The sequence below is a fragment of the Crinia signifera genome, chromosome 4 (assembly GCF_055691185.1).
Source record: "Crinia signifera chromosome 4, ASM5569118v1, whole genome shotgun sequence".
In the NCBI taxonomy this organism is placed as follows: Eukaryota; Metazoa; Chordata; class Amphibia; order Anura; family Myobatrachidae; genus Crinia; species Crinia signifera.
In genome coordinates, this window is record NC_139220.1 from 142,095,987 (window position 1) to 142,240,165 (window position 144,179).

The 144,179-nt window shown below is 42.5% G+C and overlaps 4 protein-coding genes across 5 annotated transcripts; 1 reads left to right on the forward strand and 3 right to left on the reverse strand.

Annotated features, from left to right (window-relative positions):
* Positions 1–9,447: 9,447 nt before the first annotated feature.
* On the reverse strand, positions 9,448–19,265 carry LOC146074493 (mitochondrial inner membrane protease ATP23 homolog). 2 transcript variants are annotated; one of them, XM_083182637.1, is made up of 6 exons: positions 18,818–19,265; positions 17,799–17,844; positions 16,612–16,693; positions 13,105–13,242; positions 11,348–11,431; positions 9,448–9,788 (listed from the first exon to the last, which is right to left on the reverse strand). In XM_083182637.1, exons 1-6 carry the CDS (start codon positions 18,978–18,980, stop codon positions 9,585–9,587), a joined length of 717 nt encoding a protein of 238 aa, XP_083038763.1. In that variant the 5' UTR covers positions 18,981–19,265; the 3' UTR covers positions 9,448–9,584. The 2 variants fall into 2 exon arrangements, with proteins under 2 accessions (XP_083038763.1, XP_083038764.1); XM_083182638.1 differs by having other exon boundaries at positions 16,612–16,688; positions 18,818–18,895.
* Positions 19,266–40,101: 20,836 nt separating this feature from the next.
* Positions 40,102–58,562, reverse strand: LOC146074495 (mitochondrial inner membrane protease ATP23 homolog). Its single transcript, XM_083182640.1, has 6 exons — positions 58,112–58,562; positions 57,873–57,918; positions 53,998–54,079; positions 51,475–51,612; positions 42,723–42,806; positions 40,102–40,575 (listed from the first exon to the last, which is right to left on the reverse strand). Exons 1-6 carry the CDS (start codon positions 58,242–58,244, stop codon positions 40,372–40,374), a joined length of 687 nt encoding a protein of 228 aa, XP_083038766.1. The 5' UTR covers positions 58,245–58,562; the 3' UTR covers positions 40,102–40,371.
* RPAP3 (RNA polymerase II associated protein 3) lies at positions 58,550–114,595 on the forward strand. Its single transcript, XM_083182639.1, has 17 exons — positions 58,550–58,678; positions 66,729–66,913; positions 67,773–67,916; positions 68,914–69,039; positions 71,374–71,501; positions 71,601–71,722; positions 73,257–73,327; positions 75,356–75,487; positions 76,149–76,276; positions 77,990–78,111; positions 79,309–79,379; positions 80,754–80,870; positions 89,654–89,868; positions 96,402–96,582; positions 98,712–98,809; positions 111,042–111,142; positions 114,187–114,595. The coding sequence occupies exons 2-17, from the start codon at positions 66,761–66,763 to the stop codon at positions 114,270–114,272; spliced, it is 1,995 nt and encodes a 664-aa protein (XP_083038765.1). The 5' UTR covers positions 58,550–58,678; positions 66,729–66,760; the 3' UTR covers positions 114,273–114,595.
* Positions 114,596–120,119: 5,524 nt separating this feature from the next.
* LOC146074496 (G-protein coupled receptor 61-like) lies at positions 120,120–123,119 on the reverse strand. The gene has a single exon (XM_083182641.1). It carries the CDS (start codon positions 122,898–122,900, stop codon positions 121,461–121,463), a length of 1,440 nt encoding a protein of 479 aa, XP_083038767.1. The 5' UTR covers positions 122,901–123,119; the 3' UTR covers positions 120,120–121,460.
* Positions 123,120–144,179: the final 21,060 nt, after the last annotated feature.

Genomic DNA, 144,179 nt, shown 5'->3' on the forward strand with positions numbered 1-144,179 from the left:
TGAGGGGCATTACCCTTTGAGGCGAGGCCACACACCTTTTTATATAATGTGTGCATTTTTTATTTTTCAAATATCTATTGGAGGGGCACATTTATACTGTTCCCACTAATGATGGTCACAAACGGTGTGCACTAGAAGAGACCTGAGTTAGGGGGGGCCCATTATAAATTTTGCTATGGGGCCCACAAAGTTCTATTTACGCCCCTGTCCAGATGTTATTAAAAATTATGTATAATACTTCCAGCCACACTTATGGACCTTATTGAGATCCATTCGGTCCTCCGTGCGTTCACACAGTGGGCCGATGTTGAGCGTCTGCACATGCGCAGGCGCGTTTCTGCGCGTGTGCAGACGCAGGGTGCATGCACCCTATACAGCAGGCGGGGGGAGGAGAAGGATGGGGGGAGGGGCGGGGGAGGGCACTGTCCTCCTTCGCCCTAGCTGAGAACGCCCAGCTAATGAGGCCATGACTGACATGCGGCCTTCGAATGGATGATTATGTAAATCATCCATCCGCAGCCGTGCGGGAAGTCTTGCGTGCGAGGGGGGCGGGGGACGGCACTGCGGGCGGCGCAATATGGACTCGCAAGGCTGCACAATTCGCAGCCTTGCGAGTCAATCAGAATAAGGTCCAATGTATTAAAATCACTGTGTGTTAAAATTCACGTGTCACAGTGCCCACCACACTGTTAATGTAACTAATGTTTTTGTTTCTGTGCTCCCTGACCTAGACTCAGACCCAGTGGGTTGTGATGTAACTAATAGAAAAAAATATACATTTACCAAAATAAACACATGAAAATGTAATGTTGTATTAATAGTAATTAACAGTAATATTTGTTTTATCATCATTTAACTGCTTTATCAAAAATATTAATTTGTTAACTTCGTCATTCAAGCACTAGATAAAACACAATGAATCTGCAATGTATTGCCTTCATGCTTTCAATTTGATTGGTATTTGTTTTGGATTCTTTGTGTAAAATCTAAGCATACTTATCGTTTGTTCAAGGGCACAGGGTAATAATTACTGTGTGCACAAGTACAGTGGATAATGAAATTGTACATATTTAATCTATTTGTGTGTGATTATTATTTCAAAGCTACTACCAACTCAATCCTTTGAAGTGTTGTATTAATTAATTTCACCTAGAATTATTTTTGGTCCTGTGGCTCCCTCTGCAGGTGTACTCTGTAAATTCTAACTTTAACAGCAAACCAAAAATAGTCACATAAGCACAAAAATACAATTACATACTATTCCAAAATGATGGTAACTTATATCAGACCAGTTGTTTACATTGTACCATACCTTCTAACTGTACTGATTAGAGTGGGACAGTAGCGCTAATTGCAGACTGATCGTCCGGATACGCACAGCATCTCTACATTGCAGGGAGGGAGGTGGAGGCTGATTAGCACCTTCAGGAGTGCTGAGCATGTCCCCAAATTGCTGAAAATGGGGATCTTGGCGCTGGGCCATGCCCCTATAATATTATAATAGAGGTCATGCCCACCTGATTGGACACCCATCTCCTTTTTTGGATTGGCTGTGGTTGGTCCCTATTCAGAAATAAAGCTGGGAGGTATGAGTATATTAGTTACCAGCCCATCAAAATAACGGAACTACATAACAGTAATGACAGTGGCTGTGCGCAGGGCCGGTGCTAGGCACCGGAGCGCCCCAGGCAGGGAGGGGGGGGGGGCGCCCCGGTGCTCAATCACTTACCCGTGCGATGCTGGCCGCCGCCGCGACACTCCCCAGCGAGGGGGGCTTGCCGGGTCCAGCGATGGCGTTCCAGCGTGACGTTCCGGGGGGGCGCTTGCCGTGCAATGCGGTGCTAGCCGCCGCAACGCTCCCCAGGGAGGGGAGGGGGGCTTGCTGGGTCCGGTCCGGTGCCGTGACTTTCCAGGGGTTGGAGCTTGCCGGATGATGCAGGTCGCCACGATGCTCCCTGGGGATGGGACTGCTTGCTGGGTGATGGGGGGGACAAGCTCCAAACTGCCGCCCTCCAGCGGCCGGCGCCCTAGGCAAATGCCTAAGGCTGCCTAGTGGTGGCGTCGGCCCTGGCTGTGCGCACTAGAATGGAGCAACAATTAAATTGCTCCAATGGCACTATCTAGCGGCTGCTACTTGAATTCCCCCAAGAGAGGTGAGAAGAAGCATTAGCCATTTATTATATAGCATAACATGGTACTCAAGTCTAAGCCATTATTAGTTTTAATTCTATGACAAAGGAAGAGTACAAACAATATACGTACGTAAAAGTGAACATTGGCATATTCATATTTCATTATAAAAAAATGTTGATGATTTTGTTACTAGTAATATGGACTAGAAGCATCAGAATGTTTTTGGTCAGGGGGGAGGGCAAAATATTATCTAATTTTGGCTTTGCTAAACAATTCAGGGTAACTTCCCCACCGATCGGCACCATCTTCACTCCAGCGCAGAAGAGGGTGCCGGTCAGACCATGGTCTGTCTCTAGATGGTGACATTGGGCGGTATTCAATGAGGCTGATCGCCAGGTTTTTATGGCGATTTTGTGCTGTAAGGCGAATTTCTGACTAAAACGATGAATCACCCTATTCAATGACCAGATGGCGAATACATTTCAAGGTTTTTTTCGCCATGATTCACCGAGTAGCAATCGCTATCTTTTTATGGTGAAGTGTAAGGTGAACTTTTAAAATAAAGTGTTTTGTTTTTTACAATTGGTATCAAAAAATCTGGAATTTTATTCTGAGGGGCATGCTATTTTTATTCATGTGCTGTAAGCACATGAATATATATTTAATTTAAAAAAAATATATATATATTTCTTTTTTACACAGACCAGCCAGCAGGGGGCCGGAGCCGAGCCGCTCATTACATATTCATATATTCACTTCACCCGATCAATACATATGCATGATCGGGTGTAGTGAATATACCCGGTCCCCTGCTGGCACCCCCGGGGGGCAGCCTGTGCTGCCTGGCTCCCGGGGAGCCCACCTCCCCCTCACAAATGTTCTGGGGCAGGCAGGTAGACTTCCATCTCCCTGCCTGCCGCCGTCCTCAGGCTCCCTGCGGCGTCCGCCGCAGGAGCTCAAATTCGCCAGTCAGGGGCAGCGAGCCCCTGACTCGTTGAATACCGGAGCCGGCGAGGCTCCGGAACGCAGCGAGCAGTGGCGAATGTGCAGCGAATCCTAAACAGGATTCGCTGCACGTCGCCAGTATTCACATTGAATACCGCCCATTGTGTAAATCTGCTGTCTTACTCCAGGGTGCCTTGTCTGCTCTGCTCTATCAGTCCAGGGGTGCTACAATGTGTGGCCATATATAAGTCCAGTAGTGCTACCCTGTGCTGCTGTATATCAGTCTAGTAGCGCAGCACTGTGTGTTCATACATATGTCCAGTATCGCTGCCCTGTGCGGCCATATATAAGTCCAGTGGTGCTGTATATAAGGCCAGTAGTGCTGTCTTGTGCAGCCATACATATGTCCAGTAGTGCTGTCCTGTGCTGCCGTATATAAGTCCAGTAGTCCTGTCTTGTGCAGCCATATATATGTCCAGTAGTGCTGTCCTGTGCTGCTATATATTATATTCACTAATTTTCATATGTGTGCTGCCCTGGAGTACTCAGCCTGTGCCAGCATGTTGGGTGCCCACACCCCAGACCCATACCTAGTATTAGGGACCCCTAGTGACACAGAGACGCCTTGAAGTACCGCCTGGGGGCTTAGCCCTATATCTGCAGATATATGCAACCAAGATCTCTGTATTATCTGATTATTATGTAAATAATTCTCACTCAGTGTACAATTGGGATACAAAATGTTTTTTTCCTAGCCAGAATTACCCCTCCCTTTTGGCACCTGAGTGACATCACCTCTGATTGAGCAGCTTACCAACAAATGTGTTGTATAGTTGAGAGAGGCATAGATGGGTCAGCATTAGGAGGGATTGCTGACTCCAGAGTGCCATTGGAGAAGCCAGGGGTATCTCCAGGTAAGCTGGCTCTCAGATGTTGTAAGCCACAGGTGTCAAACACAAGGCCCGCGGGCCAAATCCGGCCCGAAAGACCTCGTCATGTGGCCCGCGCAGCCGCTGCCAGCCTTCACCTTTTATTCTCTTTTTTTAGATCTTTTTTGAGAGGTTTTTTTTGCACTGCCGGCGGCCATGTTCCTGTGGTCTTTTAAGATGTCTGCGGCCACAGGAACATGGCCGCCGGCCTCCACGGCTACGTGGAGGAGGGCCCGGCAGCCTGTTCCCTCTTATCGAGGCAGTGGCAGACGCTGGGTGGGGACGTCATGACGATGACGCCTCCCACCCACGCGTCTGCAGAGAGGAAGGAAGGCAGGCCGAGTCGGGGGGCCGCAGCTGGACAGGCCACGGCGCAGAGAGTGGAATTGAAATTACTGGAGCCGCATGAGCAGCAGCAGTAAAGGAGCCTGAGGGATAAAATACAGTAAGTTACATAAAAAAACAATATATCTGGTGGTGGTGTCATGGCATTACTTTTATATTATACAGGGGGAGCAGCCTGTGGTGTCATTATTATTGTACAGGGGAAGCAGCCTGTGGTATCAAGGCATTATGCCATGAAACAACAGGCTGCTCCCCCTGTATAATAATAATGCCATGACACCACAGGCTGCTCCCCCTGTATAATATAAAAGTAATGCCATGACACCACAGGCTGCTCCCTCTGTATAATAATAATAATAATGCAATGACACCACAGGCTGCTCCCCCTGTATAATAATTTGTGTCATGGCATTACTATTGTTATATTATACAGCGGGAGCAGCCTGTGCTGTCATTGCATTATTATTATACAGCGGGAGCAGCCTGTGGTGTCATTGCATTATTATTATACAGCGGGAGCAGCCTGTGGTGTCATTGCATTATTATTATACAGCAGCCCTTTGAGGGTGACCAAACTGCTGATGCGGCCCCCGATGAATTTGAGTTTGACACCCCTGTTGTAAGCCATTGTCATGTGGCCTTACACTGGGCTATTAGACCCAGACATATATGTTATTGTTTATGGGATGGGTTTGGGAGTGTGGTGCCCCCTGTGTTGGTAGGGCTGGTCTGCTCCAGGTTTGCACACCCAAACACTTTATTAACATTTATGTTTTCCCTATCACATTGTATTTATTTTAATCACACCTTCACTTCCTTACATAGCACTTATATGCTTCTTATTAACCCCTACTAATTTTCATTTGTGTGCTGCCCTGGAGTACTCAGCCTGTGTCGGCATGTTGGGGGCCCACACCCCAGACCCATACCTAGTATTAGGGACCCCTAGTGACACAGAGACGCCTTGATGTACCGCCTGGGGGCTTAGCCCTATATCTGCAGATATACGCAACCAAGATCTCTGTATTATCTGATTATTATGTAGATAATTCTCAGTGTGCAATTGGGATACAAAATTTATTTTTCCTGCTATATATTAGTCCAGTAATGCTGTCCTGTGCTGCAGTATATAAGTCTAGTAGCACTGTCCTGCGCGGCCATATATAAGTGTAGTAGTGCTGTCCTATGCTGCCATATATTAAGCCCAGTGGTGCTGTCCTGCGCAGCCATATATATGTCCAGTAGTGCTGCCCTGTGCTGCTGTATACACATCCAGTAGTGCTGTCCTGTGCTGCTATATATTAGTCCAGTAGTGCTGCTGTATATAAGGCCAATGGTGGTGCGTATTGATAGAGAAATGGAGGACACACAATTTCAGGTAACCCTACTACTAGCTCTGAAGCTGCTGCTACCAGTCACTATGATGCAAGTTCATCAAAGTTGTCTGCTAAGGCCAATGCCCAATGTCATAGAGGGCATGTAAGATTAAAAAGGCCACATTTTTGTAAAATAAACAAACAAAAATTAATCGTCTGTGGAGAAATGTAAAATTGGCAAAATGCCATTCACGACACAAGGTGGCAAGGAAAGGCTAAGGCCCTGGCCTATGTTCATGACTGGTAATTCAGCTTCACTTGAAGATGAAAGCCTTCCTCCCTCTAGAACAGTGGTTTTCAACCTCGGTCCTCAGGTCCCCACACAGTGCAAGTTTTCCATGTTTCCACACAGAATCACAAGTGAAATAATTAGCTCCACATGTGGATCTTTTAAAATGTGTCAGTGAGTAATGATTGCACCTGTGCACATGCTGGGTGACCTAGAAACATGAACTGTATGGGGGTCTTGAGGATTGAGGTCCAGAACCACTGCTCTAGAAAAAATACAGCTAGTTAAAGCACAGGAGACAACTGTGCGTTCTGAGATTTTCCAAAGGAGAGTCCAAGTGTGTCTACGGTTGCCATGACCAGGCCTCACCATTTCAACACTGTATAGGAACATTTGCACACTGTTGTAAGTGCTGGGAGGAGCACCACCAGCCCAGTCACTGATATTGAGGATGTCACCAGGATGAGGAGGATATTGGTGCAACTAGCACTGAAGAGGAAGTTGAGACATTCTGATGGTGATGTGGTTGGTTTGAATAAGGCACTGGTGGAGACACTTGTTGGCTGTGGGATGTATAAGCCCATTGTCATGGAAGGGGGGATGTCCATCTCTTCAGTGTGGAATTATCTAAATTCGGACAACAGCAGTCTCGCCACATGCAGTCTTAAAACCTGATAAGTGGAGGTAAGGATGCTAACCACCTAAGAACATCCTCCCTTATACATGTCACCTGCAGTGCATTCATCATAAGTCAGTGTCAAGTTCAGAAACTTTAGTTTAGTGTGCTGTTTAGTGTGCTGGATACAAGTACTGTATATGACATTGGTAGGATGGCATACCTCCCAACTTTGACGGACAATGTTGATGCACGCCGCAAGCGCGTCAAAATTTTTGGGGGCGTGGACTTATTTCAGGGGCGTGGCCTATACTCGCAGCTCTTCCGCCCCATTTTGGCGCTATGGGGACATGACCCAGAGGCTCTGTGAGCCTCTAGCCATGCCCACAGCCCCCTGGCTGCGGGAATAGACGCTGTACGCATGCGCACAGCGTTTATTCCCCGCTGCTTAGCAGTCGACAGGGGAGACTCCCAACAGCCCCCCTCACCGCGGGACACTGCCGGCCGCGGGTGGGACAGCGGGACAGGCCCTGATAATCGGGACTGTTGGGAGGTATGGGATGGGTGAGTGGTGCTAGGATAAGTGTAGTAGGTGCAGTGTAGTACAGGCAATAATTCCATCTGCAAAGTCCACATTTCTGTTTTCTGCTCTTTCTTCCTTTTAAAGTAAAGACATCCTGGACATACAAAACTATACATTAAATTCAGATACTGCGGTCTTGTTCTAACAGCCTAAAAATGTGTTATGTTCTTACTGCACAAACATTTCATGCTTAATAAATGATGTATTCAAGCAGGGCATGTGAGCCTTAAACTTTGTGACATATGCACGCCCTCTAAATGTACAGTTTGTTATGGCCGGGTGCAGCATCCAGATTTCTATAGCAGTGCTGCAGGACTCCCGCAGTATTGCTCAGTGACAGGCACATTTCTCCATCCTTCTGTGGCTCTCTGCAGTTAGCAGTAATCTGTCAGGACTGGTTACCCCCAGGAACAGCTTTAAACATTTGCCACTGGTGAACTGACCCCCCCCCCCCCACCCTCTTAACCAAGGCCACGTCCCCTTACCGCATCTGAACCGTTTTTTCACTGAAACATGTTGAAAGGTATGCGTATGTCAGTTTAAAAAATGCATCTGGAAGGTTACGTGATACTTTAGGCTGAGTAAGGCTTGGACCACACTTTGTCAGGTTCCCAGGGCTGGCTATGCTGGGGAAGGGGACCACAGGACATTTATAGTTTTAATTCTTTACCTTTCCTGACAGAAGCATGTATGGATCTCACTGCACCTTGTAACGAAACTTGTATTACAAGGTGCTATTGAACTAGCAAAAAAAAAAAGAAGAATTGCCTTACATCACAGTGTAGTAGCCTAGAGCTAACAAACTTGCAATTTATTAAATGTTTTGTTTTTAATGTGCATGTTTTTAAAGTGCGATTTGATGTGAATTAAATAGCACACCAATAATCGCATCCTATTACATCTTGCCCCAAATGTTGGGTGTACTAGGACCACAAAGTAACGATTAAAACTTTTTTTTAAATAATTAAATTTGCACATATACTTAAAATCAGCTACATAAAGACAGATGATAGTACAAATAAGAAAACAAGTTGTGCCCTGTTTTCAGGGCTGTTTCTAGACAGCTGTATCATGACTGAATTCAACATAGGTCATGTGATACTACTACTCACACTAAATTAAAGTTATTATTTGCATAATTATATAACCTTAAGAGGGAATATCCCTAATAAAGCTCATATTAGTATCATTACTGAAAAATGACTAATCACAAAGGATTGGTTACCTGTAATATAATACAATATGAAAAATGGTCTACATAAACATTCTTATTTAAAAAGGTATAAACACAGTAAACACATGGATACTATAGAAACAATTACGTGAACATTTTATGGATACAGTCTCTTTAAATATTAACCAAACTGCAAGGTGTTGCCTGTAAAAATAGAGTTAATATTGGTTAGAAAAGTATCTGGTTGATAAATGCAGTAACCATAGGTCGAAATGCAAAAGGTTGACAGGGTCAAAAGGTCGACACGTCAATGGTCAAGTTTAAATCCACGTGGACTACAATTGGGAATAGTAACCTGTAGCAGAGCAGTGATCATTGACCAAAGCATGACGAGTGTTTAGCATTTCCACTAATTTGGCTAAGAAATGGTCAAATATACAAAATGACACTAAACAAAACCCTTTTGTCAACCAGTTTCAGGTCATCCTTTTGCCCCTGTCGACATTATGAACATGTCAATCATTTGGGGTCAACTATTTACTGTCTTTTAACTGTAGCTCGGTTATACAACAACTGGTTAGAAAGTGCACAACACTCTGCAGTAGATTTGCTATTTGGCTCCTCTATTACAGAACATGCAGAGACTTATTTTGGAACTATGAATTAGCCGTTTCTCCTTGAGTGGCCATCTTATTCATTTACTTATAGATTTTTTAAGCAGTTATATAATTATGGAGCTGTTAATAACCAAAACGTTGACATGAGTTTTTCATGTTATTTGGGGTCTATGTGGGCATAGACACCGTATAAGTGTCCCGCATGTGCTAGCCATACTTTGCTGCACTCGCTACACTATTATATTCTCCCTCTATGCCAACCGGGATGGTAAAGTTTGAAGAAGTCGGCTTGAAAAAAAAAAAATCATGCTGACCTTTTGACTGTCAACTAATAGTAGTCAACCTAATGACCGCATACCCGCTGAAACTGAATTGCTCAGGCACTGCAACAACCCTGATATAAGCCCTGGGGCTAATTAAATTTGCTGCATGCTCCTTCTAGGAACCTCACAAACAATCCTATTCATAGAAAAGATATTGTTTTTCGTAGTAGCTACAAATAAACAAAAAACACATTTTATTATATTTGAAACAGATTGTAATAAATATACATTGTTGATTTATAATATCAAACTTAAAATAAAAAAATTACACTGTTTTGCAATAGTTACATAAAAGTAGAATACTTTATTTTTATTCAAATATTTGCATAATAACGTGCTCGATTATTAAATTCTCTGTATGCCATATTTGCCTCCGCTTTATTATAAGGAATTCGTCCGAATGGTTCTCGATCACTAAAACATGAATCAAACACATCATCCACAGCCTTTTCCGCTGTCTCCTGACTGAATTTTCTTGCAGCTACGATAGATCGCACAGCTCGGTCCCGTACACAAGTCTATTAAATAAAATACGGCAAGGGTTGAAAGTCACAGACCTATGCACACTATTTTAACTGCATTGACTGTTAAAATAAGGAAAAGAAAAGAACAAAACTTTGCTACATTTCTCAATATATGCACAGGCAAAGTGCCATTAACTCAAATACAAGAACCAAAGCAAAAACAACAAAGTTGACTCTGCCATGGCCACCTTTCCAACAAAGGGTACTGGCACCCGAAAGGGACAGGCAGTAATAATTACTACAGATATAGAAAAGGCAATTATGTATTTATGTAAGAAATATCAAGAGTGACATTGGCACTCTATGCTATACTACAGAAATGGAAGCCTTTAATGACATCGCCAGGATATGTTCACATCTGTGAGTGACGCAGTTAGGTATAATGTAATTTCCATGCAAGAAAACCTGCCCTGAACAATTATTTAATGGTAAAAGATGCATCTTTTAGCCAATAATAAAACAGATCTCATCTGTCTAGTGCATCAGACAATGGAGCAGATGTATTAAGCATGGATAAGAGATAAACTGGAGATAAAGAACCAGCCAATCACCTCCCAACTGTCATTTTCAAACACATTTTATTGGCTGTGCTTTATCTCCAGTTTCTCTCTTCTCCAGGCTTAAAACATCTGCCCCAGTAAAAGTAAACATCCAAGTGGTTGCTATGTTTCAGTCCAAATTGTCCAATGAAATGATATATTTGAATGATGTATTTTTATTAACGCAAATAGTGAAAGTTATTTGTCTCCAAATGAATAATGTAGTATAGTCAAATATTCCACTGTTTGATTTTTGTTCAGATTCCACTGAGAGCAAACATGGAAAAGAGGAACGTACAGAATTGAAAGATAAAAGAGCCTCGTTCTCAGTCATACTCCAAGGGGCCCACAAGTGCAGACAGCTGCAGCAACCAGATTTACTACCACATGCTAATACTTCCATCCAAATGCCATAGTCGCAGTGTTTTTTGTCATCATTACTACATTTACACCAACACATGCTGGCTACAAAGTATCTATCAGAAACAGGCGTCTCTGTCATATGCATGACACTTATGGTAGCAGGGAAGTCTGCCTACAATCCCATGCCTCATACCTTAGCGATGCCACTAGTACTTACTGTGGTAGAATGTTTTGTATATACACTTTATGTTGATGGCAGCCACACTTGAAGCTTTGCTTTAATACTCTGCAGCCATGATACTTTGTGTGCTACAGATATGTCCACAGGGCCAGAGTGCAGGGGAGACTACAGCTCCAGGCCTCCATATAAAAATATTCCCAACATCATTATAGCATTACAGTCATAACTCTAGAATTTAAATATATTTTCTATTTTCCTCCCCAAATTATTCAAATTGATCTACTCTAATTTCTTAGGGAAGTAATAGCGTAGGGGTGGACATGCCCACATTACACTGGCCACACCCACACAGCAGGAGTTGGCATTCTGGTGTCACCTACCAAGGTGCGGCCCGCACCCCCCACTGAATGAAATGAACAAGCAATGTATTCAAAAGACTCAGGATTACCTACTTATCTGGTCTTACATACCTGATGATGCTGCTTAACACCAAATTTCAATCTCCACATCTCATTGGTAAGGGAGCAATCTCCACTAAGACTAGCAGCTCTAATCTATATTAAAATTCAAAAACATCATAGTAAAATTACAACTTTTAATTTGAAGTTCAAACAAAACATAAAAAGGCACTTATGTAGTATCTGGGCGTCCGATTTAGAAATCGGATCGGATCGCATCGCATGCGACCACATCGTATGCGATGCGATGGTCAAGATTTTTCCATAGGATTCAATGTTAAAATGGTCTGAGTCCATTTTAACATAGAATTCAATGGGAAAAAGGGGTCCTTTTCCTTTCCCCACTATCCAAGTGGGCATGGAGTTGGATATAAACCTGTGGCGAGCGTAGCGAGCCACCGAGCCCGAAGCGTGGCGAGCCCCGCGAGGGGACACAGAATACTTTTTAAGAAATATGCGTTCGCTCGCCACGCTTCGGGCTCGGTGGCTCGCTGCGCTCGCCACACTATATAAAATCAACTCTATGCCCACTTGGATAGTGGGGAAATGAACAGGACCTTCTTAACATTGAATCCTATGCAAAATCGCATCGCATCTGATTGTACACTATGCCTTAAGGTAAGGCATACAATCACAAAATCGGCAGCCCAGATACTACATAAGTACCCATAAAAATATTTAATCTACATAGTCTAGCAAAATTGCCGTATGAGATAAAACATAAAAAATTATACTAGTAGTATCACATTAGTAGAAGCTATGGGTGGATTCCCGTTAGCCTTGAAAATGTAACATGTGCAAATCATGGGGGTAGACAAGAGCTTTTTAGCTTTGGATTATTTAAGTACAGAACATTTATGCCTCCGTAAAATTTTCTATTTTTTGTTAACACACAGAATCCATGATACGTTCTTATGTGTCCTATGTGTTGCTGGATATACGAAAACAGGGATTATTTTTGGTTTAAAGTCCCAGAAATAACTACAGGTAAGAGCTGCCAGGAGTCTGCATTTGGGGCTAATTGGATAGCCCTGGGTGATCAATTATCCCATTGTAAAATTGACGTGGTTAATTGGTTTCCCCCTTAAATGTTGCTTATTTTCTTTAAATAAAGCAATATAGATGTGCTTAATGCAGATAAACAGTTTAGTTTTAAAGATAGACAGGTTAGTCTTTAGTACTACTACCTTAAACCACAGGCCACTTATTGTACCATTAACCACACAGCAAATGGGACCACTTTAAACATAGTAAATATAAAAAAAAAAGACTAAAGTGAAGGTCAGCAGACTTTATCTCTAGACAGTGTACAGTCCATGGGTCTTCAACCTATGGCCCTCCAAATGTTATGAAACTACATGTCCCAGCATGCATTGCCACATTTTTTCCTATAAGAGCAGGCCAAAAAACATCAGGGCATGCTGGGACATGTAGTTCCACAACATCTGGAGGGCCACAGGTTGAAGACCTGTGGTGTACACACTGCAGCGATATGGGCTGATATCACTGGCGACCATATTGCCAGTGATGGGAGTGTGCCCTGGAGATAAATCCCTGGGTGCGCACTTCCGTTTTCAGCCCCATTATAATTGCTTGCTCCTGCGACCAGCTGATTACCTCTGAGGCTCCCCCCGGCAGAGGTTTCTTTTCATCAACGACCATCTCTGGTCACTGATGAAAAGGAGAGCCTGAGCAATATATATCCCCCATGTGTACACAGCTTAAAACATATTATTGTCAAATAATTTTGCATTGAAAAAAATACATACCTCAGAGCAGGCTAAATGGTGAACATTGTTTAAGAAATCAACATGTGCACGGCAGTGATCAAAAGCATGAATAAGCTCATGTGTAACCACCCGGTTCATATGTTGTTGATCATTAATATTATTCTGACATAATACAATCTGTAATAAAAACACAAACATACACAATTTGTGGCTAGAAAGAAGTATTAATAGGCTGCAATACTTTTTATAAAAGTGGAGGACTTCAATGTAGAAATGTAATAGTGTCCAAGGTCCTGGATGCCAGCCAGCCTCAGATTTTTTTTTTTTAAAGCACCAATTATTCAAAAGGCATGGTTGTGCCTTGTAAATGATTGCCGCTTTAAAAAAAAAAAAGTCAGAGAGTGGCTGGCATCCCAGACCTCCAGTAAACTCATACCATATGTAATAATATGTAGTCAAGAATGAGGGCTATTTGCATAATCACTTTTGATAGGCTGGTTCAAACTTTAGTGAAATTAACAAGTTGAAAATAAAAGGCATTTAGGAGTTAAATTATTTTTGAACATAATGGGGCAGATTCAATTAGCAACACCACCTTTTAATGTGAGGAAATCCTGTTCTACAATTTCTTGCTATTCAATAAATAAATATAAAAGTAATTTTTCTTTACATTTTCTCTAAAAAAACAACAGGAAAATAGGTTTGATTATGAGGAGGTATTGAATCTGTGAAATAGGGTTTGGGGAGTTAATAGTGTTTTTTACAATATTGTACTTATCTTGTATAGAAATTCTTACAATGATGATAGAGGTAATTTGAATATACTCCAAAAACTGTTAAATACAACTGCTGCCTACTTTTTAGAAGTTGCAAGAATTAACAATATGACACTAACACCCCTACTTTTTTTTACAACTAACAACCTCCTCCTCACTCCTGCTATCTTGTAACTTTTTGGTGTTCAGGAGGATTTCCACACTCTTTGTTGCATTCTCATAGTAGCACATTGTAGTATGACATTTCGCACTTAAATGTGTAAGCTGTTCCAATATTTCCAGGAAACTTAAGATGGCCATACATCTACAGATCGATAGTCAGATTGGGCTAGTTTGAACAAAAACCTGGTAATGGATGAGAGTAAATGACAGTTGACCATTTGCTCTGAAATGCTGAAAAACTGCCAAAAACTGTCACTCATCCATTACCAGGTTTTTGATCCAACCAGACAGATCTGACAATCGATCTGTAGATGTATGGCCACCTTTACCATTTGATATGCTCTTAAACTTAATGTAAAACTTCACAGTACAGCCATGGCCAAAAGTGGAGAATGGCACAAGTATTGGTTTTCACAAAGTTTCCTGCTGCAGTGTTTTAAGACATTTTTGTCAGATGCTACTATGGCATATTAAAGTAAAATTACAAGCATTTCATTAGTGTCAAAAGCTTTTATCGATAATTACATTAAGTGTATGCAATAAGTCAATATTTGCAGTGTTGACCACTCTTTTTCAGACCTCTGCAATTCCCCTGACATGCTGTCAAGGTGCCCATACACATTACAATTATTGTATACAATATCGCATCTCAACACATCTCGGTTTTGCGATGAGATGAGATCTAGCACAAAAAGTGCAGCACATAATTTTTGTACTAGATCTCATCACAAAACCGAGACACGATGAGATGCGATATTGTATACAATAATTGTACTGTGTATGGGCACCTTCAGTTAACTTCTTGGCCACGTACTGACTGATAGCCACCCATTGTTGCCTAACCAATGTTTGGAGTTTGTCAGAATTTGTGGGTTTTTGTTTGACCACCCGCCACTTGAGAAATGACCACAAGTTTACTGTGATTTGTTTTTTTGTTCCCCGAGCCACTTAGTTATCACTTTTGCCTTATGGCAAGGTGCTCCGTCATGCTGAAAAGGCATTGTTCCTCACCAAACTGTTCTAGGATGGTTGGGAGAAGTTGCTCTTGTAGAAAGTTTTGGTACCATTATTTATTCATGGTAGTGTATTCCCGCTGTCATTATTCATGGCGGTGCACTCCCTTGGTTTAGAAGCAACTCCACTCATGAATGGTCTCAGGATGCTTTACTGTTGGCATGAAAAAGGACTCATGGTAGCGCACTGGTGGTGTCCTGATCCCGCAGCTGAATCAAGTTTAGGAGATGGTCCTAGTGCAGGAGTGGCCAAACCGGTCCTTTGAGATCTACCAACAGTCCACATTTTCCAAATCACCTAGCTTGTGCACAGCGGTAGTCATTACTAACTGTCACATTTTCAAACATGCTGCATTCATTCCTACTATAGATCTAAAGGTTGCATGAAAAACATGAACTGTTGGTAGATCTTGAGGACAGGTTTTGCCACCCCAGTCCTAGTGCTTGCAGGATGTTCTTGGATGCCCTGAAACCTTTTCTTAACAACTATGTCTCCTTAAAGTGATGATTAGATAAATGGTTGATTGGGGTGCAATCTTACTAGCAGCAATATCCTTGCCTGTGAAGCCCTTTTTGTGCAGAGCAACGATGACTGCACGTGATTCCTTGCAGGTAACCATGCTAAGCAGAGGAAGAACAATGATTTCAAGCACCACCCTCCTTTTTAAAGCTTCCAATCTGTTATTCTAAAGGTGCCCATACACGTTACAATTATTGTATACAATCTCGCAAAACTGAGATGCGATGAGAAGAGATGAGATCTAGTACAAAAAGTGGTACTTATGTAATATCTGGACTCCCGTTTTTTTTATGTGACCGTGTCCCCTCGCGGGGCTCGCTGCGCTCGCCACGCTTCAGGCACGGTGGCTCGCTGCGCTCGCCACACTATATAAAATCAACTCGATGTGTAGTTGGATAGTAGGGGTATGAAAAAATGGGGTGCATTTAACATGGGAGCCCAGATAATACATAAGTACCCAAAAAGTATGTGCTGCACATAATTTGTGTACTAGATCTCATCTCATCGCAAAACCGAGATGCGATGAGATGCAATATTTTATACAATAATTGTAACGTGTATGGGCACCTTAACTCAATTAGCATGACAGTGTGATCTCCAACCTTGTCTGCATCAACACTCTCACCTGCACTAACAAGAGAATCACTGACACAATGTCAGCTGGTCCTTTGTGGCAGAGCTGAAATGCATTAAGTTAATTTTCATGGCAAATTATCGGTCTTCAGGACATTCTCATGACAGCTCTCATAAATAAAGAGGTAATTTATTGACTTTAGTATAAAGGATTATAAAAGCACTATACAAGGTGAAAATATCAGCAATGACTAGTGTCTTCATCGTGTAACAATGCAATGGTTACAGTAAGATTAGGTATAAACATGCTAAGCTGTGTCTTTGTGAATAAATTTAGCAAACAAAAGGTTTTGTGTTGTGAATATTGAACAGTCCCATAGAGAGTAAATTGTAGGTGTATTTACTCTCTTTAGAACTAGTTTTTGAGCAGTGATTATAATAAAAGTTATTTGAATGTATGAAATATGTCATTGGTCAATCTAATATTCACAGTTTCATTTACCTCAGAGGTAGCTGAATCAAATCCTCCGCCCACTGATCCATCACACTCTTCACAAGAAAAGTGTCTATCCTTAAAAGCTGCACTGAAAAAACCCAATTCATTTACATGTTAACCTCTTTTAAAACAGTAACATACATCAAAACAGTAATATACGTTCCATCACATCCTATAAGTCATGAAGCATTAATACTGAGCAACATTTTTAACAAGTCTCTTAGGGCTAGATGTATTAAGCTTGAAAAGTGATAAAATGGAGAGTGATAAACCACCAGTCAATCAGCTCATACCTGCCATGTCACAGACTGTTTAAAAAAATGACAGGTAGGAGTTGATTGGCTGGTGGTTTATCACTCTCCATTTTATCACTTTTCAAGGCTAGGGGGGTATTCAATGTAGGGTCACTACTGTCGGGCTGGCCCGACAGCCATGACCCTGTCTCGTTCACTCCGTGTGTACACCCTATAGTGATGGCGATATGCGGTCCCTATCGCCAGCTCAGATATTGTGTGCATGTAGTCAAAATCTAGTTAGATTGCTTAGCAAGTGCATTCAAATCCCTACGCATGTACAGAAACAGCTATAGCAATCAACTATTTAAAATAACTTTTTTGCATATCACACATCGCTTAGATCACATGGCTATGTGTGTTTGGGTGATCTAGACACCAGGAAGTTCAAGGGAAATGGTCTACCCTAAATCACTTTCTTACAAAAGCTTAGCACAAACCTCAACGTGTGTATGCCCCTTTAGTCTATTTCTGATAATTAAAAAGATGAACACTAAAGGCCCCCATACATCGAGGTGATTTGGTCCGATTTCGACCAATTGGCCCGTTAAATTGGACCAAATCGCCTCTCCCTGACATGCAGTCGGGTCCGATGCACGGTCCTGTGCGCATCGGACCAGACTAGGTGGTCGGACCGGCTGGCCGTCCGACCAACCGTTCTGGGGCGGGCGGGAAGCAGCGATGTATGTGATCCATCACAACGGATCACATGTGTCCCTGCCACCGGGAAGGCTGCTGCGAGACGTCGCAGGCAGTGTATGGGCACCTTTATGTTCTAATAAATGTATGTATAGAAAATATTCTAATCAGAAATTTCAAAATGTCATTGAAATAACATTGACAACATTATAAAAATATAATCATGACAGTAGGTTTAGAATTATTGGAACAGTTACTTACCAACCAGACAGTCTCATGGCATCTAAAAGTAACTTGATTTGTGGATCTAATAAATAACAAAAATAACAGCATCAAGGATAATGTACAGCTTTATACAATATATAATCAAAAGAAGCCAACAAAATGTAAAATTAGAAATGGAAACAAAAATGAACATTTAAAAATGGTCCAGGCTTCCTGCCATACTGTGCTTCTATTGTGCTGCCATACTCCATCCAGTTCTCAGCAATCTTCCCCAGTGATGTATGTTGAGGCACTGGTTTTACTTGGAAATAAAAAGGAGAGGTTATGGATCCAACCAAGCCTGGCACTAATGTCTACTGCGTGTAATGGACGTCACTACATAAACATAGTTATTAATTAGTCAGAAAAAATATTACCGTATATGGTATAAAAAAATGGGGGAAACATATTCATTTTATTTAAAAAGGGAGCAACATATTCTATTACATATTAAAGGAAAACAGTATTATTAAAAGTATTAAACGGAAACAAAACATACGTATTTATTATGTGGACCATATTTATTTTATTCCTACCCATGTGCACACCTAGCAAGAGCTACTTAACATGGGTGTGGTATATTTCTCCGACAGTGGGGATTCCAACAGTCATTACTCAGATGTCGGAATCCCACTGTGTGGGGAGCGCAATGAAGCCCCTTGCGGGCTCGCTGCGCTTGCCACCTATTTTATTCTCCCTCTATGAGGGTCGTGGACCCCCACGAGGGAGCAGTCTGAAAATTGAAGAAGCTCATTGGAAGGAGCACCATTTATCATTCGTAAGGAGGGGTATGGGTGAAAACCGGACCAATAACAAAAAGCACCTGTTATGTCGGTATGCCAATCGCTGGCATGCTGAACGCATACCGTTAAATCTGCTCCATAGTCTAGCTATCATTCATCTAGTATTCTATACTTTCTATACTAGAAAGAGATTAGTTTCTATTGGAAACGAATCCACCTGCTCTATTAAAAAGGTTTTAGAAGTCTCCTGGTTTACATGCTCCTAACACCTACTTGTGTCCATAGCAATCCCCAGCTTCGCCTTGCACCTGTACTTTAAGCCGTAGAGTTTGGAGGAGAGAGACTCCGGCTTGGACTGACCGGGGTCCCGCTGCGGGAAGAGATGGTAGCCATACTTCTCGTCTGACTTCTTATCAGACCTCTTATCCTCCCCCATGTATCCTCTTGTCACAGTGACAGTCCGTATAGCTGCAGCAAGTAACCTTGTACAGACGTCACTGAACCCTGGCGCTGATATATGACGTCACGGTCAGCTGCAGCCATTGTGGGTTTGGGCATATAGCGCTTTAAACTTAAGTGCATAGACAATGCACCCTCGTAATTTCTGTCCTTGGTCGGGCTAACTGCTGATACGTACGTAACCAAACGGGCCACAGTACAGTAGTCACAAGCCCCTGACTAGTAAACACATCTGCATTGGGGTAGTTGTGGTGATAAGTGATGACAGTGCTGGCTGGCGGCCAACGTCTGTCTGTCCCTATCATTTAAGTTGGCCAGGGCTAAAGTTGCCCTCCTTTACATAGTAAGTGGCCACAGCTGTTCCGTCCCAGGCAGCTTGTTACATTCCCATGGTACTTAACCCATTCTTTTATTTATTTATTTTTAGTGAGCGTTATATTGTTTCTTTTTTTCCCCTGATCAAAATAGGTTTTTGTCTACACAGCAACCATATAATATGTAAAAAAAAAAAATTCTGCAAGTGTATGCCCCCAAATTATAGCTATACTTTAAAGAAATAGGGGACCATGTATATATATTTTCAGCTAATTCCCAGTTAGCTACCAATATTAAGTATCTTCTGAATGTATCATGGAGGGACCACAGCAGGAATCTCCAATCCCTGCTGCAATCCCTCCTTCTCTACTGGCAGCCACATCCCTTATACGTTTCTATTGGGTATGCAATGCTGCCCGATGTATCAATATCGGGCAGCATCGGGGCTACTGCCATTTTAAGATGGTGGCAGCTTATTATAGCTTATAGGCTACAGACTGCAGTGCCCCACCGGTCAGTGCAAACCACACATGCACAGACCCCTGCACCCAGCGAAGCTCCTTCCAGAGCCCCTGTCCCTGCATTTGCAGGGACATACATTCGTCTAAAAGGATCACATATTGCAATGTAATACTGGGTGGTAGATCCCAACCAAATTGCATTGCATATGATAAATGGACTGGATGGTGGGGCTATTGCTGTGTGGCACCCGCAGCCACTTTCACTACTGCAGCGCTGGCTGGTGTGCCATTCCATTGGACATTCCAGCCATGCCACTACTACAGCCGCATAGGGCATCCTAAGGTCAGGGACAGACTTATGATGGTATGCGCTCAGGGTAATGGGAGGTGGCTGTACAGGGCGGGCCGGCACCCAGATGCATTGCTGCTATTTATCATTAAATATTTGTGGCATATTCCACAAGTAAACACCCTTTCTCAGTGAATAACTGCACATGTTTAGAATACCAACATATGCAGGAGGGATTTCGGCAGATATGTTTGATATCTGCTGCAGTCTCTCCAATTCCATCAGCAGCTGTCGACAATCACAAAGTCAACACAGTTAAAATGATGATATAATACATGTCGAGATTTCTAGGACACTTAATGTGCCCATACAATAGGTGATTCATATGCGATTGCGGTGATCAGTCGCATAAAAAGCGCCCAAATCACGTTATTGACATCAGGCCCAATGACATGCACAATCCCGTGGATATAACACAACAGCCTGCGAGTGGCACCAACTGCAGAAGTGATCTGTAGGATCGCATCCGAGCTGGCCAGGCTTGGCTGGGATCTCATGAGATATATCATATGCGAAAGGATTGCATACAATATTGTATGCAATCCTGTGCGGGGGGATTGTGAGCGACATCTGGCTTGAGACAAATTTGTCAAAGCACGTGTGTGAGCTTATTACACTAATACAGCAATTCAATGGGAACCTATTCAAGCAGTCTGTATATGACAAAAAGTAAAGATAAGGTGCATCTGTCAACTGTATTTATGGACATGCTGAAAATAATAGCACCAATTTAAAACAGATTTTTTTTTTATGGACTACATTAACCTTAATGGGGCATCTGGTGCTTTAAGGAGAATGTTCAGTGTTGCTGAGAATAGTTAGCTTAATGCAGGTTCTCACAAGAAGAGATGTAGGAAGCCTAAGGCTGGTTTCACACACTCCGGCTCCTGCCGGACGGTGAAATCCCGCACGGCCAGGGAGCCGTGCCGCACACACTAGTTTATCATGGAAGGGATGGCCACAGCCCGGCAGCCGTCCCTTCCAGTGGTGGGATCCGGCTGCAGTCGTGCGGCCGGGCCGTGGCCGTCCCGTGTGAATGGACACAATAGTGTCCATTCACAACTAATGTGTGCGGCACGGCTCCCTGGCCGTGCGGGATTTCACCGTCCGGCAGCAGCCGGAGTGTGTGAAACCAGCCTTAGAGAAATAGAGTGGAGAAGTTGTACAAAGCAACCAGATACAACAGAGGACGAGTACAATTGCGCTGTCTAAATATAATCTACTGAATTATAGGTAGATTTCCACCTGATGGAATAATCAGAATGTCTGGGCGAAGGGTCAGAGAGATATTAATAATGGGGGTGACCCTTCGCCCAGACCTTCTGATTATTCCATCAGGTGGAAATCTACCTATAATTCAGTAGATTATATTTAGACAGCGCAATTGTACTCGTCCTCTGTTGTATCTGTATTGTGAATCTTGGGATTGGTAATCCCTGGCGTGTATAGTGCTGCAGTCTATGAGCGCAGACCGTCCTATACCTTTTTGTTTTGTACAAAGCAACCAGTCAGCACCTAAATGTCATTTATCTAGCACATTCTTTGAAATTAGACTGATTAATTGCTTTGGGCAACTGCTGCACTCTTGGGGGATATCCAATTAGCCATGGTAAATAACCACTGTTAATGGATCCCCTGGTGGCTATCCAATTAGCCCCGATAGCTTGCACCCAACGGTGATTATGGCATGCAAAGCCCCCATACACTATGTGATTTGGGCCAGATTTCACCAGATTCCGGGGATCATGCCAAGAAATCCGGTGAAATCAGCCCAAACTGCAAGTGTATGACATAAGATCCGATGCGTGGTCGTGTGTGCATCGGGTCCGATTCAGAGGTCGGACCTGCAGAATATAAGACAAATCAGAATCGGACCCATCAGCGGCATGGCACAGGTGCGTTTTAGCACCCGCGATGTATCACATCCGATTCCGTTTGTAGGTTTTTATGAATTCTCCTGTTAAGTTAAAGCTGGATGATCAGCTGATAGCTTTCCTTTTATAAAAAAAAAAATAACTGCATAATTAAACAATACATAAATAAATACACAAACTGTTAAAATACAAATGTTTAGCTACAAAAAAAATGACATAAACAACTATTAGAGGAGGAATCAACCTACCCAATATTGAACAATATAAATTAGCCTGCCTCCTACGTTTCGCCATGGACTGGATCAGGACATCTGGTATATATACAGATGTAACATTAGAGTCTCAACTTTGTACCCCTCTCTCCCTCACTTACCTTTTACATGCTAAACCCTTTACCTTACATTCCTTGACACGAGATAGAGGACAAAATATATTGGAAAAAAAATACAAATGTTTTAATTTAATATAAAACAAAAATTTAATATAAAACTACTATTTACTGTAAGGGGGGTATTCAATTAAGTAGGTTTTTTTTTCGTCTCGCCAAAATTATATGGATTTTAGTATTCAATCGGTGAAAAATGACTAAAAACTTGAAAAATCAGCACTTTTATTGAATAGGTTGAATCTAAATTCAACCTAAAAACTGCAAAAAAGGGTCAGTTTTTTTTGACTAGTTGAAAAAAAAAAACAGAACTTAATTGAATACCCCCCAGTCAGAATAAGATTAAATGCAAGAATAACAGATATCACCTCATACATTAACTTTGTGTCCTCTTATGATCATGGAAATTCTCAGTGACTCCTGCTCGTGCAGGTTTGACAGTAAATAAGTGCAGTGTAGGTGCTGGCATATTAGCACACTGCATGGTCTCTGGATATTAAATTAATGGTTACCATATCATGTTTCTTGAAAAAAATAAATAAATAATCATCCGCTTCTTTACAGAAATTCTAAATTAAATATTAACTTGCTAAATATACTTTTGCTTTGCCTCTCTCTACTCCAGAATAGATTTGTTAATGCATCAATGGCTCATAACAGTTTTGTATATCTCCTGCTCTGGCCTCTGGGTGCCTGTGAGCAGAAACCCAAACTCACACACTGATTGTTACTCTTCAGGGTCTGGAAATCACAGCTTTTGTAACCCTCTGCTGCTTCCATACCAGCAGCTTAAGAATAAAATATATTATGAATGCTGACCTTTATTTAAAAAGAATGATCATTTATATATATGTCTAGTGTCCGTGAGTCTAGGAAACACTGCCATCTGTTGGCAGTGAGTGAAACTACATATCTTTCTCTCACACATGCACAAACACAAAGGTAAGTGTTTGTGCATGTTTGTACAAGGTAACAGAATAGCTTTTGAAGCATTAGCTCTGAGCAGGCTTGCTAGACTGTAATAATAAGTATTAAGCTCACAGGGTGAAAAAGCTTATTACTGCTTTTTCAGCTTATGAAGCTCATTACTGTGAAAAAGTGGTAATTGTTATTTAGGGCAAAGATATGAGAACAGCTTTATTTGAAACGAGTTGATAAAAATAAAACTATGAATAGCACTATACCTGGGGTAGCCAACCCTAGTCCTTGAGAGCTACCAACAGTGCATGTTTTGCAGGTCTCCTCACAGAATCACAAGTGAGCTAATTAGCTCCATATGTGTATCTTTTAGAATGTGTCAGTGATTAATGAGTGCAGCTGTGCAGCAGCTAGGTTGTCTGGAAAATGTGAACTGTTGGTAGCTCTCGAGGGCTAGGGTTGGCTACCACTGCACTATACGATCCACTCCACTGCGGCCATGCCCCCGGGGCAAATGATATCAGCCATACAAACTGAATGGTATAATTATTGATATCGTTTAGTGATGTTACCCATACCCCTGCTGAGCGTACAGTCAAATCTGCCTACATTTTCAGACAACAGGGGGGTCATTACCATCCCACAGTTGCTTGCAGCCCCACTTCACTGGTCTCAATCTCTCCTCCTATTACATTTTCACCGGGGTGTGGTATAACTGACCAGTGGCCAGGTCAGTATAACAACATTGGAATCCTGGCTGCCTGTACTCTGTCGGGGGGGAGGGGGGGGGAATGCAAAAAAGCCCATTGCGAGTTCGCTATGCTCGCCATAGGTTCTATTCTCCCTCTGTGGGGATCATGAACCTCCACGAGGGGAACAGCCCCTGTCGGTCAGGATCCCGACTGTTGGCCAGTCATCCGGCATCCATCCATATGCTCACCTCTCATGCCATCGGTCATCCTCTCCTATTCCTTTGATTGTAAGTCTTCTCCCTCCTGTTTTACAGCCCTCTTCTCTAGCACTTCAATTAGTGGCACATTTAGCCTGCACTTCTTCTTGTCCACAGCCATCTGTCTCTTCTAGTGACTGGACTCCTGCTATTTGCCCTGTCACCATTAGAGACAGGTTCCACCCTTCACGGATTACTCACTCATTCACCTTGTTTCCCAACGGTATTGTGCACTAAGCATTGTGGCGAGAATTGTTACCTGTGCTTTTTATGTCTGTTACTTTATGGTTGTGTGTACTCTGTACTGTCCTACTGTTGCCATATGTGAAGCACTGCAGGCCATTTGTAGCCGCTTATAAATGAAATGTCATCTTATAATTTTTGTTTTTTCCACGTGGACCACGGTATTGAAGTCTTATATAGTGAATCCAGTCTTGATCCAAGCAGTGGGACAGTGGTTACAGTAAAGAAGATTGGTGATGTGTACATTGGTGATGAGAATGACTTGGTTGATCACTAACCCCTTCCCGACAATTGACGTACATTTACGTCATGGTCGGGAAGTACTTCCCGACACATGGCGTAAATGTACGTCATGGCATTTAACTGTCACCGCGTCTATAGACGCGGTGACAGTTTCAACATGTCTGCTGTCCCTGACAGCAGACATGTCCGTGCATGCCCCGGGGGGGCTGCGATGCCGCCCCCCCCGTCGGCGATCGCTGTGATTGGCTGTTCAGTGTGAACAGCCAATTACAGCGTTTTCTGTGTCACCGGCGAATAACGTTCGCCGGTGACACACGATCGGAGGTGATTGGTGCTGTAAAGTACAGCACCAATCACCGCGGGGTGTAAGGGTGACACTGGTGTCACCCCACCTCACCCCGCCCGCCCCCAAAGGCCGTGATTGGTCCGTCGGACCGACGGACCAATCACAGCCATGGAGGGGGGTTTAAACTAACGGTGACTGCACTGCAGACGCCATTCCGGTCTGGAATTGCGTGCAGTGCGGTCACCGTGCCTAGCTGCCGCGATATACTGACCAGAACCTTGCAAAATACTTACCTGATCCTTGCAAATATCTTGGCTGCTTCATCTGTGCTTGTAGTGTGCTGGATGCTTCCTGGATCCTGTTACTTGTGACTTCCTGTGAACTTGTGCTGCTGCAGTGTAATAGCGTTAGTTAGATAGAGAGAGATAGAGAGAGATAGTGTCAGAGAGTGCTGTATTTTGTGCTGCTGCAGTGTGATATAGTTATAGAGAGAGATAGAGAGAGATAGAGAGAGATAGAGAGAGATAGAGAGAGATAGAGAGAGAGATAGAGAGGCCTAGTGACAGAGAGTGCTATATTTTGTGCTGCTGCAGTGTGATAGTTATAGATAGATAGAGAGAGATAGAGAGAGAGAGATAGAGATAGTGTCAGATTGTGCTATATATTTTTTATATAACTGACTGCTGCCCCCCCTTTTGTGCTGATCAGTATAAATTAACTGATCAGCAACTTTTTGGGGGCGCAGGGTATTTTTATATATATATATACCTGTCACTGCTGCTGCTGCAGTGTCATAGAGTGTTAGATAGTGAGAGATAGAGAGATAGAGAGAGATAGTGACAGAGAGTGATAGAGAGTGCTAAATTTTGTGTCTGCTGCCCCCGCCTTTTGTGCTGATCACTATATCTGAGGTGATCAGCAACTTTTTAGGGGTGCAGAGGTTTTTTTTTTTTTTATATATACCTGCCAGTTGCACTGTCAGTTGCACCTGCTGCCCCTCACTGGTAATCAGTGTCGCATCACTGATCACCTTTTTTTTTTTTTTGTGTGTGCTGTGGGGTCTTTTTTTAATTTTTTTTTTACACACACTGTGATTTTGTGGGTGTCCTGTGGCCGCTGTGCGCTGATCAGTGACGTACATCACTGATCATCTTTTTCGGCACAGGGTTGATCTATTTTTTTTTTTTTTTTTGATCAAATTCCTGTTGCCTTTCAGCGCTGTTCAGTGACGGACGTTACTGACCAACATCTGTGCTCAATTTTTGGCGCAGGACCTTTTTTTTTTTTTTTTAACCCCTTCAATTTTTTTTTTTTAACCCCTTCAATTTTTTTTTTTTAACCCCTTCAATTTTTTTTTTTTTTTAACCCCTCCATTTTTTTTTTTTTGTATAAAGTATTTTTTTTTTCTGCACACTACATACACACTACACACTACATACCCCCCGGGTTGAAATAAAGTTTGTACCCCCCCCTACACTATACACGTGTTGAAACATTTCACTACCAGTAACACAAAAATAAAAATGGCATCCCAAATGTCATCCCAAATGTCATCCCAGTCATCCAGAAGAATGTATTCAGCGGAGGAGGCATATGCCCTGCTTGCTTCTGACTCTGACACAGCCAGTGATGCAAGCGGGGAATTTGAAGGATTCGCCTTAAGCTCCTCTTCCTCCTCTGGTGATGAGGGACCCCCTCAAAGACGCCCCCGTAGAGCAGCTGAGACCCCCCCCCCAATAATTGATCTCGTATGGACCCCACCACCAGACAATTTTGAGCCCCAGGTTCCTGAGTTTTTGGCCATGCCAGGAATCCAATTTGATTCCACAGGTCTCAGAGAAATTGACTTTTTCAAATTATTTTTCTCTGATGATTTTATAAATTTAATGGTGGACCAAACTAATTTATATGCCCAGCAGTTTATTGCTCAAAACCCCACGTCATCATTTGCTAGGTGGACCCCTGTAGATGCAGTAGAGATGATGACGTTTTGGGGTCTGGTGTTTCATATGGGCATAGTAAAAAAGCCAGAAATTAGGCAATATTGGAGTACAGATGTTCTGTACAGCACCCCATTTTACCGTATGGCCATGCCCCGGGCTCGATTTGAGACGATCCTTAAATTTTTGCATTACAATGATAATGCACAGTGCCCACCCAGAGATGATCCCACCTTTGACCGGCTATTCAAAGTCAGGCCGGTCATTGATCATTTCAGTGCCAAATTTGAAGACATGTACATCCCAGATAAATTCATTTGCATAGACGAGTCCCTTATACATTTTAAAGGAAGGGTTAAATTCCGCCAGTACCTTCCCAGTAAGAGGGCAAGGTATGGCATAAAAATGTATAAGTTGTGTGAAAGCACCTCAGGGTACACCCACAGGTTTAGGGTATATGAAGGGAAGGATTCAAGAATTGAACCGCCAGAATGCCCCCCCTCCCTCGTAGGTGTTAGTGGAAAAATTGTCTGGGATTTAGTGCACCCCTTCCTGGATAAAGGTTATCACCTCTATGTGGATAACTTTTACACCAGCATCCCCCTGTTTAAGGCCCTTGGTTCAAGAGGTACAGCAGCTTGCGGTACTGTGCGCAAGAACCAAAGAGGCCTCCCAAAAACGCACATTGCCCAAGTAATGAGAAGGGGTGAAAGCAGGGGAATATGCACCGAAAATATGTTGTTGGTCAAATATAAGGACAAGAGGGATGTCCTTATACTGACAACAATTCACGGAGACAGTACCACCTCCGTCCCTGTACGAGGTACCAGTACCCACACCTCAAAACCTAATTGTATCCTGGATTACAATAGGTACATGGGCGGAGTGGATCTTTCAGATCAGGTACTGAAGCCGTACAGTGCCCTGCGGAAAACAAAAATCTGGTACAAGAAGCTGGCCGTGTATATCATCCAGATGGCACTGTATAACGCTTACGTGCTATTCCGTTCTACTGGCCAGAGGGGGACATTTATGCACTTTCAAGAGGAAGTCATAAAGGGCCTAATATTTGGGAACCAGCAGGCTGAGGGCCCCAGTACTTCTAGTACTGGCCCCCGTATTGTACCAGGGCAGCATTTTCCTGATGAAATCCCCTCCACTGGAAAAAAGGGCAGGACACAAAAAAGGTGCAAAGTTTGCTATAAAAAGGGAATAAGAAAGCAAACTATTTTCCAGTGTGACACTTGCCCCGACAAACCTGGCCTATGTATAAAGGAGTGTTTTAAAATATACCACACATCTATGGATTATTAGGTTCATAATTTCACCGTGCTTCGGGGGTCTTGCTAATGCCACATACCACCCACCATTCATTCCACCATAATCTGAGCCGCAAAATCCAAAAATCACTCCTTCCCTTCTGAGTCCTGCCATGCACCCAACTGGTATTTTTTGGTCACATGTGAGGCATTGCCGTACTCGGGAGAAATTGGGGCACAGATTTTGGGGTGCTTTTTCTCCTTCATACCTTCTGAAAATGAAAAATTTTGAGCCAGAACTGCATTTTTGTGTAAAAAAATGTAATTTTTCATTTTCACTGCCCACTTGTATCAAAATTGGTGAAACCCCTGGGGGTTTGAAATGTACACTATACCCCTAGATGAATTCCCTGAGGGGTGTAGTTTGCAAAATGGGGTCACTTGTGGGGGGGTTCCACTGTATTGGTGCTTTGGGGGTCTTGCTAATGCGACATAGCACCCACCATCATTCCACCAGAATTTGTGCTGCAAAATCCAAATATCACTCCTTCCCTTCTGAGTCCTGCAACTTTTTGGTCACACATGAGGCATTGCCGTACTCGGGAGAAATTGGGGCACAGATTTTGGGGTGCTTTGTCTCCTTCATTCCTTCTGAAATTGAAAAATTTTGAGCCAGAACTGCATTTTTGTGTAAAAAAATGTAATTTTTCATTTTCACTGCCCACTTGTATCAAAATTGGTGAAACCCCTGGGGGTTTGAAATGTACACTATACCCCTAGATGAATTCCCTGAGGGGTGTAGTTTGCAAAATGGGGTGACTTGTGGGGGGGTTCCACTGTATTGGTGCTTGGGGGGTCTTGCTAATGCGACATAGCACCCACCAAAATTCCACCAGAATCTGAGCTGCAAAATCCAAAAATCACTCCTTCCCTTCTGAGTCCTGCCATGCACCCAACTGGTATTTTTTGGTCACATGTGAGGCATTGCCGTACTCGGGAGAAATTGGGGCACAGATTTTGGGGTGCTTTTTCTCCTTCATACCTTCTGAAAATGAAAAATTTCGAGCCAGAACTGCATTTTTGTGTAAAAAATGTAATTTTTCATTTTCACTGCCCACTTGTATCAAAATTGGTGAAACCCCTGGGGGTTTGAAATGTACACTATACCCCTAGATGAATTCCCTGAGGGGTGTAGTTTGCAAAATGGGGTGACTTGTGGGGGGGTTCCACTGTATTGGTGCTTGGGGGGTCTTGCTAATGCGACATAGCACCCACCAAAATTCCACCAGAATCTGAGCTGCAAAATCCAAAAATCACTCCTTCCCTTCTGAGTCCTGCCATGCACCCAACTGGTATTTTTTGGTCACATGTGAGGCATTGCCGTACTCGGGAGAAATTGGGGCACATATTTTGGGGTGCTTTTTCTCCTTCATACCTTCTGAAAATGAAAAATTTTGAGCCAGAACTGCATTTTTGTGTAAAAAAATGTAATTTTTCATTTTCACTGCCCACTTGTATCAAAATTGGTGAAACCCCTGGGGGTTTGAAATGTACACTATACCCCTAGATGAATTCCCTGAGGGGTGTAGTTTTCAAAATGGGGTCACTTGTGGGGGGTTCCACTGTATTGGTGCTTTGGGGGTCTTGCTAATGCGACATAGCACCCACCAAAATTCCACCAGAATCTGAGCTGCAAAATCCAAAAATCACTCCTTCCCTTCTGAGTCCTGCCATGCACCCAACTGGTATTTTTTGGTCACATGTGAGGCATTGCCGTACTCGGGAGAAATTGGGGCACAGATTTTGGGGTGCTTTTTCTCCTTCATACCTTCTGAAAATGAAAAATTTCGAGCCAGAACTGCATTTTTGTGTAAAAAATGTAATTTTTCATTTTCACTGCCCACTTGTATCAAAATTGGTGAAACCCCTGGGGGTTTGAAATGTACACTATACCCCTAGATGAATTCCCTGAGGGGTGTAGTTTGCAAAATGGGGTGACTTGTGGGGGGGTTCCACTGTATTGGTGCTTGGGGGGTCTTGCTAATGCGACATAGCACCCACCAAAATTCCACCAGAATCTGAGCCGCAAAATCCAAAAATCACTCCTTCCGTTCTGAGTCCTGCCATGCACCCAACTGGTATTTTTTGGTCACATGTGAGGCATTGCCGTACTCGGGAGAAATTGGGGCACATATTTTGGGGTGCTTTTTCTCCTTCATACCTTCTGAAAATGAAAAATTTTGAGCCAGAACTGCATTTTTGTGTAAAAAAATGTAATTTTTCATTTTCACTGCCCACTTGTATCAAAATTGGTGAAACCCCTGGGGGTTTGAAATGTACACTATACCCCTAGATGAATTCCCTGAGGGGTGTACTTTGCAAAATGGGGTGACTTGTGGGGGGGTTCCACTGTATTGGTGCAACATAGCACCCACCATTCATTCCACCAGAATCTGTGCTGCAAAATCCAAAAATCACTCCTTCCCTTCTGAGTCCTGCCATGCACCCAACTGGTATTTTTTGGTCACATGTGAGGCATTGCCGTACTCGGGAGAAATTGGGGCACAGATTTTGGGGTGCTTTTTCTCCTTCATACCTTCTGAAAATGACAAATTTTGAGCCAGAACTGCATTTTTGTGTAAAAAAATGTAATTTTTCATTTTCACTGCCCAGTTGTATCAAAATTGGTGAAACCCCTGGGGGTTTGAAATGTACACTATACCCCTAGATGAATTCCCTGAGGGGTGTAGTTTGCAAAATGGGGTCACTTGTGGGGGGGTTCCACTGTATTGGTGCTTTGGGGGTCTTGCTAATGCGACATAGCACCCACCAAAATTCCACCAGAATCTGAGCTGCAAAATCCAAAAATCACTCCTTCCCTTCTGAGTCCTGCCATACACCCAAATGGTGTTTTTTGGTCACATGTGAGGCATTGCCGTACTCGGGAGAAATTGGGGCACAGATTTTGGGGTGCTTTGTCTCCTTCATACCTTCTGAAAATGACAAATTTGGAGCCAGAACTGCATTTTTGTGTAAAAAAAATAATTTTTCATTTTCACTGCCCAGTTGTACCACAATTGGTGAAACCCCTGGGGGTTTGAAATGTACACTATACCCCTAGATGAATTCCCTGAGGGGTGTAGTTTGCAAAATGGGGTCACTTGTGGGGGGGTTCCTAACTTTTAGCATCTTATGGTGCCTAGAAACCTACATGGTGCCTAAAAAATAATCTCATAAAAAGGAGGCTCCAAAATCAAGTAGGTGCTCCTTCTATTATGAAGCCTGTGGTTTGGTCACCGTGCACACTAGGGCCACATATAGGATATTTATGAAAACAAAAGAATTGGGGGAATCAATTTTTAGTCACATTTCTCTAGTAAAATGTACTGTGTTCCTTAGAAAAATGTATTAAAATTGCAAATCTGCAAAAAATATCAGATTATTACCTGGTAATATGTTTTCCTCTACTCCACCATGGCAGCCATTACTATGGGTTCCTCCCTTCTGGGTAGTCCTTCGGAAAAGAAAAAAAGACACCAGCCCCTATAAGAAGGCTCCACCTCCCTGCTCCGGTGTCTTGCATTCTCCAGCTTTAATACATAAACAGAATAATTATTCCACATAACACAATACACAACAATTCGTAAGGGATGGGAATATATGCTGCCATGGTGGAGTAGAGGAAAACATATTACCAGGTAATAATCTGATATTTCCTCTACCTTCCCCCATGGCAGCCATTACTATGGGTCATACCCCAGCAGTTATCATTTTCGGGAGGGCATACTCACAACCAGCACCGAATTGTTGCCTCCTCGAAATCATAATAATCATAAATCATAGTTTCAGAACAACTTCTTCAAACTTTCATAGAGCTGCGCTAAGAACTTTCCTCCCGAACTTAGCGTCTGCTGAAGACATTACATCCAGTCTGTAATGTTTTGTAAATGTATGTATCGACGACCATCCTGCCGCCTTACATAATTCTTCCACTGAAGCGGATCCTTTCTCCGCCCAGGAAGCGGCCATTGCTCTTGTAGAGTGTGCCTTCAAGCTCACAGGTGGCTCTCTCTGCCTCACTTGATACGCTTTGAGGATACAGTCCTTAATCCACCGCGCCAATGTCGCCTTTGAGGCCATTTGACCCTTTCTAGCACCAGTTGTTAGAACAAACAGATTCTTGACTGTTCGAACTTCTTTTGTTCTCTGAACATAAACTTTTAGCGCTCTCACAATATCCAAGTTATGCAAACGCTTCTCCTTTTCGTTTGTAGGATTCATACAAAAAGAGGGCAAAACAATCTCTTGATTTATGTGAAACTCTGTCACAACTTTTGGTAGGAATTGTGGATTAGTTCTTAGAACTACCCTATTCTCAAAAAAATTTAGAAAAGGCTCTTCTGCCCACAACGCTTGCAATTCTGAAATTCTTCTTGCAGACGTAATTGCCACCAAAAATAAAACTTTCCAGGAAAGAAATAATAATGAAATTTCGTGTAAGGGCTCAAACGGAGGTTCCATAAGCACCCCAAGCACCAAATTCAAGTCCCAAGGTGCCATGGGAGATCTAAATTTAGGTTTCAGTCTTCTTACTGCCTGAATAAACCTTCGGACATACCTGTCCCCTGCCAAGTCCCAGTCCAACATTGCCGACAGGGCTGAGACTTGTACCTTCAAAGTACTTAAGGACAGTCCCATCTGCAGTCCTACTTGCAGAAAACTTAGTACTGATGTAACTTCCCTCGGCGACTGCATCTTCTCCTTACACCTTGATACGTATTTTTTCCACACTTTGTAATACGCTGCAGAAGTGGATCCCTTCCTAGCCTTGAGCAGGGTTTGGACCACTTCCCCTTCAAAACCCTTTTCAGTCAATGACCTGGTTTCAACCGCCAGGCCGTCAACTTCCAGGTCAAAGGTTGCGGCTGACATATTTGCCCCTGAACTAGAAGATCGGGTCTTGACGGAAGCGTCCACGGTTCTTCCACTGCCATCTGGCGTACTGAAGCAAACCACGCCCTCCGTGGCCAATAAGGTAGTACCGCTATTACCTCTGCTTTCTCCCTCTGAATTTTCCTCAACAATCTCGGAATTACCGGAATCGGTGGGAAAACATAGGCACGCCTCATCCACCAGGTGGCCGTCAGCGCGTCCCATTGCTCTGCTTGCGGATCCTTGAATCGAGAAAAGTACACTGGTACCTTGTTGTTCTCTGCTGAGGCCATGAGGTCCACTTGAGGTAGACCCCATCTCCTCACTAACATGGTGAAAACTTCGTCGTTGAGCGACCATTCTCCTGGTAGACAGGTCTTCCTGCTTAATTCGTCTGCCCTGTAGTTCTCTTTCCCTGCCAGAAAGACCGATGTTATGTTTAGAACAGAAGTCTCTGCCCAGGCCAACAACCTGTCTGCCACTTCCATCAGACTGCGACTTCTTGTTCCGCCTTGGCGATTTATATAGGCCACTACAGCCCGATTGTCTGATCTGATGATGAGCTCTTTGCCCTGAATCTGACTCTGGAACTGACGACACGCTCTGACCACTGCCTCCATTTCTCTCACATTGGAGTGTGCTTTTCCCCAGGATGGGGACCATCTTCCTTGTGCAATCCCTGGACCACAAGTTGCTCCCCAGCCTATTTGACTGGCATCCGTAGTCACGACTACTTGCTCCATGGGGGCGAACGACCTTCCCTGTCTTAGCCGATCGTCGTCTGACCACCAGGCCAAATCTAATTTTGCCGCCTTTGTCAACACTATTCTTTGCATCAGATTTTTGCTGTCCTTGTTCCATTGTATGAGAAAGCAGGCCTGTATTTTCCTCATATGAAATCTGGACCATTGCACTGTCTCTAATGCGGCCGCCATGAGACCCAGCACCTTCATACAGTCCTGTGACCTCACCGTTGATCTTATCCTCATCATATTGGCTTGTTGTATCAACTTCAACCTCCTGTCGGCGGTTAATGCCACCTTCATTTGGGCGGAGTCTATTATCACTCCCAAGTATTGTATTTTCTGAGTTGGCTCTAAATGACTTTTCTTTCGATTTATAAGCCACCCATGTTGCTCCAAACATTGAATCACTCTTTCTGTGTGACGTAGCACAACGTCCCTGGAGCTTGCCACTATAAGTATGTCGTCTAGGTAAGGCCATAGCTTTATGCCTTCTTGCCTTAGTCTTGCCACTAGTACTATCAGTACCTTTGAGAATGTGCGTGGGGAAGTTGCCAACCCGAATGGGAGGGCCGTGAATTGATAGCTCACACCTAGAATCTTGAAACGTAGAAATTTTCGATGTCCCTCGAATATTGGCACATGAAGGTACGCATCTTTGAGATCTATTGAAGTCATAAAATCTCCTGGACCTATCTCTGGAAGTATGGACTTGATTGATTCCATCTTGAATGGCCTGATGCGCACCTTTTTGTTGAGACGTCTGAGATCCAGAATGGTACGAAAACCTCCGGATGCTTTTTTTATAACAAAAAAACGAGAGTACCACCCTAGAGGCTCTTGTCCTCTTGGTACTACAGTGACCACGCCTTGGGCCATCATCTCTTCCAAACTCAAAAACAAAGCTTCCCTTTCCTCCTTGTCCCTGGGAATAGGGGATTCTACTACCAGATTTCCTGGCCACGTTTTGAACTCTATCTTGTATCCTGACTGGATGATTTCCAAGACCCACCTGTCTGTGGTGGACCTTTGCCAGACCTGATGAAACTTTAACAGTCTGGCACCTACCCTTTGAGGGTCGGCGTCATTGCTGTTCCTTCTTGGAAGGGAATCTATTTTCTCTGCCCCTTTGGGCCCGAAAATTTGCCCTGGATATCCAGGATCCCCTTCTATAGGCCCTGCCAGGCCTATAACTCCTGGCTTCCCTATAATCCTGTGGCTGGTATCTGTTGAACCTACTAGGCACATTCTTCTTGGCAGTTTTGTCCTGGGGCAACCAAACCGACTTGCCCCCAGATATCTTTGTCACCAGATCATCCAGCTGCTTTCCGAACAGGTAATCACCCTGGAACGGAAGAGACATTAACTTGTTCTTTGACTGAATGTCTGCAGCCCATGGCTTCAGCCACAAGGCCCTTCTGATAGCTGCTGTAGTGGCCCCTGCCCTTGCAGCCAGGCGCACTGAGTCCAAAGAGGCCTCACACAAGAACTGTACTGCCAGTTGTATGTCCTGAATCATTTTGATTAACTCAGACCTCTTTATGCCATCCACTATATCAGCCTCAAGCTGCTGACACCAGCCTCTGAGAACTCTGGAGGTCACCGCCATTGCTGCAGCAGGCTTTAATGCCGCCCCTGCTACCAAGTGTTGCCTTTTAAGGCCCAATTCGATCCTCCTTTCCATGGGATCCTTAAAAATGTTTGCGTCCTCTAGTGGAAGCGTAGTCTTCCTGGATATCCTAGAGACCGCTGCATCCACCCTAGGGGCCTCATCCCAGGATGAAACTTGCTCCCTCTCAAATGGATACATTTTTGCAATCCTACTTGGTATAGCAATCCTTTTATCTGGGTGTTTCCACTCATCAGCAATCACCCCTTTTAAAGTCTGTGATAATGGAAAAACTTTACTCTTTTTCCTTTTATCTTTAAACAGCAATTCTTGCAAATTAAGATCTTCTGCTGGATCCTCTATGTTCAAAGACTTGTGAATCAGTCCCAATAAGTTATTAATCATGTCTGTACTGAAGTCAGACTCAGACTTATCCTGTAATTGATCCTCATCATCAATGTCAGGATCTTGATCCAGCACATGCACACTGCCAGCTGCTTCCACTGATTCCTCTGAATCACTTAATACAGCATGTTTCCTTTTAGATCTCATTTTGGAAAAATCCTCCTTAGTCATAAAGGTATCTGACAGTGATTTTCTCAGCATATCTACCAGACTGTTCATCTGAACCATAGGTATTTGCAGCGGGGTCTTACAAGCCTCACACAGGCTGCCCACATGCCTCTCAGGCAAAGATTTGTCACAAGAACTGCATTTAGCTTTGTGTGATCTCTTCTGCTTAGCTTCCTTTTCTCTGCTGGTCTCAGACCTACCAACAAAGAATATCACCTAAGTAACAAACACAGTGGTGCCACAACAAAAATAAAAATAAAAAACTAATGACCACCACCATTAAAAAATTATTCCTCTCTTAGGGCTTACCCTGACTTCCTAACAGCCTGCCGGTTTTCCTCCTCCATAATCTCAAGGTGGTGCGCTGAATAGAAGCATATACAACTTTAGCTTATGCAAAAAAACACTGCTCATTCAGTAAGAGAGTACTGCATCCACAATCACCTCTTCAATCCAGCAGGGAAAGAGTTACCGCCTCAGTACTACTCCAACACACCTGCTTCCAAGCAGACAATCCTTTCCACAGAATTCTGACAAAAGCAAAATACAAGGTGCTTACTTCTCTCTCTCTCCCCGCAAGCATTGGTGATGCAGTGGACAACAAAAAATATCAGACTCTCTCACCCGTCCAACTGCGCTCCGTGCAGCAGTCGCAGCAGCGTCCACGCGACCCGGCGTCTTCCGGCTTCTTCCTCCAGCCGGCTACTTGTTATGCACGCGTCATCTCCCGCGTCGTGCACCACCTGACACCCGCCTGTTCTCTACGGAGATTAACACAGGCCAGGAGTTACACTGCAAACGCTATCCCGCGCCGCTTGATAGTGCACTCCTGAGGATGCCGCCGACTCAGCTTACCCCTTTCTGGGTTTGCATGCGGCACAAACTCTGGGACCGGACCCCACCAGCTGCAGCAAAGTCCTCACACCTGAGCAGCGGTATCCAGGCAGCACTTCACAGGGTAAGCCCTTCCAACTACCCGGAAAAGAAAAAAAGACACCGGAGCAGGGAGGTGGAGCCTTCTTATAGGGGCTGGTGTCTTTTTTTCTTTTCCGAAGGACTACCCAGAAGGGAGGAACCCATAGTAATGGCTGCCATGGGGGAAGGTAGAGGAAAAAAGAAATTTTGAAATTTCACCTACACTTTGTTTTAATTCCTGTGAAACACCTAAAGGGTTAACAAACTTCCAAAATGCTGTTTTGAATACTGTGAGGGGTGCAGTTTTTGAAATGGCATCATTTATGGGGGTGTCTCACATACAAGTCCCTCAAAGTCACATCAGAACTGAACTGGTCCCTAAAAAAATCAGTGTTTGAAATTTTCTTGAAAATTTGAGAATTTGCTATTCATATTGTAAGCCTCCTAGTGTCCCAAAAAATTAAAAGGAAGTTGAAATAATGATGTCAACATAAAGTAGACATATGGTCTATGTTAGTTATTCACTATTTTGAGTGGTAAGATTATTTGTCTCACAAGCAGAAAATTGAACATTTTGCAAATCGCTAAATTTTCCATTTTTTCCCGACATTTTGGTATTTTTCACAAAAAAACACAGACTGTATCGACGAAAATTTACCACTAACTTGAAGTACAATGTGTCACGAGAAAACAATCTCAAAATCACTGGGATAAGTAAAAGCAAAAAAAAGTTATCCCCACTTAAGTGAGACATGTCAGATTTGAAAAAAAGGGCTCTGTCAGGAACGCAAAAACTGGCTCTGTCAGGAAGGGGCTAATGGTCGACTGCGACTAGTTAGATGCCAAAAAATAGATGGCAGTGTCTAGATTGACAGTAACAGAAAATGGACACAAGCAAAAGGTCGATATTGAAAAGGTCAACACAAGTTAAAAAAAAAAAAAAAATTGCCGTAAAAGTGTACCGCTGTGCTCGGCCCACTATTTTATTCCCCCTGTATGTCCACTGGGATGGTAAAGTATGGAAAAAAAATCATGAAGAACTCATGTGGACCTTGTCAGTAGCAGCCATGTTCATGTTAACCTTTTGCTTGTGTCGACTTTCTGCCAATGTCAAATCTTTAATAAAAAAAAATATAAAAAAGTATTATTCTAGATGAAGGCTTTTTTTCATGCTTATGTACTTCCAACAATATCTTATATAGAACAGGATAAAGTAGTAACACATGTGGATCGTTTTAAAAAGTGTCAGTAACGAATACATCTAGGAAAAACAGAGGACACAAAAGATTTTAGGAGGCCATGCCATTGTATTGCCCTGGTGGCCCTTTATTAGTCCGACACTATAGATATGGTTCTTAGAGGAGTATATCAAAGTCTAAAGAGAGCTAAAATTGTAAAAGATTAAGTACTAGCCTACCAGCTTGTCTTACGTTTTACAAGCCGTGCTTGAGAAATGACAGGAGCGGATTGGTACTTTCTCTTGCAATTGTATCACATTTCAAGCGTTAATAAATATCCCCCGTAGTTATAGTTACTTCACGGTTTTATTCATTTATAACAGCAGAAACCATACTCCAGTGAACACCTTTATGAGCTGTTATATTGTCTTGATGGAACAGGATCCCACGTCACAGTTTCTTTAGTTATATGTAGTAGTCTATCCTTATGTATCAATGCCTATTTCCCTATAGATTGTAAGCTTGCGAGCAGGGCCCTCCTACCTTTTGGCTGTCTGTAAATACCCTGTTTGTTGTATCACTGTTTCCTTTGTAAAACGCAACAGAATATGCTGCGCTATATAAAGAAAATGTTAATAAATAAAAAATAATAGTCACCAGTTATAATGGCTCCACGATCCAAATAATCAGCTATTATAATTTAATTTGTATTCCACAAAGCTGGATGGACTTTAATTTTTTTTTGCTTACTATTTATTATATTTTGAGTTCGTAACTTGACATATTTGATATCGATCCTAGTGGAACCAGGTACAGCAGCTAGTATAATATAAGAGAACTTCAGAAAGTCATCTGGTAATTATGCTCCATTACCAACTACTGTAAAGTTACTCTACTATACAAATTCCCCTTGCTTGAGCCCTAGAGGTAGCTACATACGTTACCATTGTTAAATCCATTCAAATATGGAACGATCTGTAGTTGGAATAATATCTTGGGCAGATCGCTATTTGTCCTCCAAATTCTTAAAGCTGTAAGGGGGTTTTTCTGATTTGGCACTGCCGCTATGGGAGCAGCACCATATACAGTAGGTCATACTCTGTATAAAGCTTAGCTTATTGGCATCCTAAGCATTGAAGAGATATTAGTCGGTATTCAATGTGAATACCGGCAAGGTGCAGCGAATCCTGTTTAGGATTCGCTGCACATTCGCCACGTTCCGGAGCCTCGCCGGCTCCGGTATTCAACGAGTCAGGGGCTCGCTGCCCCTGACCGGCGAATATGAGCTCCTGCGGCGAACGCCGCAGGGAGCCTGAGGACGGTGGCAGGCAGAGAGATGGAAGTCTCTCTGCCTGCCCCAGAGCGTATGTGGGGGGGAGGTGGGCTCCCTGGGTGCCAGGCAGCACAGACTGCCCCCCGGGGGTACCAGCAGGGGACCGGGTATATTCACTACACCCGATCGTGCATACAGTATGTAACGATCGGGTGCAGTGAATATATGAATATCTAATGAGCGGCTCGGCTCCGGCGCTTTTTTTTTTTTAAATTAAATATATATTCATGTGCTTACAGCACATGAATAAAAATAGCATGCCCCTCCTCAGAATAAAATTCCTGATTTTTTTACACCAAATGTAAAAAACAAAAACACTTTTATTTTAAAAGTTCACATTCCACTTCTCCATAAAAAGATAGCGATTGCTACTCGTTGAATCATGGCGAAAAAAACCTTCAAATCTATTCGCCATCTGGTCATTGAATAGGGTGATTCACCGTTTTAGTCAAAAATTCGCCAAACAGCACAAATTCGCCATAAAAACATGGCGAATCAGGCTCATTGAATACCGCCCATTGTATTTATTAAATGACTATTATTTACACTGTACTTGCAACAGTGCTAGAATAAAAGAAAAATTTGGCAAAAGGTGAATTTCAAATATTTGTGGTTTATTCAAGCAAAAAAAAAAAAAAAAATTCAAATTTTCAGATCAAAATATTACTCATAGATAGAAAATTTTTAAATCAGTTCGTACATTCATAAAGATAGAAATTTTAGAAGTCAAAGCTTAAAAGTCCAAAATAAATATGGAGGCTCTGCTGTATTACAAACAAATAATATGTTAAAATATGCATAATTGATTAACAATTACAAAAGGTGTGTAAAAAAAAAAAAAAAATATCATTAAAGGATGTTTTTCAAACATTGCTATAATATCGTCCCCGGTTTTTAAAATCCCTATATGCCATATCTGCATCACTTTTACAGTGAGGGATTCGACCAAATGGTTCGTGATCATTAAAACAGGAATCAAAAACTTCTTCCACGGCCTGTACTGCGGTCTCCCGGCTCATTTGTCTTACAGCCAAGATAGAGCGAAGGGCTCGTTCTCTCACACACGCCTGTTTTATTAGAAATCAAACACTACGTTAGTTTCAGGAACAAATAATAATCTGTATTAACAAGTCAAATAAGCCTTTGTGCTGGTTTATTTGATATGCTTTGCTTTTAGTATTTTACCATGCAATATATTCAGCAGATGAAAGAGAAAATGTAAACACTTCAGGGTAAATTTACTAAGATGGTAGTTCTAATAAAGATTGGATGTTGCCCATAGCAATCAATCAGATTTTACCTATTTATTTAGCACCTTCTAGAAGAGAATAGATAGAATCTGATTGGTTGCTATGGGCAACATCAGATCTTCAATAGAACTCCCATCTTGGTAATGTAACCCTCTGAGGGGTAAATTTACTAAAGCAGTGGTCCTCAAACTCGGTCCTCAGGACCCCACACAGTTCATGCTTTCCAGGTCAGCTGACTTGGGCATTCATTACTGACTGACAATTTTAAAGATCCACAAGTAGAGCTAATTAATTCACTTGATTTTGTGAGGAGACCTGCACTGTGTGGGGTCCTGAGGACCAACTTTGAGAACCTGTGTACTAAAGCTTCTACAAATGAAGATGTGATTTTGTCTATAGTTTTCTAGGATGCAATACAGAAATGAGATGGAATTTGATTGGTTGCTTTATTTTTTAAGCTTCAATAAATTTACCTCTAAAATTATTAATGGTGAGTCCACACAATTGGTGCTTTTTGAAAAATTGTGGATACCAAAAGAATTTATCTATGAAACAGTGATTTTATAACCTGATTATTTCCTTCTGTTTTGCTACGGGATTTAACACAGCTTATAGCCAATTATCATTTTGTAAAGTTGACTGAATCTGATTGCTTGCTAGTCACAACACCTTCTATGTACCACTCTCTACACACATTAACTGCACTGGGCAAATGTAACTGTGTTCTAAACGTTGACACACCCTCCTTTTCCACCCAGTGGGCACAAGTACAAAGCAGATCTCCCCTTTGTATAACTCCTTTCCCAACTCCACCATTCCAGTTTAAGTTTTAAGGATTTCTATGGTTGAGTACAGCAGATGGTTAAATCAAACTGACTTAAGGCCCATACACACTTACCGATTTTCAGCTGAAATTCGCTCAAAACAGCCGTTTTGAGAGATTTTCATATGAAAATCACCTAGTGTGTATGCCCCAGAGATTGGCGACTAGCGATTATGCGCGCTCCCGTATCATCGCTAGTAAGGTGGTTCATCTGCTGGTTTTACCAGCAGATGTGGCGATGATGGATGGCTTTTCATCCATCATCGCCGGGTGTGTACGCTGCTGGGCTGAAAGATTACACACTTTCAGTCCATCGGAACGCCCCGCTGCCTCCCCCCCTCGCTTGTCACTCACCCTCCTGGTCCGCACAACGCCGCGCCGCCCCGCTCATCTCTGGCTTAATCGGGCTAAATGCTGTGCTGCGGCTGGCTTTACACGGGGTCCTGCTCCCCCGCCCGGCGACACACCATACTCGCCCGCCCCTCTTAACACACCTCTGTCCAGCTACACACCCTGCTGGCCCCGCACCGCCCCCTGCTCAAAACGGCGGCCACACCCCACCGTGGAGTGACACGGCACCACTGTGGATCCAGGTGAGCTGCAGCGGCACTCCCCTCCACCGTGCAGCGGGTTCAAACCCAACCCATTATGTAAATAGCCTTTTATATGAGAGATTTTCAGCAAAGTCTTTCACCTCCTGACAATCTCTCTAGCTCAGTGTGTACGCACTACTTTGAAAGATATATCTTTCAGAGTTTTTGGCAAAGTCTTTTGAAATGAAAATCTTCTAGTGTGTATGGGCCTTAAGGTACTTATTTTGGGCCTCATTCAGCATTGATCGCAAACCAAAAATCTTTCTCAAATGGCAAAACCATGTGCACTGAAGGTAACATGTGCAGAGTTATATGTGGGCGAGTTATTCTGTTTCTGTGCAGGGTAAATATCAGATGCTTTATTTTTACACTGCAATTTAGATTTCAGTTTGAATACACCACACCCAAATCTAACTCTCTCTGCATATTCAGGACAGATGCCATAGTTATACCTCACATTTAGGTATACATACATGCATTGCTTATTATTGTGATACTCAACTTTATGCAAGTGGCTTATATATGGACAGAAATATCTATTTACACACCTGATGATGTTGTTTTAAGCCAAAGTTAAATCGACTGATTTCATTACTAAGAGTGCAGTCTCCACTAAGATTGGCAGCTCTAATCTGTAACAAAAGACAAATATAGATTTGAAAATCCTCAGACTTATTATCATAAGAATACAGGTCCCACAGCCTGGTCCACAACAAAGATCAGCAATTATATAGTAATAACGGAACTTGTTTCCTAGCACGGCGCCCGTCGGGTCCCATCGCATACCATAACTTAAGGTATGCGATGGGACCCGATCAGACCCGATTTTCAGGCTTTAAAGACGTTTCCCTTACAATTAAAATAAAAAAAAAAAAATGAATTATAATGGCATGCTATGTGACGGACCCGATTTTTACATTGGACCCAATGTAAAAATGGTCCCTGAGACCCGATTTTACATTGGGCCGAATGATAAATGCCCCCCCCCCCTGCCCCCCATTGTTAACGCGACGCCACGGTCAATGCCAACCCAAAGCGTGGCGAGCCCGCAAGGGGCGGCGGTGCGTGTCTTCCGACCTTTTCATACCCCCACTATCCTCGTCAGCGTGGAGTTGATTTCATATAGTGTGGCGAGTGCAGCGAGCCCGAAGTGTGGCAAGCGCAGCAAGCCCCGTGATGGGACACGTAATACGTGTGAAGTAATGCGCTGCGCTCGCCACACTATATAAAATCAAGTCCACGCCGACGTGGATAGTGGGGGTATGAAAAGGTCGGAGGACGCTTACCGCTGCGCTCGCCACGCTTCGGGTTGGCGTTGATCGTGGCGTTAACAATGGGGGGCATTTGACATAGTAATTACCCATCAGGGTGGGTATACAATTAAAAATCGGGTCGATTGACTTCCGGTGGGCGGGGCATCTAGCATGGCCGCTTTTTAGCAGAGCTCCGGCCAAAGGTCCCTGAATCCGACGACATCCACTGGTTTAAAATCCCCAAACAGGGTTTATATTGCACCCATCACCTGCAGAATACCGAGGGGATTCTTTTGAGACCATTTTGGGCCAGAGGACAGATTATATCACCGGGGTCCGGCCATCGACACGGATGGCCTGCATGGCGTCCAAAGCAACGTGAAGCAGACGCCACACCAGCGCAGAGGGTAAAGGAGCCTGAACAGCGGCTATCCTCCCTCTACCCCTGCTACCAATACTGCAGAAGACCTTACCTGGGTGAGCGAAGGATTGGAGACCTGAGAGACCTGACCCGCGGCTACACCAGACGGTGAGACACCGATTGGCGGGAACGGGCGCACAGACAAACTCGGCGCCGACGGTGACGTCCACAGGACGAAACGGACGGAGAGCGGAGAGACGAAGCCGGAGACCCGCTGACCGGCTCGACGAGAGGCACAGCGTGTGCAGCGGTGCCCGGGGAGCGCGTCGGAGGAGAGTGAGAAACGACCGCGCAGAAGACCTGGTGAGAAGCCAACTACATCCCAAGCAGAGGGAGACTCAGAAGACGCCCGCAGATCAGAGGCTCTTCTGACCCACGCGGCCACCGACGGCACCGAAAGAAGGACACACGGGACGACGCAGGGGAGAAGCGGTGTGTGCCCAATGCGGAGGAGACCCGGTGAGGAGACCTGCCTGGCTTCAAGCCAGTGGTGAGTTGGGCCCCACTGAGAGACTGGCCAGATAACAAAACCTGCGCTCTGAGGTGAGACTGTCACCCCACCCTGGGGTTAATCCACCAGGGAAACCTGCTCCTGCCCCCACTTGGCCAGGATTATCGCCAAACCATACCCCACCCTCCCCCACCCTCCTCCCAGCAGTTATTATCCTTCTCCCCCCAGGCAAAGACACACGTGGAGGTTATTTGGAGCACAAACCCCCACACCCTGGTTAAAATTACAACTATCTGCCCCCCACCCCCTCTGAGCGTGTTCCTGGACCCTCTGTTATCGCCAACTTTCACAAGGGATATAAACTGCCTGGTCCCTGAACACTGATCCCATTCTGTCTGGGAAGAGCCCATGTTACATATCCGACCCATTGATTGCCCCCAAATACACCTGAATGACTGAGCTAACCTCTAGACATATCTAAAAATCAACACATCATCGATGTTGGACATCTCTCCACAAGGATTACATCTTTAAGATAATACAGATCTATAACAGGCTGATATATGAACTAAGAGACCTCCACTGCCCCCTGGTGACGCCGGTGGGCCCCATACCCCCACACCTATTGTGTCCCCCTGACACACGGCTTGATCTTGAGGACATATAATCTGCTATTCAAGAATTACAACAGCCTGCAAATTCCCCCACGAACCACACCTGATACTTGTAATATAGCTGAATAATAATTACAGACTGCATGGTATATTTCAGCATTGTGTAGCTATATATGTAACAATCGTTATTGCGTTATTTCCAGGTTGATTGTCTCATATACACACTTAGAGCAGATATTTCATACACCTCTAAGCCACAACACATTAATCTAAACAATATTACAAGATTTGAGTGACATCTGGTGGAGAGGAATTTCATTGCAAGAACTGGTTTCTTTCAGATAAGGAATAGTAAGATTAAACTCCACACCCAGACCTTCATTTGGAATTTAATTGCTGGGGAAGGGAAAAAATCATATGTTAACCAGATTTGATGTTACAATAGTCCGCATCAATGATTCCGCACGTCTCTTACCCAGAATCTAAAATACTGGAAAAGCGAGAATGAATCTGGCTCATTAATGTCACTCTAGCCCGATACTACACCGTGCTTATCTAGCCTCCTATCCCTATCGCTTAGTAAAACAAAGTCCACTCAGTGTGACACAGGTACCACATTCCCACACAATCCATGCATACAGGGCATGGATAAATTTATTGGGAAAAACATGCCTCCTAAAAACGCAAACACAACCACCAAAACAGGTAAAAACAAAGCCATGTCTCAAAGATCAGGCCCCTCATCCCCTAGTAGTGTTACAGGTGATAGCCTTGAAATACTCGAAGATAGACCAGCTGGCTTGACGGCCAAAGACGTATCTGACTTTATGATGCCTCTCATTGACCAGAGATTTAGTAGCTTGCAGTCTAGTGTGGATGCAGGGTTGGCACGAATTGAAGCTAATGCCTCCCGTATTGTTGCCCTGGAATCTAGAGTTAGTGATGTAGAGGATGAACTACAAAAATGCTGTGATGAGACGACCACCCAAGAGGGGGCCATCCAGCAATTGCAGGAAAAACTTGAAGAATTAGAAAACAGATCGCGCAGGAATAACCTCCGCTTTGTAGGTATCCCTGAATCTGTAACAGGGGCAAACCTCCTCACCTACCTCAGCGAGGAACTGCCTAGAGCCCTAGGTATTCTAGAAAGCATTGAATTGCCACATATAGAGAGAGCACACAGGTTAGGCGCAACAAGGGAAGGCCAATCTACTCGAGCCCGACCGGTCATAGCCAGATACTTAGACTATAGAGCAAAGGAGGCCATCCTGGCAGCATACAGAAGAGCTAGGGAGCTGAGGGTAGGAGATGACAAGATCCTAATCTTTCAGGATTTCTCGGTGGCTGTCTCACAAAAGAGAAAAGAGTTCTCTGGTATATGCACCCACCTGCACAAACAGGGAGTGCGGTTTGCCCTCCTATACCCATCTAAATTACGGGTGGTGGAGAACGGCACCCCACTGTTCTTCACAGACCCCGAGGAAGCAAAGAGACACTTCATGTCTGATGCCTCACCAAGGAGGTCACCCAATAGATGACGCATCTGCTTACCACAAGCACTTAAACACTATAATGATACGTTCCCGGGCGGGAGTGACATAATAGTATAATAGTATAATAGTATGATGTTATTACACACATTGTTCCTTCTAACTGTTATTAAGTTGTTAAAATATTGTTGGAAAAATTCAAGTGCGTGCCCCTACAAACAGGAGGCGCCCACACCTGAATTTTATTGGTTTTGGAAAATGTTTGAAAATGTTGAATTAGGACACTCAATGTGCATTAATGTTCATTCTGTTTGCAGTCACCATATAAGTTTAAAACCAAAGCAGAAAGAAAAATTAACACTGTATCTTTCTACCTATTTTTGTAGTAGTGTTCTCAGTGAATATGTTCCTCCATATCTGAACGAGAGACTCAGAGATCTGTCCTTTGCCGCATGTATTGCTTTGAAGAAGCTCAGCAGAATATCCTCAAAGTGGGTGGGTAGCCATGCCGTCCATTGATTGCCAGCCAAAATTGCCACCCAAACCCCTGACCATAATTTCCTGGAATGTAAACGGACTACACAATCCTGTTAAAAGAAAAAGAGTCTTGACACGACTCAAACGCCTCAACCCAGATGTGATATTCCTACAGGAAACGCACTGGGCCTCAGATGAAACAAATACCTTAAAAGCCCCGTGGCTAGGCCAATGCCACTCAGCCTCCTTCCACAGGAAAACAAGAGGCGTGGCGATACTTTTCCAAAAAAATCTCCCAGTTTCCATTCTTTCAGAAACCCTAGATCCTGAGGGCCGCTACATAATTCTGGACATTGAACTATACAACACCAAATACACACTAGTGAACATATATGCCCCGAACACTAACACACACACATACATTCAAGACCTGGAACATTTAATACAAGCTAGAACAAATTACCCACTGATAATAGGAGGGGACTTTAATATGGTAGAAGACCCCCTAATAGACAGATCCCCCACCACATCTAGAACCTCTGATTACCAGAGTAGATACCTAATATCACTAAGAGCTACTTTAGGCCTCACCGACCCATGGAGACTGCTGAACCCCACAGATAGGACGCACACACACCTCTCAATGGTCCATAGATCATCATCACGCATAGATAGACTCCTAGTGGCAGACGAACTAATGACCGAATTCACCAGGGCCGATATTTACGATATTTTAATATCGGACCACGCCCCAGTCATGATAGCCCTTAACCATGCATTTATGCACCAAACCGACTATATATGGCGATTCCCATCCTACTTATCGGCCTCTGAGGATTTCAAATCATATCTGATATATAACTGGACCAATTATATAGACGAAAATCTTGATTACTGGGACAAGCCAGAACTCTTTTGGGATGCATCTAAGGCCGTAATGCGTGGCCATATCATAGGATACGTTTCTAAAAAGAAAAAAGAAGCCAGATTAAAACACAACCAATTAAACAATACCATGAAAGAGGCATTCCACGCCTATACCACCAACCCCTCAGACAACACCCTTCAAACATATAAAACAGCGAGGCAACTATTCGAGACATATTTAGCTACCCAAGCAAAACACGCGCTAGACTACACCAGACACAGATACTACAGATGGGGAGGCAAGGCTGGAAAACTATTGGCAATGATCTCCAAACCTCCCAAAAAAACATAATATTATTACCATGCTAAAGCATCCAATTACCAAAGCAAACATAACAAAATCAACTGAGATCGCCTCACAATTTCAAACATATTTTGAAAAACTCTTTGCCTCACCATCTGAAAGTATAACCACACAAGAAACACCCTTTTTAAACGAGGCTCTACCCCCAATTACCCCAGAGCAACAATCAGCTCTAACAGGAAACATAACTTCTGAAGAAATCAACACAGCAATTTCCAAACTCCCACATGGTAAGTCCCCAGGGCCCGATGGCTTTACGGGAGACTATTATCGCATACTTCAAACCCACATCACACCATCCCTTCTAGAACTATACCAAAAAATATACAAAGATGGGATCGCATCCCCTATCTTCAATGAAGCCTTCATCACACTAATCCCTAAACCAGACAGAGACCCTACCCTAACGTCCTCATATAGACCCATAAGTCTACTAAATGTAGATTATAAAATCTTGACAAAAATAATAGCAACACGCCTACAAAATATTCTCCCAGACATCCTCACTTCTTCTCAAACAGGTTTTGTAAGGAATAGACATTCTGTCAGAGCGGTACGTGCAGCTTTGGCAGCGGTCATAGCATCACACAACTCACCCAACACCCGAAACATGCTTCTAAGTTTGGATGCGAACAAGGCATTCGATATGATTCTTTGGCCACACTTGTTTAATGTTCTAGAGAAAAGAGCATTTGACCCGGACTTCATTAAACTCATTCGAACAATATATCACAACCCCTCAGCTTCACTATTAATAAACGGATCAAAAGGCCCACGCTTCTACCTAGAAAAAGGAACTAGACAAGGATGCCCCCTATCGCCACTTCTATTTAATATAGCGCTAGACCCCATTTTAAGAACATTAGAAAATTGTCCAGAATTCAGAGGAATAAAGATAGGCAACCAGGAATTGAAATTATCAGCTTTCGCAGATGACATACTCCTTTACATAGCCGACCCCGAACGCACCCTGCCTATAATTTTAGACAAATTATCCTCCCTAGGACAGGTGACTGGCTTTAGCATAAACACAGATAAATCAGCAGCCCTACCCCTATATGGACCAAGAACACCCCCTCCGTGGGCACAGCAATACAAATTAAAATGGCAAACCACACAGATCCCTTATCTAGGCATCCAAATCCCACGGAACCCATCCACTTTATATGCCATAAATATAACCAAAGCCATCACTACCCTTTCAAATGACATAACCAAATGGGAACGCCTTTCACTATCTTACCTAGGCCGGGCTAACCTACTAAAAATGGTTGCAATCCCAAAACTACTTTACCCCTTACAAATGCTCCCAATCCTATTAACCCAGAAAGATACCCAACAAATTACTCATATCACCCGCAAATTCATATGGGCGGGAGGCCGCCCACGCATCGCCATGAAAAAACTAACACAACCAGTCTTCAATGGAGGCATCAACTTCCCGGACATAATAACATACAATCACGCAGCCCTATTTAGACACCTAAGAGACTGGCTCCACTCGAGCACAGTATACACAAACACACCCTTAGAACAGCGCTTCTTAAACAACACAAACCTTACCAGTCTCCTACACCTTCACAACCAGGAGGTACCTGAACAAATAAAAAACAACCCTCTGCTATGGTCAACCAAAAGGATCTGGCATATACTAAGACATAAGGCAGGACTAAACCAATACCACTCCCTGTTCCTACCCCTTCTTAAGAACCCGGCGTTCCTGGACGGCATGGCTGCTCACCCATACACCGCATGGGCGGCAACGGGGATAAAAGCAATTGACTCCTTAGTGGTAAAGGAAGAGAGACGAGTTATACGTTTCTCGGAATTATCCGAAAAATTTCCTATGGTCAGTCCATACCCACTGGCTTTTCTGCAGACCAATTTCTATGTAATGCATGTGATAAGACATTTCTCTGATAAGGACTGGAATAACACCCTAGATACAATGCTCACCTATGCGGTTCCGACTTCAAGAGCCATATCCATCCACTACACATTTCTAAGACAAATCTTGGACTATACCAAGATCAAGGGGGGTATGGCTACTTGGTTGGATCACTTCCCCACACTTTCAATTCCACAATTACAAAAGGGCCTCTCTTATTCCAGGCAAACACTCAAGGCCAGTATGTACACCGAACTATTTCTAAATACCTATCACAATTCATACCTATCCCCTGTCCGACGTTTCCATATGGGAACCTCAGACACCCATACCTGCCCTAAATGTCATTCAGACAACGCAGATACGTACCACTGTCTGTGGGCATGTCCCATCGCCCGCTACTTCTGGTTATTGGTAAAACAATATGCAGAGGCAAACCTAGTCAATTTCGTTCCCTTTACCCCAGAATGGGCAATTCTGGGAATATTTGACCCGAACACTCGCATGACTAAAGAATGCAAAAAAATACTGCTGGCCTTGAGTGCAGCTGGCAGGAAAACCATCCTCCAAGGCTGGATTGACCCCAGCCCACCACAATTTACTCTATTCCGAGCTAAACTACACTTTATATTCAGAATGGACTGGGTAGAGGCCATAATAGATAGAGGCAAAAAAGTGGAGAAGTTCTTTATGCTCTGGGATTCATATATACCGATGCTCCCATTAAATACCAGAAAAATGATACATGACAGCTTACAGTCGACTACATGGTTCCTAGGCCGAGTAGCCGCACAAGACCCTCCGGTCCCACTGAATGACCATTGATAATTAAATATAATAACAAATCAGAATACGGAAACAACAACAAAAGGAAATAGAAACCACACAAATGTTTATTATTGCAAATGGAAAATGTTTATTGATATATGTGAACACTGAGAACATGAAATTGACTGTTAAAAAAAAAAAAACTGTAACAATTTGTATTATGCACAGAATGTCCTAATAAAAAAGTTTTGGAAAAAAAAAAAAAAAAAAAAAAATCGGGTCGATTTGGTCACATCGACCCGATTTTTCCGACCTGATTTCATACAATTGAAATCGGTGGCGCCATGCTAGGAAAGAAGTACCGTAATAACATTTATATTTACAAAACTGTACACTTTCTAGTGTGTGTATAAATAATATATTTATACGCACACACACACACACACACACACACACACACACACACACACACACACACACACACACACACACACATATTTTGTGTAACATGACTTGCAACACACGGAGGATGGATGGATGTTGACACCTTTGTATGTAGTTGGCACCTTGGGTTCCAGGAGGAAAGATTCGACAAAACCGCTAAACAAAAAGATGCTTTGAATGCTATACAAACTATATATTGGCAAATAAAAGGAATGGAAGTAAAATGCAATAAATATTGTAAACCATTAATATGCAGTACATACCTCAGAGCAGGCTAAATGGCGAACATTGGTAAACCAATCCACATGTGCGCGGCAGTGATCATAGGCATGAATCAGTTCATGTGTTACCACTCTGTTCATATGCGATTGACTGTGAATGTTATTTTGACACAATACAATCTAAAAGTAGGGCAAAAAAAGAAAAAAGTTATTTGCATTTTTTTAGGGTGGGATTGTATGAATAAGGAAGGGGTACTTGTATAATAGAAGCATTTATTTATCTTCCTTGTTTCTGCCTCTGGTAATGCCCAGACTCCTACACTTTGAGCCTATCATGATAGAGACACCAGGATCACTATGCAGGAGTTCCTGCATAGTGACAGGACATTGGCTGCAGGTGCATGTGGCCATTTAATTTTCTGCAGCCAAGAAACATACTGTAAGTGTGCACTCTCTCTTAAACAGCTGGCACCCCATGCTAATTATTAGAAGAAAAAAAATGACATTTAAAATCTTTCCAGAGATACCCCTTTAAGCATATATTCAAAAGATAATTCTGAAAAAAAGCATCAGCCCTGGATAATACATAATGGTAACACAGTAATGCCTGAATAAGCAGCTAAGCATTTTGGGGGGTGGAGAAACCCTCCCTGTTAGTGCTTACCCTTCCTTTTTACTGCCTAACATTACTTTCCCTCCCGGCAGCCTAACTCTACCGCTCCCTCCCTTATGGCTGGACGCTGACGTCAAGCGGTGGATGGGGCGGAGCATCAGAGTGTCATGTGGGGAGGAGGAAGCATCACTGACACTGCTGCCTCCTCTATAGCAGTGAATGGGATTTTGGTTGCTCGACCCGGGGTCCCCGTTCAGGTATTGAAAATGGCCCTTTCACACCGCAAACTCACCCGGGTGGACTGGGCAAAAACCCAGCGTCCACCTGGGATATTTGTTGCTTGTGAAACGAGTATAAGAAAACCCAGCATACTTATGATATGGATGCCAGCTTTCAGGATTCTGTTATAGACATCAATACTGATATTAGAACATGATATAACAGGCTGCACACAAAATATAAATATACACACACACACTATATATATATATATATATATATATATATATATATATATATATATATATATATATATATATATATATATATATATATATATATATATATATATATATATATATATATATATATATATATATATATATATATATACACATACATACATACATACATACACACACACACACATATATATACACACACACACTAATTTCCGTTAGATCAGCACAGTACTGCAATTTATTATATTATTATCAGACACAATTAGTTTGAAAGAGAGTGGATAAAGTACTGTATGGGGCACACTACTAAAGTATAACTGTTGTTGCAGTACATAAAATAGTTATAAAACCAAAGCATATAAACACGGAAACAGAACTAAATTACATGTAAAGTATATGATAAAACAGGATATGGATCCTGTGTAGGAGGGCCACAGACCAATCACTGAGATTAAACAATATGGAATAAGTGATAAAAGGAATCGTCATAAATGAGCAGTGTACCGCTAATCTGAGTGCTGTCTCCTCATTTTCACCTGATATTTCTACACACAACTTGTTCCCATTGCACTGATCAGTTTGCAGACATTCCAATTTGTACCTATTTTAGGTAATCCAAAAAATACTATACTTTAGAAGTGTTCCCTATACAGTACTTTAACCTCTTCCCTCCATTTCTATTTACTTGAAGATGGCACCTTCACTTATGCTGGCCACACATCAGACCAACTTTCCTCCAACCATTCAACTAGTTGGTTGGACTGAAAATCTGGTACTGTGTGGGGGCAAATGTCAATATGCAATTTGCTCACAAACTCAGGAGAATTGACAAAAACATTCAGTGACATTTTTAAATCAAATAGGTACATCTACCAGTTGTTGTCCATTTTGGGAAACAAATGACTTAATTACATTGGCTCCTATCCAGTGCCAGGTTTTTATTCCATCCAACCAACTAGTTGGATGGATGGAGGAAAGTTGGTCTGATGTGTGGCCAGCATTAGACTCCAATAACCGGCCTCTTTTCCTAAACATAGAGCAAACTGTATAGATAAATTGTCTAACTATTAATCTGGTTGTGCTGCAATATCCTTTTCACTAGGGCGATAGTGCATATTACATTTGGGGATTACAGTTAGTATTTCACGTTGAACAGGACTTTAAGTCGGCGGAGTCTTGAGAATTTCCAAATTGAATATGCACTTTTGTGATGCAATCTGGAGGACTCCAATCATTGACCATAAAGTAGCAATGCAAGTGTTGGCCTCGGCTCCTCTAAGTTTAAACACTCCTTATACAAGATGTAAAGTGACTTGTATATGAAACATATGCCATATATCCAACTTAGTAACGTAAAATGATATTCTATTTGTTTTTGCTGTTATACATTTTTAGTCAGAGAAAGAGTTGTCTGTATTGTGGAGTCTAACTGATCATTACCATCTTTCTGTAGCAATTCAGTTTTTAGATTTATTTTAGCTTTTCACTTACTTCACATGTATCTGCATCAAATCCTCCACTCACTGATCCATCACAATCTTCACAAGAAAAATGTCTGTCTTTGGAAACTGTGCTGGGAGAAAAAAAAAAAAAAAAGCAACCTTCAGTTTTTCACCTGTAAAGAGGTTTATTTTACAGAACAAAGCTCTTACTAATGCCACCATATTTGCCTATACTGTACTTCTCTAGTGTAAATCCTCACAGTATGATCATCATTGTTCAGCTACACATGCTTAAAGTGATGAATGATTCTTAGGTTGACAGTAAAGTTTTATCTTTCTATTCTGGATGATTAAACACTCATATACACCATGTAAAATAATGACCTCCCCATGTTGCTGAACCCCCCCCCCCCCCCCCCCAAATAAATATAAAAAAAAAACGGTACTCTTTACCTAGAAGGGCGCCCATCGCATGCACTAAAAAATCGCATGCAATGCGACCGACGCGATGCCCCATAGGGAACAATGTTAAATGTCCCAATTGACCCGATTTTCCTGTTCAATGTCTCAATTGACCCGATTTTCCATAGGAAACAATGTTAAATGGCCCACAGAGGCCAAATAGGCACCCTGAAGTGTGAAATGGCCCCCACAATTGTTAACGCCACCCCACGATCAACGTCAACCCGAAGCGTGGCGAGCGCAGCGAGCCCGCGAGGGGCGGCGGTACGCGTCCTACGACCTTTTCATACCCCCACTATCCACGTCGGCGTGGAGTTGAGAATAGAAAGTGTGGCAAGCGCAGCGAGCCACCGAGCCCAAAGCGTGGCGAGCGCAGCGAGCCCCGCGAGGGGACGCGGACACCTTCACAGGTATACGCGTCCCCTCGCGGGCTTCACAGCTGTCCGCGTCCCCTCGCCACGCTTCCGGCTCGCTGTGCTCGCCACACTTTCTATTTTCAACTCCACGCCGACGTGGATAGTGGGGGTATGAAAAGGTCGTAGGATGTGTACCGCCGCCACTCGCCACGCTTCGGGTTCACGTTGATCATGGGGTGCCTATTTGGCCTCTGTGGGCCATTTAACATTGTTTCCTATGGAAAATCGGGTCAATTGGGACATTTAACATTGTTCCCTATGGGAAATCGCGGGCATCGCGTCGGTCGCATCGCATGCGATTTGTTGGACGCATGTGATGCGACCGACGCGATTTTTTTTACTAACGATGCCCACGATCAAAATCGTGGGCGCCCTTCTAGGTAAAGAGTACCCAGAAATCACCAGGAAAGCATATCACATTGGAGTGATAGTTGAGGTGGTTACACAGTGGTTGAAGAGAAGAGTTGCGTATGGTTTTGTGCATTTTTGCCTGGTAACTTGGGGGCTTTTACTAGCATTCAGATTGGTTCAGTCAAAATTAAAATGGTTATCACATGGTTTTTGGAAATGGTGCATTGAGGTGCAATTTTGCATCTTTGGTGATGCTTTTGGTGGGAAAAAAAAAGGTGTTTTTCACTAGAAATGTGCAGGTTCGCATTTACTCTGATCTCAAGGCGGGATCATATTGGCTATAGGCGGTCACAAATTTTTGGATAGCCAATAAGAACAGTATGGATAAATCTGAACTTGAGCCAATTTGTAGGTAAGAACTGATTAAATACAAACCAACACATCTCTATTTTTCACTTGTCAAGACGCTCAAAAAAAACCACCAAAGTTTTTGAAGAATGTGAAGGTGGAGCACTAGACTATATATAAAAAAAAAATTGATCAATTGGGTATCACATTAATGGCACATCAAAAGCCAAGTCAGATGAAGAATTACCAGGGAGCTGCCAAGGAAGTTCAAGGGTTACAGCCCTTAGTGTACACCACATTCCAAACGTTAGCCAAATTATTTTAATTCTAGAAATAATGGATCTCCGTGTCAGGGACGTTTTTACAGGCAGTTCCAACTGCACAGGATCATGCGCGGCTTGTTCTCTGTTTCTACTGGTTCTCCCTCTGTAGGCAGCTTTGTGTAGAGTCTGTCTCTACCCCATAGGACCAGGCAGACTATGGATGTTTCCAACGCACTTTGAGGATGGGTGGTGGAGCTAAGGATGACCCTGGCTGTCCTGAGGACCCAGGAGGAGAAGGAGAGGAACACAGTGGCTGCAGGACACCCCAGAGGGTGCCTGTCTGGAAAGAGGCAGAAAGGAGAAGACCACATGTAGGAACAATCCACGCGGGACAAGGAGGAGAAACCAGAAGAAAATGTATCTCCTTCCGTTTCTTCAAGCCGCAGAAGAAACAGCAGGGAGTGCTGTTTCTTCCCAATGCCCCAGCGTCACCAGCAGAAGGATGCGACAGCGGTGCACAGAGGAAGGTACATGGTTCTTCGCATGTAGCCCTGGACAAAAAACGCAGTCTGGAGAGGTGCTCTGCATCATGGGCAGCGCTGAAGATCACACGATCCGGAGATCGAAGAGGGCAGATGCGCCATAACAGAGGTTGAGACTCCACAAGGCCCTTCCCTTGTCCTTGCCCTGTGGCATATTACTTTCAGCATAGGGAGTGGGCTCCCCCTTCTTCTGCTGGCCCCATTGTAGTAATATTGGGCGATAGGTTCCCCTTGCTATTAGTGACATGCATGTGCTCTGTATGAAATAGGAGTATTCTATGTGGGACTCATGTTGTTGTGTGGCTCCGGGTTACATGTTCTAGGTGTGCAGCAGGTGTGTTCTATGCTATATGTATTGTTTGGCAGTCACTAAGGGGTAGATTTATTAAGCTCGGTGAAGTGATAAAGTATCTGGTTTTTATCCCCGGCCAATCAGCTCCTGTCTGTCATTTTTCAAACCAAGCCTGAAACTTCACAGTTAGGAACTGATTGGCCGGTGATAAAAACCAGACACTTTATCACTTCACTGAGCTTAATAAATTTGCCCCTCAGTTCTTACATTATTGTGGGGAATTAGTACAGTCTAATGGTAATGTGTAGCTTGTAGTATGTAGGCAGATGTAGTGTAGTGTTTTGAATGTAGTGAAGTGGAATGTAGTGTAACGTGCAGGCAGATGTAGTGTAGCTTGCAGGCAGATGTAGTGTAGCGTGATGCCTTCCTGTTCTGCGCTCAAATAACTGCTTTTTACAAATATGTGTAAGGGGATGTGGATTTTGTTTTGTAATGATGTTTCTTTCTACATGGGGCATTATGTATAATTGTCACTACAGGAGACATATGTGTAAGCTGCAAGGAACGGGTCATTCATTATTCATCACTGTGCAAAAATTGGGGTGTAAGGAAATTTTTTCCCCCGGCTAGGTCACACTGTTTTTATTTGGGCAGAATTTCTTTAATCCCAAATTGTTTTTAATGGTTTGCACTGGGAGCAGAATTGTATAGAAAACAGCCCTACTCCTTGGCAGCTATGGATGCAACATGTTAAATTTCTGATGAATGATGTGCTTCAACAAGTTGTTTTTATTCACAATTATTTTGTCTTTAACAAGCAAAGCACAGTTTATGGCACTGCAGTAACAGCGTATACAAATACAACCTAGCACAGCAGTCCTCCTGCAGTTAAACTCACGAGAGTGCCAATTTAATGATGCACGTTACAGTTAATCTAGTTCTGAAAAGGAAGTTGAATGATGTATATACACCATACCTCCCAAAATGACCCTCTCTAGGAGGGACACAATGCTCTGCTCCTGGACTTTCTTCCTAATGTTTGATTACCTTCATCTGTGTTGAACAGGTTAACTGATAAGAAAGGTGCTTCAAAACAGGTGCTTGCAATCATATACATAAAGAGGGAAGTGCAGGAGAGAGCATTGTGTCCATCCTGGAGAGGGTCATGTTGGGAGGTATACATTAATTAGTATAGGTGCATGATAAAAATGCATGTATAATTATTTCTACATTTTCTTAAGGAAACTTACCAACCAGACTGTTTCATGGCATCTAAAAGTAACTTGGCATATGGACCTAAATATTGGGTAAAAAATAAATATAAGTGTCTGAATTTACAATCTTCAGCTACTACATACGTGGGTTAGGGTGGGTGTACTGTAAATACATGTATTGCATGATATTGTAAAGGAGAGTAAATGGCATATAAGCTCACATCAGAAACAGAGGTGTCTCTATGCACTGACAGGCAGTAGTACATCACACCTACTTATTTCCATGGTGCTCTGCAGCATCATCTGGCAGCTGGAATTCAATCTGTCTGCGCCGGACTCTAGTGGCTCCGAGTTGCCCTCACTCCTCTCTTCCCCCGGTACACGGTTTACCGGCGTGCGTCCCTCCATGACTTGCCCTGTCACCTTTACACTTACAACGATCAAAATAATCCATCTGAGCCTGCACAGGAGGGCGCCATCTTGAAACGTCACTGCCTGCTGCCCCAGCTCACCCTGGCGCCGGGTAAATACGTCAGCGCAGCAGCCATAGAAATTGTCTTAAATTGCATTTTTATCTTATATGTAATGATTCCTGAATACATCTTACTTCACTTACATCCCGCCGGCTGCAGGTGCTATACGTAACCATGCCTGTGGGGGCGCTGTGTAATGAAACCAGGCATAGCATGGGCTGCAGTATCACGGCTGGTCGCGGGGGTGCGCTGTCCAGGTCCTGCACTTTTATTTTTCGACCCCAGGCGTCACCGGTATCTATGGCTACTACTGAGATGACGCGGGGCATGCTGGGATACCTTGCATGTAGGGTGCGAATTGGAGAGCGGGTGAGTACGGCCGGGCTCACGGGTGGGTTGAGTGACAGCTAGCAGCCAAGTGCATGTCCCGCTAGGAAGCAGCAGCTCTGCCCTCCGTATAGGTTATCGGGCTGGCCACTTACCTCTCTTGGGGCTCATGTGCTAGTCATTCCCAGGGATTTAGCAGATGAAAACAGGCTTTGAATAGAAATCAGTTGTAGCACTGCAAATCTCAGCATGACATTGCCAGTTTCCTGTACTATGGCAGCTGGGGAGCCGGTGAGCCCCATGTGACATAAACTAGCCACAGAGGAGGCCAATGTGTTCACATCATATGAAGCTCAGTGGTATACAGCCAGCAACTGACATAGTAATTACTAGTTATACACAAGGCTGGAAGTTAGCTTGTTATTCGAGGGTTGTGTGCTGCATATACTATACTTTTTCTTTTTGTACTGCTTTCGGATCGCACGCACATTGCGTGCCAAACGCATGCGATCTAGCCCATAACGCATGCGATTTTCGCAGCGTGTATGGGCACCTTAACAATAATTTGGGCATGAAATGCACTGGCAAAGTAGGCATATACACAATATTTAACCATTTTGAATAAGTAGCTGTAGTTTTGCAAGGGTTAACGAGTCTTTGGCCACAAATTTGACACTTGAAATAGTGGGGTGTCAACAGAGGGGTTTGGGCATAAAATACACTGACAAATTGGGCACGTTCGCCATCATTTAAGATATCATTTTGATTAAGTAGCTAAAAATCTGCAAAGGTCATATGCTAGTGACTACTGTTGATTTCCGGTGTCAAATTTGTGGGCCAAGACTCCTTAACCCTTGCAAAACGGAATGATTTGATTAAGAAGGTGGAGCTCGAAGAAGCTAACTTCCACCCACAGACATATGGTATGGAGGTTCACTATGTTGACATTGTGAAAATTAGGATTATTCTTGCTTTAAACAGATATTGTTGATATTATGACCATGTTGACGTTATTTATAGCCACATGGTCAATGTTACTAATATCTCCCAAACCCCATAGACTTGACTATGAGCAACACAAATAATTGGAGGAGCTACAGCATCTACACAGCTTGTTTCTAAGATCAGAAATAAGCTTGGGTTCGCTTTGGAAAGATGAGCAGGACTGTCTCTGGGAGGATGTGGATCGGGGATATTAATCATGTGGCACTCCAGCTGCTGTGGAATGACAACTCTCCTCATGCCCTGTCCTATTAGCAAAACTGTCAGGTCATGCAGGTAATGTGTACTAAGGCCCTTATTCAGATCTGATCGCAGTACAAATTTGTTCTCAAAATGGGCAAAACCATGTGCACTGCAGGTGGGGCAGATGTAACATGTGCAGAGAGAGTTAGATTTGGGTGGGGTGTGTTGAAACTGAAATCTAAATTGCAGTGTAAAAATAATGCAGCCAGTATTTACCCTGCACAGAAACAAAATAACTCACACAAATCTAACTCTCTCTATACAGGTTACATCTGCCCCACCTGCAGTGCACATGGTTTTGCCCATTTTAACCCCTTCCCGACATTTGACGTATATATACGTCATGGCCGGGATGTACTTCCCGACACATGACGTATATATACGTCATGACTTTAAACTGTCCCCGCGTCTATAGACGCGGTGACAGTTTAAACATGTCTGCTGTCCCTGACAGCAGACATGTCCCTGCATGCCCAGGGGGGGTGGCGATGCCTCCCCCCCGTCGGCGATCGCTGTGATTGGCTGTTCAATGTGAACAGCCAGTCGCAGCGTTTTCCTGTGTTACCGGCGAATCAGACGCTCGGTAACACAGGTGTCAATCACCGCCGGGGGTGAGGGGGCATGAGGGGGTCACCGGTGATGACCACACCTCACCCCACCTGCCCCCAAGGCTGTGATTGGTCCGTCAGACCGACGGACCAATCACAGCCAAGGCGCGTCATTTAAACTAACGGTGACTGCGCTGCAGACGCCATTCCGGTCTGGAATTGCGTGCAGAGCGGTCACCGGCAACTCTGTCGTGCTATACATACCTGAACCTTGCCTGATACTTACCTGATCACTGCTGATCACCGCTGGTAGCGTGCTGCCAGCAGCTGGATGCTTCCTGGATCTTGTGACTTCCTGTGTCCTGCTGCTGCAGTGTCATAGAGTCACAGATCGTGAGAGATCGTGACAGAGAGTGATAGAGAGTGCTAAATTTTGTGTCTGCTGCACCCCTTTTGTGCTGATCAGTATATCTGTGCTGATCAGCAACTTTTTTTTTTTATATATATATATATATACCTGTCAGTTGCCCCCCCTTTTGTGCTGATCAGTTTAAATTAATTAACTGATCAGCAACTTTTTTTTTTTTTATATATACCCTGTCAGGTTGCACCCGTGTGTGCCTGCTGCCCCTCACTGCTAATCAGTGTTGCATCACTGCATCGCTGATCTGCAGTTTTTTTTGTTTTTTTTGGAGAGTGCAGTGGGGTTTTGTTTTTACACCCACGTTGCTTTTGTGGGTGTCCTGTGGCCGCTAATCAGTGAACATCACTGAACAGCATTTTTGGCACAGGGTTGATATCATTTTTTTTCTGCAGTTTTTTTAAATTTTTTTTTTTTTTGGAGAGTGCTGTGGTTTATTACACCCACGTTGCTTTTGTGGGTGTCCTGTGGCCGCTGATCAGTGACGTACATCACTGAACAGCATTTTTGGCACAGGGTTGATATCATTTTTTTTCTGCAGTTTTTTTCTGCAGTTTTTTTTTTTGGAGAGTGCTGTGGTATTTTTTTTTTTTAAATTGTTTTTACACCCACGTTGCATTTGTGGGTGTCCTGTTGCCTTTGAGCGCTGTTCAGTGACGGACGTTACTGACCAACATCTGTGCTCAATTTTTGGCGCAGGACCTTTTTTTTTTTTTTTTTTAACCCCTTCAATTTTTTTTTTTTTTTATTGGGATCAAATTCCTGTATAAAGTATTTTTTTTTCTGCACTACATACACACTACACACTACATACCCCCCGTGTTGAAATAAGGTTTGTACCCCCCCTACACTATACACGTGTTGAAACATTACACTTACAGAAACACAAAAATAAAAATGTCATCCCAAATGTCATCCCAGTCATCCAGAAGAATGTATTCAGCGGAGGAGGCATATGCCATGCTTGCCTCTGACTCTGACACAGCCAGTGATGCAAGCGGGGAATTTGAAGGATTCGTCTTAAGCTCCTCTTCCTCCTCTAGTGATGAGGGACCCCCTCAAAGACGCCCCCGTAGAGCAGCTGAGACCCCCCCCAAATGATTGATCCCGTATGGACCCCACCACCAGACAATTTTGAGCCCCAGGTTCCTGAGTTTTTGGCCATCCCAGGAATCCAATTTGATTCAACAGGTCTTAGAGAAATTGACTTTTTCAAATTATTTTTCTCTGATGATTTTATAAATTTAATGGTGGACCAAAGTAATTTATATGCCCAGCAGTTTATTGCTCAAAACCCCACGTCATCATTTGCTAGGTGGACCCCTGTAGATGCAGTAGAGATGATGACGTTTTGGGGTCTGGTGTTACATATGGGCATAGTAAAAAAGCCAGAAATTAGGCAATATTGGAGTACAGATGTTCTGTACAGCACCCCATTTTACCGTATGGCCATGACTCGGACTCGTTTTGAGACAATCCTTAAATTTTAACATTACACCGATAATGCACAGTGCCCACCCAGAGATGATCCCACCTTTGACCGGCTATTCAAAGTCAGGCCGGTCATTGATCATTTCAGTGCCAAATTTGCAGAGATGTACATCCCTGAAAAATTTATTTGTATCGACGAGTCCCTTATACATTTTAAAGGAAGGGTTAAATTCCGCCAGTACCTTCCCAGTAAGAGGGCAAGGTATGGCATAAAAATGTATAAACTGTGTGAAAGCACCTCAGGGTACACCCACAGGTTTAGGGTATATGAAGGGAAGGATTCAAGAATTGAACCGCCAGAATGCCCCCCCTCCCTCGTAGGTGTTAGTGGAAAAATTGTCTGGGATTTAGTGCACCCCTTCCTGGATAAAGGTTATCACCTCTATGTGGATAACTTTTACACTAGCATCCCCCTGTTTAAGGCCCTTGGTTCAAGAAGTACAGCAGCTTGCGGTACTGTGCGCAAGAACCAAAGAGGCCTCCCAAAAACGCACATTGCCCAAGTACTGAGAAGGGGTGAAAGCAGGGCACAATCCACCGAAAATATGTTGTTGGTCAAATATAAGGACAAGAGGGATGTCCTTATACTGACAACAATTCATGGAGACAGTACCACCTCCATCCCTGTACGAGGTACCAGTACCCACACCTCAAAACCTAATTGTATCCTAGATTACAATAAGTACATGGGCGGAGTGGATCTTTCAGATCAGGTACTGAAGCCGTACAGTCCCCTGCGGAAAACAAAAATCTGGTACAAGAAGCTGGCCGTGTATATCATCCAGATGGCACTGTATAACGCTTACGTGCTATTCCGTTCTACCAGCCAGAGGGGGACATTTATGCACTTTCAAGAGGAAGTCATAAAGGGCCTAATATTTGGGAACCAGCAGGCAGAGGGCCCCAGTACTTCTAGTACTGGCCCCCGTATTGTACCAGGGAAGCATTTTCCTAACGAAATCCTCTCCACTGCAAGAAAGGGCAGGACACAAAAAAGGTGCAAAGTTTGCTATAAAAAGGGAATAAGAAAGGATACTATTTTCCACTGTGAAACTTGCCCCGACAAACCCGGCCTATGTATAAAGGAGTGTTTTTTAAAATATACCACACATCTATGGATTATTAGGTTCATCATTTCACCGTGCTTCGGGGGTCTTGCTAATGCCACATAGCACCCACCATTCATTCCACCAGAATCTGAGCTGCAAAATCCAAAAATCACTCCTTCCCTTCTGAGTCCTGCCATGCACCCAACTGGTATTTTTTGGTCACATATGAGGCATTGCCGTACTCGGGAGAAATTGGGGCACAGATTTTGGGGTGCTTTGTCTCCTTCATTCCTTGTGAAAATGAAAAATTTTGAGCCAGAACTGCATTTGTGTGTAAAAAATGTAATTTTTCATTTGCACAGCCCAGTTGTATCGAAATTGGTGAAACCCCTGGGGGTTTGAAATGTACACTATACCCCTAGATGAATTCCCTGAGGGGTGTAGTTTGCAAAATGGGGTCACTTGTGGGGGGGTTCCACTGTATTGGTGCTTCGGGGGTCTTGCTAATGCGACATAGCACCCACCAACATTCCACCAGAATCTGTGCTGCAAAATCCAAATATCACTCCTTCCCTTCTGAGTCCTGCCATTTTTTGGTCACACATGAGGCATTGCCGTACTCGGGAGAAATTGGGGCACAGATTTTGGGGTGCTTTGTCTCCTTCATTCCTTGTGAAAATGAAAAATTTTGAGCCAGAACTGCATTTTTGTGTAAAAAATTTAATTTTTCATTTTCACTGCCCAGTTGTACCACAATTGGTGAAACCCCTGGGGGTTTGAAATGTACACTATACCCCTAGATGAATTCCCTGAGGGGTGTAGTTTGCAAAAGGGGGTCACTTGTGGGGGGGTTCCACTGTATTGGTGCTTCGGGGGTCTTGCTAATGCGACATAGCACCCACCAACATTCCACCAGAATCTGAGCTGCAAAATCCAAAAATCACTCCTTCCCTTCTGAGTCCTGCCATGCACCCAAATGGTATTTTTTGGTCACATGTGAGGCATTGCCGTACTCGGGAGAAATTGGGGCACAGATTTTGGGGTGCTTTGTCTCCTTCATTCCTTGTGAAAATTAAAAATTTTGAGCCAGAACTGCATTTTTGTGTAAAAAATTTAATTTTTCATTTTCACTGCCCAGTTGTACCACAATTGGTGAAACCCCTGGGGGTTTGAAATGTACACTATACCCCTAGATGAATTCCCTGAGGGGTGTAGTTTGCAAAAGGGGGTCACTTGTGGGGGGGTTCCACTGTATTGGTGCTTCGGGGGTCTTGCTAATGCGACATAGCACCCACCAACATTCCACCAGAATCTGAGCTGCAAAATCCAAAAATCACTCCTTCCCTTCTGAGTCCTGCCATGCACCCAAATGGTATTTTTTGGTCACATGTGAGGCATTGCCGTACTCGGGAGAAATTGGGGCACAGATTTTGGGGTGCTTTGTCTCCTTCATTCCTTGTGAAAATGAAAAATTTTGAGCCAGAACTGCATTTTTGTGTAAAAAATTTAATTTTTCATTTTCACTGCCCAGTTGTACCACAATTGGTGAAACCCCTGGGGGTTTGAAATGTACACTATACCCCTAGATGAATTCCCTGAGGGGTGTAGTTTGCAAAATGGGGTCACTTGTGGGGGGGTTCCACTGTATTGGTGCTTCGGGGGTCTTGCTAATGCGACATAGCACCCACCAACATTCCACCAGAATCTGAGCTGCAAAATCCAAAAATCACTCCTTCCCTTCTGAGTCCTGCCATGCACCCAAATGGTATTTTTTGGTCACATGTGAGGCATTGCCGTACTCGGGAGAAATTGGGGCACAGATTTTGGGGTGCTTTGTCTCCTTCATTCCTTGTGAAAATGAAAAATTTTGAGCCAGAACTGCATTTTTGTGTAAAAAATGTAATTTTTCATTTGCACAGCCCAGTTGTACCAAAATTGGTGAAACCCCTGGGGGTTTGAAATGTACACTATACCCCTAGATGAATTCCCTGAGGGGTGTAGTTTGCAAAATGGGGTCACTTGTGGGGGGGTTCCTAACTTTTAGCATCTTATGGTGCCTAGAAACCTACATGGTGCCTAAAAAATAATATCATAAAAAGGAGGCTCCAAAATCAAGTAGGTGCTCCTTCTATTATGAAGCCTGTGGTTTGGTCAACGTGCACACTAGGGCCACATATAGGATATTTATGAAAACAAAAGAATTGGGGGAATCAATTTTTAGTCACATTTCTCTAGTAAAATCTACTGTGTTCCTTAGAAAAATGTATTAAAATTGAAAATCTGCAAAAAAAATGAAATTTTGAAATTTCACCTACACGTTGTTTTAATTCCTGTGAAACACCGAAAGGGTTAACAAACTTCCAAAATGCTGTTTTGAATACTGTGAGGGGTGCAGTTTTTGAAATGGCATCATTTATGGGGGTGTCTCACATACAAGTCCCTCAAAGTCACATCAGAACTGAACTGGTCCCTAAAAAAATCAGTGTTTGAAATTTTCTTGAAAATTTGAGAATTTGCTATTCATATTTTAAGCCTCCTAGTGTCCAAAAAAATTAAAAGGATGTTGAAATAATGATGGAAACATAAAGTTGACATATGGTCTATGTTAGTTATTAACTATTTTGAGTGGTATGATTATTTGTCTCACAAGCAGAAAATTTAACATTTTGAAAATTGCTAAATTTTCCATTTTTTTACGACATTTTGGCATTTTTCACAAAAAAACACAGACTGTATCGACCCAAATTTACCACTAACTTGAAGTACAATGTGTCACGAGAAAACAATCTCAAAATCACTGGGATAAGTAAAAGCAAAAAAAAGTTATCCCCACTTAAGTGATACATGTCAGATTTGAAAAAAAGGGCTCTGTCAGGAAGGCAAAAACATGCTGTGTCAGGAAGGGGTTAAGAACAAATTTGTACTGCGATCAGATCTGAATAAGGTCCTAAGTACACAGTGGCTGAGGGGCGCATGTCAATATCCCTAATGTAGATGTTTATCTAAAGTTATGGCCACATTTTATAACCCATAAACTGGTCTGATATGTAAAACTTCAAAAATAGACTACAAATGTATCAAGAATGAAAGTCACCATATGGATGATATATTCGAAACCAATCGAAAATAAACTGTGTTCCATGCACTTTTAGATTATGTACTAACATTCTGAATAGCATTTACCATACACTTTTTGTTAACCTTTAAAATCTAGTAGTTTTTTTTTTTTTCTTACCTTGTAGTTGTCCAGCAAATGGGATGGTTGATGACAGAATTATGTGCATTATGTGTATCTTATGATTTATGTATGTACATATTTTTTCCATTATATTATCAAGGCAGCGACTTGCTGTGTCTGTTGCAAACTACAATGTCTTCCCCTAACAAAGCTGTTGAGCTACAGTTACAAATGAAACAAAATGCAGAAGAGCTGCAGGACTTCATGAGAGAGTTAGAAGGCTGGGAAAAAGATATAAAGCAGAAAGATGCCAAGTTGAGTAAACAGACTGGTGGCCATGAAGAGGTAGGTGTTCATGGATTTGTATTGTAGTATATCCCAATTTAAAGTCCCAATTATCCTCCTTTTTATTATTTGTCTTACAATACAGGATCATCCCTTAGTTTCTCATTTGCATTTCCATTTGGGTGCAATGCAGTATATGATTATACCACCTGTGTGTAGCGTTGATTCTAGCACCCTGCGTATTTCAAAACCCATGCAGTTCCTTTTCCCTGCCTGGGGTGTCGTGCTCTGCTGTGATGCTTCTAGCACAGTGTGGTCTGTATTTCAGCACTGATATGCAGATCAGACCTGTGCTAGAAGCACCACACCAAAGAGCGACACCCCAAGCAGGAAAGATGAACAGCACTGGTTTTGAAAGATGCAGGGTGCTAGAATGAATGCTATGTATGTACTGTATCAAAGAGCATCCATGGGGACAGGTGCTTCAAAAAGAGACTGTCTCTGGCAATTGCTTGGAATAACTATTACCCCTTCTACACCGCCGCAAAAACCCGTGTTTTTCCCTTGTGGACCTGGGTCAGCGGCTGTACAAAAGGAGTTAACCCGTGTCCCTTTACACGAGGCTTCTATCCAGGTCCTGACCAGGCCATCTTAACACAGAGATTTCTCTAATGCTTTATCCCAGGCGTAGTCACCTCCAGTCCTTGAGATCTACCAACAGTTTCCATGTTCCATGTCTCCTCACAAAATCAGAAGTGATTAAGTGTTAAGATTTTGATGAATTGGAAAAGTTCAGGGAAAACACTGAAGTAAAGGGATTTTCCCCACAAACAAACCAATAGCCACTTTTAATATAGACTGGTAAATAGTTGTGTTAAGATTAGATTGTAATATAGACTGTGAATTTATTCTTGTGCAGACACTACCACCTATTAGAAACAAAGATTACAGAAAAAAGAAAAAAAGCAGAAGCAAACCACCGGCTGACCAGAAGATTTATGAAGAGACTAAAAAACCCAAGAGAAAATTACTTGATTATGAATATTGGGACAAGCTGGATGTGGTGAGTATAATCCGTAGTACATGCATGGTTGCTGTACTGCCCTATATATTGATCTAAATGGGGCATAAATGTAGCATGATATCAACATGTCTGTTTTCGCCACAACTGTTTTGTCATTTGAAATCCTAACACCACATTTTTCTAACAGGTGATGACAAATTGAACTCTAAGGGGGGGGTATTCAATACCCGCCGCTATTTCAGACTGCATTGAAGAGGCACTTCGACAGAATGGACCCGACTTTACAACCAGTCGGGCCCGTTTTGTCAAAACTGGCCGTGGATTGTCGAAATCACACTGGATCTCGACTATTCACAGCCGTTTTCTCCGTTCAATAGGCTGCACATTCCACAGGCGATTAATCTGGCGTGCACACCGAAAACGGGGCAGGGTTCCGACTGCCGGAACGTTCTGCCAGTCTGAACCCAGGATTGAATACTCTCCTAAATGTGTCTTTGATTTGTGATGTGTGACCAATTCTAATTTAAGCAACAGAGGACAAAATGCCATTCACCGCTATTTATTCAGAAAATCTTTCTGGACTTTTTACTGTGTTCTGTCACATTTTTGTGAATGTTCATATAACAACTTAATTCAATGACTGAATAGTAAATGTGTACTGTATTTATATCAGTGTGTGTCTCTGCAGACTTAACTTACCTGTTCAATTAAGGAAGTGAAGGATATAGTAGAAATTTTTATTCATTTTACCTTTCACATCTACCGCACAGACTTGAAAAGAGTGACAGCCTTGTGCTTAAATGTATAAGAGTGCCTACTGCCACTTAAAGTAGGATGTTTCTAGACATGGGAAACCTGAACACTTCTATATACTCAAAGATTTAAGGATTATTGCCATTTTGGAGATGGGTGTCTATATTACATTTACCTGAATTACTGGAATAAATGATACTTTGAAATGAAGTGTTAGCCCTTTGGTATTAATATCGGCACATCATGATTTCTATGAATGTTTTATGTGTCTGATTTGACACAGGACAAAGCATTGCAGGAGCTTGATAAAGAGGACAATACAAATGAATCCATGTCTACGGAGTCAGATTCTGGAGATGAATATGGAGTACCTATTAATACAGAAAGAGCTCTGGCAGAAAAAGAAAAGGTATTGTTTACTTTGTCTTGTCCTTTGGTTAGTAACCATTAGCCCCATTTTGTGTATTCACGAGTGATTGTATCTATCAGAATGAAAATGCTTTCACATTGTAATAAGGCTGCTAAACATTTAATTATAAAAATAAACATGGCTTCCAGTATACTATAATAAAGAATTAGCAAGGACTGACTTCTAGGGTTTTCTGCACTGTGCTGACTTGGCTGAGTCTGGGTTGCATATTATGACAAGAGTAACACATGCTGTTACCGTGTAACTAGCCCCATCTAGCTCAAAAATAATACCCAATTTTGGCCAGTGACACCTAACTTTTTTTTTTTTTTTACTGGCTGCTACCCTGTTTCCCCGATAAGACCTACCCCAATAATAAGCCCTTCCCTTATTTCTGGACAACGGTCCAAAATAAGCCCTACCCTGAAAATAATCCCAATTTTGCCCAGTCCCTGCACTAAACATCCAGCTCCGCCCACCCCCCGCATGAAATGGATGCGGCTGCAGCCCTGGCAGTGCTGAAGCCTCTGCTGGCATAAGCAGCCCCAGGGAGGAATTGCGCGTGTGACGTTACCACACACCTCAAGGACTAAGCAGCATCTGTATAAAGGTGGGAGCAGAGTGACTGAGCGGTGGTGGCGGGAGTGGCTGAAAAACGCAGCAGGAAAGTGGTAGTTGTGCTTAAAGTATAAGGTGATTGAGGGGCATGATGTGGATAAAAGAAGAACTGAGGGGCTAAAATAAGCCCTACCCCGAAAATAAGCCCTAACGTGTTTTTTGGACTGAAAAAAAAAAAATAAGACTTATGTCTTATTATCGGGGAAACATGGTAGCTATCTTTCCTCATTATTAGCATGGTAGTGATGATTGCTCTTTCTTGAATCTAGAGACTTAAGATACATCCAGAGCATATGTTGATTTTTTTTTTTTTTGGGTACTTCTGTACTTTCACGGCGCCACTAGAAATCGCGGGCATCGCGGCCATTGAATGCACTAAAAATCGGGTGCGACGCGATGCCCGCGATTTCCCATAGGGACCAATGTTAAATTTCTCAATTGACCCGATTTTACTGTTCAATGCCTCAATTGACACGATTTTTCCATAGGAAACAATGTTAAATGGCCCACAGAGGCCAAATAGCCACCCTGAAGTGTGAAATGGCCCCCACAATTGTTAACGCCACCCCACGATCAACGTGAACCCGAAGCGTGGCGAGCGCAGCGGTACGCGTCCTCCGACCTTTTCATACCTCCACTATCCACGTCGGCGTGGAGTTGAGAATAGAATAGTGTGGCGAGCGCAGCGAGCCACCGAGCCCGAAGCGTGGCGAGGGGACGCGGATACCTTCACAGGTAAACGCGTCCCTTCGCGGGCTTCACAGGTATCCTCGTCCCCTCGCGGGGCTCGCCACGCTTCGGGCTCGCTGCGCTCGCCACACTATTCTATTCTCAACTCCACGCCGACGTGGATAGTGGGGGTATGAAAAGGTCGTAGGACGCGTACCGCCGCCCCTCGCGGGCTCGCTGCGCTCGCCACGCTTCGGGTTCACGTTGATCGTGGGGTGGCGTTAACAATTGTGGGGGCCATTTCACACTTCAGGGTGTCTATTTGGCCTCTGTGGGCCATTTAACATTGATTCCTATGGAAAAATCGTGTCAATTGAGAAATTTAACATTGGTCCCTATGGGAAATCGCGGGCATCGCGTCGCACCCGATTTTTTAGTGCATTCAATGCCCGCGATGACCGCGATATCCTATCTTTCCTAATCTAGTGGCGCCGTGAAAGTAAAGAAGTACCTTTTTTTTTATTATTTATAGTGTGCTTTTAGTGGCATGTATCTCCTAGATGTAATTTTACAGATGTCATGTTACTCTTACATTGAACGGCAAACTTCCTCTAAAATGAGGAAACTGGAACTGAAGTAGAAGGTTGCAGCCGGATCCCGCTACTGGAAGGGAAGGCTGCCGGGCTGTGGCCATCCCCTCCATTCTAAACTGATGTGTGCAGCACGGCTTCCTGGCCGTGCGGGTTTTCGCCGCCCGGCAGGAGCCGGAATGTGTGAAATAGCCCTTAGGATACTATAATATTAGGAGAAGAATAATTAAATAAATAATGACTTGATATTTCTTTTGTTTATATATGACTCTCCATTGGTCTTATTAAAACCCAGTATGTTTCTCTTTCTTGCCCAATTTTGAATTTGCTTACGATAAAGAAATTATTTTGATGTGTATCATCCTTGTTTATTTTTAATTTGTATTGTTCTTCAAACAAATTTTGCTTTTCTGAAAATGTAATCTTTTATTGCTAAATTAGTTATATTTTAATTCAGGGAAATAATTATTTTAAAGCGGGAAAGTTTGACGAAGCTGTGGAATGCTACACAAAAGGCATGAATGCTGATCCATATAATGCAGTTTTGCCTACAAATCGTGCTTCTGCTTTCTACAGACAAAAGAAGTAAGTCTTGTTTTTATGCTACTTTGATAGACAATCATTCATTATATGACTTCTGCAAAAGCTCAGATGTTTATCATTCTTGTCATACATTTGTCCTAGGTTTGCTGTTGCTGAATCAGACTGCAATCTGGCTATTGCAATAAATAACAAGTACTGGAAAGCATATGCACGAAGGGGAGCTGCTCGCCTTGCATTAAACAATTTTCCAGGAGCAAAGGAAGGTTGTCAGTTTAATCTATTATTTTGAAGCATATCTTATGGCTCATACACACTGGGCGACTTTGAGCTGAAAGTCGCTCAAAACAGCATGTTTGAGCGGCTTTCAGCTCAAAGCCGCCCAGTGTGTATGCCAGTGTGTATGTGTCGCCGGGAAAGCCGTTCATGGTATAAGCCAGCAGATGAGCAGCTTTGAGGGCGGCTTTGCATGGCTCTGCGCTAGGCAAAGCAGTCCTCCCCCCGCTGATGGCGCCGGGCAGGTGTATATGCACTGAGCGGCTTTTCCCCCAGGGATGAAAACGATCCTCACTGAGCAAAATCGCCCAGTGTGTATGGACCTTTATGCTGTCTGTTTACTCAAATACCTGTGTGGTTTTATTTTTCCAATATTAACTTGAAGTAAAAAATGTTGCGCAGTTAAGTGTCCATTAGTAGAGAAGATATGTTGGACATGCATGTCGATTCTACGTCTTATGGATGGTCTGACACGCATTATTATAGGAGAGATCAAAATAAAATAATACTTCCTATTAGTAAAATGTTTCTTTTAAGCATATATATTTTTTCTTCATTTTTATGTAAAGAGTTTTCAGATTATATACAAAACAAGGCATGCCAGGTAAACTCTGCAAATTAAGCACATAAGAAAACCTGTCAATGAAGTTACAATATATATACAGTAGGTCACAACAGAACATATACAGAATATCTTTAAAACGAAAATATCTGAAACAGTCACAGGATTAAAGTACTTGTCGAGAATAGCTGGTCACATAATTCCACATTTAAGCCAGTGCAGGCGACAAAGTCAATAGCAAATAATTGGAATGCATCATACAGGATCTAAGACCCGTAAATTAAACTTCCAGCAAGATACACAGAGGGGTGAAACCCAAAGACACCTGGGTCACAAATGTCAGAAAAGCAGTATTCATGCCCACGCTGTACCAGCTCAAGATAATACGGGGATATTAACTAAACTATCATTTAAACAAATCCCAGTAAGAATCATCTAAAGAAAGAGTGTAGTAAATAAATCTAACAGGAAAATCAGAATATGCAAAAGTACCACACAGCCTAGAGAGAAACCAAGCACCAGCTGCCAAATGACAACAGAATATTTCAGAAATAGAATAAGAATGTGACTATGTAAAACATAAATAATTGCGTAAAAATGAGGACAGTTGTCTGTGTACAATATATATCGACCTATATTTATATATTTGTAATGGGATTTCCCATGAGCATTTATTAAGCCTCTGAGTGCCAACATCTCTGTGAAAGATGTGCAAAATATCCTCTAAATATGCCAGCGTCTCTCACATTTGTTATATCAAATCAACTAAAAAAATGTTGTGTATAAAAAGATATTTCCTATATAAGGTTTACATTACAGGTCATTATGATGAATAAAAATGTTTGGCAATTTTCACACCTACTTTGACAATTCACTTGGAACTCAAAGGGTTAAAAATATTTAAAGAACAGCACATAACTATCTAAAAATGTGTGACATTTATTATTTTATTTCCTGCATAGATTACGAAAAAGTCCTGGAACTGGATCCAAACAATTTTGAGGCCACAAATGAATTAAAGAAAATTACACGGGTAATTACTATCCTACATAAGTTGAAACGTGGTAGTGGCATTGTCATAATCAATTTGCATACTTGTATTAAATTATTTTAGCTGTTACAAAATTTGGGGTGTCCATATATTCAGATCCTTTATGGAGAATGCAGTAGTAGTGGTAGTGGTAGTGGTAGTGGTATACCGGTAGTTACTAAAGGGTGCTCATAGAATTCCCCTGGCAACAATATGTACAGAATTCAGATGTTCTTATCGCAACAATGTTATTGGAAAGGGAGCAGCTCTGATTCTAATTATCCAGGGACATGTGTACACTTGAATTACAGGAATACTTTCTAACTTGTAGTAAAATAAATAGAGCCCATAAAAGGGTCCCAAAAGGCTACTTTTATTGGGATGTGTACATTTCTCCTTATACTGTCTTTTCAAATAAGGTTGCCCCTGAGTTTACTGAAAAGTCCCCCCTTTTTTGTGGCAATTGAAAACAAAATACACACTTATTTGCTTTATGTTTATCAATTCGATAAAAATATTTTTAGTCTTCCTAAAAACAAAACCAGGTATAATTTGTGTGGCTACTGCAGTAATAATTCCAGATGTTGGACTATAACAAGTGCAAAAACTGCAGAAATAGGTCAGATGACATGGGGTTAAGAAGTCTGGTACTTGTGTATTATCACGCGCCCATCGCATTGCATACCATAAGGCTTAATATGGTATGCAATGAGATGAGATGTGCTGCGATGGGACCCGATCTTATACAATTTAAAATTGTATAACATTATATATGGCATACAATGAGATGAGATGAGATTTTAAATTGTATAAGCACACTAATGGGTGCTTTCAATGTTAATTGGCCCCCCTATAAGATTTTTAATTGTATAAGCACCCTAATGGGTGCTTACAATGTTAAATGCACCCCCACGCCACCCCCACTATCAACGCCAACCCGAAGCGTGGCGAGCCCGTTTCATACCCCCACTATCCATGTCGGCGTGGAGTTGATTTTATATAGTGTGGCGAGCGGACGTGTAATACATGTAAAGTAAAACGCGGCCCCTCGCCACGCTTCAGGCTCGGTGGCTCGCTGCGCTCGCCACACTATATAAAACCAGCTCCACGCCGACATGGATAGTGGGGGTATGAAAAGGTCGGAGGACGCGTACCGCCACCCCTCGCGGGCTCGCTGTGCTCGCCACGCTTCGGGGTGGGGGTGCATTTAACATTGTAAGCACCCATTAGGGTGCTTATACAATTTAAAATCTCATCTCATCTGATTGTATGCCACATACAATGGTATACAATTTTAAATTGTATAAGATGCCATAAGATGGATATCGTGGGCGCCGTGCTAATACACAAGTACCAGAAGTCTTTTTGTTTCTGAAGAAATTGATGCATACGAAAGCATGAAGTTTTGAAAGCAGTGTAATGTGTACAGTATGTGCTCTAGACCCTCGTCTCTTAGGAGGGGCAGGGTAAGGGAAAGCCAAAACATTTCAACATTTAATCAAAATGAAGTGATTTATTTGATATATATATATATATATATATATATATATATATATATATATATATATATATATATATATATATATATATATATGTATATGTATATATGTATATGTATATATAATGTTGTGCAAGGTCCGGCACTCCCTTCCTCCAACCTTATGGTAATCTGTGCCCAGGTGCCCCTCCTGAGGGAACTCAGTCCCACCACATAGACTCCTCCAATAACAGATGTCACTCCGGGACTTAGCAGGTGTAAAACTGATTCTTACTGTGCCTACGGCGTTTCGGGATCAACCCGTCTTCAGGACATACAATGGATGTCCTGAAGACGGGTTGATCCGGAAATGCGTAGACACAGTAAGAATCAGTTTTACACCTGCTAAGTCCTAGAGTGACATCTGTTATTGGAGGCGTGTGTGTGTGTATATATATATATATATATATATATATATATATATATATATATATATATATATTATTTTGTATTAAGTCTGTTTTACTATTTATATTGTATATTTTCATTTTTAGGAATTACAGACTTCCTCTAGTCCTCCAGAGGAAAAAGACAATGTAAAGGAGGATACTGATGTTTGTGAAGAAGACGATATGTGTAAATGGGACCGACAGCAGAAGCAACAAGCAATCATGCAGAAAGATCTGGTAGATTTCCTTTTATTTTCATTTACATAGAAAATCTCTAAGAAAGTTTTTACACATATATATATACACACACACACACACACACACACTTGATGTCCCTATGGCTAGGTTATTTTTCACTTCCCCTCATTAGTACCCAACACGCACCCCTTGTTTTTACTCCATCTTTCTTTTCCCTCTCCGTCGGTTTCTCTTCTCAGCATTTATCTGATTATGAAGTGTTTGTTTGCACTGCTCAGAAACAAAGCAATAGTATTATGAACTGCTTAAGAATGAAGGTTGTTGTTTCAACCTTAAGTATGTAGGAAAAATAAAGATACTTTGGTTACAGTATTATGGATATCTCAAAACCATATACACAATGAATAATTACAACTTTAGATAAAACATTAAAATTTTTTTTTAGAGAAGATAAGCTGCCCTGCCCTCATCAAGTAAGTAGGATATACCACTAGAGGAGAACCTCTCCAGGGCGAACCTGACGTATGACTATTAGTGGGTATTTTAAATAAATTTAATAGCAGACATTCAGCCTTGTACCTGACACACTGACACATTTTCCATATAACCTACATTTTAATTACAGCATCCATTCATATGTTGCAAGTGTTCTTGTTAATATGATTGAATGTATAATACAATTCTGTTTGCAATCCTTCAGGGTAATGCTTACTTTAAAGAAGGAAAATATGAAATTGCTATTGAATGCTACACAGAAGGCATTGCAGCAGATGATACAAATGCACTGTTACCAGCAAATCGAGCCATGGCATATCTAAAAATTCAAAAGTAAGTCAACTTTTCAAATGTGTGCTGCACAGTTGATGCGTTGTTCTCTGGCTGCAGTGCGTTCTCTCCAGCGTCCTCATGTGGCAGTGCTCCACTAACCTATAAATGTATTCATCATGCAAAGCAAACTTGTGACATTTGTAAATGTCTGTGTACAATCTGCCTGGGCATAAGCTGTTACATATTGCACATATTCTTTTGATACCATTAATATGTCAACTGCTGTAAGCAGTTTCTTAAGTTCTTAAAACTCCCAAAAAATTCTGCGGAAATGTTGGAATTTTATAGGCCGCAAACTTTAAGTGTTAGTTTATTGCCCTTACTAAGAAAGATCTATTATTCCTTCCCTACGCAGTGTCGTAATAACCTGACCTATGTGTAAAATGAGTTTGGTGAACATGTAGCAAAGTAGGCAGCATGACGCATTGATGGGGTTCAACTGGTATTATTTGTTTATTTTATTGCCAGTTATTTATATAGCGCATACATATTCCGCAGCGCTTTACAGAGAATATTTGAACATTCACATCAGTCCCTGCCCCAGTGGAGCTTACAATCTATGTTCCCTACTACATGTACATGCACACACAGACATTTAAGGGGTAATTATTGTTTTTGAGCCAATTAGCCTACCAGTATATTTTTTGATTGTGGGAGGAAACCAGAGTACCCGGAGGAAACCCACGCAAGCACGGGGAGAATATACAAACTCCGCACAGTTAGGGCCATGGTGGGTATAGAACCCATGACCTCAGCGCTGTGTGTCAGTAATGCTAACCATTACACCATCCGTACTGCTTATCTGAAGCACTACTCTCTGTACATACTGTTGCAATGAGCCACTTCTCCAACTGCAGTAGAGCGGGACAAGTAATTCCAGTAGGGCTTCCATAAATGTACACTAGCTGACAGAGGCATATGCATTTCACTGCTATTTCTGTACTACAGATGGAGCCCCTCTCATGCTTGCTTGGCTCTCAGAACGTCACCGCTGGCAAGAGCTGGCGGAGAGGGATTCCATCAGACTGGGATGCACGTGCGTCTCTCGGTGGCGGGCAGAGTCGGGGCGGCGGTGGGGACCAGCGATGGCGGAGGCAGGGAGCTCCTTGCATTGGGGCACGCGAGCGTCTCGTGCGGCTGATGATGATGGAATTGCCGGCTGATGATGGTCATTCAGCCACCAGCTGCGCTCCTTCTGTATGTTGTTGCACGATAATGATATGTACATGTAGTATGGCTGAGAGTATCATCTTATCTGAACATGGCACAGTGAAAAAGAGCAAGTGATGTGTGTTTGATGTACTGTATGCTTGAGGCCATCTACTATATATATATATATATATATATATATATATATATATATATATATATATATATATATATATATATATATATATATATATATATATATATATGTATGTATGTATGTATGTGTGTGTGTATGTGTGTGTGTATATATATATATATATATATATATATATATATATATATGTGTGTATATATGTATGTGTGTATATATATATAATGGTTTCTACAAACTACAGTAGTGTTGATCAGCTATCTTTGTGACTCATTTAGATGTGTGTGATGTGAGTGACCTTTCATAATGTTAGTACAAAGAAATGTTAAATGTTATGAATCAATATATACTTTTCATCTTCTGCTAAATCTATTTTTTCCCTTCTGTTGGTATTTCCTTACATGTATGTTTAGATACAAGGAAGCAGAAGAAGACTGTACACAAGCGATAGCTTTAGACCTTACATATGGAAAAGCTTTTGCTAGGAGAGGTACTGCGAGAGTAATGCTCAGAAAGCTGAAGGAAGCAAAAGAAGGTGATAAATACAATAATGAATTATCACTGGGGATTCATTTGCTCAATATAGTGCTTTTACATAGGAATATCCCAAATTAATACTCAGACGTTCTACTATAACATGATAAACTATGTGGCTTATACAGTATACTTTGGAATATATAAACAAATTTGTCGTTCTTGCTGCTTAGTCTGTCACTGCATTACAGAGATAAACTGGGGTGACATTAAAGAGAAAATACTGTAAATAAATGGATCATTATTTCTGAGAATCTTGAACAAATATGGGCGCTGTTCAGAATTACTAATAATTGAGGCTGTTCTTTGCTATATTTTCATTAAACACAATATATACTCATATGAAGAATTCTATTGATAAACCATCAACTCTTCTCACATCCACAAAAACTGTAGGGTAATTTGTGTTTAATTAACGGGGATGGGTTAAGGGAGGGGCGATAGGGGTGGCCGTCCTGAGGCCCCCACATACCTTCCACAGTGTCACTAAGAAAATGTCTCCTGTCTGTCGTGATATAAGTACTGCCCCTCCTCCACATACAGGAAGTGCAGCAGAAAGGCTCCCATCCCGGTACCCCTACGCAGTGTTACAGGTTTGAGTGTCCGGTAGTTAGGAGTGGGGAGGCTTGTATGTGAGTGCCCAGGCAGCAGCAGCATCACTCTGGGGCAGTAGCTGTGAGGACAGAGGGAGGAAACCGGAGATCCCACTGATGGAAGGAGCCTTTGTGGTGTGGGGACAGGGCCAGAAAACCGTGTGCATTTGGTGCTGGACTGCCAGCATATTACAGCTGGTGCACTGGCAGGCAGTCACATCCATGGAGAGAGAGTTGGAACACAATGCTACTGTCATTTCAATTCCATTGGATGTGGACACAAAACAGGATTATGAGAACATAGGAGGCTGCAGGGAGGCAGTGAGCAGGAGGATGGGTGACAGGGCTGGAGGGGGGCACAAGGGGCTTGGACTGGCACAGGGTTTGAGGGGATATAGGAGGCATGGGGCAGAAGGAGAAACCAGAAGCATGCTTTATTTTATTTTTATAACCGCCCACACAGACCTTAATTCGTCCCTGTTAATTTATATTGGTATATCCGGGTAGTGCTGGGCGCTCTGCACTACCCTGACAGATACTAGAAGTGCAGGAGCACTTCCATTATTTTTTTTTTATTTTTATTCATTTTTATTTTTTATAAACAGATTTTGAAATGGTCTTAAAATTGGAGCCTGGAAACAGACAAGCAGTATCAGAGCTGGCTAAGATATCTCGGGTATGTGCATTGATTTGCTGCCACAGTGTGCATTAGTGAAATAATATGTATATTGTGTGAAAACAATCCATTATTTGTTTTAGGTTCTTAGGAGGTCACTGCTATTTCAGATGTCTCTGAACTGTGTAATGATCTACTAGTAAGCTGGCTGAATATCATAAAATATAATTCCGCTTTGGGTGACCAAGAAGAAGTTCCATGTGTCTCGAAGCATAAAACTTCACAGATCAATCCCTTAAAGCTGGTTATACACTAATGCAATTTTGCCTGATTTAACACGATTCCGACTCATCGGGCCAAGAAATTAATGAAATCGGCAAATCGCGTGTGTTTTAAATACCATTCAATGTGCGTATCAGATCGTAGCCATAGATCACAAGGTGTTCCGTGTAGGACCTGTTGGTCAGACTCCGGCAGCACTTGCTGGGATGGCATGCAATATATTGCATTCAAAAGGATCACATGCGATCCTGCCACCCGGGAAGCTTCCGGGCTGTTCAAGGGAAATCCGAGAATTCTCATTAGTGAATGGCCAGCTTAAGAGCAGTAAAACGCAAAAGCCGAGGAGACTAAGTAATCTCTGGTATCAATGCACCACAGTGCAGTGGTGGGGCATATAGTACGTTGGAAGGTATGGGGTAAAGTAGCCCCATTTTGCCCCCAGTGCCTCCTTCATGAATGGGTTCAATGGATCGCTAGAAACATTGTTTAGAGCAGGGGTGGCCAAACCTGTCTTCGAGATCTACTAACAGTTGATGTTTCTCAGGCAACCTGTGGATCTATAGTAGGAATGAATGCAGCTTGTTTGACGATGTAACCGTAATGACTACAGCTGTGCACCAGCTAGGTGTTTTGGAAAACGTTGACTGTTGGTAGGTCCTAATTAAGAGTGGGAGGCACATATAGAAACTGTTGTAATTCCTACACCGTTCACCTGCTTTCGATGTACATACCCTCAAATTAAAGCTGAAAGTCTGCAGTTAAAGCATATATTGTTTGATTCATTTCAAATCCATTGTGGTGGTGTATAGAGCCCAAAATATGAGAATTGTGTTGATGTCCCAATATTTATGGACCTGACTGTATATATGTGTTTCGTTTTCATTGTAAGGATTATACTTACTACATTTATTAACCGCATAATCACTCATTGGGAATAGGTTTTATAGAGCTGTTCAAATATTTTCTACATCTTTAGGAAACGTATCATTGTGATTAAAATTTATTTATTCTTTCTTTCTGTCTATTGCAACTTTTCTTCCCTAAATGATGATTGTTATTGCACATTAGGCATTGCACTAGAAAAATATTTTTATCACACGTAAATCGTTCAATGTAAGATACTGTACTTGTATTTTTTTTTTTTTGGTCTAGGAACTTGATGAAAAATTAATAAATACAAGCCCTCCTCAATCTACAATTGAAAGTAAAGGGACAGATAAAAGACGCATTGTAAATCCAATAAACAAACCTACACATCTAAGATCCAATGTAAGTGTTTAGTTTTACATATATGGATTTGACAAATATTCTATCCTATTGTGTCATTTTACTTTTGCCTACTGGGTTTTTTTTTTTTGCAAAATATAAATTGTCCCAAACCTATGCAGTTTACATACATTATTGTATTTTTCACATGGTAAACAAATAATTATAAATAATAAAGATTATTAAAGATGTCATCATTACTCTGATAATGGTAGGGGCTGCGATCACCAGCTAAGAAACCTGAAATAATTTGCCATATACACGCTAGAACAATTATCATTCCGATCTGAATATTTTGTCACCGCAATAGATATTGTTTCTTAATTTGGGAAAATGTTCATCAACAGGTCCGATGAGATCATTCAATCCTACTGCTATCCTCATCATAAACTGCCCTGGGTGTTGCACACACACTGTGAGATTAGATGGCCTATGAGCTATAAATCCCCTGATTGGTTTGATTATGTCACAGCATGTACCCTGCTTAATTCCATTTACATTTTTGGAAAAGAAAATTACATTTATTGGTACACATACATGTTAAATTTCATAAAAAATTAAGAATTAAAAACAAAGCTCACTGCCCGCCAGGCTACTTGTAGCGATATGTTTTTCGGGGGGGAAACAAAGAGGGGGATCCGCTCCTATTGATGCCGCCAGATGGTAAAACAAGGGACCAGTTGGTAAAACAGGGGATAACAAACTTCCCTTATCCAAGAATGTTTAGATGAGGTATAGTTACCGGTGCAGTCCTTTTGGTAGGTTCCTCTGGGAGATCTTTACATCCTTTTTGGATAGAGTGTTCGCTGTATCATCCCTTATTGCTGAAACATGAGGAAAAGACCAATTGTGGCACTGTAGATGTATTATCCGGTCCACTGGTGGAGGCGGCTGGTTGGATCCCAAAAGATAAAGTGCAAATGCGTGAAGTGGCAGTTGGGGGCAAGAGGGTGTGGCAGCTCCTTAGTTGGGGGCAAGAGGGTGTGGCAGCTCCTAGTTGGGGGCAAGAGGGTGTGGCAGCTCCTGGTGTTGCCCCCAACTGCCACTTCACGCATTTGCACTTTATCTTTTGGGATCCAACCAGCCGCCTCCACCAGTGGACCGGATAATACATCTACAGTGCCACCATTGGTCTTTTCCTCATGTTCCAGCAATAAGGGATGATACAGCGAACACGCTATCCAAAAAGGATGAAAAGATCTCCCAGAGGAACCTACCAAAAGGACTGCACCGGTAACTATACCTCATCTAAACATTCCTTGGATAAGGGAAGTTTGTTATCCCCTGTTTTACCAACTGGTCCCTTGCTTTACCATCTAGCGGCATCAATAGGAGCGGATCCCCCTCTTTGTTTACCCCCCGAAAAACATGTCGCTACAAGTGGCCTGGCGGGCAGTGAGCTTTGTTTTTAATTCTTAATTTTTAATGAAATGTAACATGTATGTGTACCCAATAAATGTAATTTTATTTTCCAAAAATCCTCATTGGTTATAGCGCTACCTTTATTTCTGCTTTTCCTCTGTTTATTTTGGGATCCACTCAGTCCCATTGGTAGCTGCTTTACAGAACACCCCTTGTCAGCGCCCATATAGCTACACAGTAGCTTCAGTCTTTCTTAATTCCATTTACATACCTGCCCCAGTCCCACGGAGTCCTGCTTTCAGTCAACACTGTGATTTAGAACAAAGTTTACTGCTTCCTCTGAGACAATCTGACTAATCGTTTGAAATACTGTACTGCTTTGAACACCCCAATGATCTTATTTGCTGAAGGCTGTTTTATCCCTGCCCATGTTAAAACATAGAAGCACAGGGAATGAAGACACTTAAAAAAATAACATGCAGACTTCAGCCAGATGTCTATCTACAACAGAAAATACTTGTGTAAGGAGCATATCAGAATCAGAATCCGCTTTATTGGCCAGGTATACAGATGGAGCCTGCCTTGTCGTGGATGGCGTTTCTACCGCCATCCACGCTGGCGACCGGCTCCCGCCAGGGGACATGTGCGCATGAGATGCCTGCGTGCCCCGTGGCAACGGAGCTCGGCGGGGGTTCCCGATGCCTCCCCCGCCGTCTCCACCAATCCCCCTCGCCCCCCCCCCCCCCAACTGGGCAGCGTCTCCCCAAAGCGGAGACGGGCTGGGAGACGCTACCCAGCCGCCGCGATTCTGGGAACCGCGTGCGTGTCCCAGTCTCTATCGCCAGGGATTGACCAGACCGGCTCCATCTGTACTTGCCTATACTAGGAATTTAGATTTGGATTGCTTTGCAAAAGCCAGTTAGGTAACCGTTAAACAGTGAAGGTACAGATATACATAACATATACAGGTATACGCTAGAATAGATGTATCCTTGGGAGGGTGATGGACATGTACAGGGGAGACACAGGGAACATATATTCGCGTGGCACCGCTGAGCTAGGCAGCCATCGGCAGTGCCACTGGTTGTTGCAACAGGAGGTGACATCCTGCTTATAGCATTAACTTGACCAAGGTGTTAAATGATTTAATATTATTCTACTGTTCCTTTTTAAAATACCGTTCTCATATTGAACTATGGGCCTTATTCAGATCTGAGCTCAGTACAAATTTGTTTGGAAAATGGGCAAAACCATGTGCACTGCAGGTGGGGCAGAGGTAACATGTATAGATAGTTAGATTTGGATGTGGTGTGTTGAAACTGAAATCTAAATTGCAGTGTAAAAATAATGCTGCCAGGATTTACCCTGCAAAGAAACAAAATAACTCACACAAATCTAACTCTCTCTATGCATGTTACATCTGCCCCACCTGCAGTGCACATGGTGCACATGGTTTTGCCCATTTGCCAAACAAATTTGTACTGAGTTTAGATCTGAATAAGGCCCTATGTTAAGTTCATGCTTAGCTGTGTTTGCAGCATGAAACGTGTTTTTTTTTTTTTAATGACCTTGTAAGCACATGTGAAAGCATGACAAATAATACTGCAAAAGTACTTTTATTTGATAACAACCAATCCTTCTTTAAGGGAAATAACAGCTCCTTGGAGACACCATTACATGTTTTCTTTGACTCTACCTGGGAGCTGGGACTCCCTTTCTTAAACCATTACATGTACTTACATAATTCTCATTTATAATAAAGAGATTTGACACATTACTTATATAGACGTATCTGTATTTGAATGTTTGGTGTTTTATACCTTATGCTCGAAATTTATTTTAAATGGTCTTTAGCTGGATATGTCATATTGCAGGCAATGTAATATGATCCAGAATATAAGAAGTTGAGAAATAAGAGGCCACAAAATAGCATTGGAGTACCACATTTGGGCAGTACGGACGGTGTAATGGTTAGCATTACTGCCTCACAGCACTGAGGTCATGGGTTCGATCCCCACCATGGCCCTAACTGTGCGGAGCTTGTATATTCTCCCCGTACCAGCGTGGGATTCTTCCCACAGTCCAAAAATATACTGGTAGATTATTTGGCTCCTAACAAAATTAACCCTAGAATGAATGTGTGTGCGTGTACATGTGGTAGGGAATATAGATTGTAAGCTCCACTGGGGCAGGGACTGATGTGAATATTCAAATATTCTCTGTAAAGCACTGAATATGTGTGCGCTATATAAATAACTAAATCAATTTGACTGATTAGGACTCCTTTACTGTTCTTTGGGCCTAATTCAGATGGGATACGGTCATAATGTCTACAGCAACTAGGTCGACAAGCATTGGGTCAAACTGCTAGGTCGACATGCAGGAAGGTCGACATGAGTCTAGCTCAACATGGGTCTAGGTCAGGGGTGGGGAACCTTTTCTGTGCCAAGGGCCGTTTGTATGGGGAAAAAATCCTTCGGGGGCCATATGTAAAAATTTGTCTTACAAATTGTCCTGCTGCAGCCGTCCCACGCTCCGGCGGCTGCCGCTGAATAGGACTGACAGTCTTCGTCTGCTGTTTATTAAGAGGAATCTTGCGAGAACCTCTCGTGAGAATTCCCCTGTACTTGCCTCCAAGCCGCCAGGCTGGTCACTCAGAACGGCTGTGGCCCCCAGGCCTAAGGTTCCTAACCCCTGGTCTAGGTTGACAGGTCATTAGCTCCACACAAGCATTAGGTCGAGATGGGCACGGTCAACATGGGGTTTTTCACTGTTTTTTTGAGTAGACCTGTGCCAACATGCGGTATTTCATGCCCTACCATACACTAGGGCATGGTGGGAGTATAAAATAGTGTGCCGAGCGTAGCGAGGCACTGTGCCCAAAGCATCGCGAGCACAGCGGTGCACTTTAAAATGTGTCCATGTCGTCAGTGTCGACATTCGGGTAAAAGAACAGTCAAAAACCCCATGTTGACCATTGTCGGTCGACATAGACCCATGTTGACCTTGCTGCATGTCGACCTAGTGGTGTCAACCTTGCTGCGTGTCGACCTAGTTGCTGTAGACCATATGATCCACACCCATTCAGGCATTTTCTCTATAACCATGTTGCACGTGCAGAGAGAGTTAGATGTGGGTAAGTTATAATGTTTCTGTGCAGGAGAAATACTGACCGCTTTATTTTTACACTACATTAGATTTCAGTTTGAGCACACCCCACCCACATCTAAATTCAGTCTGAATTAGACCCAATATCACTTTCCAGTAAGCAGTACAACTATTTAGAGTCTTAACACTTTTAATGTGCCTTTCAATGTTCGCTAAAGCACTTTAAAAATAGAACAAATTGTTTCTGCTTGTATAATTCACACCATGGTGCCTTAAACACCTAACAACATTGAAGCATTTCTATTTTTGATTCGTCACTAATCTTTAAAATCTGGACGACTTTTCTTTCCCTTGTCATCAGCGCCATTTGTAATCCTCAGCCATGTCTATCATTTTATATTTGAGTGAGGTAATGCTGTGTACACACGGTCCGATTTCCTTTCAGATGTTGACAATATAGTCAACATCGGATCGGAATCGGATGCAGATCACAAGGGTTTTAACCCTTGCGATCCCGATCCGATCCCGATGCGCGTTCACGTATCGGAAGCCAGAAAGTCTTGGCTGCCTTGTCTATATAGTGCAGATCTGCACTATATAGTCAAGATAGGATGCAAATCGGATGTGCCTTAAGATCCTATCCACGATCCTATCTGATCGGATCGTGGGTAGGATCTTAAGGCACATCTGACTGTGTGTACACACCTTAAATTCCGCAAAGTGTTGCGCCACTGGCTGCTCTACTTTCTTTCCTTCCAAAGCCATCCAATGCTTTGGGTGGTGACCTGGCCAACATGTTGCTTTGCCTCTAGGCCAAATCTATATACAGTCTCAATACGGTATCCCCACATGGGCTCACTCCCTCTTCCCTGTAACATTACAGAGATAGAAACTTTGTATCAGTGCATTGTTCAGGTTTCCTTATTTCTTGTCATTTTGCATCTATACGATACCACTAGACAGGCTATTCAGCATGAATCATGTTTTGTGTAGCTGTATGTATATTTTTATTCTTATTTGTATATATTTCTTTGTAAATATTTCTCTTACGTTGATTGTTTACACTCTGACGTCAGAGCAGGCAGCGGAGTCTGCCACTGATGACACCTGCACCCCCTCCCCTGCAACTGAGCCACCAGGTGATCTCATTATGTGTACCAGCAACATGTCAGGTAGTTCCTAAATATGATTACATTTCAAACGTTGAACACGATCTGTGTGTGGGATTTGGTGATATCCCCTTATAAGGATCGAGATTTACGCCTGCGCTACCCCCCATATATCAGTAAATATTGGGTGAATAGCCGGCACTCTCACTCCCCCTTGTGTAGCGTCGGGGTGCTCCACCAGTGGTGACAGGATACAGGTACGTTTTTTTAGACTGGAACTCCACGGACTTCAGTTCAAATAACAACACATGCTCCTGGCATACTTCCAATGTTTCGAGCTTGAATTAGCCCATCGTCAGGTGGGTACAAACAACAAGATTTACAGAGCAAGACTAACCTTATATCCCCGTATGTTGCCGTCCTCCAGCAGCCTGGCCTCCATTAGCTTCCTGTTAAACCGGAAGTACGCCTATGAGGCTGTTACTGTTGTTTACTAGTTGTCATGGTGACCCGGCTACTGGACACGGAAAAGTACATATATTACAACACCAAATCTGTGATATACATGCCGATAAATACAGATGGAAAATTACAGACATAATAAAAGGACATATAACGATATTGCATACTTGGAGCTAAGGTCAATTACATCATAGCACAGTGATGTTTATTTTATAGGCAGACCTTTACATTTAAGTGATCATTTAAGCCCTTGGCTTCACTGTGTCCAACAAAAAGATCCATTTGAACTCCAGCTTTAGTAATTTTTTATGTTGTCTCCCCTGCGATTATCATCAGGGACATGATCAATTACAATGCGTTTAAATGTTGAGATGGAGTGCTTCATTTCGGCATAGTGGCGTGCTACTGGCTGATCTGATACTTTGCCACCTAGAGCTGCTCTAATGGCCAGTCTATGCATTGCCATCCTCTCTTTCAGTGGGTGAATGGTCTTACATAGCACATGCTACATGGGCATTTAATTAAATATATGATGTATGAGCTGTTACATGATAATGGAAATTTGATTGAATATTTATGTCCAGTATGAGGCTGCACAAAGAATTTTCCTGTAATCATGTGATTACAAGTCGTGCAACCTATACAGGTAAAACAGCCTGCTCTTCTTCTGGTGATTTCTCCCTGTAGGTTTTTATTGTGTGGGGTCACATCTGACTGAACCAACCAATCTCTAAGGCTTTTGCCTGATTTATAGAAACTGCCTCTGCATAATTCTGGTATTTATTTTTTATACATATATACTTTTATAGGGTTCTTTCTGTTTGTACTGTAGGCCACAGACTCTTAGGCCTTTATTCAGATTTGATCGCAGTACAAAATTGTTTGGAAAATGGGCAAAACCATTTGCACTGCAGGTGGGGCAGATGTAACATGTGCAGAGAGAGGTAGATTTGTGTGAGTTCTTTTGTTTCTGTGCAGGGTAAATACTGGTTGCATTACTTTTACACTGCAATTTAGATTTCAGTTTCAACACACCCCACCCAAATCTAACTCTCTCTGCACATGTTACATCTGCCCCACCTGCAGTACACATGGTTTTGCCCATTTGCCAAACAAATTTGTATTGCAATCAGATCTGAATAAGGGCCTTAGTGTGGTTTTCAATGTCGGTGTGTGCCCGATTGTACTGTTGTACCCATCTGTTCACCACCTGTTTGTTTCTAGATCATTTAAGCTGTAACATGCTCTGTCTGGAAATTGCATTGACTCGAGACCTACTGTAGCTTTTTTAATCACTCCATCTCTGTATCCCCTATCTCTGAATTTCTGTTCCATAGCATTAAACGATGTCTTTAATCAGTTTCATTGCTGGTTATCTTTATTGACTCTTAAAAGCTGTGAGAAGGGTAAACTTTCTACAGTGGATCCTTAGGTGTCGCATGGACTCCAAGATTTGGTCTTTCCTCCACCTCTGGGGCCACCACAAATAACAGTAGCTGCAGTTAGCTCTCCTGTTACTAGCTGCTCTTTGCTGCCTGTACCCAAGTAAGGGCTCCTCTGGCAACCCAACATGCTCTCACTACAGACCACAATTGCTCAGTTACCCACTCCCAAGGACTTGTCACCGAATCAAGGCAGTGCAGCATCCCCCTCCTCCCGGACAGAGGACAGGGCTGTCTTGGATGCATGGGGGAACAGTCCTCTACTTACCTCGCTTCCCTCACCTACCCTTCCTATGTACTCGCTGCTACAGTGCCAGACAGGACAGAGCAGAAGCACCTATTCTCCACTGCTAAGCTACCACTGCCAGATAATGAATGCCAGGTATACTAGTCAAAACATAGACGGGCACTGTTCAGGAAAGGAAACTTTCCTCCTACACTAGAATGACAGTTGGGAAAACAGGTTTGATTTTAACTAGTTGGACCGACCATTTTCGGCTTGTTGCAGTGGTAGTGTTCAGATGTATGGACAAAATATAAACACCATAATGTTGACAGGTGCATCGTTTAGATAATCAATATATTGACATGGACATTAAGGTGGCTATTCAATTAGCTGCAGAGCAATTCAATTGGTGGGGATTGCCCCACGTGTCAATTGCTGTAGTTGGGTTAACCAAACAGATTCTGCTCCTTAATCATGATTTATTCATTTAAATATTTTTTATTTTATTTTTGACACAGAAAAATTACTACTTAATGCCTTTCAAAACACTACAAGGATTTTTAGCCGGCAATTAGAAGCTGGATACATTGTGTGGCTAATTGAATACCCCCCCATGTATGTTTATAATCAAAATGTAGACAGTTAAGATGTCGACTTATTAAAATATAAACAGGTTCAAATATTGTCTGTTAAAATGTAGACACAGTCAAAATGTTGATCTGTTTGCTCTTGATTTTTTTATTTTTATATCCTATGTATCTGTATCTATATCCGTAACATAAAGGGAGAAATTTACTAAGATGAGGGGTCTATTTCCCATGGGATGTTGCTATGGATCCTATCTATTATCTTCTAGAAGGTGCTAAATTAATAAAATGTAGATTCTGATTGGTTTCCCATAGCAACATCCCATGGGAAATACAACTCTCATCTTAGCAAATTTCCCCCAAAATGTCATACAGAAGTCTATAATATCAATAAACCCTTTCAGTCCTAAAAGATACATGGATGTGGCAGTTGATTAATGATTTTTATAGCGTGAAAGATCAATCTGACAATTTGACTTTCTTGTTTTAGAAACCTATGAGGAGGATGGCAATTGAAGAGGTTGGAAATGTAACTGCATCAGTGAATTTTCTGAATGGAAGTTCTAATAATGTGAATATCATGACCCAACCTGAGGATCAGGGTAAAGAAGATCTTTGTGATGTAGAAACTATTTCCATGTCACCAGATGTTTCCAGTGCAAAGATAATAAAGATAGAGGAAATCGGTGATCTGCCAACTTCTCAGTAAGTTTTATCATGCTAAAGTACTTGGACAAATGTTTACTCTCATTTGAAGTCACCAAATAATGACTGCTTAACTTTGGTGTATCCAGCTTAAGGGGGATATTCAATCGCCGTCGAGCATCTCCCGTGGGGGAGATGCTCGACGGGCCCTATTCAATGCTGTCTTCCCCGACAGCATTGAACAGGGTTTCCTGGCAGAACGAGCCCGACATCTCTAGCTGTCGGGCTCGTTCTGCCGAGAACAGCCGGGAAGTGACGAGCTGCCGGCTGCATCTCGTCACTTCCCAGCCGCAACTCGCGGCCACGCCCCCTTCTCGTCCCACTGCAGGCGGGACATTGAATCCCGCCTGCATGTTCTCGCTCGAGCTGAACGGGACTGGGTCACGGCAGGCGAGCAAGCTCGTCTGCCGTGACCCGAAGATTGAATACCCCCCTATGTCTGAATCCTCAAATTGGCTTCCCTTTTCAGAAAAAGCCTCAAATTCAGAATAATCCACCATTCTTTCAACACAGTCTTAGTTGTAGCAAATATTTTCTTGAGTGAAAAAAAAGATGTTCTTTTTAGACCAAAAGCTGTTATTTCCATAGAACTGGCCCAAGAAGGAACCACCTTGGGTGATTTACCCCCAGACCCAAATCAGAGATTTTTTGTCTTTATAGTATAGTATCCTGTTCTATCTTGAATACACCCTGATGTTAACTAGATTCTTCCCTCATAACAGAAGCTATAGATCCACCTTAGAGGCAGTTGATGTTTCTGCTACCTTATTTTAATTTCACAAGCGGTATTATTTTCCTTTAGTTATATGGTGCCTTAAGGGATCTGCAGCACCAAATACAGAGTACAGAAACAGGTAGGCCAAACAAGAACATGTTACAGTTCAAGACAATGTAAGACAAGTACAGGATATATACACTTTGCTACATCCGCAAACAACACTGAAATAAGTATCAGGGTTGCAAAAACCGAGGTAGTTGATGTCATCGAAAGGAGTATGGAGTAGAAGATAATTTAAAGTAGGAAAAGCACATGAGGGAAGAGGTTCCTTCTTGAGCTTACATTCTAAAGGGGAGTGGCAGACAGACAGGGGTGCACCTGCCACTAGAATAGAAGGCTAGAGTGAGTTGGCTGGGTTTTTTTAAGAAATGGGTCTTGAGAGCCTGTTTGAAGTTTTGTGGACAGGTGGAGAAGTCTGATGGGCAGATGTAAAGAATTCCAGAGGAAGGATGCAGTATGTGCAAAATCTTGGAGGTAAGAGTGGGAGTAGGTATGCAGGAGAGGCGGCGTGCGTTAACAGAGCAAAGAGCATGTGCAGGAGTGTACAGTACGTCTAACATGTGTCTCTAGCAGGCCATGTATGAGAACTGGACTTTGTTCCTCCAGACTTAACCCTTATTAGACATAATATTCCTAAGGAAAATACACACTATCTGTATTTATACTGATGTAACACACAGCATATATACAGAAAAACGTTTACAATAAATATCCGAGTAAACCATGAATACATTTGGTCAGATACTTATCTAGATTTCCAGCACATGGAGTCCTGAGGATAGAGGCTAAGAGAGGAGCTTTGCAATAGTCATCAGCTGATCCATTTTTAGCTGCTGGACTGAACCATGTTCAATGTTACTTCTTTCCATCTGAAACCGCTTTCCTGTACAACAAGGTGCCTTACCTAAGCGTGTTACCCTTTTTGGTTAGGCATTGAGCACATCTGTTGGTCAACCCTTTCAGTATATATATCATCTGTGATATCTGCTACCAGCATCCAGAGAGCACACCGGTTCCCAGCTGTCTCCTTAGCAGCATGTTGCTAAGATACCAGTGGGGCTGGCAGGAATTCCTAAATCACTTCCCATTCTGCCTGATGCCTGCAACAATGATGTCCCACCACTCACCCATTTCTAGGAGTCAGATGCTGTCTGTAAAGGAAAGGTGAAGGGTCACTGAGATGCAACTTAGGACCTAGGATTGAAGGCAGTAAAATATAAACCAAGCTCACAAAGTGCTGAACCTATTCCTTCCAGCACTTAATGAAAACATAAGAGGGCTGAAGGTCCATACACACTGGCAGATTATGCCCAGCCTGTATGGACAGAGATGACCGCTGTCATCGCTGGGGGGGAAAGCCACTCAGTGCCTTCACACTGAGCGGCTTTCTCCCTGCCCGGCGCTGTGGATGGCTTTGCATAGCGCAGCGCTATGGAAAGCCATCCACAAAGCCGCTCATCGGCTGGTAATACAAGCAGATGAATGGCTTTACCGGCGATGATGCAGTAGCGCGCATCATCGCTCACCGCCGGCTTTGAGCTGAAAGCCGCTCAAAACACCAAGTTTGAGCGGTTTTCAGCTCAAAATTGCCCAGTGTGTATGGGCCTTTAGAGGAGGCCCTTACTGTATATACACAGCTAAACAGTTAGCTCATTATGTGCCTCACTAAAACGTGTCCCCTAGATAAAGGAGAAGGACATTATGTTGATTTGAAACTGCATTGAAGTACACTTAGCATCTTCCTGTATATCAATTTAAAATGGCTGTATTATTGTAGGCAAAGAAAGTTTATCCATTTGCCAAGAATATACAGCAGTGCAGAATTCAACTTCATTAATAATTTCACTGACTTGAAAATAATACATTTTGTATTATGTATTTTTTGTTATTAAATATAAAAAAAAACTACATAATAGTACATAGCTAACGGCTCCTCACCTCTGAGATGAAGTACTGCCAGTGACCACTAGAGGCTACCTGACTGACCAAATGGCTCCACAGAAAGTGAGAGAAAAATGATCGGTTTCAAACTTGCTGGATATGGAGAGAGGGAGCAGTGACTATTGGAGGTAGGAGCAGATAGGGACTAGGCCATCATTTTGACAGGCTTTTAACTAGTTATATATTTTTAGTGAAGGCAAGTACTCATGCATCATAATCACATTGTTTATACAGACAATTTTCTAAATTTCTAGGTAACAGCGATCACTAAACGATTATGAATCATACTGCAGTCTGTTTTTTGCACATGTTATTAAGAATGTTGCTATAATTTGTGTAATGCTTTATATTGAATATTTTTAGAACACTATTTTTAGGAGCGACCATCTGTAGTACATTGTATCATTGCCACAGTAACTGAACTTCAAAGTCATTCGTATGGATCATCAATTTAATTAAATCCAGTTATGTTGCTGTATAGTCTGTGATGTTGCTTTGAAGTACAGGGTTGTCTTTATTTATTTTTAATTAAAGTAAGTTCTTTTATTAGACACCATAGCCACACAAAGTACCAGAGGTGAGTGCTGAGCTATTTCTTATGTATCATGTGTATTGTTTTACATAATCTAAATCTTGATACATTTTATATTTGTTATTAGTTTACATAGTATATGTATCCTAATATCTGAAGAATCCCATGGAAAACATACTGTAGGAGCATTAGAAGAAATAATCACAGAAACCTTTTGTAGGCATGGCCAACTGGTTGGCGTCCATTTTTATAAAAAAAAAAAAAAGACAAGTCCCAACTTGCCCTAAAGGTCCATACACACTGGGCGACTATGCCCAGCATGTATGGACAGCGATGATGTCAATCACCGCTGCGAGCGGCTTTCCGAGAGATGATGCGGGAGCGTGCAGCAGTGCTCACTGCTCATCGCTGGGGCATACACACTTTGCGGTTTTAAGTTGAAAGCCACTCAAACAGGCTGTTTTGAGCGGCTTTCAGCTCAGTCGCCCAGTGTGTATGGGCCTTTACACTTGTCAACTGGCAGAGCATGCTAGAGCTTGTAGTTTGCCCATACCTGTTTTTTTTTTTTTTTTATTCCATGCTCATCATATCTTTTATGCTGCTTTCCCACTGCAGAAACGGGTAAAGACCCGGTATTGTTAAATGGGACTCTAAAACGTGTCTGAGCCTGAAAGCCCTTTCCGACTGCATGTTGTAAACGGTATATTACTGGTTAATTACCGTTTTTGTACCATTCACATTTAAACCCGTTTTGAAAGGTACAAAAACGGTAATTCACCAGTAATATATCACCCCCCCCCCCCTGGTACCTGTCCTGCCCCCCCCCCCCCGGTACCTGGCAGCTGGTACCCCTGCTCCCCCCCTTGCCCTGGTACCCTGCTCCCCTGGTACCTGGCAGCAATCCATCTGGGCAGCGGGGCAATGCAGTAGGCAGCGGCGTGCCAGGGCTCCTAGTCGGCAGGTCATCCACTGATGCATAAAAGCATGATGCAGGAGGAGGCTGCAGCTGGGGATCTGGGCAGGTCCGTGCTCAGGAGGAGGAAGCGGGTCCATTAGGAGATTGTCATTTCATCGGCGGGGGTCCCTGCCGCGAATGGGAAATAGTGGGCCCGATCATTACATATGTGCATATCTAATGAGCCACTAATTAAATATGCACATATTTAATGAACGGATCCGCTATATCCCATTCGCGGCAGGGACCCTCGCAGATGAAATGACAATCTCCTAATGGACCCACTTCCTCCTCCTGAGCACGGACCGCGCTGCCCGGATCCCCAGTGCCCCCACTGTCTGTGCACCAGCTGCAGCCTCCTCCTGCATCAAACTCTTGCATGATGCTTTATGCATCAGTCTGGGACCTGCGGACTAGGAGCCCTGGAACGCCCGCTGCCTACTCTGCCTTCCGTGCTGCCCAGATGGATCGCTGCCAGGTACCATGCGAGGGGGGGGGGTGCGGGGGTACCTGGGTGGGGGGCGGGGTACCAGCTGCAAGGTACCAGGGGAGGGGGGGCACAGGACAGGTACCAGGGGAGGGGGAAGACTAGTGTGGGCTCCTGCCGTTTAAGCAGTGGCGTAACTAACTTATTTTTGCCCCCCCGCGCCGCAAATTTGTCACCGCCCCCCTCCCCTCGGCGCCCTCCCTCCCCTCCTTCCCCTCCTTCCCCTTGGTGTACCTGCAAGCCGCATCTGCGGTCACGGTTCCGTCTCTCCCGGCTGTCGGCTCCTGCTGCTATAATGAAAACTGACTCTTAGAAAATGGCTGCCCCCATACTGCAGACAGAAAACTGTCTGCAGTACGGGGGCAGCCATTTTCTAAGTGTCAGTTTTCATTATAGCAGCAGGAGCCGGCGCTGGGAGAGACGGGACCGTGACGGCAGGGCACCAGAGGACAGCAGCGGGTAAGTGGTAACTATAGCCCCGCAGCCCCCGGCGCCCACATGTTCTCTGGGCCTCTCCACCACCGCGGGGGCTGCGGAGCTATAGCTACGCCACTGCGTTTAAGACCCTTTCCCACTGCCAAATACCGGTATTTGTTAAACGGGTAAAGCACCCTGGAGGTTTCCCACTGCAGCTCTACCCATTTAAAAAGGCTAAAAAAAAAACAGCAATTTACCGTTTAAGAGCTGCAGTGGGAAAGGGGTATAATAGGTAATTCAAATAACCAGCATGTATTTTTATTTATAAACTATATTACCGCATAAGCAATCACACTGTCCACATACTAATATGCAAATTTTTACGGTCCCCCTTTCTTGTGGTAATAGAAAATCTGATACTGCTGCCAGGGCCATAACTAGGGCGGTGCTGCTGGTGGCACAGCACAGGGCACAGTTGCCCTGTGGTGGCACCTGCCTCGGCTGCAATCAGCTTTGATATATACTAATGTACGGCTTTCTGTGGGGAGGGGCAATGTGAATGCGGGATTTTCGTGTGGCGTAATGGTAGAAAGGCTCTAATTTGTTTTGTAAAGTGTATAATTGATACTACTGTGTGGCATAATATATACATAAGGATGCTCTGATGTATGGCATTACATGTATAAGGGGCTTCACTGTGTGGTATAAGCTGCATAAGGAACTCTGTGGAAGGAACAGTAGGCAAACTTAGATGCCAATGCACAAGTTCACCGCTTTGCAGTTTACATGTGTTGCAGATAAAAGTGGGTGGAGGGCTTACCTCTAGCAAAAGACTGTTTGCACCAGGCAAAGGTCTTCTATTTTATAAAATAGGTGTATATGATGTTTTATTGTTGTCTATAATTAACATAAACATTGTTATTTCAGTCTTTTCAGTAGATATTACATTAATTATTGGTAGCATTTGGCTATAAAAGGGAAGCTGCCTTTTATTTTAGTATGAAGTGGTGGTGGGTGAAGTGTACTCCATCTTCAGCTAAACCTAAAATTAAATTTTTCTATTAAAAACCTTAATTAAGTATTCACAAAATGAAAGTTATTTTTAAGAGGCTATCTTTCTTTTATAGCTTTTCTTGAAACCTATTAAATTGTTGCCAGTCAAAAATTACAGAACAACATAACCGTAATGTCGACACCAGCAGTTGTGCGTACCCAACTATTCAATTCGATTTTGACTATATAGTCAACATTGAATAGAAAGCTAGTCAGAATCGCACTGTATGGGGCATAACACTTGAATTGCTCAGTCGGGTGCCATCTAGGGGTAGCCAACCTAGCATATTAGTCTTTTAATATATAGGATTATTAAGTATTAGCCCTTATTTTGTAAATTATAACACTTTGTTTTTTTGTGTTTTCCTAGGAGTGATACAAACGATCATATTCTGTCTGAAACACGACTGCCAAAAATGAAAGAAGATATGCCATCTTTATCCCCATCACTGAACACTGACATTCCAGGAGTCCCTGCAAATTCATTTCAACTTGAGTCAGACTTGAGGAGACTGAAAGGGAACCCAGACCTGTTATACTTATACATAAAAGTAAGAAAATAAATTTGTTCTGTTTGGTTATTTTAACTTTAAGGACATTCCCCATAGATTCAGACAAAACCACCGGTTCTGGAAAAATTGGCATCACACATGTTTGGAAAGACTCTCTAATGTTCCCCCGGCAATACATTAGTCTGCGGGAAAACTTTTGTTCCAGTATTGTAAGTTAGGGTGTGGCATTTATAATACAGAAAGAAAACACCTAAAATGCACAAGTGATGTTTTTTTTTTTTTTCTAAAGTGAACTTTTTATGCACACAAAGCTTTTATCGAACTGTGCTTTGTGTTTCAGTGTTGGGACCAATCTCTTTAACTGTATTACTAGGATGACCATATCTTTCTTTTTTTGTTCTCTACTGTATATAAATAATATATTTAGAACAAATATGTGACATTATAGTTTAGCTTTATTGAATTTGAATATCAACAACCATTAATATGTATACTTTTATTGGTGTTGTACACGTTTAGAATCCCCTTAATAAAATATAATACCCAGATAAAATTCAGTGCCCTAAACCTATTTTACACAAAGCCAAGAGCACTGCACCAACAAACTAGGTAACCCCATATGTTACAGTGAACATATATGAAAGCTATTGTATTGTGCTGTAGTTAGAACTATGGACAGCATGCAGTGTGTAAGAGTAATTAATAATTGCCGTAAGGTGAGACAATAATGGCTTCAGGTAACAGGTAAGTCCCCAAGGATATTCTATTTTTACTAATAAAATTGCCATGAATTCTTATTAATCTATGTCCTAGCAATGTAGCACTGGACACATACAATCTACATTTGAATCAGATGAGACCACTGTATTTTCCCATGCTCCTTGTCTGCTTCCTGACCAGAATAACAAGGAATTGTTATCCGTCCTAACATTAGAGCTCATAGACAGTCTACATATCCAATGCATAGATGGCTAATATTTCGACCCCCATCTGATGCACATGTACAAATGGTTGATTGTGTTTATGGTTGAATGGGTCAAAAGGTTGACATGACAATGGTCGACACAGAAGAGGTCAACAAACTTTTGCTTCTAACATCCACGTGTACTTCGATTGGGAATAGGTACCTTGCCCAAAGTATGGTGAACACAGCGTGGGTCTCCATTTTCACTAGTTGCAGTCACAAACTGAAATAGGTAAAAGTTTGCCAAAAACCTTGTCAACCTTTTTTTTATTGTGTGGACCATTTTTATGTTGACCTTTTTGTACCTGTCAACCATTTGACATTGACGACCTATTAACAGGGTTGCTAGATCGTCCCTTTTAATAAGCACATGTGAATTACATAGGTTCTTGATTGCTCATCGAATGAAATGACAGTTGGTATGAACTGACACCTCCCAACCATACCAACTCTCATTACATTTGATGAGCAGTCAAGAACCTGTGTAATTCATATGTGCACTTATTAAAGGGATGATCTGGCAGCTCTGCCTATTAACTGTCAATCTAATTTCTGTATATGGGCCAGATGCACTAATCTTCAAAAGTGATAAAATGGAGAGTGATAAACAACCAACCAATCGGCTCCTGTCTGACATTTTTCAAACACAGTCTGTGACATGGCAGGTAGGAACTGATTGGCTGGCTGTTTATCACTCTCCATTTTATCACTTATGAAGCTTTGTGCATCTGGCCCTATATCTTTTATACCACGCCCTTCCTAGACACTGTTATGTGAGGTATGTCCGATATCGCTATAGGCATTTTATAACCACTAACCATGCTAGATGTTACTAATAGTTTCTGCTAGATGCATAAACAAATTAGAAGAACTGTATGTACTGTAGTTGCCATATGAGGAATGGTTATTTATAGAAGAAAACGGCAAACATTCAATATTTTATATAGCGACATCTACCAAAGTGCACAGTCCCTACTCGAAACATTTCACACATTTGTTCTGGAAACTTAAAATTGCTGGTAAGTGTCAGTCTAATTGCATAGTTCAAGCATGTTGTACAATACATACATCTTGCTTCCCATAGTTATCAAGTGTTACATTTATTTAAATAGGGTTATTCTGTTTTTTTGTTGAAAAGAACATGAAAATATATCTGCTTACTCATTGTACAGGATTTTTTTTTATTTTTTTTATGTGATTTCAGCAAATTGAACCTTCACTTTACACCAAACTTTTCCAAAAAGCTTTGGATCCAGATGTGTTCAATGAAATTTTGAATATTCTACGGCTCAAGTATATTGAGTAAGTGACCATAGCATAACAGTAGTGCACAGGCAGAGATGTTCTTTACCTTCAGCCAGAAATGGCATTGTAGACGCACAGGGATGATGCAGTACAGATATGTATTTTCTACACTCTGCATGTTCCAGCACGGAGTATAATTCCAGGGAATGCTGATGTTGATGACTAGTAGCAAACGCGGGGTATACATTTGGTCAGTGGCATCTTCTGATGCATGTTATTGTTTAAGTGGGTGTATATAAATGTGAACTTAGGTTGACCACTATTGGTCGATACTTGAAAAAAAGTTAACATGGTCAAATGGTCGACATGAGTTTTTTCATATTTTTGGGTGTCTATGACGACATGGGCACTGTATTAGTGTACCGCGTCCCCTCACATAGCTCACTGAGCTTGCCATGCTTCAGGCGTGGTGCCTCGCTGTGCTTACCACACTATTATATTCCTCCCTTTATGCCCACAAGAATGGTAAAATATGAACAAGTAGTGTTTATTTTTTTATAAACAAAATCACGAAAAACTAATGTCTACCTTTTGCTTGTGTCGACCTTTTGACCATGTTGACCTTCTGCCTGTTGTCCAATAGTGGTCAACCTTTTGACTATTGATTTTTGATACTTTCGTCCTAATGGCCGTGTACCCATACACCTTATTTATATCTAACTGCGCCCAAGCCACGTCAAGGCTTCTCTGTATATTGGGGGTCCCTAGCGCTATATCTAGGTGCAGGGTGCGGCACCCCAAAAACTATCATAAGCTAGGAGGCCCAGTGCGGCATGCCAGTGAGATACTAAGTGTTAATAATTAGTGATAGGAAGCCGAAGCTATATATAAAGAGAGAGATAAATGAAATGTAATTAAAATAGGAGAGAGAGAGTGTTAGTGAGGGAAAAGTGTTAATAGAATGTAAGGGCATGCCGCACTAAAGCCACCCAGCCCAACCAGTCCAGGGGCACCACACCCCACACCACTGTTACCCTAAATTGGGTCTACAATTAGTCAGCAAGGAGCCACATGATAATGGCTCCTTACTTGGTATATCTGAACTAAGAGCTACCTACCTTGGAGCAACCCCAGACTACTCCATGTGGCAAATCAGGACCTGCATCTCCGCCTAATACAAGCTCCTCTCTGCCTCTCACAACATACATACAGATAGTGGTAGATGCTCAAATTAGTTCAGTAATACCATTCCGGTGTATGGAAGGGAGGGGTTAATACTGAGTAAGTAACAAGACATTGATGGGGGGGGGGCAGCAAGACATTATGGGACCATCAGGGAGAGAAGCCGGACTGGGATCAGGAATCATATGGGGGAAGGAGATGGGGGGGGGGGACGGAGACATAGACAAAGTCCTGGGACATAACAAGGGTATAATCGGGGGTAACTCTCAGGGTGCATCAGGAATGTCATGTAATAAAATGTTATGTTGTAACAGTCACGTTACCCCATTACAGTTCTTAGGTACAGATGATCTTAGTATACGGGAAGGAGGGAAGGACAGAGGAAGAATTCCCAGAACTATAAACAGTCCAGGCAGTGTGCATGGTGGGGAGGCCTGTAGAGAGTCTATTGAAGGGGAGAGGGGAAAGAGGAAGCTAGTAAAGAATTCAAATGGGTCCTGGGGTGAATCTAATCACAATATTAGAGCCATATCTAAAAATAAACATAAATTAAAATGCTTACTGGCTAATGCAAAAAGCTTAGTGAGTAAAATCGGGGAGCTAGAAACGGTGATCAGTAGGGACGACTACGACATCATTGGTATTACAGAAACATGGTGTAATGAGTCGCATGACTGGGCATTAAACATGGAGGGATATACACTCTACAGGAAAGACAGGGAAAATAGAAGGGGAGGGGGTGTGTGCCTATATGTAAATAATAACTTAACATCATGTGAGAAAAATATGAGCACAGACCTGGAAGAAGACAACTCTGAGACAGTGTGGGCAGAGATAACCGACAATAATAAAAAAACAAAAAACAAATTTATAATAGGGGTATGCTATAGACCACCAAATATAAATGAAAGGGAAGAGTCTCTTCTTTTAAACCAAATAAAACAAGCATCAAATCAGGATCAGGTATTCATTATGTGGGATTTTAATTTACCCAACATTGATTGGGAAAACGAAACGGGTAAATCAGCAAGAAGCAATGGGTTCTTTTTTTTTTTTTTTTTGTATAACAATTTTTATTATCGATAAAGACATTAAATACAGACAGTATAATTATTGCACAAAGTACGCACATGTTGTAATTGGGTGACAATAACAATAAAATCTGCGATTTTACAACAAAAGTGCATTCTTGATTCAATGTGTCAATTTATCAATACATTTTTTCTTTTTCTTTTTTAGAAATTAACCAAAGAATCAAATCAGGGGTTGTAATAAGTGAAAATAAGGGAAGGAAAGGGAGGGGGGGGGGGGGGGGGAGGGGTATTAGGAAAAAGGTGGTCATCCAGGATTCGGTACCTTTATTCATACATTAGTAATATATATCATCTTTTAGGAGTAGTATTAATTTATTTATAACCAATATCAGTATCTAAATAGCTAGTTAGAGATATTTCTCATCAGTGACCAAGTTGTGTTTTCAAAAACTTTCATTATGGAATTATAAATTTCCGTTGGTAAGTATGTTAAATATATCTCCCATTTTTCATTAAAGGTTTTTACCCCCTTCTCGATATCATAGCAAGCAGTACGTCTATCATAGTGGAGGTATACTAACAACTCAGACTTGAGCATTTCAATAGATGGGCTCGTTTTCTCCAACCAATGTCTTAATACCAGTAACCTGGCTAATGTGGTCAGTGTTACTAAGAAGGGTAATAACTTAGTCTGTATCATACCTGGGTGCCATGGTGTGAAATCGGCCAATAAAAGTGGTTTCCATGAAAATTGAAGTTTAGTTTTTGTTATTGCTTCAATAAAGTTATGCACCTTAAACCAGAATCTCTTTATCTTAGAGCATTGCCATATATTATGTATAAACGTAGCCGGAGATAGAGAACATTTCGGGCATTTAGGTGAGGCTGAGTTATGGCAGTGGCTCCATTGAGCTTGAGAAATATAAGCTCTATTGAGGAACTTCAAGTGTAATTCTTGTAACTTGGCCGACCTCAACCATTTTAACACATCAGGAAGCTGTCCAATGATATCATCTATTGACGAGACATCTGGGAAATCCTGTGACCATGACTTCCACAATCTGCCCCAAATTTTTTCTGTATTTGATGGGAGTAAATCTGAATAGATATATCTAATTTTAAATTTTGTCGTCTCTGCTAATTGAAACAAAGAACTCAAAGGGGAAGGGGTTGTGCGATGTAATATTTGTTCATATGCTCCTGGTTTGACCTTACTGTGTATGTAATGTCTTATTTGCAGATAAACAAAAAAATGGGAATTAGGTATATCATATTTATCTCTTAATTGTTGAAATGAATACATATTGCCGCCGGGATCAAAAACTTGGCGAATCGCTGAAAGCCCTTTCTGTTTCCAGTGTGAATAAAATGAGATGGTTAATGAGGGGGGAAAATCTGGGTTTCCCCATAATGGGATAAATTTAGTCACACTAGGGTCAGTGTTGAATCGTTTGTGAATGACGGACCACGCTGTATATGTTCCTTGGAAAAATAAGTTTCTGGCGATCCCCTCTGGCAATCGGGAACGTTTTAAGTGCAAAATAGCCGCCGGGGCATATGGTGCAAATAGTGCGTCCTCCAAAATTTTATTAGTAAATTGGGAATGGCCTAAACACCAATCTAAAATGTATCGAAATGCTGCCGCACATGAAAATGTAAAAATGTCAGGTAAGCCTACTCCTCCCTTACACTTAGGCTGATGAAGTCTCTGTGTTGCAATTCGGGGTTTTTTGGATCGCCAGATAAATTTACGAAAGAGTGTAGTGCATTTATCCGTATCTGATTTATGTAGGAAAAATGGAATCATCTGTAACGGGTAAGCTAATTTTGGAAAAAGAATACTTTTAACTACGGCTATTCTGCCAAGAAGTGATAAAGGAAGATTCATCCATTGTGCAGTTTTTTGTTCAATTTTTGTTATTACAGAGGGGAAATTTGCTTCATATATTTTTGAGATTTTTGGGGTAATGTTGATGCCTAGGTATTTAATTTTAGATGATATGATAGGGAAAGTCTCCACCAAAGGTGTGCAAGAGGAAGCAAGATCTAATCTAGTTAAGGGCAGCACTTCAGATTTAGATGCATTAATTTTGTAACCAGCAAATGAACTGAAGACCGAAATTAATTGCATGATGTGTGGAATTGATACATTAGGGCGTGAAACAAATAGTAGCAGATCATCTGCGAATAAAGATAATTTCAGTTCCACTTTGCCTACTTGAATACCAGTGAATTGTGTAAGATTGCGAAGAGCTATAGCCAAGGGCTCCAGGACTAGGGCAAAAAGTAATGGGGAGAGAGGACACCCCTGTCTGGTTCCTCTCTGTATGGAGATGGGGCTAGAAAGATAATTGTTGGCGACTATAACAGACGAGGACGCAGAATTAAGGTTACGAATCAAATTTACAAACTCTGGTGGGAATCCAAACCTAGTGAGTGTTTCATAAAGATGGTCCCAGACCACGAGGTCGAAGGCCTTTTCAGCATCCATTGCAATGAGAACTTGTAAAGTATCCTCGTGAATATCATCTAGATTCTGTAAAAGCGCCAAGACCTTACGTATATTTGAAACCGCACTACGTCCCCATATAAAACCTGTCTGGTCCTCGTGTATTATAGTCGGCAAAAGCATCTTCATTCTATTGGCGATTATTTTAGTAAAAATTTTATAATCAACGTTTAATAACGATATAGGGCGGTATGATGATGGGAGTAGGGGATCTTTATTTGGCTTTGGGAGAAGTTTAATGATTGCGTCACTGAAGTAGGGTGGAAGGTGTTCGCCCAATAAAAGTGAGTTATAAAAGGAGGTGAGTATAGGAGTGATAGGCTGTGCTAGACATTTGTAGAATTCTGTGGTGTAGCCGTCTGGCCCAGGTGATTTCCCGGACTTGAGATCCTTAATTACAGTTATCACCTCATGCTCCGTTATAGGAGCAATGAGCATGGATTTTTGTTCATCTCTTAATCCCGGGTGGGAAAAAGTTGACCAGAATTGTTGCTTTTGATTCAGGTCAATTGCGTTTTGGGTGTATAAATCGGTATAGAATGTATGCAAAATATCAATGATCTTGGGGCCTGTAGATTGAATAACATTTGATTCATCTCGCAGTGCAAGAATGGATGTCGAAGATCTTTCTCCATTTAGTAGGTTGGCCAGAATTTTGCTGTTTTTATTACCATGTAAGTGGAATTGATGTTTATTTTTGTTGATTCTTCTATCAGCCGTCATTTGGACTAATGAATCTAGGTTGGTTCTACATTCCTTAAATTTAGCGGTATGTGAAAGCGAATGTGTACATTTCATGTTTTCGTATGCCTTAGTTAACTCCAGTTGTGCATAACGTAATTTGTCTTGGTGTTGTTTATTATGTTGTGCCATATGTGATATTAATTTACCCCTCAAAACTGCTTTCGCTGTTTGCCAATAAAGGGCCGGGTGTACTTGATGTTGGGAATTAGTCAAATGATATTCGGTCCACATTGATTGGAGGGTATCACGAAATACATTAGAGGACATCATGCCAGAGGGGAAACGCCACAACCTGTAGCTACCTATGGGAGCCTGGGTGTAAATATTAATCCAGACAGGAGCATGGTCCGTCAGACCCAAAGTCTCAATCCCTGAGGCGTTAATTTTTGAGGCCAAACCATCCGAGGGCAGGAAGTAGTCTATTCTAGTAAAAACTGAATGAGGGTTTGAATAAAAGGAAAACTCCCTTTCAATCGGATGATGGAGTCTCCATATGTCAACCAAATGCAAGGCGTTAAGTAAAAAGGGGATGCCATATTTTCTGGGAGGGGATGGAGATGTAATTGCGGGCTGTCTATCTAGGCATCGGGACACCAAACAATTAAAATCTCCGCCTAAAATTATGTTAGACCCTAGATATGGTAACAATAAATTATACACAGCTAAAAAGAATGACTTATTATAAGTTGTTGGAGCATAAATATTGCAGAAAACATATTGTTTATCAAATAATCGGGTAGTAATCAACACATATCGTCCCTCTGGGTCTGACCGCCGATGCTCCACAACCAGAGGTAGAGACCTCCTCATTAATATGGCTACTCCTCTGGATTTAGAAGTATATGATGCATAGGCTACATTTTTTTGACCTAACATCGAAAGTTTCTCATGTTCGGAGTCTGTAAGGTGGGTTTCTTGTAAAAAAGAAATATCTGCTTTATGGATATTGAGATATGATATAATTTTGCGACGTTTCGCCGGGGAGTTTATGCCCTGGACATTCCAGGAATAAGCAATTAAATTAGTCATTATATTTAGTGTTAAGAGATTCAAGTAACGAGCCAACAGTCAGACCAAGAGGGTACATAGACAATAAGCATAAATATTCAAATCTACAGCATGTATAATAAATCAGTTGTAATTCCCGCATCAAAGGGACCTTATGAATTATCCTGGCGACCATACACATTAGTGCATAAAAAGGTTCTAATGGGTGGACTAGGGTAGGGAAGAAAACCGTGGGATAAAAATAACTATCTTTGTATTTATGTTGGAGTACCAACAACATAGGGGTACAATAACATAACCATGGAAACTCCATATGGGAGTAAATATTTAAGGGCAGGGGCTCCCTGCATTTCCCTTATTATTAGTGCACATCTAAACAAAACTTATCAGTAGTTATCGCTATTGGCTCATGCGTATCAATACACTGATATGTATAGCAGATGAGAATAAGAAAAAACATAAAACGTATTAGAAATTCTGTGAGGCCACAAATAATTTCACATCTATGAAAAATAAAAAAAATACCTGTAACCTGTAATACACCTGCTTCAAGTCCGATACATACATTTTGATCAGTGGGAACTAAAAGAGAAACTGAAATCTCTATTTGCAATTGAAACCACTTAGTCCTTAAACGATAGCCAATGTTCAGTCCAGGAACCAGTAGTCGTTAATTTGAAACATCCTGTTGAGAAGCGCTAGCTTCTTCCATGTAAGCCAAGGCATCTGCGGGTGTAGAGAAGTCCTTGTATCCCGACTCTGTGAATATGCGTAATCTGGCCGGAAATAAAAGCGCAAACTTGCGTTGAGCTTGGATTAATTTAGAGCAAACCGGGGTCATTTCTTTCCGTGCCCGAGAGACTTCTATTGAATAATCTTGAAAGATTAGGAGCCGATTCTGCTGCCACTCGATCTTTTCTTTTTTGCGCGCTGCCATCCATATGGCGGATTTGTGTGCTGAATTTAGGCATCTAAATATTACAGTGCGCGGGCGTCTGGAGTCACGCATAGGACCCAGCCTGTGCGCCCTTTCCACCGCAAAATTAGGCAGTTCAGATGATAGCTCCAGAATTTGTAGAAGGTCTGAACTTATAAAAGAACACAGGTCTGGGCCCTTGAGGCTTTCTGGTAGGCCAACTATGCGCAAGTTATTGCGACGAGAGCGGTTCTCTAGATCGTCGACTTTAGCGAGAAGTTGGCGGTTAGTATTTCTCACCTGGTCCAGATCTTGTTGCATATCATATAAGGCTTGTTCATGTTCTTCAATTTTATTTTGGTTTGCCACCACTTGCAATTCTGTAGATTCTAGTTGTTCTTTCAACTCTCTAAGAGCAGCAGAGAATTTGTTTGCCTGAGCTTCTACGATAGGAGTAACCGTGTCTTTTATAGCTTTGACAATGTCATCGTATGTTAGCGCCATTGTAGGTTTACGTTGTGAATCTTGTCCCTCCTGTAGATCTGTAATCCCACCAGGTGATGTTGGTTTTGTAGCACTGATGGTAGTAAAAGAGTCCTCTGTCTTTGCTAAACGGGAACGTTTGGTAGAAGCTGGAGTGTGTGATCTACCAGACCTACTCATATCCACCGAGTGGCAGCAAATAGATGCCCAATACTTAGACTGTTCAATAATGACTTCAGAAAACTAGAGATGTTTTCCCTGTGCAGGATTTGATAAATGATGTGCCAATTTGCATTTGTTTGCGCACTATTGTAAAAGTAGATCAGTCAGATATTAAATTGTAGATTCATGAGGGAGTCCCCAATGCCCATTTTTCACATAACATGAGGCATGATCATCTCTATGCCCCCCGTGAGATCTGATGCATCACAGCAAGGGAGGGTCTTTGCATTAGAGAGGGTATTTAAAGCTAAGTTTAAACTGGAATATAGTCACCCAATAACAAATACCGTGATATATATGGTTGTAGAGATCTTATCACTATAAATCTCCCACCTCAGTAATATTTTGGTCAAAGCCCCTATGTGTCCTTGTTTAAAATATTTGCAGCAATGGCAGATTATACTTGCTGTTGATCCCAAAATGGCGCCTCAGCGTTGATGAGGTGCACAGCGTGCGCCCGTCCCAGATCCCGATCAGCGCCACGTATCCTCAGATGTGCCCCACCGTGGAGATCCACCTCCGCACCAACGGTGGGCGGCAGACAGCAGACAGCGAAGGCGCCCTCAGAGCGTGGCGAACCCGCGTCACCAGATGGAAGAGAGCCGCCTCGGAAGGTGAGAGAGCGCTGGGACCGGGCGGTCCTGACAGGCCGCAGGTGTCCGGAACCTGCGTGGACGTCCGAGCGGCCGTTCTTTGTAATGGAACCGGAACCGGGGCACTGGAGGGGGGCTGCCGTTGATGTTCCCGGTCAGTTGACGGAGCGGTTCGTGCAGGGAGACCTTTAAAGTCAAAGTTACGGACGGAGCTCCGTCGCCATGTTACTTGTCTCCCCGAGCTCCAAGCCACGCCCCCAGCAATGGGTTCTTAAGCTTACTTAAAGACCAGTTTATTACACAAACGGTAGAAACTCCAACTCGTGATGAGGCACTCTTGGACTTAGTATTAACAAATAACACAGACTTAGTTTCAAACACAAAAGTAATTGAACAATTAGGGAACAGTGATCACAATATGGTTTCACTGGAAATCAACTTCAGTAAATTACATCAAAAAGGATCTTCAAAAATACTAAACTTCAGAAAAGCGAACTTTGAATTATTCAGGGAAGCCCTAACAGGAATTGGGTGGGAAACGGTTATGGAGGGAAAAAATGCAGAGGAAATGTGGGATACTCTAAAAAAGGTGCTTGATTCACTAACTATTGAATACATTCCTAAAGTAACTAAAGGTAAATTCAACAAAAAAAAGCCACCATGGTTGGACAAAGAAGCAAGGTCAGCTATCAACAATAAAACCAGAGCCTTTAAATTCTATAAAAATAACTTGAATGAGGAGGCATTCGCAAAATACAAAGAATCAAGCAAAACTTGTAAAGGGGTAATCAAAGCAGCTAAAATATTATATGAAGAGTGCATAGCCACTGAAAGCAAAACCAGCCCAAAGAAGTTTTTTAAATACATAAATAGTAAACGTTTAATTAAGGAAAACATAGGCCCACTAACTGATACTAGTGGAAAAAGTGTTACTGAGGACAAGGGAAAAGCAAAACTGTTAAATGAGTTCTTCTCATCAGTATTTACTAAGGGAGAGCAGACTGTGGAACGAACATTTACCACAAACGGGACAAATAAGCCAGATCTCATTGTGGATTTCACGCCGAAGGAAATAATACTGAGGCTAAGCAAACTCAAAACAAATAAATCACCAGGGCCAGATGGGATTCATCCGAGGGTATTAATGGAATTAAGGGATGAACTAGCTACCCCCTACATTATATCTTTAGCAAGTCACTATCGTCAGGTATAGTACCAAAAGATTGGAGAATAATGGAGGTAATGCCAATATTCAAAAAAGGAAAAAAAGAAGATCCCGCTAATTACAGACCCGTTAGTTTAACATCAATTGTGGGTAAACTATTTGAAGGATTTTTAAGGGATGGTATCCAGGAATATTTAGATCATCACCGTCTACTCAGTACTAACCAACATGGGTTCGTGAAAAATCGTTCATGCCAAACTAATCTACTAGGGTTCTATGAAGATGTTCGCAAAAACCTCGATAATGGAAATGCTGTAGATGTGATTTTCCTAGATTTCGCTAAAGCATTTGATACTGTCCCACACAAGAGATTGATTAATAAAATGGAGAACCTAGGATTGGGTGAAAATATCTGCAGATGGGTAGGGAATTGGCTAGGTAATAGAGAACAAAGATTGGTTGTGAATGGTGCCGTATCAGATATGATACCGGTACTAAGTGGAGTGCCCCAGGGTTCGGTTTTGGGGCCCATTTTGTTTAACATTTTTATTAACGATATTGGGATAGGGTTACTCAGCAATGTATCCATCTTTGCGGATGATACAAAACTTAGCAAAGTCATCAAATCATCAGAAGACCTCACCATGCTTCAAAATGATCTTGCAATGCTAGATGTGTGGGCAAAAAAATGGAAGATGAGGTTCAATGAAGATAAATGTAAGGTTATGCACCTTGGGAGACACAACCAGTGTGCAAGTTACAACCTTAGCAGAGAGGAACTGGGTAATTCCATACTTGAAAAGGATCTAGGAGTCCAAATAGACAGCAAACTAGGATGTAGTGCCCATTGTAATGTAGCTACAAAAAAGGCTAATTCTGGCATGTATTAAGAGGGGAATGGAAACTAGGGACTCAAGGGTAATTATGCCACTGTATAAAGCATTGGTGAGACCTCACCTCGAGTACGGAGTGCAGTTCTGGGCCCCACACTATAAAAAGGACATCATAGAATTAGAAAAAGTCCAAAGGCGAGCAAAAAAGCTTATTAGGGGAATGGAGAATTTAAGCTACGGGGAGAGATTAAGCAATTTGGGACTATTTACATTAGAAAAGAGACGTTTAAGGGGGGACATGCTCAACATGTACAAGTATATCAAGGGCCAATATAAGGAACTGTCACACACCCTCTTTTCTACTAGAAAGGAATCTAGGACACGAGGGCATGAGTATAGATTAGAAGAAAAAAGGGTACTTATGTAATATCTGGGCTCCCGTTTTTCTTATGAGACCACATCCCCTCGCGGGGCTCGCTGCGCTCGCCACGCTTTGGGCACTATATAAAATCAACTCCATGCGTAGTTGGATAGTAGGGGTATGAAAAAATGGGGTGCATTTAATATGGGAGCCCAGATAATACATAAGTACCGAAAAAAGATTTCATTCAGCTAGTAGAAAGAATTTCTTTACGGTCAGAACAGTCAAACTCTGGAACTCTCTTCCCAAAGAGGTGGTAACGGCTGGCTCATTAAATGCGTTCAAGGCAAAGTTGGACAAACATTTACTGGAGAAAAACATCCATGGGTACAAATAAGAAATATAATTTGCCTGTAAAATACCAGAACCTTCCAAATCAGCAATGGATATCTATACCAGGTTGAACTAGATGGACGAAGTATTTTTTCAGCCTTACCTACTATGTAACTATGGCCCTTATTCTAGTTTACTCTTTCTGACAAAATCCTTCTTAGATTGACAAAACCATGTGCACTGCAGGTGAGGCAGGTGTTACTTGTGCAGAGAGAATTAGATTTGGGTGGGGTTTTACTTCAAAGTGAGATCTATATTGCAGTGTAAAAATAAAGCAGCCAGTATTTACCCTGCACAGAAACAAAATGACTCACCCAAATCTAATTATCTCTGCACTTTTTAAATCTGCCCACCCTGCAGTGCACATGGTTTTGTCCATCTAAGAAGTATTTTGTCAGAAAGAGTAAACTAGAATAAGGCCCTATGTAACTATGGCTGTCTGTGTTATTGCCCAGTTTGTTTTATCACTGTTTCCAAAAGTGCAATGGAATCTGATGTGCTTTATAATAAACTGTTGTAGATGATGATGCTAATTATATGGATGTGGCTGTGGCATGGGCATTTCTTGTATCTCATGTGAGTTTTGTGGATGTTTAGCTGGAGTTCTGTGTCCATTCTGAGGTGCACATACCCACTGTTGGGTGAGGTACATGTGCCAATGCTAATGTTTATTGGTGTGGCCAGAAACACAATAGGTACTGCGGCTTCACGCTTGAAGATCTATGGATATTTGCATTGGCATAAAGCAGTTAATCTCCTTGGCATAAGACTTCCACAAATTTACGCATTTCAGTATTTAAAGTTTCACCTATTTTTAACGTCTGTGTTGTATATCTCCTTCCCTAGAAATGAGGACGCAGCACTTGTGCTGGAGATCTTACAAAGGTTTTCTCAGCTTAACAGGTTTGACATGGCAGTAATGTTTTTGTCTGGATCCGAAAAAGAAAGTAAGTTCTGAATGCTGAACAGAAGTACATTTATTTCTAACTATTATTCTTAATGTATTGTAATAGCCTTTGATATACCTGGAAATAAAGACCACTAATCCTATAAAAAGATACATTATACATTTACAAAAGTAAACCCTTTATTTAGAGGGCTCTTTACAAAGCTGGAAATGCCAGTGGCATTGCAAAGTGGCTATGTGTACCCTGATGCACCAGCATTCGTTAAGGTTCATACACACTGGGCATTTTTTCCCAGCATATTTGGACAACAATGATGGGGAAAATCTCTGGGGTGAAAATTGCACAGTGCATACACACTGAGCGATATTCACCTTCTGAGTGGCTTTTGAGCTGAATGCAGCTCAAATGATAAAACTGAGCGGCTTTCAGCTCAAAGTCGCCCAGTGTGTATGGGCCTTACAGTAGTATATCATGTTGGTAATCTGTAAAGGAAGTGCAAGCATGTATATATTGTAAGGTGAGTTGTGTCAAATTACGTGAATTAACATGTTTATTGCTGAATGTGCCTATACGGCTTGTATTGTGTATGTTTGCTAACGTAAAGATGTCATTTCCAAATCAGACCTTTAAATGAATTTTAAGGAAGGATATTTTGCAAGTACAGTATGGGAACAATAACTGGCTGGTAGGACTGCAACCTCCTTTGTTCTCCAAAAGTATTTATCACTGTAGGTGCAGGACACAAGGGGTAAGATTTAATAGGATGAGAGATTCAGAAAGTGAGAAATCTCCAGGTTTTTTAAAGCGGCAATCATTTATACAGCAAAATCAAACTGGTTTCTGCGGTGTAAATGAATCTCTCATCCTATTAAATCTTACCCCAGAAGTCTTTCTGTGATTTCAGTGGGATGCCTTTTGCACTTTCCAGGTGTCTCAAAGTGCATTTATAGATGCAATTCTTTAATGACACTATATTTTATTTACTATTGTGATGCATAATAAAAGTAGTGCCAATATCTTGCAATATATTGCTCCGTGTACGGTTTTCATCAGTGACCAGCGATTTTGGCTGAAAATTGCTAGCTATGCTGTCGCTACCTCATTGTGACTAGAAATCACTGGTGCACAGGGCATTGTGACCAGCGATTTTTAGCCATAATCAGAGGAGCATGCTCCTGCGACCAGTGACCATGAAGGGCTGGCAGCGGGAGAGCTTTCCAGGCGATTTATCTCGCACAGCACATGAAATCCCTGGCAATATGGTTGCTCAGCAACCATATTGCCAGCGATATGTGCTGAAATTGCCCCGGTGTGTACACAGCTTAAAGATATCGATAAACAGTAATGCAGAGTTTTACCAGGTTATGCCCAAAAGGCAGAATGGGGCATGCAGCTAAATAAGCGCTTAGTGGTAACTTGTGCATATTTGAGAAAGCTAAATGTATAGCATATATTCTGTAGTTGGTAACTGCTGCAAAGCAAATGTACACATAAAACCTCAATGGGCATTTAATAAGTCATATCATAAAAATTCCCTCACAATCCATTTTACTTAAGTCCCATACACACTGGACGACTTTGAGCTGAAAGTCGCTCAAAACAGCCTGTTTGAGCGGCTTTCAACTTAAAGCTGCCCAGTGTGTATGGCCCGGCGATGAGTGGTGAGCGCTGCTGCGAGCTCCTGCATCATCGCTGGGAAAGCTGTTCATGTGCTGGTAATACCAGCAGATGAGCTGCTTTGAGGATGACTTTGCATAGCGCTGCGCTATGCAAAGCCGCCCGCTTCCCCCCCCCCCCCACCGCCCGCGCAGGGGGAAAGCCACTCAGTGATGCCCACAGCGATGAATGTGAACATCGCTATCCATACACACTGGGCATAGTTGGCCAGTGTTTATGGACCTTTATTATCTAGGTCACAATTTAGTTGGACTTCCTTTTTAGAAACGTTTACAACCAGTAGTCTTTTTAGAGCAATATCTATTAACTTTCTACACAGACTGAACGCTATTTGCAATATTGAGATATATTGGGTATTGACAATGTAAGGCACAGTTGAAGTTTTGCTACTGTTTATCTTTGGGATTAAAGTCAGGATTCTCGGCAGGTAAAGGCATCTACAGTATTTTTCTTTATTTTTGTCCTTAGGAATAATATACTTTGTCCCCAGTTTAATTTTTTTGGCAACATGGAAAGATTTCCCTGTAACAGAAACCATTTATCATCCCACGAATGCCAAAAGTCATGGTATATGTGCCTAGTATGATGTAGGACTCCCTTGGAATACTACTGTAACTTGGCGTGTCATAGATTCCACAAGTTGGTGGAAGACTTGAGAGAGAGAGAGTGACCTATGCTGTCTGGATAGTTTCCCACAGCTACCTGATATTTGTAGGTGCTGGAGCTTTGGATTGAATGGACCTCTACACCATGTCCAATAAATAATTGATAGAATATTCCAGCAGGATAATGTTATCATGTTCACCTATCAGTGTGGGGGAGGAGGGATACATGAAGCCCATTGAGGGTTGCAAACGGTCATCAAGCATTAACACATAGCAGTTACCGTTCAATGACATGTCCAGGCGACCCAACCCATGCCACATGAACACACCCCACACCATTACGGTGTGCCTTGTTGACCATTGTGGTCCATTGCCTCTAGGCTCTAATTGGTGAAACCACAAAGGGATACTCTGGTGGGTCTTCTGCTCCCATATTTGATTGAAGCCAAATATTGCTGCTCTGACTTGCTGGATATGCATCTGGAATGGTACCTCCTGCATTGAATGTGGATGTGATATAAGCCAGTGTTATTTGTCTGTTACTATGGACAATTATGGTCAGACATCGCTAGTCACGATCAATAAGCACATGTGGTCCTCCAATGTCCGTGATGGGTGGAAATGTCCGGTAACGTCTAAAGTTATTGTTCAGGTGAACCCAATATAACTTCACTGCTGAAAAAACATAGTCATTGGGTTTATAAATGATATCTGTTTACTAAGAAGTTTTATGCAGTAAATCTAGATGAATGGTTTGGTAAATATTTACATTGACCCATTTTGGTTGTCTTTCTTTTGCAGATGTGCGCGCCTTATTTGCTTATATAGAACAATCAGAGAAGACTAATGATTCTATAAAGGCTCTAAAGAAGAAGTATGGCCTTTGAGTATTTTTACAAGCAGCAACAAATAATGTATATTAAATGGACAGTTTAAATCTGCAGTTGTGATGAAGCCATATGTCAATTTCCTGTCAAAATTGATTCAACTGAAATTCGTTATAAAATACATTTTGATATGTGTATCTGTTTTATGCTGCTACTATTGGCTGAGTGACAAACATGTGGTATTCACACTCTGTTGCATGTTGAGCTCTCTGTAGTTGCAGTGTCAGTATATTACTTCTACTCAGGTCATGCCATGCTCCATTTGGGTGATTTGCTGTTTTTTTTTTTAATAAGAATAACTGTCTACCAGACAAACAACAATATTCCCTATAGTGCAACTTGTTTTTTTATATATAAGTAATAAAGGTACTTAACAATCCTTTACCCAAACAAGAGGGGAACAGCAGAGAAAATTGATTATTTCCTGAATAAAAAAATGTATTGACGTCTTTGCTTTTGCTCAAATTATGTGAGAATATGCCATGGTTTGTGGATTTTTGTTGGGTAGCAGGTGGTATCATTACTGACACAGCAAAATAGATGATCTCCTTTGTGCATCATTAATGAAATCCACAAAACACCTGTTGATGGTACTGGTGTTCAGAATCCGTGGTTTAGAGTAAAAATAATGACAATCTTGCCAAACTGTTATTGGCTCTCATTCCTGTGTGTCGCCATGATACTCTGCATGCAGAGGTGCCATCAAAAAATGTGTGGTCCAGTACAGCAGGGTCCTTCATGCCCCCCCCCCTCCATATTCTCTGACCCCATGAGAACTGAGGTGTAGCTATGCACAGAGAAAGTACATTCTAAAATACCCCCAGTACTAACATACAAGCATATACACATAAACAAAATTAAGTTACAAATAAATGAAAATATGAACTTTTTTTGTGGCATTGAAAATGGTTTTGCCTCCATTCAGCCACACTAAGGGCAGTATTCAATGAGAATACCTGCGAGGTGCAGCGAATCCTTTTTTGGATTCGCTGCACATTTGCCACGTTCCGGAGCCTCGCTGGCTCCGGTATTCAACGAGTCAGGGGCAGCGAGCCCCTGACCAGCGAATATGAGCTCCTGCGGTGAATGCCGCAGGGAGCATGAGGACGGTGGCAGGCAGAGAGATGGAAGTCTCTCTGCCTGCCCCAGAACGTTTGTGGGGAGGAGGTGGGCTCCCCGGGTGCCAGGCAGCACAGGCTGCCCCCCGGGGGTGCCAGCAGGGGACCTATATTCACTACACCCGATCGTAACGATCGGGTGCAGTGAATATATGAATATGTAATTAACGGCTCGGCTCCGGCGTCCCCTGCTGGCTGCTGTGTAAAAAAAAATTTTTTTTTTTTATTAAATATATATTCATGTGCTTACAGCACATGAATAAAAGTAGCATGCCCCTCCTCAGAATAAAATTCCTGATTTTCTGACACCAAATGTAAAAAACAAAACACTTTATTTTAAAAGTTCACATTCCACTTCTCCATCAAAAGATAGCGATTGCTACTCGGTGAATCATGGCGAAAAAAACCTTCAAATGTATTCGCCATGTGGTCATTGAATAGGGTGATTCACCGTTTTAGTCCAAAATTCGCCAAACAGCACAAATTCGCCATAAAAACATGGCGAATCAGGCTCATTGAATACCGCCCTAAGGGCTGTTTCACACAGTACGGTTCCTGCCGCACGGTGAAATCCCGTACGGTCAGGGAGCCGCGCCGCACTCAGAATTTTATAATGGCAGGGATGGCCACAGCCCGGCAGCCGTCCCTTCCAGTGGGGGGATCCGGCTGCAGCCGTGCGGCCGGCCGTGGCCGTCCCGTGTGAATGGACACAATAGTGTCCATTCACAACTGCTGAGTGCGGCACGGCTCCCTGGCCGTACGGGATTTCACCGTGCGGCAGGAACCGTACTGTGTGAAACAGCCCTAAGTCTAATCGGCAGCCATCTGTTGTGAGGATGAGTGTGAAAGGCATAGTTGTGAATGGGGGCAATAGGGTTAGAGACAAGGAAGGGTGTCAGAGAAACACCTGGGAGGAGGGATCTAGCTGTCACTATTTCAGGGGGACTTAAAGGCAGGTAGGCAATGTAACAAAACAATGAAGTCAGATGCTTGGTTGCATAGGGAGAGGAATCAGCAGTAGAAAGAAAGAAGTAATAATGCCACTGTATAGGTCATTGGTATGACCTCACCTAGAGTATTGTGTTCAGTTCTGGAGGCCATATCTCCAGAAGGATATAAATACATTAGAGACTGTACAAAGAAGAGCAACTAAAATGGTGCATGGCCTACATCAGAAAACGTACCAGGAAAGACTAACAGATCTTAATATGTATAGTTAAGAGCAGAGAAGGAAAAGGGGGGACATGATAGAAACTTTCAAATATATCAAGGGTTTTAACAAGGTACAGGTGGGAGACATTCTTCACAGGAAGAAGAGCAGCAGAACACGAGGACATGCACTGAAACTAGAGGGAGGAAGATTCAGGGGAAATGTGAGGAAGAATTACTTCTCAGAAAGAGTAGTAGATAAGTGGAATAGCCTCCCATCAGAGGTGGTAGACGCAAATACAGTAGTACAATTTAAACATGCTTGGGATAGGCATATTGATATCCTTACAAAAAAATAAGGATCAAATATGGTTTGAGGTAATACGTTTAAAAAAGGGGCAGACTAGATGACCAAGTGGTTCTTATCTGCCGTCAAAGTCTATGTTTAAAATTCTATGTTTCTATGGGCCAATAAGGCAGCAAGATCTCAGGTGATCTCACTCTTGAAGCCTCCCATGAGATAAGAGCCCAAGAGGATGCTACTCTGTGTCCCCACCTGAATTCAGTCCTGCACTGACACTGTTCAGTCACATAGCAGGCCTACATCATGCTTTGTATTCAGTCAGCAAATTGCTATATAATCATTGGCATACATGCCTTTGAATAAGTAGTAGTTTGATAGAGAGCTGATACTCTCTCCAAGAGCTGCCTTCTCCATCGTGCAGGCATGTCTAAACTATGGCCCTCCAGCTGTTGTGAAACTACACATCCCAGCATGCCTTGCCATAGTTTTAGCATTCCCTAAAAGCAAAACTGTGGCAAGGCATGATGGGACTTCTAGGTTCACAACAGCTGGAGAGCCATAGTTTGGACATGCCTGCCATAGTGTGAACGGGACCCAGGTTACACGTTCACACTGCACAAGGTTAATCGAGCTAGGATTAACCCTTCTTTTAACCTGAGTCGGAATGCCTACATTTTAGTTGCCATGCACTTAAATGGTCCTTAGCTATCAACCTGCACAGTAAACAAAACATTCGCATAAAAATCAGTACTGCATACCTCCCAACATGACCCTCTCCAGGAGGGACACATTGCTCTGTTTCTGGACTTTTCTCTTAATTTACGATTACCATCACCTGTGTGGAAACACCTTTCTTCTCAATTAACCTGTTTAAACAGGTGATGGCAATCATAAATTAAGAAAAAGGCCAGAAATAGAGCATTGTGTCCCTCCTGGAGAGGGTCATGTTGGGAGGTATGGTACTGCTTCTAAATCTGGAGCATTGTGAGCTATAAAGCACCATCACACATATAGAACAATTATCAGACATTACAGTGTTCTGTCACTGTCTATTTGATGGTAAGTTTATGATCTGTAAGATCCCAGCACTTATTGCATCTGTTGGGCATGTTGGAAGATTTCTTATGCCCAGGGTGGCGTGGCCACATCCCGTGTTAAGGCCACACCACCCAAACATTGGGGAGGGGTGAAAAAAACCACTTTAAAGTTATGGGGGTTTATTGTAGCCCCCAGCAGCACACACTTACAGCATGTACTGTGATGACAGCAGGCTCAGTATGAGCTCTAACGCTGTCAGAGAGATGCTCATGGTGAGCCTGCTGCCAGCACACCACATGCTGTACGTGTGTGCTGCTGCCTGGGTGGGACAGAGGGGGAGGGGATCGGTCCAGGGCTCCCGCCGGGCCCCTCCAGCAAGCCCAGGCCCTGGTAATTAGTACCTGCCCCCGTCTCTGCGGCCCTGCTTATGCCAGGATGACTGACCATAAACTTTGCAATTATTTGCCTGATAAGTTAATGATCAGCTGATGGGGCTTATAACTGCATAGTGGTAAATGAAACTGCAAAATGAAGCTATATTGCTTGTGCACAGATATTATACAATGAAACTGATGTGGTCAGAATCCCAACAGCAGTATGCCAACATAAAGAATCCCAACAGTACTGTAAATATAGGGGGTCAGGCACTAGGGGGAGGGATAGGGTTAAATTATGGGAAAGGGGGAGGTCAGGATTAAGCTGTGGGAAGATGGGGGAGGTTAGGGGTTAGGTTGCAGGAGGAGTGAATTAGGGTTTAAATACCAGGATCTGGCAGAATTTTTAGCGTCAGGATTTCAATTGCCAGGATATCGTACCCAATTCAATGAAACCTATTTATTGTACTTTTTTTGCAAAGAAATGGAATAAACTATTTGTGTTAATATTATTGCAGGTTTTGTACTAAACCGGACCTCATATATTATATAAATAATAATAATATAAATACTTTTTGTCCATTCATGTTTACATATAATACTGATATTTAAATGAAGTAACTGGTTTGCCCCTACTCAGAGGAAGAACTCTGGGAGGCACTGGAGTCATCTGCCGCCGGGCTCCTGCTCCCAAGGGGGCGCCGCTCCTCCCCTGCGAGTTTGAATCAGTTAATTGAAAGCCGTTGATATTGCTTCTGTGGCTGACTCCTCTTAGCAGGACCATAGATGTCACACACTCTTTATTCTAAACATAATATCCATAACATACATGCATACATATATTTATATAAGATGGTGTGTGTGTTGGGGGGGGGGGGGGGGGGGCACCAATATTTACCTTGCCTCCGGGCAACTGGGACGAACTTACGCCACTGCCCCTACTTATCAGGTACTATGCTATCTCGTATTAAAAGCTTGTTCTGCACATTATACAGGGGAGAATACAGGTCTTGGGGCTTTACTGACACATTGTTCGTTTTTAATGTTTTTTTGGCTATAATAACATTTTGTAAATAACAGAACATGTATATGTGGGTAATGTACAAAATAAAGGGTCCATTTACTATTGAAAACTTGCAGCTAATTCTCTGAAAAATAAGAAAAAAGAAAAGTGGAGCAGCGCTTTGCAAAATAACCATATATTTATTTAAAATAATCACACAATTGGCCAACAACACAGACAAACATTAAAAAGATTAAATGCTAAATTACTAAGAGTTCATTGTATTAGGATAGTTAGTATGCATTCATTCAATTAAGCATCCGCTGGTATAAAACACCGGTTAGTTTTGTTATTTGTAATCCACAACTTGTATTATGTCCTCCACTCATGTGCACATGTCAGTGGTAATAAACAACTTGAGGGCTAGCATCAAGATAGGGGTCCGGCTTCCAATAACTATCGATTGACGCCGACCGCTGGTATCCTTCTTTTCTGTTTTCCGCGGTCTTATCCGAGTACTCTCATCGGTTCCAGGTCTGTGCATTCGCCAGTAGCTATCCCTGTGGCCCTCTACGCGTTTCTCCACATTCTCAATTGTCAGCAGCTTCCTCAAGAGGTCTACGTACACCTCCTGAGGAAGCCGCTGACAATTGAGAAGGCGGAGAAACACGTAGAGGGCCACCGGGATAGCTACTGGCGGATGCTTAATTGAATGCATACTAACTATCCTAATACAAGGAACTCTTAGTAATTGAGCATTTACTCTTTTTAATGTTTGTCTGTCTTGTTAGCCAATTGTGTGATTATTTTAAATAAATATATGGTTATTTTGCAAAGCGCTGTTCCACTTGTCTTCTTTCTTATTGATCACATATTGTTATAAAGAGGTTTGGGTAATCCCCCTTCCTAGGAAGCAGCTGCAGTGCAGAATAAATACAATCAACGCTCAAATTATTTTTAACTATTTGGTTAATTTTCTGAAAACGCCTGTTTACAGGGGTTAGCCGCAACTATTAATTACCCCCCCACACACATATATGACAGGGAGACTGCAGTAGGAATCTCCTTTACTTGCTGTCTCCATGAGTATTCAATTGCATATTCAACCAAGCTCTTTGAAATGCACATAGAAACACAATCTCATTACAGTCATTATCCCTACATTATTCTTACATTGTCTTTAACCTTTCTCTCTCCAGGGTACCGATTTTCATTTGTAAATGACAATATGACCATCTCCTGACCACTAATACATTACAGAATTGTAAGCTCTTGGACCTCATCAACCCATGCATAGGAAATGGTAGGTGGAGAGCATAAAATAATCACCACGTTTAACCATAAAGCTTATGGAAAATATAAAGAAAACCTGTTGCACTCCTATTTTTAGTACAGTATAAACACAGACATTGGCTCATCTTTACAGAAGGATGTGATTTGTAGATCTTTCCAGGCCATACAAAATACACAGCGTGAAAATCCTGCAATATATCACAAGTTAGTACTGGACAAAAATAAAAGTATTCTACTAAATTTTACCAAGCTACTGTAATATTAAACACATTTTATATTTTTGTAGTTCTTTATTGCTATTTTGTGCTTGATGTGTATTTAGAGAACGCAGAAGAGCGAGCATATACGCCCATATACATTTTACAATTGAACAAAATATTCTTAATATCATACATGTAAACCCTTAGGATCGATGCCTACTTTAAATGTAATCATCAACAAGTTCTAAAAAGAAGAATATATAGAATAAAACATATCCAGTTACCGTGATCTCTGCAATAATTTCAGGATAGTATTTTGCCATAGTTCCTATTTTTCTGTGAAAAGTGCTTGTGCCTTGCAGTAAACATTTACACTATCTTCAATCTGTATCTCAATTTTGTTCAGATTTTATTTGTGCCTACACTTTTTTAAATGGAGCAATTATAAAATCACGTTTTTACAAGATGCGCCACATTTAGGCTATGAATTAACACTAGGCTGCCATCAAAAATAGCGGGGTCTGGAACTAACAAACCCCCAGCATACCTGTAGAGACCTTCCATGTCTGCAGCACAGGCCTGGCTACTCTACCTCTACATTACATGAAGAGGAAAGTGAACTTTAAAACAAATTATACTTGATAAACTCCAGTACCAAGGCCCGGGTCCTGCCAGTTCCCATCCCGATGGCAGCTCTGACTAGGGGTGTTCATTTTGATGGTCCTAGATTGTTTCCCTGCCTAGTACATATCTGCATGCTCTTAAACCCTTCTGTTGCATCATGTTCAAGTAACTCTGGGTTTTCTTCCAAAACTTGTCCTGGTATTCTAAAACTCAGTGTACTTTGATTAGCCAGCAGCCTTGAAGTAGAAGATGTGGGAAAGCTATTCCTCCTGTCCACCACACAACTAGTTCTTTGAAGGAACTGGAGGAAGTTCTCCTCTACTGAGCCCTCATGGCTGGAGAGGCCCAGCTGCTCATCCAGAGACTGTTTCAGGAAACATTTTGGAATCCTGGCCAGCTCCGTTCTTATTTGTCTGTTCAGACAGCCATAGAGGAAGGGATTGACAGTGAATGAGGAATATGCCAGCCACTTCACTATGCTCTCCCACTTGCCACCTGCTGCTTTATAGGGACTGATCTCTAGAGCACTGTGCACATGATACACGAAGTAAGGGAACCAGCACATCAGGAACTGTCCAGCAATGATCATCAGTGTGAAGGCTGCCTTCGCTCCCCCCAGGCTCCTGTCCGGGGATTCCCTATGGCACCTGCTCCCCGACATGATATTGGTCTGGCTGCCGGTGGAGTTGGACCTGTGGCGTGGGCTTGCTGCTGCCCAGGAGGGCATTGGCCCATGCTGCAGGGCAGCGATCCGGGCCACCTTGAAGACGCTGCAGTAGACGGTGAGGATGATGATGAGGGGCAGCACGAAGTACACCAGCACGAAAAAGGCGACGAAGACCTTCCTGTGGGCCCCGGCATTCCTCTGCAGCAGCAGTGAGCAGCGGGCATCGTCCGGCAGCAGGCTGGCATTGCTGTGCCCGGGCGGCGCCAGGAAGGGCACGGTGCAGGTCAGGGACGCCTGCAGCCAGATGAAGACGAGGACGGAGACGGCCAGGGCCAGCGTCATCTTCACCTGGTACCTCATGGGGTGCACGATGTAGTAGTAGCGCTCTATGTGGATGGCGGACACGGTGAGGATGGAGGCGCTGCTCAGGCACACCTCCAGGGAGACGTAGGCTCGGCACAGGGGCTCCCCGAGCACTGCGCTGCCCCAGCTGGCCGCCACCCCCAGCGGCATGACGGTCACGGCGGCCAGGGCGTCCAGAAGGCACAGGTGCAGCACGAAGACGAACTGGCGGAGTCTGGGCGTCCGGAGGATGACGGCGGCCACGGCCAAATTGCCCGCCACGGCCCCCACGTCCAGCAGCAGCATGAGGCAGAGCCCCAGGTAGCGGGGCAGGCTGTCCGCGGCGCCCAGCGGGGAGAACGAGCCGGACGAGCAGTTGCTGCCGCTGGAGTTCAGGCAGGGGCTGTGCGCCGCCCGCAGCTCCTCCATCCCGGGCCCGCTCACCGCGGGAGATAAGGGGAAGCCGCCCCGGGTGGCAGCGATCCAGCGTAGCAGCGATCTGCCGGCATCGCTCATCTTCCCCGGACTCCCCTGCTGTCAGCGCCTACAGCAGCCAACGCAGCCCGGCACCCCTCACCCGCAGGTGGACCCTTCATAGCGGCGGCGCCCCCTCCCCAGCATCCGGCTGCCAATACCTGCTGGCACGCTGCAGCATCGCCAGCCCCACAGGCGGGGACAGGGGTAGTACTGCTGCTGCTGCCGGGGCGCAAGAGGTGGGGGCTGCTGTCAGGTGACACCCCACCACCCCCTGTCTCCATGTCCCTGGGGCCCCATCTGCCATCACATGCCGGCACCCTGTGCAGACACCGTATGGTATGTAAGACACTCGTATGTATACATACATACATACATACATACATACATGTGCGGTCCGGCATTATACAGCAGCGGACTCTCCATCTGCAGAACGTGATTTGCTTCTATTAAATATGCTGCTACTTTATGGCTGGAGATACACAACCAGTATGTGCAGGCTGCTCCCTGGATATGCAGGAGATGGAGAGTTTAGCAAACATGTAGCAATAACGTTTACAAGCTCGAATACATACAGATCTCTCATCCCCTCTATAGCAGGAGATGACAGTCATTCTGTCTACTTGGTTCAGGGTAGTGGGTCTACAATCTATAGGTTGACAGTCACTAGGTCAAGCACTAGTGGATGACAGTGACAAGGTTAACACCTATAAATTATCAACATACTCTGCGTCGACATTGAAGGAAGTTTGATACAAGCAAAAGGTCAACATTGGCATGGTCGACACTGAAAAGGTAGACACAGTGTTTTTGTATCTTTCTCGACATGGACACCGTATAGGTGTGCTGTGCTTGCCATGCTTCTGGCACACTATTATAATTAACTGTGTGCCTACTTGGATGGTAGACTATGAACCAACAAATATACAAAAACAAATGTGGAGTGCTAAAAAACTGGATCAATAGGTTAATTGTTAACAGTATAGGTATTTATTAATAAAATATATAATTGTTAATATATAAAAAGTTATAGCTATAGCAATCAATACTGGAATAGCATAAATGAACAGTTAAAAGATTGTGGGTATAATACTTAGTAGTCTGGAGTCCCCTGTGCAGTCCTTGTTTAGGAGCTTTTTAGGAGTTGTTATCCCTTGGGTGAGTCCATAATGGCTGAGTAGTGAGGGTCCATAAACCTTGCTGGATTTTTATTGACACTGGAGGATGCGGGAGAACCCCAATTGGTGTGCCCCAGTTAGATTAGGGGTATCCTCAACAGTGATATATAATTGTAATCCGCAGTGTGCAGGTGGTGGTTTCCCAAGAATACAACTGGAACTCAATTGCAGAGACAAGGGTGACAAGTTGTCAGGGCGATCTCCAAAAACAGGGTGTCCCAGAGCGACTAAGAGTACCCAGTAAATAAAATCAATAGGTGCTTAGTCCAGCAAGGTTTATGGACCCTCACTTTTACTAAGCTATTATGGACTCACCCAAGGGATAACAACTCCTAAAAAGCTCCTAAACAAGGACTGCACAGGGGACTCCAGACTACTAAGTATCATACCCACAATCTTTTAACTGTTTATTTATGCTATTCCAGAATTGATTGCTATATCCATAACTTTTTATACCTTAACAACTATATATTTTATTAATAAATACCTATACTGTTTTTTCTTACAATTAACCTATTGATCCAGTTTTTTAGCGTTCCACCTTTGTTTTGTATATTTATATTTCTTTAGGGCAGTGGTTCCCAAACTTTTTTGAATCACGGCACCCCTAGGCCAAATGCTTCTTATCGAGAAATTCAGAAAAAAAAAATTAAGTGCATTGTGTTTATATGTCACAGTTATCTGGTGAGGGAGAGGATTTGCTTCTGTTTGTCCACATATATTATGATTGGCAGCCACAAGCACTGGTTTTGCCTGGTACATTGACCATAAATAATATGAATTGATCCTGGTCCACCAACCCAAGGCACCCCTGCAAGTGCCCTGAGGCACCCCAGGGTGCCTAGGCACACAGTTTGGGAACCACTGCTTTAGGGGTTTGATGCCCCCTAGCAGGAGCAGCTTGACAACACACCCTATTAGGCGCCTGTCTACTTTAGGCCGTGAGGCCCTTAGTTAACTCTCAAAGTATGAACCAAGTTGGTCTAAACAAAAAAAAGAAAAACTCATGTCGACCGTTTCAGTGTCGACCATGTCAATGCCAACCTTTTGCTTGTGTCTACCTTCTGTCATTGTTGACCTAGGGTATGTCGACCCTTTATAGGTGTTGATCTAGTCACCGATGGCCATTAGTGGTCGTCCTAATGACTGTCCTCCTAGATTTTGTCAACCCAGGGACCGGATACGGTCTACTTTTCTGATTCTGACGCAGTGCTGTGACGGATTGCATAAAGTGTCATATCGCAGGTCCTTTCCTGATATGCAAGGTGCATTCCCATCACCATCGCTGATCTTAGTGGCTGCCACAAGGATCTATCATATCCCGTAGCCATGAATGGGATCGCATATGATACATTGTATGCAAAAGGACCACATATGACCAGTATCGTATGCAATCCAGCCGCCCGGGAGTTGCCGGGTGAGTTTGGCAGGGTGTCGCATGTGAGATACCGCATGTGATAACTCCACTAGTGGCCTTTATACTAATGAACAGAGTATACAGTATTTGCTCAGGTGTGGTACAGCTCACAAACAATGTCTAGATCAACAGTCAATAGGTCAACAGTGGAAAAAGGTCAAAACAAGCAAAATGTCGACATGGAAAGGTTGACACATGAAAAGTTCTTGATTTTCCCCCTTTCTTTGGTGTCAGAATCAACTCCAGAGTACATGGACCCCAATTAGTGTATTGCACCCCCAGCATAGCTTATTACGCTCGCCATGCTTAATCACCATCAGCATCCATGTGCATGGTCAACCTTTTCATTTGTAGACTGTTACCGAGTTAACATATTGCTTGTGTCAGCCTTTTAACCATGAACCAAAAACAAGCCATCCTCGCCTTCAAACCCCCTCGCTGTCCCCTCGCCATACTCAATGTAAGGGATGCATCCTTGCCGTGAGATGACTGCGAGGATTTCCTTAAACTTCAAGTATTCGCCACAAATGCAGTGAGTCCGCTGCATTTTGTGGTGAGCCCCACCATTTTAATGGCCACAGCAGGCATTGGCCCACCTGTGTACCCATGGGAATGCCCACTGTTTTCATTGGGAGGCCCATAAAATGCTGGGCATTCCTATGGTCCAACGACTTGTCATTGTTTCTTGGGGTGTGAGGGGGGAGGCGCTCGTGTGAGCAGCTTTGCGTGTGAACTAGAATAACCTCCTAAGCACATATCAGGGATAGACCTCTTTCACAGGGTGTGGTATAAAACAACCACAGTCGGGATTCCGACAGTCAGCCAGATGTCGGAATCCCGACTGCAGGAACTCAGACAGCGGGGGGATTGCAACAAAGCCCTTTTTGCGGAAATAGCTGCTGCCCGTCTGTAGGGCTTGTTGCAGTCGGGATTTTGACATCGAGGTAATGACTGTCGGAATCCCGACTTCCTGTCATTTATTCAGCACCCCTTTTGCAGCCTAGGGGCCTTATTCTGGTTCACCCTCAGAGGTAAATTCCTTCTTAAATGGACAAACCCATGTGCACTGCAGGTGGGGCAGATGTAACATGTGCAGAGACAATTAGATTTGGGTGAGTTATTTTGTTTCTGTGCAGGGAAAATACTGACTGCTTTATTTTTTACACTGCAATATAGATTTCACCCCACCCAAATCTAATTCTCTCTGCACAAATTACATTTGCCCCACCTGCAGTGCACATGGTTTTGTCCATTTGAGAAGGAATTTGCCTTTGAGTGTGAACCCGAATAAGGCCCTACGGGTGAGATTTAATAGGATGAGAGATTCAGAAAGTGAGAGATTTGGTAAGAAGGCTCCAGTTTTTTTAAAGCGGCAATCATTTACACTGCATGATTGCCGCTTTAAACAAAACTGGAGATTTCTTACAAAATCTCTAATTTTCTGAATCTCTCATCCTATTAAATATCACCCTAAAGGTGCATACACATGTACAGATTTTCTGTCTGATCTATCTGGTGGGAACAAAAACCTGGAAATGTATGGGAGCAACTGACAATCAATAAATTGTTCCCAAACACTTGAAAACAGACAGTGATCAGTTAGACATAATGTTTAAATCATTCTGATATAACAGATTTATCAAAGCATTTTTTTTTTCCGTTTTCCTGCATTTGGGTGGAAATTTTTGATTGTCCTATGCTCCCATACATTTCCAGGTTTTTGTTCCCACCAGATAAATCAGACAGAAAATCTCTACGTGTGTACGTACCTTATGTCTCTGCAGGTGCTTTATAATACTTTGGCTTGGTAAAACCACTTATTGTAATGCAATCCAGGGCAATAATATTTTGCCCAGATCGGATTCACTATGCAGTTAATGCTAAAAAGATCCCTTCATGAGTTTTCCTGTAAAGCTTTTAGTTAGGTTAGCAAATATATTTCTTTATTTCATACTGGTGGGCAGGGGATTAAACAAAGCTTGAAAGTAGTTAAATAGTGAGAGAAAAGGCCCATACACACTAGAAGATTAGCTTTCTAATCTGGCTGGTTGGAATGAAAATCTGCAAGTTTCTGGGAACAAATTACAATTGACCGTTTGCTTTAAAATGGACAAAAGCAGTAATCTGCATAGTGGCACATACACACTAGAAGATATAAGCATCAATCTCATTCAGAAAGGGGCTTCTTTTTCTAGTGTGTATGCCTAATATCTTTAACAATGCGCATCCTCCCCCCTCCCCCGCTCATTGTTAATGATATTGACATCTTCAGGATATGCAGGTTAATCTGCCAATATTGCTCATGCCGTTTGGTGCAACATCATTCAGTGTGGATGCACAATATCTTTCATGGTCAGCTCAAGGGAAATAGTTCACCAATATCTTTCATCTTTCATATGTTCTAGTGTGTATGAGCTTTAAATCAACCAATTGGTCTGTAGGACCAATATGTGTCTGTTTTCCATGTTTAGGAGCAAATGGTCAATTGTCATTTGCTGCCCAAAATTTCCGGATTTTTATTTTAACCAACCAGATTGGAAAGATAATCTTCTAGTGTGTATGGGCCTTTACTCAGACTTGCAGATGCAGTGCAGCTTGTGATACCAAGGAAACCATGCCTCCAAACTTGACCCTTTCCATGAGGGACACATTGATCTGCTCGTTGGCTTTCCTCTTAACTTTAGTGAAATTTAAAAATTAAAACCTGTGGTGAAGCACCTTTCTTGTTAGTTAACCTGTTCAAAAACAGATGATAGCAATCATTCATTCATAGTAAAGTCCAGTAGCAGAGTAGTTTGTCCCACCTGGCATGGGTCATGTTGGGATGTATGTGAACCCGCGCGCACAACGCAGCCCTTGGCATCGCCATGCCTGAGATCCGGGGGCAACAAGACCCTATTTTCCAGAATGCTGGCCGCCAGAGGTATTCGCATAAACCTGTAAGTTTTGGAAATGGGTTTTGTGATACCGGTGAGCGCAATTCAATGAAAAGATGCTGCCAGCTCCTGCAACAAATAGAAGGTACACCACCTTCACATGTACAATTGGAAAAAAAAAAAAAGTGGAATCCATTATTAAGAAAAACTGGAGAATCCTTTTGGACGACCCAGTACTCGGCAGAGTTATGCCAGAAAAACCACGATTCATCTATCGAAGGGCACCATCACTAAAAAATCTTTTAGTTAAAAGTGCCTTAAAGGAGAAAACTGGAGGAAGCGATAGAAATAAGGGATTCCACAGATGCGGGTCCTGCCTCATGTGTAAAGCCACTAATATGAAACCGTATACAAAGAAGGCAACCTCCTTTGAGGCAAACGGGGTAGAGTATAAAATCAACCAGTTCATTACTTGTCAATCGAGGAATGTGATATATCTGCTTGAATGCGAGTGTAACAAAATCTACATAGGAAAAACCACCAGGAACCTAAAATTGCGATCAGCCGAACATATTTATAACATACGTAAAGGTTGCGCAACCCATCCCCTCTCAGACCATTTTTTAAAAATTCATCAAAAATGTGAAGGGGGAATAAAAAGATTCATGGGAATCCAACAAGTGAGCACAAACTGGAAAACCCGAGATTTGGAAACCAGGCTCGCAAAAAATGAGATGAAATGGATTTTTACACTGAATAGTTTACACCCGCATGGTCATAATGCAGATTTTGAACTTAAATGTTTTTTAGAATGATTTTTAAAAAATTTTGATCTTCCTTTTTTAACAGATGTCATTTTAAACTTTTGACGTAAACTTTTTTAAAAATATAAAAAAAAATTTATAATGTTTTTCATAATGTGTTTTTAAGAAAAATGTGTCCTTATGATATTCTATGATTATTAATTTATCTTTTTCTACTATTTTCTATTATATGTACTGGCGATAAAGAATGAAAGTTCTGAACGGGGGGGGGGGGGTCCTCCCGGTAATAAGGGATGGACTCTGCTGGAATACAAAGTACAGCATAGAAGGTATATGAGGAGGAACCTCCCCCCGTTCTTTCTCGCATTGAATGGCTTCGGGATTGAAAGTCTGCCCTTACTTCTGCCCAGAACAAAAATGGCGGAAGAAGATTCAATGTGCAGCGTTATAAGAAAATCCCGGATTACAATGCCAGATATGAACATATAAAGAATCTAAGTTGTTTGAGAGTTTTTTGTCCTGAAATAAAGAAAGCAGAGTCACCGCACCAGCCAAATAGATCAGGACGGATCAACAGCGTCTACATACTGGTGAAACGCAAGCGGAAGTGCCGTGTGGAACGCACGGCACTTCCGGTCCGCGAAAACTGCGGAAGCACCATTGGGAGACGAAAATCAGCTGATATCCGCCTTAGGGTACAAAAACCGGCTCAGCTACAGTAAGTGTCACATCCAGCTTGAAAAAGGAGACTGTAGTTTCTCCGAAACGCGTTGCAGCTTCACAGACACTTCCAACCTTCATCAGTGCAACAAGAGACACTTCTGCACTTTACAAGAAAGCACAGGACACTTTATCAACGACGCACCAGCACTTTACCATTGTGGACCTTTATCCAGCTAGCCATCTGCGGTGGTGCCGCAGACCTTCTACCCGAAGCATAGCCCACCGCACCCCCTGTTTTTGGTGAGATAAAGATCCCCATGCTTAATTGTATTTCTGCATGAATTGTATGGTACTGTGTTCAGGTGAAGTCATCACCCCATTTTTTTGTTCATTTCATTATATTTTGTCATCACCAATAAATTCTTGTTTAAATACAAGTGGTCTCTAACATCTTAATGAAAGGGGTTGCGCCGAGCTCCAGCAACATATCCATTTTAAACCCGTAAGTTTAACAAAGAAGTTGATTGGCTAGCACTTTATCTCTTACAATTGTATCTCACTGATGGCCCATACACACTATCAGATTATGTTTCCAATCTGGCTGGTTGGAATGGAAAACTGGAAATTTTTGGAAGCAAATGAAAATTTACCATTTTCAAATTTTTGCTTAATGTATCTTGATTACAATTCTGTGCAACTTGCAGTGCCTATTTCTGACCTGCTTCTGTAGCTCCATTTACTCTGTAGATGAATTTGAACCTCACCCATAGATTAATTAGAACACTACTATCAAAACCAAAACAGCAATGTACTGATGCAGAGTTGCACTTACCGTAAGTCAGCTGCAAATGCACTTGCATTTAGGGTGGCCAATCTCGGGACTGGAGGGATCCCGGGATTTGTCCCCAAAATGTCCGGGATTACAAACCAAGGATTGGAGTATCCAATTCCGGAATTGCTGCCTGGCTGTTCCTGACCCCAGTGTGTGACTCTGCACAGACCGCACCTTAGACCCCAGAATCCTCTGCTTCCTGACAACTGCTCCCGACAGCACACAAGCACTACCACCCGGAGTCACACCCAACAACTGCCTCCACCTTCCGGCTCTGCCGTACTACTGACGCCTGCCCCGCTCACCCAAGTAAGTTAATGTGGGGACAGGGGCACTTTTTTTAGCGATGCCACTCCCAGGATTGAGCGTTTTTTAATCCCGATTACTGTGATTGAAAAAAAGCCCCTGGATTGGCATCCCTACTTGCACTGCATGTGCTTAAATACTGTAAATGCAGATATTTGTCTGTATGCACAATTAGATACAACTTTGTAAATGCACCTACCCTATCCAGCTTCTTGTGGAAATAGCCTCATTTCTATTAAAGTGCACTTGCATGCAACAGCCCTGTACCTGAAATCAGATGGACCTAGGCATACTGTACACTTGGATTCACAATGCCTGCAATTCCACTTACATGCCCACAACAAGCCCTAAAATGCCTGTTGCCACCCAGCTACTGTACATCCAATCTACAGTAGCAGTGATAATTCAACTTCATACCTCCCAACTTCTTGATGCTTGAATGTGGGACCCTTGTGCGGTGTAGCCGTGCGCCATGCAGAAAGGGGGAGTTTCCTATGCAAATAAGAGGCATGTCATATGCAAATGATGCCACTGCCAGATCACGCCCCCTTTGTCCTCTGCATTGCTGACTAGACGCTGTGCGCATGCGCACAGTGTCTATTCCTTCAGGCTGGGGAAACTCCCAACTTTTCTCTTTATAGTATTACAATTTGAATTTGCCAGTGTCAGTCAAGGATAAGTAACTGATCGTTTTAAGTAAATGGTAACGATAAATTGAACAAAGACTTTTTGTTATAAGTGGAATAGTATAATGGGTTGATATATATATAACAGAGGCAGAATTATAGAGTAGTTTACTCTTAGTTCTCAAGACAACTGATATGTGATCTATAGTAGATGTTTTGACAAGTGTCCTAGTATGGAATATGAAGAAAATACACAGGGCCTTTGTTCTCTTTAAATTTGTGTTTTTGTTTTCTCCTTTAATCACTCTTTGTATATGCTGTGAAAGCTAATTTGATCATGTACTGTGCATATCTGTGTTTTTATACTTACATGCTGGGTACACACCAAAACGATTTGGATTGGATGCAAATTGTATGCAAATCTTATGCAAATCGTGCAATCCGATTTGCATATGATCCGATCCCATCTGTATTCAGATGAATGGTTCTTATACAGATCCTACCTGCAGCAGGTAGGATCAGAATCGAATCCAATTCGGATCCAACCAAATGATTTTGACCCAATCTGCATCCAATCGGTCTGAATTGGATCCAGATTGATGGGATTGTGCCCAAATCATTTTGGTGTGTACCCAGCATTAGTTAAAGTTTAAGAATGTACCATGAGCATTTTTACTTTTAATTTATGCCTTGGTACTTTAGGCTCTGATAGGGGGAGTAAATTGTGTAAATTCTGCAAAAATGGTATTCTATTAGAAGCGAGTGTTAATATATCGAATAAAATAGTTTTTTTGTGAATTTAATTTCACCTACTTTGACATGGTGAAAAGTAAAGACTATGGTGTTTTAAGTTGTCTTGATTCTGTATTTTTTTTTCTTTTTCTTTTTTTTTTCTTTTTAATTTCAATCATTTTTATTAAATTTTTTTCACATTATGCAAAACAGGGGGCGGGCACAAAGGAAAAAGGGGGGGATAACAGTCACCTAAATAATAACAAGGTCTCAGAATAGCATAACTTGGCATAAAACAGCATAATCCCATACACAGATAACATCTTATAAATATAAAGGACATAAAAAAATAATGAGGGAATTATGTCTGGGGAGGGGCCATTCATACTTTGTTTTATAAGATCAGCACCTTCACCGACCGTAGCGAACACTCTCCAAGGGTTCCAACGGACTGAGGAGGTTAGAGTAGAAGGTTGATTGGGGGAACAGTCTGTCTCCATTAAGAAGTGCAAATTAATTTTGCGCACCACTTTCAGATAGGGAGGAGGAGCTGCTTGTTTCCAGTACTGTGTGGGCTGCAATGCAGATATGGCCTAGAACGTAGTGTAAATGGGGGGAGACCGAATTAGGGAAACAGTTTAGGAGAGCTATTAGGGGCGATGGTGAAAGTGATAGGGATAGGACTTTGTTGATAAGGTCGAAGATTGCTTTCCAAAATGAGATGATGACAGGCAGGACCAAAAGACATGGAACTGATTGGCAACCTCACTGCAGAAGCACCAACAGAACTTCGAACAGGAGGGCCAGATCATATGTAGTCTGTCCGGAGTAAGATATAGTTTATGTAATCATTTAATATGCATCTCAGAGTGGTTTAAGTACCAGGACATTGTATATGAGGAGGTATAGATTTTCTTTCACTGGGGTTTTCTGCAGGACCTGTCCAATATCTGTCTCCCATTGAGTTTGGGCTTTGGATTTAGGGGACGGTATCAGGTCTATAAGGATTTTATACCAAAATGAGATCTCACCCTTCCCACCGAGATGCCTATTGAATATACTCGCCAATTTAGATGTCAGTACTACAGAGGTAATGGAGAGGCTATTCCACCAGTGGTTAATTTGATAGTATTGTTGCCTATCTGTATCGGGGAGAGAAAAGCGCTGCTGTAACTCTGGGAAAGAGCTAAGGACAGGGTCCTTCAATAAGTCCCCCAGTGAGTTAATTCCCCTTTTGATCCAATTAGTCAGGTTGAAGTTGGGAATAATACTAGCTACAGTATGTAGGGAAATTAAGGGCAGGTTGTGGAATTTTCTGGTGAGATTATGGGTCAGCCTTTCCCAAACAGCTAGGGAAGCACGAGTGGATGGGAGTAGTTTTAGATTTTTAGGGCATAAGTTAGGGGGTAACCAAAAAAGTTCCCTCAAAGGAAATTTAGGGCAGGTCATCTCTTCCAGTCCCGTCCACCCCCCACCGTCAGTTTGGGCGAAGAGAGGCTTAAGTTGCGCCAGGAGAGCGGCCTCCAGGTACAAGGCCAGATTGGGCAGGTTTAGGCCTCCTTTCATTTTAGGTAAACACATTTTGGTATGGGCTAGCCTAGGGGTCGAGATGCCCATACATATGTTGTCATGATGGAATTAGCTTTGTCGAGATATTTTTTTGGTAAGGTGTACGGTATTGTGTGGAAGAGTAACATCAGCTTGGGAAGTATTGACATCTTGAAGGCAGCTATCCGGCCCAGCCAGGATATCTCGTAGTTGATCCAAGATTGGATAGGAATGAGATTGAGTTTAAGAGTGGGGGATATTAGCCTCAAAAACTGAGGAGGGGGGGATACAAACACCTATTTAGCGAATCGCAGTGAATAGCCAATTATATTGGTATAGAGAGCGTAAAGTGTCAACAGAGTGGTCTAGTTTTAATGGGTAGGGCGTCGGTCTTGGTTGTATTCAGTTTATAATATGACGCTAAAGAATATGCATTTAAAACGTTATGTAGAGGGGGAAGGGTTTCAACCAGTTTCGAGACTAGAAATAGGACATCATCCGCAAACAAGCAGAGCTTGTGGGAAGCTGAACCAAACTGAAGCCCCGGGAAGTGCGGGTCCACTCGGATTTTAGTTGCTAATGGTTCTATTGCTAGCACAAAAATAAGGGGGGAGAGGGGGCAGCCATGGTGAGTCCCGTTGTGGATTGGGAAGGGGTTGAATAGAAATCCGTTACTATAAACTCAGGCAGATGGGGCATTATAGAGCGCAAGTACAAGGAGGTTATCTAATCTCGCAGGCCAAACTTCATCAAGACCTCGTGCATGTAAGTCCAGTTACGGCGATCGAAGGCTTTCTCCACATCTAAAGATAGTAAGAGACGGCCCTGGTCTTTTGGAAGGTAATCGACAAGATCAAAAACTCTACGGGTGTTGTCTGATGCTTGTCTCCCAGGGACAAATCCCACTTGGTCTGGGTGGATCAATGATGGGAGACGACCATTTAAACAGGAGGCGATGAGTTTCGCATAAATTTATTACGTCACCATGTAATAAGAAGATAGGGCGGTAGTTTTGGCAGAGGGAAGGGTCTTTTCCAGATTTGGGTTCAGTGACAATTTGTTCTTTAGTTCTACAGTGCCACCCTCATTTTTTGTAATATATATAATAACTCCATTTACCCACCATAACTGACTAAGGGTAACTGCATTATGGGGGCGGGGGGGGGGGGCTATTGAGTTATCTCTGATATATCAGCAATTAAGTTTTTCCTCCCAGCAGGCAAAACATTGAACATGTACTCACAGAAGAGTGGCCGCTTCTCCTGCATACTGCCTGTTTCCCAGTTAAGAGGGCAGGAAAATGAGATTTAACAGAGGACAGAGAGGTGGTAACGGCTGGCTCATTAAATGCGTTCAAGGCAAAGTTGGACACACATTTACTGGAGAAAAACATCCATGGGTACAAATAAGAAATATAAAGGGGGAAATTTACTAAAGTAAATTTGTAAAAAATAGGTGTAAAAATAGGTGTATTTGTATCCAGAAATACACTTATTTTTGACATTTTCTATCCCGAAAATACGGCAATTCATATTCGTATTGATAGCACATCAATACGAATACGAATTGCCGTATTTTCGGGATAGTAAATGTAAAAAAAAAGTGTATTTCTGGATACAAATACACCTATTTTTACACCTTTTTTTACAAATTTCCTTTAGTAAATTTCCCCCAAATTGTCTGTAAAATACCAGAACCTACCAAATCAGCAATGGATATCTATACCAGGTTGAACTAGATGGACGCAAGTCTTTTTTCAGCCTTACCTACTATGTAACTATGACACCCTGTACATTTGTCTTTAGGATTACCCTGTTAATCCCAAACTGGGAAGCAGGCAGTATGCAGCCACTCTTCCCTGAGTGTGGGGGTCTCAGTGTTCAACATTTTGCTTTGGGGGCCGCTATAAGACACAATTTTTAAATATATTTAACATGACACCCAGAAGTGTTTAAGGGGGGGTATGCAATCCCAGATCACAACTGTCGATCCGTCTTGACAGCCGCGATCCTCGTCCGTTTGCAGTTTGCTCGACAGCAAATCGTCAGGCGGGATTTAATGTCCACCTGCAGATCGGCGAAAAAGTGGCATGGCCGCGAGAAACGGCCATGGATCGTCGAGATCAGGCCATAATCTCAACAATCCATGGCCGTTCTTGCCAAAATGGGCCGACAGCTTTTAAAGTTGGCCTTGTTCTGCCCAGGTGCCTCTTCATTGCTGTTGGGAAAGCCAGCATTGAATAGGCACCCGCTGATATTCAATGCTGTTTCGGATTGCATACCCCCCTAATTGTTTAATACAAGCAATATGGGAAGGTGCACATATACACATGCTTGCTTGAAGACATCACGTATGAAAGTGATTTCTTCAAGCAAGCATATTAAACATTTATGTGCAGGTTGCAGTAGTCTTTTATCAACAGCAGTGGAGTAAGTTCTTCCTTGTCGCCCGGAGGCAAGAAAAAGTTGGTGCGCACCCCCCCCCCCCCATAGATAAATAGCTAGAGACCGAGGTGGAACTAGAGAGTTGTTGGCCCAGGTGCAAAACAATGCTCCCCCTGCCCCATACATAACATGAGAACAGTGTACGCCAAAGGCAGGCTGAAGGGTGTATGTATGATTACGGTTATTGGCTGCGGGGTGTGCATGATTAGGGTTATAGGCTGCGGAGGGTATGTATAGTTAGGGTTAGTCTGTGGGGTTGTATAGTTAGGGTTAGGCTACAGGGGGGGTGTATAATTAAGGATAGGCTAAGGGGAGGGGGTGGATAGTTAGTCTGTGGCGGTGGGGTGTGTATAGTTGGGCTGTGGAGGTGGGGGGTGTATAGTTAGGCTTCAGGGGTGGGGGTGTATAGGTAGGCTGCAGGGTTGGGGGTGTATAGTTAGGCTGCAGGGGTGGGGTGTGTATTAGTAGGCTGTGGGGATGGGCGGCTGCGGGTGGGGGATGTATAGTTAGGCTGCAGGGGTGGGAGGTGTATAGTTAGGCTGCGTGTGGGAGGTGTATAGTTAGGCTGCGTGTGGGAGGTGTATAATTAAGCTGCGGGGTGGGAGGTGTATAGTTAGGCTGCAGGGGTGGGAGGTGTATAGTTTAGGCTGCGGGTGGGAGGTGTATAGGTAGGCTGCAGGGGTGGGGGATGTATAGGTAGGCTGCAGGGGTGGGGTGTATAGTTATTCTGTGGAGGTGGGGGGTGTATAGTTAGACTGCGGGGTGGGTGATGTATAGGAAGGCTGCAGGGATGGGGATGTATAGTTAGGCTGCAGAGGTGGGGGTGTATAGTTAGGCTAAAGGGGTGGGGTGTGTATAAGTAGGCTGCGGGGATGGGGGTGTATTGGTAGGCTGCGGGATGGGGGATGTATAGTTAGGCTGCAGGGGTGGGGGGGTGTATAGTGAGGCTGCGGGTGGGAGGTGTATAGGTAGGCTGTGGGGATGGGGATGTATAGGTAGGCTGTGGGGTGTATAGGTAAACTGGGGGATTTATAGTTAGGCTGCGGGGGTGGGGGATGTTGGGATGTTCTCCAGAGGACCTGGGTGAGTAGGATTTCCCTCCACAGGTCCCCCATGGATTTCTTCGGATCCAGGACCCCGGACCCTTCAGCCCTGGAGCCCCGGAACCAAGCCCCCGGACCGGACCCAGGGACCTACCGACGGGCTCAAGATAGGTAAGTATCAGTATGTGTGGGCTTTGTATGTATTAAAGTTTTATTTTTACTGGGTGTCAGTGTGTTTATTTAAATATTTATTTTACTGTGGAACTACAAGTGCCAGCGGGCCCTTTAATGCCTCGCATGCTGGGACTTGTGGTTCTCCAAGTCCCAGCATGCGGGGGAGGCTTGCTGGGACTCATAGTTCCATGGTATAAGACAATAGTTTTTACATCTATTTTTTACACCAAATATCAGCTCGACGCCCACTGCCCAGGGGCATCGAGGACAGCCCCGGGCTTCAGCATGGGCAGGTAAGTTCTGGAGTGGGGGGGACCCCTTCTTTGGTGGGTCCCCACTTCCCCAGGACCCCTGCCCATGCTGACCGGTCAGGGGGATGAATGCTTTGGCCGGGGGGACTTGTATAAAAAGTCTCCCCCCCCCCCGGCTGTGGCATTACCTTGCTGGCTGGTTGGGCCCGGTGCTGGTTCTTAAAATACGGGGGACCCCTACTCATTTTGTCCCCCGTATTTTGCGAACCAGGACCGGCCCTTGAGCCTGGTGCTGGTTTTGTAAAATTCAGGGGAACTCTATTTGTTCTGCCCCGTGATTTTATGAAACCAGGACCGGCTCTTTGAGCCCGGGGCTGGTTATGCTGTGGAGGGGGGACCCCACGCCGTTTTTATTCTTCACTTTTTGGTTTTATCTCTTTTTTTACACCAGAACCATGCACAGATCTCAATGATCTGTGCATGTTTCTGACAAATTCGCCAGTCAGAACCTGGTCTATTTAACCTTTACTAAAACTCGCATCCTATTAAATAGACGATTTGTATACTTTTTAATGGGAAAACATCTGGATGCGATTTTTAGTTTACCTAAAAATCGCACCTTTATAATGTGCAAAATAGCGGGAAAAAATGCGTTTTTTTCCGAAAATCGCACCCTATAAAATATGCGATTTTCGGAAAATGTCAGAAAATGGCCATTTTTGCAAAAAAGATTGCAAAAAAAAAAATTTGACCCCTATTAAATTTCGCCCTCTATGTCTACATTCAATTATGATGCTGTTGGGCCGCACATCGGGATCGAATCGGGGTTGGGTGCTGCATAGCTCTGAATGATTTGCACTATGCACTATGCATTTTTTCGCTATATATTCAAAATCACTAGTGCAAATCACACCGTTTGTCCACAGATTTTAAAGTTATATTTACAGCCGAATTGGGTAAAGTGTGTATTTATTTATTGTTTGGTTTATTAGACAATATTAATTAATAAATCAAGCAATTTTCAGGTGAAACAGCAAAATATATCTTTAATAGAGCATGCACACGGTTAGATATGCACTATTTTCATCGAACAGAAAATCAAATGGGCATCAAATGGTTTTTACGGTACTTGTTTCCTAGCAGGGCGACCAGTTTTCCTATGTACGCTACCGTAGTGAAATCGCATTGCATCGTATGGGCCATTTTAGTGCGATGCGATTTTTTAATGTAATTTATTCACTGCTCTGTTGGCCCGAGGGGATTGCATCGCATTGCATCGTACCTCCCGCAAAATAGCATGCGATCGCATGCGATTTTATAGGGTGCGATGCCATGCCATTAGCTATACACTTGTAACACATATAATGAGGTTTTACTGACCCCCCACTATCCACGCCACCCCGAAGCGTGGCAAGCGAAGCAAGCCCCGCGAGGGGCGGTGAAACGTGTCCTTCCGACCTTATCATACCCCCACTATCCACGTCGGCGTGGAGTTGAGTTTATATAGTGTGGCGAGCGGGCGCGGAATACATGTAATGTAATCCGTGTCCGCTCACCACACTATATAAAATCAACTCCCTGCCGACGTGGATAGTGGGGGTATGAAAAGGTCGGGAGGGCGCGTTCCACCTTCCCTTGCGGAGCTCGCGGAGCTCGCCGCGCTTCAGGGTGGCGTGGATAGTGGGGAGGTGACTAAAACCTCATTGTATGTCATACAAGTGTATAACTAATGGCATGCGATTTTGCGGGAGGTGCGATGCGTTGCAATCCCCTCGGGCCAACAGAGCAGTGAATAAATTACATTAAAAAATTACATCGCATCGCACGGCACTAAAATGGCCCATGCCGTAAGGAGAATAGCCCTGTACGCAAATAGCGTACTGGGCGCCCTGCTAGGAAACCAGTACCGGTTTTTCTACATTCGATGCAGATTAGATCCAAATGCACGCTCCTGTGTAGTGTAAATCAAATAGAAAAATAGTCTTCGCAGCCAAGACTGTATAGCGGAAATTGTAATAGTAGATAGTGCAAATCTAATGTAGCTAGTCCTGGTAATGTGTTCACTGCAGCATACGATTCGATGTCCATCTCCTGCCTGAAGCCAGTGTTGATTTGATAGCAAATCGAATGCACATCAAATGAAAAATCGAATAGAAAATAGTGGAGATCGCAAAGAGAAAAAACTGAATCAAACCGTATGTACGTACCATAAGTTTTCAGCCAAGAATCACAAAAAACACTCAATAAATGCATGTGCAAAATATGTTTGAGTTTACAAAAATATTGCTTTTTTTAAATGGAATAAGTATATTCACAGATGAGACATCACACATTGAAATTTGCAATAACTTTGCAGGGGACCATTTGTGATGCATTAAATGTTATGTCCAGAAAATCTATAGAAGTGAAAGATTAACTTATTATTTTGTTGCTGTGCATTGCCAACACATTTAACTAACAATTTTAATATTAGATACCACTACATCATTTCAATATTGAAATTTTTTAGGGCTGAGATCATTTGCATTGTGTTTCATGTGTAAATAGAAGATCTGGTGGAGCATTGAACACACAACAATTAAACAACGAAAAATGTAGTAATTTCTTACTTTTGTGTGTTATTTCAAGAGGCATAGCAACACTGGGGGGCAGATTTATTAAGCTTGGAGAAGAGATAAACTGGAGATAAAGTGGAGAAAAGGTAAAAGGAGATAAAGTACCAGCCAATCAACTCCCAACTGTCTTTTTCAAACACAGCTGATTGGCTGGTGCTTTATCTGCTTTACCTTTTCTCCACTTTATCTCCAGTTTATCTCTTCTCCAAGCTTAATAAATCTGCCCCCCAGTGTTGCTATGCCTCTTGAAATAACACACAAAAGTAAGAAATTACTAAATTTTTCGTTGTTTAATTGTTGTGTGTTCAATGCTCCACCAGATCTTCTATTTACACATGAAACACAATGCAAATGATCTCAGCCCTAAAAAATTTCAATATCCGCTTTATCTCCAGTTTATCTCTTTTCCAAGTTTAATAAATCTGCCCCCCAATGTCTTAGGATGGAAACACGTTGGGTGTTGCTGATGCTATGCCTTCATCCTGAAATGTGATAAGCTACCTCCTGAATCCCTATGCTTTTAGAAAGTTTATAAATACATGCACACACACACACCTTAATTGTTAACTGTTGAAATTTTATTTCACAATAATCATGTGACAGCAGTGGTCATTGAAACCCTATTTCCATATTAATTTACATATTGTAGTATGCACCAATACTATTTATTTAGGGAATAGCTGACACACTATATATATTAGGGAGTGTACACACTAATTATTTACTGATATTATTATTATTTTTTTATTTGCACACGGAATGGTTATTCTACATCCAATTCACTTATCATTCACCCTACAAATATACACTAAATACATAAATGTGTATGATAAATAATTCTTGCTGAACACAATGGTTTCCAATTCATTTGGATTGTAATTGGTGCAATCTAATTATTTTAAAATTGTTTTATTTTCATATTGCCAGGCTCAATAATGTCTACATTGTAGAGTGATAGGTTTACTTAACCTCATTTACTAGAAATTGATGCATTTTTTCCCCTAATGGGTGGTTTACAAAGAATAACATATCAATCAGCATTTCTTTAAACTTAAACATTAACTATACAGTTTGCCTGCATTCTATTAATGTTAATGTTTAATTTTGTTTGTAACTTTAAATGTTAGCTGAATTCAATATTTTACATTAAGCAAATGCATGTTGACACAAGTTATTTCAAAGTTTTTTCTTTAAGAGTTATAGGGCAAATACAGCCATTCTGTTTTATGTATTCATACATTAGATAATGTAAATCCAATTGATCAAGAACCTACATCACAAAACTGTAAAAAAATTATAAATACTGTCAAATTATTCACCTCTATGATATGATGGGATGCACTAAGCATTGCATTTGTGATTCAATATGCCACCCCGGGTACTAAGAGGGATCCAGTTGGATCCCTTTAAGCGGGGTTTGTGGAGAAATGCCCATAGGCTTTTATTTGGTAAAGGCACATAAAGATGGTGCTACCTACTGGGTCCAAGCTCTGGAAAACCTAGCACATCGGAGCTTGATACATATGGGAAATAAGGGCAAATCCTGATAATGGCAGTTTTATGATTTTTGCCCTCATTTTCCCTTTAGTACTTCCTGCCATATAAACTAATATGTCTAAATGCAGAAACAGCGGAGCTCCGATACTTTGGATGTCCAAATATCAACATATTCTGCACATACTTTGAGTAATGCAACCTTATGAATTATTTATTCACAGTTCCTTATATAGTGCACACATATTTGCTTTACAGAGAGAATATTTGAACATTCACCTCAGTCCCTGCCCCTGTGGAGCTTACAATCTACTGTATATACCGCACAGTTTGATCATTTCACATCAGTCCCCGCTCCAGTGGAGCTTACAATCTATATTTCACACAGTTAGGGCCATGGTAGGAATCAACCCTTGACCTCAGCACTGTGAGGTAGTAATGCTAACCATTACACTGTCCGTGCTGACCCATATATATCTATATACATTTCTCAGGTTCAGCTGATACATATTAGTACTAGTCCTCTTATAAAAAAAAAAAAAATAGAAATGTGAAAAAATTAGACCCCCTGCTGTTTTAGTTTCTCTTTGTTCCCAAAAACATGGCGAGTTACCTAGACCTGATGGCAAAGCTGTTTTTTTTTTTTTTAAATCAAATGGACGAAACCATGCAGGTGGTGCAAATGTAATACTGAAAACTGAAATATAAGTTGTAGTGGAAAAATAACGCAGCCAGTATTTACCCTGCACAGAAACAAAATAACTCACAAAAATCTAACTCTCTCTCTGCACAGGTTACATCTGCGCAACCTGCATTGCTCATAGTTTTGTCAAATTGAGAAAAAAGCAGATTTGTGATGCGGATTAAATTACCCACTATACTGTATATGTGTTTTGGTGTTTTTATGTTGAAAAACCCAGTCCTGGTGTATTTTGGATATCACCCCAAAATATAAATTTGCCGGGAAAAAAAGTAGAAACATTGTAACATTTAGTAATTATTAGCTGTTTTTGTTTTTTTCTACATCAGTATTTCTCTCTTAATCTTGCAGCCTGTAAAATGGGTCAAGAGCTGCAGGGGCCTCTATTACCCTAATATGACCCAACCCAGTGGCTAAAAAAACTAAAAATGGAAATGTTGATGGCAGGAGGCCAGATTACTGTGATTCCCATTTAGATTGTCGTCAGGGGCAGGGATAGTTGAATGTGGACTTACTGGATGGATTGCCAACCTCTGTCATTTTGGTGAATGATTTGGGCCAGTGACTGGATAGTTATTTTATTGGAGCTATCACATGCAGCTGAACTACAGATGTTGGACCCTCCAATGCACCCAAGCAGTAACCTGCAGATGGATCAGCCCCTGATGAGTATTACTGATACATACATAACAGGCAGTGATTTAAACTTGGCAGAGGTTGATAGTAACCAGTTCAGGAAAGCCCAACATACAGACCCCTCACTAGCTACTAGTAAAAGACAGACTGGGGGTCACAAGAGGACATAATTGTGTGGGAGGAGGGAAGGTTGTATACCTGCAAAACCAGATGAGGTAGAACCATGAGTTGTCATAAAACAGCTACTTGTTCCCCGGGAATATCGGGACAGATTTTTGTCCCTAGCTCATGATTTTCCCATTGCAGGACATCTAGGAGTAAACAAGACTCAAGACCAACTTCCCCTAACTACTTCTGGCTGGGAATAAATCAGGATGTTAAGCACTACCTACCGCTCAGCGTATGAGGTATGCCAACGTCTTGGGGGACTCCCGTGCAGGGCACCTCTGCAATCCATGCGCATAATTGGGGAGCCTTTCTACAGAATATACATGGAAATTTTTTGGGCCAATTAAAAAAGCCTAGCTACACGGGGAAAATATTTATTTTAACGGTAGTGGACTATGCAACTAGATATCCTGAAGCAGTGGCATTGGCATCCATAGATTCTGAGCATGTTTCCCAGGCCCGGATGGATATTTTAGCTGTGTAGGCTTTCCCCAGGAAGTAGTGAGTGACCAAGGAACCAAATTTCAGGGAGAGTTGCTCCAGACCCTATGGGACAAGTTTGGAGTACATCCTTTCCGAACCATGGCCTGCCATCCCCCATACAAATAGGCTATGCGAGAGGGGTTCAATGCAACCCTTAAGCAGTTGCAGCGTTCCTATACCAAAGCAAAAAGGGGAGACTTGGAGAAATCCTTGCAGCAGCTGTTTGTTTATTGTGAAGTGCCACAAGATACACTAACCAAGGTTACACACACACATCTTTATTAGGCCTAACTACTATGTAACTATGTAAGACTCAACTGGGTTTTTCCCATTTTGATTTACTGTATGCCCAAAGGATGCACGGACCGCTC

Excerpts from the sequence above, each read along its gene's own strand:
- LOC146074493 (XM_083182637.1), bottom strand. The coding sequence starts at position 18,980 with ATGGGGGAGGATAAGAGGTCTGATAAGAAGTCAGACGAGAAGTATGGC. Across the intron at positions 17,845-18,817 it reads GGGGATTGCTATGGACACAA|ATCCACAAATCAAGTTACTT; the intron begins GTAGGTGTTAGG and ends GTTATTTATTAG. Across the intron at positions 16,694-17,798 it reads GCCATGAGACTGTCTGGTTG|TGCAGCTTTTAAGGATAGAC; the intron begins GTAAGTAACTGT and ends GGGTTTTTTCAG.
- LOC146074496 (XM_083182641.1), bottom strand. The coding sequence starts at position 122,900 with ATGAGCGATGCCGGCAGATCGCTGCTACGCTGGATCGCTGCCACCCGG.
- LOC146074495 (XM_083182640.1), bottom strand. The coding sequence starts at position 58,244 with ATGGAGGGACGCACGCCGGTAAACCGTGTACCGGGGGAAGAGAGGAGT. Across the intron at positions 57,919-58,111 it reads GCAGAGCACCATGGAAATAA|GTCCATATGCCAAGTTACTT; the intron begins GTAGGTGTGATG and ends CCCAATATTTAG. Across the intron at positions 40,576-42,722 it reads GCTTAAAACAACATCATCAG|GCGTGTGTGAGAGAACGAGC; the intron begins GTGTGTAAATAG and ends CTAATAAAACAG.
- RPAP3 (XM_083182639.1), top strand. The coding sequence starts at position 66,761 with ATGTCTTCCCCTAACAAAGCTGTTGAGCTACAGTTACAAATGAAACAA. Across the intron at positions 71,502-71,600 it reads GCTTTCTACAGACAAAAGAA|GTTTGCTGTTGCTGAATCAG; the intron begins GTAAGTCTTGTT and ends CATTTGTCCTAG. Across the intron at positions 80,871-89,653 it reads CTACACATCTAAGATCCAAT|AAACCTATGAGGAGGATGGC; the intron begins GTAAGTGTTTAG and ends TTCTTGTTTTAG.